This window comes from Anolis sagrei, chromosome 6 (assembly GCF_037176765.1).
Source record: "Anolis sagrei isolate rAnoSag1 chromosome 6, rAnoSag1.mat, whole genome shotgun sequence".
In the NCBI taxonomy this organism is placed as follows: domain Eukaryota; kingdom Metazoa; phylum Chordata; class Lepidosauria; order Squamata; family Dactyloidae; genus Anolis; species Anolis sagrei.
In genome coordinates, this window is record NC_090026.1 from 108,507,622 (window position 1) to 108,651,800 (window position 144,179).

The 144,179-nt window shown below is 42.1% G+C and overlaps 2 protein-coding genes across 2 annotated transcripts; one reads left to right on the top strand and one right to left on the bottom strand.

Moving 5' to 3' along the window:
* Positions 1-14,719: 14,719 nt before the first annotated feature.
* Positions 14,720-66,765, bottom strand: C6H10orf67 (chromosome 6 C10orf67 homolog). Its single transcript, XM_067469515.1, has 17 exons — positions 66,593-66,765; positions 62,500-62,620; positions 61,368-61,511; positions 57,903-57,977; positions 57,494-57,643; positions 45,432-45,570; positions 43,439-43,497; positions 41,118-41,189; positions 37,359-37,424; positions 31,039-31,244; positions 30,912-30,963; positions 30,320-30,420; positions 29,988-30,053; positions 28,028-28,112; positions 26,189-26,272; positions 23,742-23,846; positions 14,720-15,083 (listed from the first exon to the last, which is right to left on the bottom strand). Exons 1-17 carry the CDS (start codon positions 66,763-66,765, stop codon positions 15,018-15,020), a joined length of 1,764 nt encoding a protein of 587 aa, XP_067325616.1. The 3' UTR covers positions 14,720-15,017.
* An 18,558-nt stretch (positions 66,766-85,323) lies between these two features.
* OTUD1 (OTU deubiquitinase 1) lies at positions 85,324-89,353 on the top strand. The gene has a single exon (XM_060782390.2). It carries the CDS (start codon positions 85,641-85,643, stop codon positions 86,736-86,738), a length of 1,098 nt encoding a protein of 365 aa, XP_060638373.2. The 5' UTR covers positions 85,324-85,640; the 3' UTR covers positions 86,739-89,353.
* Positions 89,354-144,179: the final 54,826 nt, after the last annotated feature.

Here is a 144,179-nt window from a genome sequence, read left to right on the forward strand (position 1 = left end):
CTTCCTTATGCCTTGACCCCTTGATACAGTTCCTCATGTTGTGGTGACCCCCAACCATAAAATTATTTTCCTTGCTACTTCATAACTGTCATTTTGCTGCTGTTGTGTATCGTAATGTAAATATCTGATATGCAGGATGGATTTTCATTCGCTGGACCAAATTTGGCACAAATACATGATAAGCCAAAGTTTGAATACTGGTGGGGTTGGGGGGGATTGATTTTGTCCTTTGAGAGTTGTAGTTGCTGGGATTTACAGTTAACCTACAATCAAAAAGCATTCTGCACTTCACCAATGATGGAATTGAACCAAACCTGGCACACAGAACTCCCATGACCAATAGAAAATACTGGAAGGGTGTAATGGGCATTGACCTTGAGTTTTGGAGTTGTAGTTCACCTATATCCAGAGGACACTGTGGACTCAAGCAATGATGGATCTGGACCAAACTTGGCATGGATATACTCAGTATGCCCAAATATGAACACTGGTGGAGTTTGGGGTAAATATAACTTGATTTGGGAGTTGTAGTTGCTGGGAGTTGTTGGGAGTTGTAGTTGCTGGGATTTATAGTTCACCTACAATCAAAACGCATTCTGAACCTCACCACCGATAGAATTGGGCCAAATTTCCCACACAGAACCCCCATGACCAACAGAAAATACTGTGTTTCCTATGGTCTTTGGTGACCCCCCTGACAACCCCCTCTTGACCTCCCCAGGGGACCCAACCCCCAAGTTGAGAAGCACTGTTTTAAACAAAAGCTATATGGCCATCTGTCAAGGGTGCTTTGAATGTGATTTTCCTGCTTCCTGGCAGGGGGTTGGACTGCATGACCTACTAGGTCTTTTCCAACTCTATGATTCTATGAGTCTATGAGGAAGGGAGAACTAATTATGGATTTGGGGAGTTCGTGAATGCATTATTAAGGGGGCTATAATATTTCTATTGTGTTTAATGACGTTATTTTGCTGATTTAAATTTACACCTGGGTGTATCTGTCATGGTCTATCAAACACCTGTGAAGCCATGCATACTAAAAACCAACAAGTGCACCTTGGCCACCTTGAGATCAATAACACAATCCAGCAAGGGAATGCATGGGGAAACAGGGCAGGCTGAGTGACAGAATTCCTGATGGTGTGTGTGTGGGGGGGGGGGGGGAGGGGCAAGTTTGGTTAAAGCAGCATGTATCAAGCTGGGGGTTGGGACCCCTGGGGGGAGATCGTGAGGGGGTGTCAGAGGGGTCACCAAAGACCATTAGAAAGCACAATATTTCCTGTTAGTCATGGGGGTTCTGTGTGGGACGTTTGGCCCAATTCCATCGTTGGTGGGGTTCAGAATGCTCTTTGATTGTAGGTAAACTAGAAATCCCAGCAACTACATCTCCCAAATGTCAGGGTCTAATTTCCCCAAACTCCACCAGTGTTAACATTTGGGCATATTGAGTATTCATGCCAAGTCTGGTCTAGATCTATCATTGTTTGAGTCCACAGTGCTCTCTGGATGTAGGTGAACTACAACTCCTAAACCAAGGTCAATGCCTACCAAACCCTCCCAGTATTTTCTGTTGGTCATGGGAGTTCTGTGTGCCAAGTTTGGTTCAATTCCATCATTGGTGGAGTTCAGAATGCTCTTTGATTGTAGGTGAACTATAAATCCCAGCAACTACAACTCCCAAAGGCAAAATCAATACCCCCCCCCCCCACAACCCCACCAGTATTCAAATGTGGGCTTATTGGGTATTTGTGCCAAATTTGGTCCACTGAATGAAAATACATCTTGCATATCAGATATTTACATTACTATTCATAACAGCAGCAAAATGTCAGTTATGAAGTAGCAACAAAAATAATTTTAGGGTTGGGGGGTCACCACAACATGAGGAACTGTATTAAGGGGTCAAGGCATTAGGAAGGTTGAGAAGCACTGATATAGAAGCTCCCAATGGCAACTAATTGTATTTATCCACTGCCTTGCATCTTTTGGAAATACTTCTGTGACAAAATGAGAGAATATAGGAACTGAAAAAAATATCAGTCTAGTTCATTAGGAAGGTTGGGAACCACTAGGTTAAGGGATCTGCCCCATACCTTTTTCAGGAGATGGGCCATGAAAGCATTAATCTCCCCCCAGCCTCTCTGGGAAAACCCCCTCAATGCAGGGAGAAAGATATGGGAATCTCCAACAGGCAGGGAGGGCGCAGGGAGGCAGTGACTTGAGAACCTGTCCCTTTGGGATTCCCAGGCCTTCTAATCGGCCAATATTGGGATTAAATCCCCTATAATATATGGGGTGTGAAACCTCGTCCGGGCATGAACTCATCCCATTTTCATTAAGGTCTCTTTGGCAATGGCACCATGGACCAGCTGCCAGGGGGAAACAAACACCAGTTGAGTGTGTCCTCAAATCCCTTCCCTCCCACCCTCTCTCTCTCTCTCTCTCTCTAGTTTTGTTGTTGTCCTCTTTCCCCCTCTCTTCTCCTCCCCCCTCCCTTTGAAGCCTGTGGGAATGGGTCCGCGTTCATTCCACAACAAATCGCCTTTTCGAAGATCTGGAAGGATGGACAGGGAATGATTCCCACGATGGGATGTGAGGTCTGGCCAACAGGTGTTTGGATTTGGCTATAGGAGATAGAGAAAGGGGAAAAAGGGGGGGGGGGGGGAGAGAAAGAGCTTGACTGCCAGGAATGGAAATAAATAAAATACAACACACCACAACACAACACACATACACAAAGGCGAGCTGCCTGGGTCCCTCTTGGTGTTCCTGACATGGCGTGGAAGGCCCAGACAATCGAAATGATATCTTTATTGCTAGGTTCATGTCCTGGGCTATAACATATCAATCCCTGTCGGGTTTCTCTCGGATGCACCTGGTATTTCAAACTTGTTCTTTTTGTTGTTTTGGCCTGCAGCTGCCTAAAGCAAGCAAAGGGAGAGAGAAAGAGAGAGAGAGAGAGAGAGGCCCTTACAATGTCTCCAAGACGTGTTGGCATGGTTTGCTTGTCTTTAATGTACCATTAAGCATTGTCTTGACACAATATGGGAACTGTAAAGCATGGCATGTGTTATAATAAAACACATTTTCCAAAGGGGGAATACACTTTGCAGTGGGAGCCGGGCCATGCAAGCAAACAAGTAGGCCCAAGTCTTGGGGCTCTTGTTCTAATTCCATTTGATTATTGTCTCCCTTTCGCTCAGCTTTCAACCGGCAATTAAACTTAAGGCCACTGCTTGGCGCCCCCCCCCCTCCTCCTCCTCCCTGATCAGCCAATTAAATTTTATGTCTCCTAATTTTTCACACAGAGGGGGAAAAAACCCTCTCGTTGCTGGCCTCTAAAAGACATTGATTTTCCTGCTATCACCTGGCGTTCAGACCTTAGTTCCATTTATCAAGAAGGGGAACGTCAGGCGTTGCATAAAGTGACTCTCTTACCATAAGGCTCTCACCATCCTGGCCTATTGTTTTCCCTTGTTAATAACTCATTACCAGGATTTAACAAATCCACCATTACATATGTTTTGTGTCTCCATATTTTGATCCGTACGATTAAGCAGATGTTACGATTGAAAATTGAAAAGTCCAAGGCTCCTCTCGGCTGAAAGAAAGAGGGCAGCCCCAAACAACGAGCGAACAATGAGATTCAGAAGATCCTCAGAGAAACATTTACCGACCAATAAACAGGCCCCAACCTGCTCCATTTCAACCATTGTGCCGGCCTGGGCGGGGAATAATTAAGTTTAATAGGGAATAGCTCCGCGTGGTTTTCTCAATGCCAAGATCACAGGTGCGGGGTGGCACGCTGAATGATTCGCCTGATTTTTGCCAAGCTCAAGGGCCCTTCTCTGGGGGCTCGCGAGCCGGGGGGAAACGTGGCCCTGTCTCTTAATGCGGAGCATTACTCTTAAGGCGAACAAAAGGGGCGGAGGGAGGGGGACCGAGTGCCTGGCGCGGCCAAAGAGGCGCACGAAGCGGGCGAGGAAACACACAGGCGCTGCAGCCGAGCGCGCCGCCAGCTTGGTGCGCAGGGGCCTGACAGGGGCTCCTCTAAGCCTCGCCCTTCTTCTCCCAAGAAGCCCCCCCCGGGCCTGAGCCCCCCCTCAGAGCAAACTAGGAAGCCCCAGGAAGGCCTCGGACAGGCCCCAGAGCCCTTTGGCACCGCTGCCCCAGAGCTGGGCGCCTTTCTGGGCAGCTTGGCCAAACTCTTTTCCAACTTTCAGAGCGAGCGTTTGGGGAGGGTGCCTGTTTGGAGACGCGCGTGCGCCCTCCTCACGCCCCGCGTGTTCTAGGCCAGGGGGAACCGGCGAGGTACCGGATTTCGAGACCCAAGGGAAGGGGGAAGGCCCTGCCACCGCTCCATCCCCCTCATTGGTGCCCACGAGGGTCAGAAAGGCCAGAAAAGACCTCTCCAAGGAAGGGTGCCCGCCTGGCCATGGCTCCGTTGCGCATGGAGCTCTCCAAGAGGGGACCCAAAGAGGCGGGCTGGCCTGGGGCGGGGGCACACGGGGCAGGAGGGGCTCGGCCTTCATGGGCTTCCCTAAGGGTCTACGAAGGGGCCACTGCGGCCTCCGACCCAGGGCCCGCCCCCCAGGCGGCATAGAGGGGGAAAAGCACGGCTCCCCCCCGGGAGGAATTGTGCCCATGGCGCTTGCGCCCAGCTTGGTGTTTAGCCTTGTCCTTGGCTCGTGTAGCTCGCTGCCCAGAGGGGCCCCGGAGAAGGGAGGGCGACATGCCCCGGCCTCAGGCGAAACCTGGGAGTCCCAAGGAGCCTTGGAAGCCCTGGCCTCTCCCTTTTGCCCCCCAATCATTCCTCCATCCCGCTCTCCTTTCTGCGCACCTGCTCGGAGGCCACTTGTTGCGCAGCGCGCTCTCTCCAAGCGGCCACAGTGTTGCTCTCCAACCCGGGGGCTTTCCAAGGCAGGGCACCCTTTCCACCCCAGCCAAAGGCATCTTTCTGGCTTACTTGGTTGGAAAATGGCCCCGAGGGGCGAAGGGAGCATTTCCCTTTGGGCTCAAAGCAGGAGGGAGATTCTCGCCACGTTTGGCGCACTGACATCTCCAAAACGTGCCCAAAGCATAACTTGGCGATTGGGAAGAAAATAACAACAAGGGCCGGGTTTGTGAGGTCCAAGGGCGGAACCCGCCTCGGATGGAAAGGAACCCAAGTCATTTTCGATGACGATTTCCCGTTTTCTGAGGGGAAAAAGAAAGAAACCAGCCTGCTTTCTGCACAGTGGCGTTCAGTTTCTTGGCGACGTGCGCACAACACCGAGGACGACCTCGGCTGAGAAACAACAGTGTGGCCCATTTACATTCCTTCCCAATTAAACCGATCCTTTTTGGGTTGCTTGAGCAACTCTCGGCCTTGGCTTGAATCGCGTCTCTGGGAAACTGGAGAGCGTTTTCGGGGACAGAAACGAGGAAAGAGAAAGCAAGGCAGATGCCCTCCTCGCGCGCCTTTGGCGAAGTGGTGCCGAAAGGAAAGGAAAGCAGGGAAGAAGGATTTGGGAAGAGGCGAAAGCCAAGTTTGCCTGACCCAGCCCTTCGTGGCTTTCGGGTCGAGCTTTAAGCTCAAGACCCCTTTGCGTTAGCAACGGCCCGTTTCCACGTCGGTGCGAAATATTTGGGACTTTTTTGTGTTGTTTTGTGGAAGGCTGGAGGAGCTCAATGAGCACCCACCAGAAGCTCACCAAAGGCCCCCCTCTTCCTCCCCAGCGCTTTCAAGTGGTAGCAAAGTGAATGGTTGTTGTCAAAGTGGATGAGGCTGGAAAGAAAAAGAAAGGGATGGAAAAAAAGAAGGGGTGTCGTTCCAAAAACAAAACCAGACCAAACGACAAAACCCGAAGACTCTCTCTCACACAAAAAACTTTGGAAATGGGTAGATTTCGCAGGTGTAGGGAGCAGTTAACAAGCATGGCGGGCGCGGGCTCCCCCAGGGCGGCGAGTGTGACAGGGACAGCTGGCTCCGTTTTCCCTGTGAAAACCCCCCCTGGGCGGACCATACACAACGACAGTGACCTTTCTGCAGGGGGAACCAGAGCCGGCCCTTTGACTGAATTAGTCACAAAGGCGTCTTGCTATGACTTTTGTTCCGCCCAAAGCCAGGAAAGATGGCGTTTAATAGGAGAAGGGTTGTCCCCAGCTTTCTCGTGCTCCTCCAAGAAATATGACCGGTCTCATCCCAGGGAGCTCGTTTCTCTTCCTCACTCTTTCTCTCGCCCCCCTCCCCCCTTTTCTCTCTCTCTCTCTCTCCAAGGAGAACAGGAGCCCAAGAGGAGCACTTGCTGCTTCAGGCTGCGCGCCTCTTCTTTCTTCCCTCCCCCCAAAAAGGAGCGCTCTCTCTGTGTCTGGGCGCAGAAGGGGCGACTTTATCCATCTTTTCATGATCTGACAATACTTGGAAATGCATCATTGTCACTGGGGGTGGCTTGATAGATGAGCCCCAGGCGCGGGGCCTTTCTCCAAGGTCAAGTTGAAGATTCTGGTTTGGTGTTTAACTGAAGTTTGGTTAACAATGCCCGCCTGTTAAGTTGCCTCTTGTCCTTGGAGAGAAATCCTTCCTCAAACGCCTTTTCTTCTTGATGTCTCTCTTTTGGAGATTGGGGGGAGGGTGGGGTGTGGTGGGGGGGGGCAAAGGGGAGGGAGAGGTCTCTTTGCTTAAGCTCTCCAAGGAAAGTGGAGGACTCGGGCCCAGGGACGGAGGTGGAAAGGCGACTGCAGACTTGCCTTCTCAAGGAGACAAGAGTTCTTTCTCTCACCCTGGACATTTCACAGATATATAAACCCCACTTGCCTGGTTTCCAACAGACCTCACAACCACCGAGGATGCCTGCCATAGAAGTGGGCGAAACGTCAGGAGAGAATGCTTCTGGAACATGGCCATACAGCCTGGAAAACTCACAGCAACCCACTTGCCTTCTCAAGCAGACAAGAGTTCTTTCTCACACCCTGGACATTCCACAGATATATAAACCTCACTTACTTAGTTTCCAACAGACCCCTCCACTTTTGAGTATGCCTGCCGTAGATGTGGGCAAAACGTCAGGAGATAATGCTGCTGGAACATGACCATACAGCCCAGAAAATTCTCAGGCAACCCACTTGCCTTCTCCTTTGCCAAACTTTTCCATCATTCCTTTCTGGCTGAGCAATAGATGCCTTCTCTCCCACTTTCCTGGGGAACTGTTTTTTAGGAACCCAAAGCTGGGTTGCCCTTGGAAGGCAATGCTTCCTTTTTAAGATACTAGACTTGAACCTGTTGTCTTTTGTTGGGAATCAGAGCTGTTAGGCTCAAAAAATAACCCTCACTTGGGGTGATTCCTCTATAAATATAGCAGAGTGGTAGAAGCAAACTTCATAACCAGAGGAAACTTACATGTGGAGAGTCAGGATTAGCTTCCACTCAACAGGATGGAACAGGATTGCAGAGACAGAACTTTAGGTTCAAAATATATCATTGTAGATAGAAAAGGGTCTTAGAGCTAATTAGCTTGCTAAGATAATCTTCTAAGGAATGTGAAAGGATAAAATATCAAAAGTATCCATGCAGCTACATTTTGCCTGGAGAATGGCAAAATGTGTCCCAACTGGAAGAAAGACAAAGGCAGAAGAGAAAGGGCCAAAATGGAGAATAGCAACATGGCTACAAGCCAGGGCAATAAAAATACATTTCATAGAATCATAGAATCATAGAGTTGGAAGAGACCTCATGGGCCATCCAGACCAGCCCCCTGCCAAGAAGCAGGAATATTGCATTCAAAGCACCCCTGACAGATGGCCATCCAGCCTCTGTTTAAAAACCTCCAAAGAAGGAGCCCCCACCACACTCCGGGGCAGAGAGTTCCACTGCTGAACAGCTCTCACAGTCAGGAAGTTCTTCCTCATGTTCAGATGGAATCTCCTTTTAAAGAGGAAGTTACTTCATCCCTCACAGAGATCCCATTGCTACATCTTCAAAGGGGGAAGGAGATAGTGGCAAGGAAGAAGTGCAAGACAAAGCTCCTTCTGGGATAAGCATGCATAGGAATGTGGGGTTGGGAATCCCTCACTCTAATCCAATCTAGTCTAGCTACTCATTGAGGACTGGAGACTTGTGCAGTCAGGGGTGAAACCCACCTTCTCTTTGCATTTTCTTTCACCTCTTTTGGGCAACTTTCCTCTGGCCTCCACCGACTGTTTCCTCTCTCTCTCTCTCTCTGCCCCAGAGATGATTGATATTTGTTATTCAGCCCAACTTTTTTATTTACCTTGCACAATAAAAAAAATGTTGGGGGGGGGGGGGACCCAATGTGATAAATAGCCGGGATGCAAATCCCATTGAATGGCGGGGCAAGTGTGTCTCGCTGGGTCTGAATGCGGCCTTGCAGTCGGTCTGCGCGCCCTCAGGAGCCCAGGGAGCTGATCAAAGCACCCTTTCTCTTTCATCCCCAGTCTTCCCCTCCAAACGATTTCGATACAATATGTTTCCATGATGCCCTGAATGGGCTCGGGACACAGAACTCATTACAGCCCAGCTAGTTCTGCCGATCCCTTTGTTCGGAGGCAGAAAGTCAAAGAGAGCAAGAGGGAGTTTGGGGAGGGAGCGCCCGGCCCTGCCGCCTCTTGCCAGCTTCTCTCAAATGCAAAAGCCTGCGTCATTTTTCACAAGGTCTCGTCTTGATATCCTCAAAAGACAAGCTGTGCAACCGGCTTTGGCCTCCTCTGACATTCATTAAGCCCCTGTCCAGGAGATCTGTTTTTCCCTATTATATGCATTTCTCAGCAGGGCGTTTTTTGCGCATTTTTGGGGCCAGACCTTTATTTATTTATTTTGCAGCTGCCAGTTAAACTATGAATACATTTTGGGGTTTTTTTTAATGGGGAAAGGCGGAAAAAGGGGACGACGTTGCATACTCTCACTGTGCACTCTTCCATTTCAAGGTGGCTCCATGGGTATGAGAAAGAAGAGTTTGTGTTCCCATTTGCCAGGATAGACTTCATTGAGAAGAGTATCCTGCTTCATCTTGTGATAACTCATTCCTCATTTTCCCAGACTGAAATCTAATCCCTTTCTTGTGCAGGTTAGTCCTCACTTTGAGTTTTCTGGGCTGTATGGCTATGTTCCAGAAGCATTCTCTCCTGACATTTCGCCCACATCTATAGCAGGCATTCTCAGAGGTTGTGAGGTCTGTTGGAAACTAGAAAAGTGAGGTTTACATATCTGTGGAATAATGTCCAGGGTGGGAGAAAGAACTCTTGAACTCTTGTCTGCTTGAGGCAAGTATAAATGTTGCAATTAGCTGGCTTGATTAGCATTGAATGGCCTTGCAGCTTCAAAGTCTGGCTGCTTCCTGCCTGGGGAATCCTTGGTTGGGAGGCATTAGCTGGCCCTTATTGTTTCCTGTCTGGAATTCCCGGTTTTTTAGTGTTGCTCTGTATTTACTGTCCTGATTTTAAATTTACTTTATTTACTAAAGAGTGCTGCTCTTTAGTAAATAAAGAGCAACACTCAAAAATGGGAATTCCAGACAGGAAACAATCAGGGCCAGCTAACACCTCTGGTCTGTTGGAGGCAAGCGTGAATGTTGCAACTGATCATCTTGATTAGCATTGAATAGCCTTGCAGGTTCAAAGCTCGGATGCTCCCTGCCTGGGGGAATCCTTTGTTGGGATGTGATTAGCTGGCCTTTATTGTTTCTTGTCAGGAATTCCCCTGTTGTATGAGTGTTCCATTTTATTTACTGTCCCGATTTTAGAATTTTTGAATACTGGCAGCCAGAATATGTTAATTTTCATGGTTTCCTCCTTTCTGTTGAAATTGTCCAGATGCCTGTGGATTTAAATGGCTTCTCTTCATAGTCTGACATGATGGTTGTTAGGATGGTCCAGCATTTCAATGTTCTCAAATCATATGCTGTGTCCAGGTTGGTTCATCAGGTGCTCTGCTGTGGCTAACCTCTTTGGTTGAATTAGTCTGCAGTGCCTTTCATTTTCCTTTATTTGTTTGGGCAATTCTGCATTTGGTGGTCCCTATGTAGGCTTGTTGGGAATCAGAGCTGTTAGGCTCAAAAAATAACCCTCACTTGGGGTGATTCTACCATAAATATAGCAGAGTGCTAGAAGCAAATTCCATAACTAGCTGAAACTTATGTGTGGTGAGTCAGGATTAGCTTCCATTCAACAGGATGGCACAGAATTGCAGAGTCATAACTTTAAGTTCAAAACATTTATTGAAGTAAAAAAGAAATCCATTCTAGATAGAAAAGGGACTTGGCACTAACTAGCTTACTAAGTTCATCTTCTAAGGAAGGTAAAAAGGTAAAATATCAAAAGTATTCATGCAGCTACATTTTGCCTGGAGAAAGGCAAAATGCATCCTCACTGGAAGGGAGACAAAGGCAGAGAGAGAGAGAGCAATGGAGAATGACCACATGGCCAAAACCCAGGGCAATAAAAATACATTTCAAGAGGAAGTTACCTCATCCCTCTCAGAGATTCCATTGCTACATCTTCAAAGAGAGGGGAGATAGTGGCAAGCAAAAAGAGTAAGACAAAGCCCCTTCTGGGAAAAGCATGCACATGTGGGGAAGGAATCCCTCATTCTAATCCTATAGCTGAGTCTAGTTACTCACTGAGGACTGGAGACTTTTCCAGTCCAGGGATAAAACCAGATATTTCATCAAGTGCTCTGCTAAAACTGACTTCACAGGTTGAATTCATCTGCAGTGCCTTTCATGTTCCTTGATTCGTATTTGGGCAATGCTGCGTTTGGAGGTCCCTATGTAGATTTGTTCACAGCTGCATGGTATACGGTAGATTCCTGCAGAGGTGAGAGTGTCTCTCTTGTCCTTTGCTGAAGGGAGCATTTGTTGGAATAGTTTTCAGGTTGTGTTTCTTAATCAGCTTTCCTCTGCGGTCAGTGGTTCCCTCAATATTTTTATTTTTATTTCTTCTGTTGCTGGTGAGACCCAACATTATCTTTCCTAAGAGTAACAGCAAAGCCCCTCTCTCCACCTGTATCTAGAATCCCCCTTTTTTGGCCTCAGTTTTTAGCTTTCCAGTGGAAAATGAATGAAGTGCCCGGAACTTCACTGGAATTGCACATGTTAATTCCTCACTTCATAGAGCTACAGCAGTCATGGGCAAACTTCGGCCCTTTAGGGGTTTTGGACTTCAACTCCCACCATTTCAAAAAGCCTCAGGCCCTTTCCTATTCTCCCTCAGCCTCACCCCTAAGCTTAAGCAGCTGGGGAGGGGGGGGGGGGGAGGAAGGGGCCTGCAACTATTAGGAATGGTGGAAGTTGAAGTCCAAAACACATGGAGGGCCCAAATTTGACCATGCCTGAGCTACAGTATGCAATGACTTCTATGTGGGAAGCATCTGCCAAAACACTGCAGAGCTAGCATCACTCTTAAGTGTGACTTCAGATGTAAAGTTGTTCACTCAAACATCTATACTGGAGAAAAGGTATCTTGTGCCCAGATAAACTAAAGTTTGACATTTACACAGCCATTTCTCAGTCTGCAACCCATTTTTAGCCATTTCTCAGAGTGCAACCCATTTGACCTGGAAGAAAAACAGAGGAAATAGTGCAGATCATAATAATCCCCTCTAAAAATTCCATATCTGAATATTATCTTTGTCTTGCTAACCAGAATGGCACACTCATTTGTGTGTTCAGGAGGGTCTGGAGATCCATTGGTGACTGGTGAGATACTGGGGCAGTGAGTCCACTCTAGAGCCTAGCCTCAACTTTAGAGGAGCTATGCAAGGAGATCAACTCATCCGAGGTCAATATTTTGAGTTCCTATTTCATAGGAGCTATCCAAGGTTCATTAGCTTGAATAGCGACTTATAAAATCTGCACTAAAATATGGAACTGATTCATTAACTCACTGGGATGGAAACCACTGGAATGGGATTAACTCACTAGGCTGGGACCCCCTGGTGGTGCAGTGAGTTATACTGCTGAGCTGCTGAATGTGCTGATTGAAAGGTTGGCAGTTCGAATCTGGGGAGCAGGGTGAGCTCCCGTTGTTAGTCCCAAACTCTGCCAACCTAGCACTTTGAAAACATGCAAATGTGAGTAGATCAATAGGTACCACTCCAGTGGGAAGGTAATGGTGCTCCATACAGTCATGCTTGCCACATGACCTTGGAGGTGTCTTCCAACAATGACGGCTCTTCGGCTTAGAAATGGAGATGAGCACCACCCCCCAGAGTCGGACACGACTTAATGTCAGGGGAAACCCTTACCTTTACCTTTATCCAATGTTCATTACTTTGGATAGCTCCTTATAAAATCTGGACTAAAATATGGAACATATTCATTAACTCACTGGGATGGAAACTACTAACTGTTCTCTTAAGATCTCTTAATCTGGTGTATTGTTACAAAGTTGGAACATTTTGCCTGATGAAGGATTCTGGAGACCTCCAAAGATTGCATACATTCTTGCATTGTTTTGGCTGGCTTCAAAAAGGTCTTATCCTAATATGGCCCTTGGTGTGGGGCTGCCTCTCCCCCTAGCAGCTCCTTGGGTGAAGGCACAGTCCCAGTCTTGAATGGCTCTGTGCGCACAGCTCTGCTGCTGGTGTCTCTCAAAGAAAACCCATCAGCTCTATTTCTCTGGTGGGTGTTGCGAGTGAGGACATGTTTGTTTCTGGGGTTGATTGGTTGGTGGGAAAAAATGGCTAGCAGCCAGTTCTGGGAAAGACTCCAGCCCTGACTCCGATTAACCCTCTCTGGTGAAACTCTGCTGGAAACCAACTCACCAGCCATTGCCATTAATCTACTTACTAATTAACCCAATTCATTTCTAAAGGGGGGAAAGATCCTTTCTTTGGCCCAAGTGATGGGAGGAAATTTGAAAGAAGCGCCAAACTGTGTAACTGTAATTCAGCCAGGGGACTGCTAAAACAAGCTTGTTGATATATAGCAGGAGACTGCAACCAAGTTTCTAGGGCAACAGTCCTTTGGACGCGCCTGTGGCACACAGAACAGAAGGAACAGCGGAAGCCTGAATGTCAGGGTTGTGGTGGGCCATTGTGTGAATGGGTCTAAGGAAAGCATCTCTCCCACCCCACCCACAAGAGCGCAGCTTCAGATCATTCCTCCACTGATTCCAGGCTGGGAAGCAAGGTTGGGGTGGAAGGAACAGCAAATGTACAGTTGAGGGACATGTTTATTTGGACCAACCAAAGTGTTACAAAAATGTACAAACTTGGGATGTCTCCAGAACTTATTAGGGTAAGCAATTAAGAAAAGAAAAGAAGGTAAGTTTGCATGCTTCTGTGACTTGGTTGGTCCTAATAAAGAACTAAATATTTCCAAGGCACCAGATCCTGTCTGATCTTGGAAGTGAAGTAAGGTGAGCCCTGGTTAATAGCTGGATGGGAGATTGCCAACAAATGCCAGTTCTGTGGGCTATATTTCAGAGGAAGAAACTGGCAAAACCACCACTGAGTGGGACTTCCCTTCAAAAATGCTACGAAAATAAACGGGGTCACCATAAGCCAAAAAGCAACTTCAAGGTGCCCATAATAAATGTAGGCTTCAACTGCATATTTTGCTACTGCTGTTTTTTCATGAACTAGCTGTTTTTTAAAAATCACAGGGAAATCACGAAAAAACCAACAGTTTTACAAGGTGAATAGTTTTTAAAAGGTGCAACTGGACTGTTAGAAGAACAGCATACAAGGGATGAATGGTCTGGTCCCAGTTTCATATGGCAGCTGATAGCTCTATTCTGATTTAGGTTGGAAGGAGGGATAATTGCTTCTGAATAAAAGTGAAGGTTCAGGGGCAATCTTGTTATCATCACTATCTCACAAGATGAAGGATGGGCTGTGGTAACTTTTCACCTTGGAAGGAAGCTTTCATATGATGTCCTGGTGCAAACAAAGCCTTGGATGAGGATAAAAAGTTGCCTATTATTTAAACAATAAATCAAGATCTTTCTACCAACCACCTTGTCATTCTTTGCTATAGCGAGGGTAGAGAACCCGTGGTCCAACTCTGATCAGGCCTAGGCAACATGGTTAATGCTCAGGGATGGCAGAAGCTTGTGTCAAGCACCATATGGAAGCCCACCATTTTATGTCTCCATATAAAAGAAGAGGATGGCAATTCATGGGCAGAATTAATGTTTTATATTTGTAAAGTCTTGGATTCAGCTCCAGATAAGGGGTCTTGAGGAAGTGTTGGAGAAGACCTTTGTTGAAGTCTGTGGAAACTGTCTGTTAGTGTAGGTCACCCTTCTCTAATCTGTTGCTCCCAGATGGTGATTTATTATATATTTCACCATGTGAACATAGTCATTACTCATCAAATTTAAAAGGAGTCATAGTTTGACACATGTCTTACATTCCAGGAGAAAACTGGGTGGACAGTACTGAACTACAGAGACAAAGGGAGAGGAAACTGTGACCTAGGTGATGAAGGACTCCAGCTGCCATCATCCATCCATGGCTACAGGCCATGCAGATGAAGCTGATGGGAAGTGGAGTCTAGTACTTTACAGTGAGCAATGTACTATATGTTTCTTATCCCTGAATAGATAAGTGACCCAACTTTGAAGAAGACAGCTGTGAATCAGAAGAAATGGACTGATATCCACAAAAGCTCAGGCCAAAAGAAAAATTAGATAATGGCTAAGGTGCTGCTCAATTTTGCTCAATTTTATATTGCATTATATTTAATTGTACATTGTAACCACAGACAATTGTAGTGTAGTAACTCAAAGAGACGTGGCTGGAGTAACCACTTTACTGAAAGTCATTCATGACTTGATAATAACACCCAGTTTTCCAGTGTGGATGGACAAGAGAGTGTGTAGCGTAGAAAATGCTGATCTCCCAGGGTCCATAACTGAGAAGCATGACCAGGAAAGTGCAAGGAACAAGAGGGATGGCTTCCAGGGCATCCTCGGTGAAAGCATGCACCCCTTCCAGGTAGGAGAGCTGCCTAAGTAATGTTGCAATGGATTTCATCTTACTTTTTTTTTTCTTCCAGCAAGTTGCTCCAGCAACACTATCAACGTGCAGAGGAAAGGGGAGATGGTGCTGGTGCTGATGCCTCAACTTCCTCCTCATCTGCAGAGAAAAGGAAAAGAAAAGCTGTAGACAGACCAGACCTTCTTGCTGGGATATGGGGCAACCAAGTAGGGGCTCTCAGTAGGGATTCCAATCCTATATATACTTGGGAAGAAGATTCACTGAACTCATCAAACTTATTTTATAGGATTACACAGCATGAAAGGCAGAAGTGCTATATGTGCTGCCTTTTCCTGTCAATGCACCTTCACATTGTGTTACACTTGTTGAAGGTGTGTCAACCTTCAGTTCTGAATGGGGTCACACTCCCCCTTAAAGACTGTGTTTGCAGCTTGGGAGTGCTCCTAGATCTGTTTCTCCAAATGTCAGCCCAGGTAGACGCGACAATCAGGAGTGCTTCAGCTGATACACCAGCTGCACCCCTTCCTAGATTTGGAGGACCTTACTGATAGTAGCACATGCATTGCTAACCTCAAGGTTGGACTTCTGCAGTGCACTTTAGATTGGGCTACATTTGTACCAAGTTTGGAAACTCCAATTGGTTCAAATTATGGCAGCCAGACTGGTTACAGGAACATCTAAGAGTGAGGATATTACACCTATCCTAAATCATTCCACAGGCTGCCAATTAGTTCCCGGGCAAAATACAAGATGTTAGTTTTGACCTTGAATGTCCTATATGGTTTGGGTTACCTAAAATATTGCCTTCTTCCATATAATCTGCATAGAACACATAGGTCCTCTGCGGGGTGGTATCTCAAACCAGCTAGAACCCGACTGGTGACCATCACTCAGAGGACCTTTTCATCGGCCACCCCAAGGCTGTGGAATGACCTGCTGGAAGAGCTCTGACACCCAACTTCTTTATTGTTTATGCATGTGATGTTGCTATTGGTGTGCAAGATGGTGTCATGAGGCTAAGTAGTTAATTAGATGATGTCACAGACATAACGATTAGCGAAATATGGTTCTTCTGCTTTGAATCTTCTGTAGGTTGAGAAGCAGGTGTCCGCTATATCTCCTAGGGTATCTCCAATAAGCAATCCGCTTCAGTCTCCATTGGAGGTGGAACAGGCAAGGTCTGCTTATTCTTTAGAAGCTGGCTATCACCTGCTATTGAAAGTCCCATGCTAACCCATCTGGAGTGCGCTGTCTCCTGTGTATCTGTAATGCTAGCCATCCATCCTAGTTCAGCAAAACAATACTGATAATGTTATTATATATCAATATATTGATATTATGTGAAATTTTCATAAATACCGAACCATATATATGTGTCTGTGCATGTCTATGTAGTTTATAAGTGAGAAACAAAGTGGAGAACTAAGTTATGCTCTTGAGAGCCAGCGTGGTTTGAGTGTTAGACTACAGGTCTGGAGAACAAGGTTGAAATCCCCAGTTTGGTCCAGATTCATCATTGTTTGAGTCCATAGTGCTTTCTGGATGTAGGTAAACTACAACTCCAAAGCCCACCAGACCCTTCCAGTATTTTCTGTTGGTCATGTGAGTTCTGTATGCCAAGTTTGGTTCAATTCCATCATTGGTTGAGTTCAGAATGCTCTTTGATTGTAGGTGAACTATAAATCCTAGCAACCACAACTCCCAAAGGACAAAATCAATCCCCTTCCAACCCTACCAGTATCCAAATTTAGGCATCTTGGGTATTGGTACCAAATTTGGTCCAGTGAATGAAAATACATCCTGCCTACTGGATATTTACATTACGATTTATAACAGTAGCAAAATTACAGTTATGAAGTAGCAACAAAAATAATTTTATGGTTGGGGTTACCACAACATGAGGAACTGTATTAAGGGATTGCAGCATTAGGAAGGTTGTGAACCACTGATATAGAAGCTCCCAATGGCAACTAATTGTATTTATCCACTGCCTGCATCTTTTGGAAATATATCTGTGACAAAATGGGAAATATAGGAACTGAAAAAATTATCAACCTAGTTCATTTTTAAGAAATTAGAAGTTTTCAGAAATGTATGTGAACTCAAAGGGAAAGCGTTTAAAGATTGTTTTTCCCCCTAAACTATGAACAGGAGAATGTGATTATCATGCAGTTCTGGAGAAAATGCAATGGCATGCCATTATCATAAATAAAGCAGCTATAAAACAGGAATTTTGCAAAATAAGCATGAAACTTTGGTCTCCCAAGAGGTTTGGAGTCTGAAATTAAACAGAGAAACAATACGAAGGACTATGAACGATAACCCAGAGAACAAAGTCGGTTTCTTCGCTGCAAGCTTCTATTGCTCTCCATAGTAAAAACTGGACGAAACTATCTTAAAAAGACTAATGACATTTCACAGGTAATGCAATTTAGAAAGAAACACTTCCACGTTTTCTTTTCCAACAATGTGCATTTTTGTAAACTGCTATAAATTGCAATTCAAAAGCACTGATCTCACCATCCCCAATCATTTTTTATACGGATCAAATGAATGCAGATACTCCCCTTTGGGAGGGGCGACATGACATTTCACTTGGCAGTTCTAAACAGGTCACGGACCTTTCACAGACCCTAAGGCAGTGGGAGGGAGCGCTTTACGAAACCGTGTAACCAAATCAAACCAATGGTTACCCCCTTTCAATACCATTGGAACGGCCTGCACAATGCTTATTCACATAGCAGCAGAGGAACTGAAAGGATGGTCATCCAATGGAAATGTCTTTTCCTTTGTTTGAACTTAGCAGTGTTCCAAAAAGACACCCCCAAAAGACAAAATACTGGAAAACAATTGCATCTGTAACAGCAAAACTCCAAGAAAAATGTATACATATCACCTGCAGCATGGGTGCATTAGAGACTAAGGTGAGCTTAGAGGTTTTAAACTTGCTCTTCTGGCAATATGGAATTGTGTATGGACATTTATGTGAGATGTCGCTTTGTTTGAAGCCATAGGCACAAAGACACAACATGGCTGCCCTGGAGATGACCTATTGCTTTCAAGTTGCTTGAACACATCAGAATTTCCATTGTTAAGGTTGATTAATTGAAACTGATAAGTTACCATGAATAAAGATTGTTTTTCTGTTTAATGTGGTGGGCCTGATTTGGTAAATGCTTCATTCATGTCGCCTTGCAGCGCAGCATATGGGCAGAATTCAGTCAGCATCGCAAACATACACAATTTATTATGCTTGTATGGTCACAGCCAAAAGGCCTTTCTAGTTTAATGTCAATGTCTGAATGAAAAATTCCATTTAAAGTGTCACTAGTAATGTTACGTGTGAGTTTTGTCGTTCGGCTGGATTTTTAAGTTCCTCAAAGCATATTTAAACTACTGGAGAAACAGACACTTTAAAAGTTAAATTCCAAGAAAGAAGCAGGCAAGAGATGGCGAGGAAATGTAGGCTTTGGTATTAGAACAAGCAAACAATTTATCTATGATGTTTGTAGATGTCTGTGACAAAGGCACATGTTGTGTCCTGGTGTCACCTCTTGTCACACGCTGCTGATAAAGTTATCACTATAATGTTTCAATAAGATACTGTCACTGCGGCTCTGGAAGCAGACATTCCTGTGCCTTGTGCCGGAAGACAGATACAAAATAATAAATTTGCTCAGTTAAGAAGAAAAATCTGAAGCCCAAGGCTTATAAATCCTTCAGGTCTGATGTGACATGCCCCTTTGAAGTTTCACCAAGTTTTTACCATTAAATTATGTTTGATTTGAAAGCTACCTCCCCAAACAAACCAGCAAATACACATTTCAATGAAATACAGAAAAGGAAACCATATCTATTTGTAATTGCTTATCTTATACATTAAAAAAATGCATACATACGTGACATGCCAAAAAATGGTTGTCTTCTCATTTGTAGCTGAATTCATAACTAGATAGGTAAAGGTTTTCCCCTGACATTAAATCCAGTCGTGTCTGAATCTGAGGGTTGGTGCTCATCTTCATTTCTAAGTCGAAGAGCCAGCATTGTCCGTAGACACCTCCAAGGTCATGCAGCCGGTGTGACTGCATGGAGTGCCATTATCTTCTCACCAAAGTGGTACCTATTGATTTACTCACATTTGCATGTTTGCGAACTGCTAGGTTCGCAGAAGCAGGGTCTAACAGCAGGAGCTCATGCAGCTCCCTGGATGCGAACCTGTGACTTTTTGGTCTGCAAGTTCAGCAGCTCAGTGCTTTAACCCACTGTGCCACCAAGGGCTCCAATTCATAACTACAACAGCAATAGTAACTACTTATTTAAATATATTTAATTAAGCAACCAAGCCAGTATTGTGTGATAGTTTGAATGTCGGACTAGAAAACTGGCAAACCAGGGTTCAAATCCCTACTCAGGCTTTGGAAACTCACTGGGTGACCTTGAGCAAGTCAGATTCAGAGGAAGGCAAGATCAAGCTCATTCTAAAGAAGTGACGAGTGGAGTGCCAAAGGGTTCCATCCTGGGTCCGGTCCTGTTCAACATCTTTATTAATGACTTAGATGAAGGGTTAGAAGGCATGATCATCAAGTTTGCAGATAACACTAAACTGGGAGGGAAAGCAAATATCCCGGAAGACAGGAGCAGAATTCAAAACGTTCTGAACAGATTAGAGAGATGGGTCAAAACTAACAAAATGAAGTTCAACAGGGACAAATGCAAGATACTCCACTTGGGCAGAAAAACATGAAATGTAAAGATACAGAATGGGGGACACCCAGCTCGACAGCAGTACATGTGAAAAAGATCTTGGAGTCCCCTTGGACAACAAATTAAACATGAGCCAACAATGTTATGTGGTGGTGGCAAAAAAAGAAAAGAAGAAACAATGGGATTTTGGCCTGCATCAATAAAAGTCTAGTATCTAGAGCCAGGGAAGTCATGCTATCCCTCTATTCTGCCTTGGTCAGACCACACCTGGAATCACATTGTGTCCAATTCTAGGCATCACAATTGAAGGGAGATGTTGACAAGCTGGAATGTGTCCAGAGGAGGGCAACTAAAACAATCAAGGGTCTGGAGAACAAGCCCTATGAGGAGCTGGGCATGTTTAGCCTGCAGAAGAGAAGGCTGAGAGGAGACATGATGGCTATGTGTAAATATATGAGGGGAAGTCATAGGGAAAAGGGAGCAAGCTTGTTTTCTGCTGCCCTGGAGAGGAGGCTGCAGACCAGTGGCTTCAAACTACAGGAAAGGAGATTCCACCTGAACATTAGGAAGAACTTCCTAACTGTGAGAGCTGTTCAACAGTGGAACTATCCACCCCCTAGTGTGGTGGACACTCCTTCTTTGTAGGCTTTTAAACAGAGGCTGGAGGGCCATCTGTCGAGGGTACTTTGAATGCAAATTTCCTTCTTCTTTGCAGGGGGTTGGACTGGATGGCTCACAAGGTCTCTTCCAACTCAACGATTCTATGATTCTATAAGTTCTACAACGAAAAGCCTATGATAGTTTGCTTTAGGGACACAGTATGTCCAAAATGGCTTGAAGGCATACAATAACAGCAATGCAAAGTAAATTGTCCTGGCCTGACTCACCAAACCTGCCAAAAATGCCATTTGCCAGTGTTTCAATTGCTCCTCCTTTTCATGTAGCTGATGTCCATAAAAGTAGGCAGGAAGGTGGATGACAATAATGGCAGGAGTAACAGTTGTGTGCATCAGTTGCATGCAGAGAATGGGGTTTATTATGCAGGTGAAATATTCTTCCATCAGGTTTGGTGGGATCAGGCAAGGAGAAGTTACTCACCTCAGTATAACTAAATAGCTGACACAGAATACTGGCTATTATTTTTTTACAGAAGATGTTGAACATAGGGCATATCCAGTCTATGCAATCATTGCTCTTCAACAATCCCTGGCCTCCACTGGATGTAAATATTTAATATTTAATATTTTTATTAATATTTTCAAAAACCCGCGAAACAGCAAGTCCGCCAAAAGTGAACTGCAAAGTAGTGAGGGAACACTGTATAGAATAATTCACAAGAGTGTTCTAATGCAGATACCTAATATACAACGTTGAATTTCAGTTCTGCAGAAACCAACTAAAAATATTGTGCTGATAACAGAACATCAATTGGTAAATCATATGATGATACTTTAGGGCAGACATCCTCAAACTGCGACCCTCCAGCTGTTTGGGCCTCCAACTCTCAGAAGCCCTTGCTGGTTTGTTCAATGGGAATTCTGGGAGTTAGAGGCCCAAACAGCTGGAGGGCCACAGTTTGAGGATGCTGCTTTAGGGTATGATACTTCAAAAGGTTACAATAATGAGAGATGGATTTTACATTTATTATGAATCCTTTGTCATGCCCTTTACTGGAATGACCTGTCCGATGTGACCTTCCTCTTAACTCTTCCTCTTGGTTGACAAATGGATTTGAAACTGAAATAAACAGTGTAATCTGCCCGAACAACCAGAGTGGCTTCTGTGCACCAGATATTTCTGTTTGACCTTTCTCTTCTCAACAAATGGGCCAAAGAGCCTCTGTTCCTCCAGAGTTTTATCTTAGGGATTCATGCTTTTCTTGCTCATTAAGACTGTCCCTTGAGATTACAGAGTAAATAGTGCTTTGCTACCAGACTGTGAGAAAAATCTTCTTGAGTACATAAAAATAAACCCAAGGTTTATATATCACACACCAAGAGGCTTGGATATCTCTACTATCCTGTTTATCTCTGCTGCACAATAGATAATGAAGGTCCAAAGAAGGAAGAGGCAGAAAAAACAAACCAATGAACAGAACTGAACAAGTGCACTGAACACAATGGTTTGCTACTACTACTACTACAGGAAAAGGGTCATAGGTGTGTGGCATGCTGGTGCCTCACCAAACTATAGCTCCCAGGACCATATACCATTGAGCCATCAAAATTCAACTGCATAAACAGTCAAACTGCATTAATTCTATAGTATAGATCAGTGGTTCCCAACCTTTTTTTTGACCAGGGACCATTTGACTAGGAACCACTTTGACCAGTGACCATTTTGACCAAGGACCACTCTCCAACATTAATACCAAAAGGGTTACAATTCAGTTTTTGGTCAACTTAGATTCAGTTTGGTTATTTGGGGTGCGTATTCAGAGAATGGCATTGGATAAACCACGTCAGCTCTCATTCCCAGAACATATAGCATCCAGTAGTCATCATTTTCTCACCCACAGAAAACCATATTTAATAATCTAGAGCTGATATGGTCCATGTAATGCAATTTTCTGAATCAGCACCCCAAATAACTCCACGAACAGGCCTAAAAACAAAGACTCCAAGAAAAAAAATGATTCTTTGGTTGGGCTGTATTATTATCTATGGATTTTGTTAATGCTTGGCTCTATAAGAGGGTTTCGCGAGACCAGTCACTCTTGTTGCAATGGTGTAGTAACAGTAAGGCCATGGACCATATTTTAGTTCTTGCAGACCACTAATGGTCCATGGACCACAGGTTGGGAACTACTGATATAGATTCATCTCATTGAATATTGCGTCCAATTCTGGGCATCACAACTGAAGAGAGATATTGACAAGCTGGAATGTGTCCAGAGGAGGGTGACTAAAATGATCAAGATTCTGGAGAACAAGCCCTGTGAGAAGTGGCTTAAAGAGCTGGGCATGTTTAGCCTGAAGAAGAGAAGGCTGAGAGGAGACATGATAGCCATGTATAAATATGTGAGAGGAAGTCATGGGGAGGAGGGAGCAAGCTTGTTTTCTGCTGCCCTGGAGACTAGGACGCAGAGCAATGGCTTCAAACTACAAGAAAGAGGATTCCATCTGAACATTAGGAAGAACTTCCTGACTGTGAGAGCTGTTCAGCAGTGGAACCTTCTGCCCCAGAGTGTGGTTGAGGCTCCTTCTTTGGATACTTTTAAACAGAGGCTGGATGGCCATCTGTCGGGATGCTTTGAATGCAATTTTCCTGCTTCTTGGCATGGGGTTGGACTGGATGGCCTATGAGGTCTCTTCCAACTCTATGATCCTATGATCCTATGACTAATCTGACACTATGCCTTCTCATTCTTTTAAACTAATATCTCAATCAATTCTTATACTCTTTTACAGCCCAGTCTATTCAGAAGCACATCCAACAGATTCAGCACAGAACTACTGCCTCTAATGGAGCATACATACCAACTTAATTGTAGATAGGATTTCAGATGTGTTTTAATTATTTTATGCATTCTGGAATACTTATAATATCAGCTTTTTATCTACAGACATGTGTCCTATTTCCGAAACAGAAAGATGTGTATATTCCTTTAATTCCTGCTTCTATATTTGTTGGAAATAAGCAACATAATTTTTATATATTCTTCGCAGTAGAAATATCTATAGACGTTTTGTTACCATTTGAGAGAAGAGAGAAAGCTGCAATATTTAGGAAGAATAAGCAAGATAGGGAGCCCCCAGTGGTGCAACAGGTTAAACCGCTGAGATGCTAGACTTACTGACCGAAAGGTTGGCAGTTCAAATTACGGGAGCAGGGGGAGCTCCTGCTGTGAGCCCCAGATTCTGCCAACCTAGCAGTTCGAAAACATGCAAATGTGAGATCAATAGGTACAGCTCTGGCAGGAAGGTAACGGTGTTCCATGCAGTCATGCTGGCCACATGACCTTGGAGGTGTCTGTGGACAAAGCCAGGTCTTTGGCTTAGAAATGAAGATGTGCACCACCCCCAAAGTCGTACATGACTAGACTTAATGTCAGGGAAAACTTTCACCTTTACTAAGCAAGATAGAGAAAATTAAAGGGTTTACCTCCAAATGCAGTAGGAATTTCAATGGTAACCGGAATTTTATTGACATCATTGCTCTCTTCGTCAATTGTTTCTGTAACTGGTTGACGTGCTATGTCTGGCTGAACACCAAATATTAACATCACTCAAAAACTGCTGTACAAGCACCTTTCAGAAAACATCTACTAAACTGCATCTATGTAAAGTTATTGTTATAAGGTCAAGATGGTAAGAATACAAAATTCCAAACTATAAAACATGACAAGAGTAGTATCATCCTTCCCACAAAAGCTTTCCTTGGAATTTTTTAGTCCCATAACTTCTAGTTCAGGCAGGTCACAGGGAAGAAATCTTTCCAAAAGCAATTGATAACTTATAGATAAGTATTATAAACACAGTTGGAGTTGGGTAGCCTTTCCCAACCATGTATTCTGCAGATGTGTTGAACTTAGCAGATGCTGGTAACTGCAATGTTTTTGCGTCAATGATTCCACTCTAGGTTTTAATCCAAATTTTTAATGGCCTATCAGACTGGTTAATCCTATTTCCAATAAGGATAGTTCTTACCAAGTTCAGACTAAAACCCATAGAAAATTTACCATACAATTAACATTGGAACCACCATCCTTAATGATCTTAGCTTCTTAGTTACAACTATTAACTAGAATTCCTATCGCAACCCTAATTCATTGCCAACATGCTACCAAGTTCAAACCCCATCGACTCTGATAACAGAAATCATATATCAGATAAAGGAAAAGACCTTATTCCAGGCATGTGTAAACTTTGCCCCCCCCAGGAGTTTTGGATTTCCACAATTCCTAACTGCCTTAGGACTCTTCCTTTCCCCTCTTAGCCGCTTATTCTTGCTTGCCTGCTAGTAAAACCAGCATTGTGCAAATAAAATAGACACGGGAACTGGTTTCTGCTACCACGACCTTTCAGACACTACAATGGAATGTCCTTGATGTTGCTTCTATAAGGATTATAATGACAAGTGGCCATATATCAAAAGAGGGTACCCTTAAGTATGTGACAAACTGCCTGACTTGGTACAGAACAGCTTTCCTATGGCACCCCTGGTGACGCAATGGGTTAAACCCTTGTGCCGGCAGGACTGAAGACCGACAGGACATAGGTTCAAATCCAGGGAGAGCACAGATGAGCTCCCATGAGGGGACATGAGAGAAGCCTCCCACAAGGATGGTACAACACCAAAACATCCGGGTGTCCTCTGGGCAACGTCCTAGCAGACGGCCAATTCTCTCACTTTAGAAGAGACTTGCAGTTTCTCAAGTGGCTCCTGACACACACACACACACAAATATTTCCTATAGCATGATCTAGCTCATATCTCGATGGTAGAATACAGGCAGAAGAGGGTAAAATAGGTTGCCTCGCAATGAAACCCACAAGTCACCTTCATGCCCAATTATACACCTCCACCAGTAAAAAAAAAAATCTAAGGGTAAACTGGATTAAAAGTTGACATGAAAGGTAAAGGGAAGAGGGACCATCTGTGCTTCCATTTTAACTGTATCACCAAAATTTAGATACCACGGCTAGAAAAGACCTCTGGCATATTATCCAGCTAAGTACAGTAATGTCTCACTTATCCAATCTTCGCTTATCCGACATTATGTCTTATCCAACCCTCTTATCTGACACCCCCCTTTTCCTCAGGCATTTCCTCTTCAATTAAAGGAGTGCTCCCTAACTCTCTCTCTTCATTCCCAATAAGTGAAAAAGTCAAGGCAAGGCAAGGAGGAAGAGGAGGGAGGAAAGGGGGGAAAGAAGCAGGACCGGAAGTGGAAGCGCCCTCCCTCTTTCCCTCTGTGATTTTCGCACTCCTCTTCCACATCCGGGCACTTCCTGCTGGGTCTCTCTAGCCCAGAGATGTTGCCTTGCCTTAACCCTTGTGTCCCTGTTGTTAGTATTCTAGGTGTCTAGCGCTGCTTCAGATGGGTAACAGTAGGAGACTCTGTATTATCTGACATTTTCATTTAAATGATGTTCTGCTAGCCTGGTTATGTCAGATAAGCAAGACTCTACTGTAGTTGGATCAGTACTCTGGCTTAGCCATAATGGATAGGACCTAGGTAGGACCAAAGTTATACTTATATTAATCTATTTTCAATATTTGGAATTCAATTTGCTGTTTCCTATTCCCAAACCATTATGTGTGGCCAAGTACTAATATCTAACAGTGGTTATAATCACATGATAATTATCTTTCATGTCCAATCCTATTCGTTTTAAAATAAACTAAACCAAAAACATTTTAAAGACATATGTCGTATTTCATCAGTCCTTCTGGGGATCAAGAACTATACTAAACACTGTTATCTTTGAGAGGAGAAGGCACCTTTTTGGAATGCTTGAGGGTGCACGAAGACAGGACATAAAATGCATATATATCAGCCAAAGCAACATATACATATTACTCAAACTTTAAGCTACTTACCAGAGGTGAATATTGCATGTACAACCCAGATAAAAATGACTTTTTTTTAATCGAAGAAGTCTGAATATGTATGGGAGAAGGTGTCTGGAAAGAACAAGAATATTAGTTATTTTTCCTTTTAAGGACCCAGCAAGCACAGAAATCTCTCTTTCTTCCTGTCCTTTGGCATGATATTCGAGCCATGAGGGGAGGGAGTAAGAAATAATAATAATAATAATAATAATAATAATAATAATAATAATAATAATAGTCTAAGACTGTGATACTCAGACATCTGAAAACTGATAAGGCCCCTTTTGGGGTTATTTTGTTTTTTATGAAATGGCTCAATTAAATTTAGTTAAGACATTTCTCTAGCCTGCAACACCACCTTCAGTCACTAGGTGCCAGACCTTCCCTGACCAGAAAAGACAAATTTTATTTATTATTTATTTATTTGGAATATTTCTATCCCGTCCTTCTTAACCTCCGAAAAAGGACTCAGGACGGCTACCAACAGGCACTATTCAATGCCGATACAATTTAATAACATAGTATAAAATACAATCAGCATAAACTAAAACTGTTATAAATATACATACAAAAGTGGAAACGGGACTCAAAAATTCATTTCTTCATAGGGTACTAGATAGTTCTGAATAATGTTTTATTTGCAAGGTTACTTAAAACATTTCAGAGGAAAAATGAGGAATGATGGAAGTAGAATTTTACTGTGTGATAAGGAAGGTGGAAGACACTGAGCAAAGAAGAAATTAGCACTGCAATGCAGGTCAAGAAAGAGTAGGAGCAGTAAGAGAAGAAGAAGAGCTTAGAGGGAAAAAACTGGGATGTTTTCAAACTCAGTTTAAATGTTGACGATTCTATAGATAGCACTGTTTCTATTATTATAGGTCAGATTTGTCCATCCAGATATTTTGGCCTACAGTTTTCCCAATCCCTTAACATGGGCCATATTGGAGGGTCTGACTGAAGCTGAAAGCCAAAACACGTAAACAACCAAACCTTAATTCTGTTGTGGGAAATGACAGCAAGAGAAGGAAAGGAGAAATTCATTCAGGAGAAGGAAGGAGAAACTAGAATTCACATGCATTGACTCTCTCTTTAGAGAGAGTCAGGTCCCATCTACACTGCCATATAATCCAGTTTCTGAATACAGATTATCTGCTTTGAATTGTATTGTATGTCAGTGTAGGCTCATATAATCCAGTTCAAAGCAGATAATCTAGATTTAGAAACGAGATTATATGGCAGTGTAGATACAGCCTCAGTTCTATGTCTGCAATTACTTTAATGTAACTATGCAATATGGATAACGCAAAGAAGGCATGAAAGATAAAATGGAAACATTTGATCTTGGATCGCAACCACAATGTTGGGTTTGCACTACATTAAAGAGGTTTCAAGTCTATGCAGCAGGAATAAAATATTAAAGCCAGAATAAAAATTCTCAGAATTTAAATCCAATTACTAATCTCAAAAGACCCACTGAATCCATGGAATGTAAGTGCTGGCTTGTCACATTCCAATCTATTCATTGTACCTGCTTATTTATTTATCGTGTCTAATTGGGACTAACAACTGGATTCATGATCAGGAGCCTAAAATCGTGGTCTGATCACTTAGACTGGGTCTGAATAACACAGGGCTTTTGGATTACAGTTATTATAATCTTACTATTGCCACCAAGCTTTGCACCTGGACTGTTGCCACCAAGCTTTGCAGATGCTAGGGAGCAGAATTCTCTGGCTCTCAGAAAAACCTCAAGAGCCCTTAAAATTTAAAAACATTCCAGCGTCCTTGCTTAAAGCACCCAACAAATGCCTATTTATCAGTACATACCCTCTCAGTAAAAGATGTGCGTCTAAATTTGGCTGCCTGACGCAATGATTGCCTGAGGAACATCTCATCCTTAATTGCATGCAGGCTGGGGAATGAATAAAAATGGCTGAGTTCAATTCTCACCTCTACAGTATCATTTTAAAAATGTAATACAGGCAGTCCCCAAGTTACAAACAAAATAGATTCTGTAGGGTTGTTCTTAAGTTGAATTTGTATGTAAGTTGGAACAGGTAAACATTTACGTGCAACTTCAGACATTGGATTTTGAAAAATATGACTTGTTTTGGAAACAAGGATTGGTGATAAAGGTCCAGTGGAGACACCCTTTCCCCATGACACCCCTTCTTCCAGGAGTGAATTTTTCTTCCTAGGGGTAGATTTCCCTTACTTTCTGTTGTCTCACCCCTATTCTTGGAGTCCCCAGTGGTGCAATGGGTTAAACTCTTGTTTTGGCAGGACTGTTGACCAAAAGGTCGGTGGTTCGAATCCAGGGAGCGGCTTGAGCTCCTGTCTGTCAGTTCCAGCTCCTCATGTGGGGATATGAGAGAAGCCTCCTACAGGATGGTAAAACATCCAGGCGTCCCCTGGGCAATGTCCTTGCAGATGGCCAATTCTCTTACACCAGAAGTGACTTGCAGTTTCTCAAGTCGCTCCTGACATAAAAAAAATCATTCTTAAACTATGAGTCTGATGTTTACAACTCAGGCTCTGACATCTAAATAACTATTGAAAGGTATCTCTAAGAAGCCTCCATGTGTTCAATGGATGCTCCATTTTTTTAATATCTGAAGAACAGATTTAAAGCTATTGTCAAAAGTAGCTTTTGGAGATAAGCTTTTGGAGCCAGTGGCTCAGTTACTTTGGGATGATGACTTCATGTTTGCAAGAATTATCCAGGGTGTTGGAACTATTTTATGAATAAAGTCAGCACTTTGGACAGTTCCAGAAAAAGCAGGAATTAGCTTTTGCAGCTTCTTTAAGGGAATTGTTTTCAATAACCTATAGGGAGTGTGGAGGTATTTTCACCATGTTTAAGTACCCACAGACCATTTTGTGTCTCAGAGAGTCTTTTTTAAAATCAAAGTAGTGACCCTAGTTCTGCTTCTAATTTGAAGCCATTTTTTCAAATGTGTTTGTATGTATGTATGTATGTGTGTGTGTGTGTGTGTGTGTGTATATATATATATATATATATATATATATATATATATATATATATATCAACAGGAAAGAGTATTCTCTACACCAGTGGTTCTCAACCTGTGGGCCCCCAGATGTTTTGGCCTTCAACTCCCAGAAATCTTAACAGCTGGTAAACTGGCTGGAATTTCTGGGAGTTGAAGGCCAAAACACCTGGGGACCCACAGACTGAGAACCACTGCTCTATGCTGCCTAAAATAGCATCTTGGAGAGACTGTGTTTGCATGGAACCCAATGGACCAGTGCACAATATGCAAATCTCTTGAAAACCTATGACTGTTTCTGTCCTCTCTGTGTTTTTATGCCACTGTTCTGTCCACATGGAAAGTGATGTGATTCACCAGCTAAGGAAAAGGGAACATTGGATCACACACACATGGACCGAAGTTATGGTAAGAGGAGAGAAATCAGCTTAATTCCAGTGCTTGTGAATGGAGAAGCCCATAATTGTTTTCTTGCTTATTTGGTTTTGTTATTGTCTTGTCTTGGGTTTGTTTGCAGAGATGTATTTTGTTTATGTGCATGCAGACTGTTGCATTGACAGTCGTTCTATTTTCTAATCAGTAAGTGTATTACCTCCATTAATGATGCCATTAATGAAGTTTTCCCTACACACATAGAATACATATATTTGCCCACAGCCACAGGACTTACTTCTCACTAGGTACAGATAGGATTGCATTGTCTATCTCACTAAAATAAATTATTCTGGAAGCTTTGTTGTGAATTATGTTCATATGCACATCTAACATCAAAATACCTTTTCTTTAGAATTTCAAACTTCATTTTCCATGATCGACCAGACTGACTCATGTCTTGTTGGAGTCTAAAAGAAAAAAAAAAAAAACAACAACAAGGGGGCGGGGGGAGAGAAATGGATTAGTTTTTTTTAATGTGAAAAGATCACATCAAGACCTCACAATCTCTGAGGATGCCTGCCATTGATGCAGGCAAAATGTCAGGAGAGAATACTTCTGGAACATGGCCATACAGCATGGAAAACTCACAGCAACCCAGTGATTCCGGCCATGAAAGCCTTCAAGAATACATTACACATCATACATGTTTGCAAAAAAAATATTGTGCGTATACCTCTGTGCAATCTGTCTTGCCTCTTGTTCAGCTTTTCTCAGTCTCTTTATCTCAGCCTGAAGTTCTTTTCTCTCAGTTGCCCTGTCCATCTCTTGTGCAGCCTGCATGATAGAAAAGGGCCTGGGATTGATTATCAATATATTAAAATCAAACAAAACCATAACTATAATGGTGGGTGTGGCATAAATATTCATCCAGTCAGTGAGTTCATCTGAGTTTTCTGTACAAATGTATTTAAACTCAGACTGATTAAAATACTGAAAAATAACTGCAAACCAAAATCCATTTAAAAATACAACAAAAGGATGATATATCATGAAAGAAGCTCCATTGTTTGAGGTCTGAAACAAAATATTTTTACAGCTTGTCAGAGATGAGCAATGAATGGGTCAAATGTAATTTTCTTGGAATACTTTTGGGTGGCAATGGCCCCATTCCTTTTCTTTTTCATATTTCATAAGCTGGCACACCACAAAAGATACAGAAGGTATTATACAGGGTTAGTCAAAATGCATAGGCCAATAAGCCATTCAATTGAATGGCTTATTGGCCTATGCATTTTGACTAACCCTGTATTATAATAATAGTGTACCTTATCTGGCTCCAATAATAATTCTTTTGCTTCAGCTGCTTTGGCCATGGCTGCTTTGGCCATGGCTTCTTTGACCATAGCTTCTGTGGGCATAGCTTCTGTGGGCATAGCTTCCTTGGCCCTTGCTTCTTTGGCCATGGCTTCTTTGGCCTTGGCTTCTTTGGCCTTGGCTTCTTTGGCCTTGGCTTCTTTGGTCATGGCTTCTTTCATGGCGGCTTTTTTAGCAGCAGCTACTCTGGCGGCAGTGTCTTTGGCAGCCCCCTCTTTGATTGCCTTCCCTTTTGTTCCCCTTCTCTTCCTTGCTGGTTTTTCTTCTGGGACTTCACTTGGTACCTGGAGGGGAAAGGCAACAATAACAACCAGTGTGCTCTGGAGAGTGTTGTTAAAGATTTTCAATTCTATGCTTCTTGCCATACAGATATGTACTTAGGGGAGCATAGTTCTGCGATTGCCCCAGCAGAAATGATAACATCATGGATAAGTGCCTCCATATAATGTACAGACTCGTATTTTGGCAAGCAAATGGGATGATAATGAAGCTTTCAATTATAGATATTGTTTGTGACAGATTATTGTTTGTGACAGATCACCACAAGAGAGGCCCAAAGATGGGGCCAAGTACCTCTAGATCAGGCATGGGCAAACTTTGGCCCTCCAGATGTTTTGGACTTCAACTCCCACCATTCCTAACAGCCTCAGGTCCTTTTCTTTCCCCGCCTCAGTTGCTTAAAAGGAAAGGGCCCGAGGCTGTTAGGAATGGTGGGAGTTGAAGTCCAAAAGACCTGGAGGACCTAAGTTTGCCCATGCCTGAGCTAGATAAACTGGATGTCACATTCCTGCCTTTTGTGTACATATAGAGAAAATGGGTAACAAAATGAACAAGAGGGTGCTTCAACTCCACTTAGACGAAAGGTAAATAGTTGTCTATGAAAAAGGCAAGTGTTAATAAAACTCTCTATAGCATTAATTCCTGAACCCTAGTCCTCCAAGGACTTCAATTCCCAGAAGTCTCAGCTGCTTGGGAGCTGAAACCTAAAACACCTGGAAGACCAACCTTTGGGAACACACTGCTCTATGATGTGAAGAGAGTGGGTCAAAATATTCCTGAGTCAAAATATTACAATGTGTATTCCCTGAATGAACAACTCAGAACAGATAAAACACAGTGTTACTTTACAGAGCATGTAGCTAGCTAGACTGTGAAATTTGCTATTACAGGATGATCACCAAGTCAGACTGCTTACATACATTCATGGAAGAAGGGGCTGTCAATGGCTTCCAATCATGATAAATGTCATACCCATCAATATTTCACAGATGAAAACTAAGACATATGCAAACAGTGAAGGTGTGTGGGAAGAATAGCGAAGGTTAATAATGTGGAAGAACACATAAGCTAGGAAAAACATTCATAATAATAATAATAATAATAATAATAATAATAATAATAATAGGACTGCAAAGACTCTGGCACAAGCCAGTAAAGGTGCTCCCAGTGGTGATTGGCACACTGGGTGCAGTGCCTAAAGACCTTGGCCTGCAGTTAAACACAATTGGGAGTGACAAAATTACCATCTGTCAGCTGCAAAAGCCCACCCTACTTGGATCTGCACACATTATTCACCGATACATCACACAGTCCTAGACACTTGGGAAGTGTCTGATGTGTGATCATATACAAAAGCCAGCATAGTGATTTTGTTTGCTGTGTACTAATCTTGTTGTGTATCTAATAATAATAATAATAATAATAATAATAATAATAATAATTTATACACAACCTTATCTCCCCAAAGGGACTCAGGGGATTTCTACCTCTTGTCCTCTCCCTACTGCTGACTTAATTGACTGCAAACTATTTTTAAATCTCTGAACAACATTTTCAGTGGTTTGGACTACATGGCACAAGAGAGTGAAACCAGTTCCTATTGGCCCAGGGTGGTGAGGAGAGGTCTCATGAACCATATCTCAGATCTTGTCCTAGTCCGTCAGAGGAAAGGAGAGGGATCTACATCGGATGTCCTGCCTTAAGGGAGGGGCAACTGTCATTTGACAGCTATCAATCATTTTGACATGAGTTATACATCTCTACTACTTGGGTAAGTTATTTATTTATTACTTGTAATGTGTTTGTGGTCTGTAAGCATTATTTGAGGTTAAACAAAATGGTACAATCTATAGATATAAAAATACATTAAGCAACTGTCAGGCAAAACATTACCCACCAATTAATAACCCATAGTCTATTTCATTCCTTAAAAGATTAACTTTTTCATCAATATATCTTTAAATATATGTTAGGCAGATACCTATTTTAAACAACTCGTGCAAAATCAGAGCTGACTCAGCTTTCAGTGAAACTCAGGAATCCTATTGTGTTTTCATATCTTTTTGTATATAAAAAAGCAAATTTTATTGTGCAAATACAGCTCAGATGTATTCAAACACAAGGCTTAGGAAACCTTTTGAAATAGCTGCAGGTGCTACCACTCTATCTAGCCACAATTCAAGCTACTTCGCTAAATCGGTGTCAGAAGATAAATATTGAATAAGGGATGTATGTGTTTAGCAGTAATTGTATTCTATTTTCTCTTGTGCTGCTTTATGCACCTCATTGTACACCTTGCGGTACACCTCTGAACACTAGCAAAACAATCAGATAGTTCTGTTTACTGACTTATTCATATGAAGGGGGGGAAGCTTATTTTTTACATAATGGGCACTTTAGGGATGGATCTCTAAGTCTTTTTCATTTAGATATTGTTGAACCAGGCGTCTTTTGTATGACACAATAATGAGATGGCTGGTCCACACTATGACCTATTTCATATCATGTTCCTTTGTCTGAAATGTAGTTCCCTTTCAAAGACAGAGAAAGTACAACACACGCAGTTTTTCAAAATTCAGTACAGTTTGAGTATCACTTATCTGAAATGCTTAGAAGAAGACATGTTTTGGATTTCAGATATATTTGGGGGTGGGGGGTGGGAAGAGGTTGTAATACTAGTAGTTGCAGATACAAATATAGATACATAATGAGATATCTTGGAGACATCTTGGAGATATCTTGGAGACATTCCCTCGAAATGCAAAGATACAGAATGGGGGGTGCCTGGTTCAACAGCAGTATGTGTGAAAAAAATCTTGGAGTCCACGAGGACAAGTTAAACATGAGCCAATAATATCATGCGGCAGCAAAAAAAGCCAATGAGATTTTGGCCTGCATAAATAGGAGTCTAGTGTCTAGATCCAGGGAAGTCATGTTACCCCTCTATTCTGTCTTGGTCAGACCACATCTGGAATATGGTGTCCTATTCTGGGCACCACAGTTGAAGGGAGATGTTGACAAGTTCGAATGTGTCCAGAGGAGGGTGACCAAAATGATCAAGGATCTGGAGAAAAAGCCCTATGAGGAGTGGCTTAAAGAGCTGGACATTCTTAGCCTGAAGAAGAGAAGGCTGAGAGGAGACATGATGGCCATGTATAAATATGTGAAGGGAAGTCATAGGGAGGAGAGAGCAAGCTTGTTTTCTGCTGCCCTGGAGACGAGGATGCAGAAAAATGGCTTCAAACTACAGGAAAGGAGATTCCGCATAAACATTAGGAAGAACTTCTTAACTGTGAGAGCTGTTCAGCAGTGGAACTCTCTGCTCCGGAGTGTGGTGGAGACTCCTTCTTTGTAGGCTTTTAAGTTCAGGCTGGATGGCCATCTGTCGGGGGTGCTTTGATTTTCCTGTTTCTTCGCAAGGGGTTGGACTGGATGGCCCACAAGGTCTCTTCCAACTCTATGATTCTATGCTTCTAAGACCCAAGTCTAAACACAATTTGTTTGTTCTCATCTAGTCCATTACATATTCAGAACTAAAACATCTTCCTTGGAATCATATGGGAAGGAAAGGTAAGAGTTGGTAGTCATATGTATATTGGTGACAACAAACTCCAAATCCTCTTCCAATGGTCTAGTATGTTAAACAGCATGGGGGACTGAAGCAAGCTCTGGTAGATCTATAAGCCAACGACCAGCGTGTTGAACAGGAATCCCCCAGCACCACTTATTGAGTTTGCTCCCAGGAAGGATGGGAACCACTGAAAAACAACGATTCATGTCCCATTCTAGAGAGGCAACCAAGAAGAATACTACAGTTGATGGTATTGAAAGGCTGAGAGTTCCAGCAGAACCAAACAAGACACATTTCCCCTATCTAGCTCTCTGAAAATGTCATTCTCCATGGTGGCCAAAGCTGTCTGTCCCATAACTAGGTCTGAAGTCAGGGTGAAATGGATCTCAATCAGTGTTTCTCAGACTCTTTTCCTCCTGGTGTTTTGGACTTCAGCTCCCAGAAATCCCAACCAGCTTACCAGTTTTTAGAAATTGTGGGAGCTAAAGTCTAAAATATCTGGAGGAGAACAGTTTGAGAAGCTCTGATTTAGATAATGAATTTTTATCTAGAATCTCATTTGCTGGGAAGCCATATTATGCTGGTGGGGTGATTCCAGAAGTAACTTTTTTGAAGCTTTGGCAAACTGCCTTTTTACAATCTACCTTGAGTTCCGTGGCAGGAAAAAAAGACATAAACACAAGAAAAGTAATGTCTACGTGCTGCTGATAGTGTTAGTTCCAGCTCACCTAAAAATTATTGAATTTAATGGAAAATAAAACAATGAAACTTTCACAGGTTGGTGGCTGCAGCTGTTAGCTGTTCAGTTGATTCTGGGAGAAAATACATTAGGGAAATTTATTTAAGCAGACTAATGACATTGGTCACTGGAATCTCTTCGTAAGTTTAGCAAAAAAGAAATCTGGATAATAGTTTGCATTTTTAAATCTCATTAAACTACAGATATTTCAAAACTGTTTGTCTATTACAATTGACTAGCCACCTTTCTGTCCTTTCTCCTGGAACAGCTTTTAGGTTTGGCTAATCTCAGCATATGTGGCTTTCCCACTGAATGTCACACTTTTCTAAACATAAGCGTGATTAATAAAGGAAGTCAAACACCTCTTCCAGGCAATACAGCATCAAAGAGCCAGGAAAGTTATCCATGAATTTAGTCATTAACTTTGGAGTACCTGCATGCTGTGTGTCATTATTTGAATGTCTGAGGGAGGTGCGGGTTAAGAATAGCCTTTAGCCAAACAGTGTTTTATCAGCTCTAAATTTAGTTTATCATTGGGCAGGAAAATACAAGTAATCCTTTATTACTAAAAAGGCACCCAGTTCATCTGCATAATGATTAGGTTTAAGGAAGAGGGACTGCAATAGGTATTATGTGTACAGTAGTGTAAACTTCTGAAAATGTTTGTTTAATTGAATGGTTCTGGTCCAACTTACCTTTCCAAATGTATCTCCCTCTATGAACCATCTTGAAGGATAAGATCATCTGGGGAGGCCCTACTCTCAGTCCCACCCCCCTCGCGGATGCAACTGATGAGGATGAGAGAGAGGGCCTTCTCAGTGATGGTTCATCGACAATGAAACACCCTCCCCAGTGAAATTAGATCAGTGCCCTCGCTCCTGGCCTTCAGAAAAAAATACATACTTGGCTATGGGACCAAGCCTTTGGGCAGTAAGCAATACAAGGAACGATCAGGGATTATGTGCAATTGATATTTGATAATTGGAATGGCCTTGGACCATAATTTCTGGAGTATGTGATTTTAACATTTATATTAATATGTTTTTACTCCACATTTTAATATTTAAATGTTGTTGCGTTTTTATGATTTAATCGATAGTTATCTGTTATAGTTGTTTATGTTAGGTTTCATATGTATGTCAAACATTAAATTTTGCCATAAATATGTTGGAAACTGCTTTGAGTCCCCCCCCCCCCCGCCCTGGGGTGTGTGTGTGTGTGTGTGAGAGAGAGAAAAGTGGTATGCAAGTGAAGTAAATAAAATAAACAAACAAATTTAATTAGGCTGATTAAAAGTAATATGTGCAAGTTTTAAACTTTTTGGGAGTATTGCATACTGATTAAAAGAGTTGGGTGTGGTAAAGTTATTAATGAGGAAGAACACACAAATGAGGGGAGGCTGCAGTAGTTTTTATTTTGCCTGAGTCTACAGCAGTGGTTCTCAATCTGTGGATCCCCAGGTGTTTTGGCCTACAACTCCAGAAATCCTATTCAGTTTACCAGCTGTTAGGATTTCTGGGAGTTGAAGGCCAGAACATCTGGGGTACCCACAGGTTGAGAACCACTGGTCTACAGCTGAGGCTTTCTTTGCCAAAGAGTGCTGGCGAGACCAAATTACATGGCAGTTAAAATAATGTTAAAGTTCATTAATTCTATAGTGCAAAGCACTCTAATATCAGTGAAACTGGCATTCTGCTAATCGTTAAGATAAGATATAAGGTATGGATAGTGACTCTGTTAGCATTTGGGAATAAAACATCACACATAAAACAATACATGACATAAAATAAATAATGTAAACTACATCACCTCTGGCGAAACTTTCACTTGGGCTCCTGATAATCTTGCTAAGCTATCTTGTGCTTCCTTTACTTCCTTTAAAATCAAAACAAAAGTAAATTCACTTTCTTATGAGAAAAACAAAACCTGTAATGTATAAAAAGCTGAAACTGGAAAAATCCTGGCATTGGAAGACATTCATCCTTTTTGGGTGACAGAGTAAAGTTATGCATGTCTACTTGGGGGTAAGATGCAGTGACACAAGATCTTTGTGCTTCATATTAAAGCCCCAAACAGTTAATGCCAGGCCTATTTGTGAGCCAAACTCAGAACCACCTTTAGTATAAGCATTCAGTCTTGAAACATGGGAAATATAGTTACGATATAGTTCAAGAGTGGCTTTAAACAGTTTTTTCCTTCATGTATACCTTGGGCCAATTATCCAAAATTTTAAAGGTAGTCCTGTTTCTGATTCCTCTTTTATTAGATTTGATGTAGTGATTGATTTATATTATTTCCATCATTCCTTTTTTTTTGCAATTATCAAAGCACCCTGTAGAAAGACATGCATGCCAATAACGATCAATCCTCTGAAACATTTTACTCTTTACTTTAAAAGCCTTCTGTTTCTCATGAATCTGTGTTGTCACATTGAGTGTGTTTCTTGAGAGATATTTCAGATACATTGGTTGAAAGAATGCTAAAGATATTCTTTTATCAGATTGGAAGAAAGCTGGGAAGGGGCTTCAAAATGAAATATTGATTAAAAAATAAGTTGTCCAATTTGTCCAGTTTTGAATTCTGCATAAGGTAACAGGAAAATATTTGTGTAATAATGTATGATTGGGATAGTCTAACTATATTACTATAAATTGTTCCATGTTATGGCTGTTACTCATTAGATAGCCTTGAGCAAGCCACTTCTTACTTATTCCCCTGCTTGTACAGTGATAAGCTGTATACATAAGGAAGAGGGAGCAAGTTTGTTTTCTGTCACCCTGGAGACTAAGCCCTGGAGCAATGGGTTCACAGTACAGAGATACCACTTGAACATTAGGGAGAACATGGTAATAAGAGCTGTTCAACAATGCCTCAGAGCGTTTGGAGGCTTTGTCTTTGAAGGCATTTAAGCAGAGGCTTGGATGGTCATCTGTTGGGGGTGCTTTGATCGTGCTTTTTCTGCATGGCAGGGAGCTTGACTGAATGGTCCATATGGTGTCTTCCAATTCTAAGATTCTATGATTCTACACCACTGCAGCAGTGACTTCATTGCAGGCCTACACTTAGTGGCTTTTGGACGCAGGCAGATTTCCCAAAATGTTTCTTCTTCTCCTGGTTCTTTTCTCATCAGGAGAAACTGCTACAGTGGTGCTTATTAGCTAGTCTATGTGATTTTTTTTTCATGTCAGGAGCAACTAGAGAAACTGCAAGTCGCTTCTGGTGTGAGAGAATTGGCCGTTTGCAAGGACATTGCCCAGAGGACACCCGGATATTTTGATGTTTTGCCATCCTTGTGGGAGGCTTCTCTCATGTCCCTACATGGGGAGCTGGAGCTGACAGGGGGAGCTCACCCATGCTCTCCCCGGATTTGAACTTGTGACCTGTCTTCAGTCTTACTGACACAAGGCTTTAACCCATTGCGTTACCAGGGGCTCCTAGTCAAGGCCAGAAGCTGTGATAGCAGGAAAAAGGCTGTGGGTACAGTGGCTTTCAAGGAATGCTCTGAAGAAATAGACTGAGAAATTGGGAAGGGATAAGCTGGAAAGGAAGAGGCTAAAATATTGGTTGCTTGAAGATTTTGTTGCTCTTCTCTCAGTTATGTTGTGACATGTCTTTAAGTCGACTCTGACATACGGTGACCCTACTGTAGAGACTTCCTTGCAAGACTCATACATACAGAAGAAGAGGGCCATTGCCCAATAAAGTGTGACTTCCCCAATGTCACCCAGCAGGTTACTATGATGGAGTGGAATTTGGCATGGTGTGACAAGTGGGGAGGGTGCGAACCTTACCAGGTGATATCATCAGAAGAGATGACACTAAAATGACTGTCTATAAAGTTATAAAAATATGCCTGAAGTTAGTTACAACCACAAAAACATATCTACAAGCCACATATCTCTAAAACTAAATATATATCTAAAGCTAAAATTCTATGCGAATCTACTTTTTGAACCTTTGAATATGCATGTGCTCTAGACTAAGCTGTTATTATCACCACATTACAATGACATTTTGAACCCATATGGTTTTGTCTGTAAGTCTAATAAGTACTCTTGTTTTCACTCCTGGTTTTGTAGTGAAAAATATATTGATGGATTTTTCACTTTTCATGGTAGTAAAAAATGAATAAAAATTAATATATATATTTATCTAGGTATTTGTATTTCTTCCATTGCTACTCTGTAATCAACTTCCACTGGATGTTGACCAGAAAATCCCACCGGAAGACCTACAAATGCCTAGAGGAATCTTGTTTCTAGAAGTCTCTAGGACCTACAATCTGGCTCTATGGTTAATGTTCAATGGAAGTTGACCATAGGGTTGTGTTGGAGGACTTAGTGATTCCTATGGGGAACATATAAAATCCATAAATAATTGAATCCACAAAAGCCAACAGACAAATGTGACAGGTCAGCTGTACTTTCTGACTTTGTCATTACATTCACTGATATATAGGAATTAAATGAGTAAAAAAAACAATTCCAAAGATTCTGTATGATTTGCTATGGCAGGAGGTGCATAGAGGTGTTACTCTGAGTTATTGGAGTGGGTGAGATTAACTCTCTTGACTGGAGATTTGAATCCTGGTCTTCTCAAGTCACAATCCCTAAACCAAATGACTGAATGACACTGGTCTTCTCCTCTACCTTCTCTCATCACCTTGGAAAAAGTTGGTATCCTACAACAACTGGTGTTCAGGTTTACGACCAGGATTCCAGCCAGAGTTTACTACCAACCTGGCTGTGGAGTGTTTTTGGTCACATTCATCCATTCAGAACAATGTTTTGACTTCAAATTATGACAGTCTTCCATTAATAAAAAGGTTCTGAGTAAATTATTAGACAAGTAGGGAACTTTTCAATCAGTCCTCTTATTTCATGGAGGGGTTCTGAAGATCAGTTCTGCTTTATTATTTTCTTTCAAGCCAAAGACTGAAGACTCCCAGGATTATACCCTCCCTGTAAGATCTCACGTCATATGATACTAAGATAGACAAAAGAGAATAATCAGAGAAACTGTAACTTAGCAGAGTGTGTGACAAACTGCACACAAATTAATGAAGTGGTATTGATGTGCTATTCTCAACCTTTCTGAACAGAAGTCATTCTGTTTTGGCAGATGTTTTGGAAACAAGTCAAGATGGGATTTATTTCAATGTACGAATGTGAAATATTCTATTATAAAACAAAATAATTTGACAGTAAACATTAAGGAACCTAAGTTAGCCTCTCACTCCCTCCTTCAAAATGTAGGCTGAGAATTATATAATTAAGGATCAGCTGTTTGTAAACTTCTTGATTTCTTTTAAAAAGGGCTAAGATACCAGAAATCTCTTTGAAGTTATGGTGGACAGGGCCCATTATTATCACTACTGAGTACTACGTCGTTAAAATGAAATTTTGTATATTTGTTGTTGACATAATTCCCTGTTTCAGGTTGGAGGAGCCCTCTGAATGGATGGAACGAGAAGAAGATAAATGTATGATACATCATAACCCTGTACTTGAAGTGATGGTAATCAATCGGTGTGTTTAATCAGTGAAATATTTGTGATCAGGATCTTACCCGAGTTTTAGATAGCACTCGCTGCTTCTCCCTGTCAAGTTCCAACTTCAGCAGCTCTTGAGAGTTCACTAGCTACAATTTAAAAATGATAGTGAGGATTCAAAGTATAAGGTAGTAAAGTAGATTTTTTGAAATTGATTTTTTAAAAAAGAATTTGACTGGAAATACATCCTATGGATAACAAGAACTAGGACAAATGACATTTTTGGACTACAATTCCCAGGATGCCATGTTGACTGGTTCTCACAGTTGTAATCCCCCCCAAAAAGATTATTTCAAAGTTCCAGTAACTACCTACATTGCATTGCTGTTCTTATAGGGCATTTCCAGGCAGCAATTTATTGTGCGCAAAAATTGATTAAAATAACTTGTTTTTGCGTGTTGCTGTCCACATGGGCATCCAAAAGAAGCAGGTTTTCCTGTTACTTGTCCTATTGCTTGTCCCAACTACCATGCCAGAAAGGGGACAACCCAAATCACCCCTAAAACCTTTTTAAAAATTATTGGACCACCATTATGCCTCTCTGGAGGCGCCTGGCACATATCAAAGTTGTGCCAGAAAACAGGAAGGGGAGCAGGAGTGTTAGCCTCTTAGTACAACATTGGTACACACCAGGAGCCTCCAGAGTGGCATAATGGTGGCCTGATAAGTTTTTATTTTATTTTAAAGGTTTTAAAGGGGGATTTGGGGGGAGAGTAGGTTCCCTCTTAGTTTCTCCGGGCCCACGGAGCCTGAAGAATTAAATTGGGCTGCCAGGAAAGACTACTTTCAGAAAGGCCGAGTCCAATGGAATATCTAAATAATTCCTGACAAAGCAGGGTTTGCCATGAATTATTCCTCTTTTATCAGAGGTGTCGTTTGGATGCCTCCGGTAAAAGCACGAGAACTAGTGCATTTTGGGCCCTGTCTAGATGGGCCCTTAGACTTAATGGTCTATAGAATCACAAGGCTTCTTGTTCAGATTTTGGACATTTCCTTAAAAGAGCAGTAGCATCCTAAAAGTAACTTTCCCCAGTTTGGATCCCAGGTTACATTAGGACCCCTTCCACACAGCTGTATAAAGTCCACATTGAACTGGATTATATGGCAGTGTGGACTCAGATAACCCAGTTCAAAGCAGACACTGTGGATTATCTGCCTTGATATTCTGGATGTTATGGCTGTGTGGGAGGGCTCTAGAAGTTCTGCCTCCAAGTCATTGATGCCTCTGTTCCCTTCTTCACCTGTTCCAAGTAAGACCAAGGACGCATCCACACAGGGTGGAAAATGTACGCCCTACTGGATTTTTATGTGGGGCGTCCAAGCAACGCCTCATGTAATAATGCATTAATTTGCCACAAAGCAGAAAAACCCTGATTTGTGGTGAATTAATTTGGTACTGGATCAGTCTAATCAAGTATGGCCAGTGTCTGGACTGCCCCCTAAGAAGTCCTGGACTTCTTGGGGGGGGGCAGTTCAAACAGCCCTCTCAAGTTTTCTGGGCTAATTCAGCTATTCCCCCCCCCCCAAAAAAAAGACTTTAAAAATTAAAAAAAACTTACCTGGCTGGCATTTCCTTGTTTCTGGCCCTCTCCTGGCGCATAGGAGAAGGGGAGGGGGGAGGAGGAAAATCCCTCCCCCCCCTTCTGGTGTGTCATTTCTATGTGCCAGGAGTCGGCTGGCAGCAGAGAAATGCCAGAAAAGTAAGTAATTTTAATTTTTAAAACTTTTCTGAGGGGAACAGAATGTTCATGTCTGGGTGCCAGCAGGCCATTTGGACATTCCCTAGAAAATTAAAATTACTTACCTTACTGGCATTTCCCTACTGCCAGCGCTCTCCTAGCACATAGAAATGACGCACCAGAAGTAGGGGCCAGGAGCAATTTTCCTCCTCCCCCCATTTTCCTACAACCAATTAGGTGCAAATTAAAGTCCTGTCTGGAACCACCCTTAGTGTCAGGATCTTAGGCCCCTTCTAAACTGCCATATAAAATCCAGATTATCTGTTTTGAACTGGATTATATGGCAATGTAGGCTGATATAATCCAGTTCAAAGCAGATAATGTGGATTTTCTGATTTGGTAATCTGGATTATATGGCAGTGTAGAAGGGGCCTAAGTTTCCTAGCTCGAGCCCTGCAGCAACTATATCTTTTTAAGATTAAGAATATCAACTTGTCAGAACTATGGGGAGTGATGAGTTATGCAAAAATTAGCCCAAAGGTCTCTAGGCAGTTGGAAGGGCAGCTCTTTTCCATTATGTGTGTGAATAACTCCCTGGCTCCAGTGTCTTTGTACGAGGTAATCCATCACTGTCAATAAATAAATAAAGAATACAGTACCTTTTGAATTATCTTCATATCTTTTTCTTTTTTCTCTTGCACAGATTGCATTTCATTCTCTGAAGGAAGCAGAGGGTGGGGTTGGGGGATAAAGCAGAGAGACCATGAAATTACATGGCTATTTAAAGAGATTCATATTGCACGCTACAGGTCAGTCTGTAAGCCCACCGGAAGGCATGAGTGGATGGAGGCAATGGCAGACCCGGTGACCTTCTCAACTGGCCTTGGCCTTCACAGCGCCCTCCCTGCCGCTCAACTGGCTGGCCAGAGAGAGAGATTAAGAAATAAGTTCAAGAGCCAAGTGTGTCCAAGCACCCATCGCTTTTCATTCATGCAAGCTTTGCACATCTTCGCTTTTAGTCACAGTTCGCACAAAGTGCGGTAGCAGGTGGCTCTTTATTGCCCAGACATTATTTCTGAAGACGAGATATTGGGTTGAGCAAGAGGGAAGACCCCAACATGTGAGGTGATAAAATTGCCTTTATGTAAGACTGGCTTTACATTAAATTCATATTCTTGGCTTTGATATATTGATTAAATTACTTCACAAAACTTTTGTTATTGTTGTCTTAAGTCTTATTTTAGTGAGGCTTGTTGATTGCCTTGAGAGCACCTAGAGAATCAAAATGGAAACTCTTTTAAAATGTATATTCATTCATCCATCTTTTAGTCTATCTTTCTACATACCCAGATCCAGAGAGAGAGAGAGAGAGAGAGAGAGAGAGAGAGAAGTAGCAAAGGAAAGAGGAGCAGAAACTATATGTATCTACAATTCTAGCTGTCCATTCCTAACTATAACAATAAGAGGTATGTGCACAACAGTACCATAACAGCATTTGTGTAACCAGACATGCAGTGCCTCTCACAGCCAAGAACAATTTATTTAAGAAAAAACTGGCCAAATATTTCAATAATCAAGTTTTTGAAATATCTGACATGCAGTAGAGTCTCACTTATCCAACCTTCACTCACCCAATGTTCTGTATTATCCAACGCAGTTTGTTCCCACCCGGATCCACAGCTATTTCAATACATTGCGATGTTTTGTTGCTAAATTCGTAAATACAGTAATTACTACATAATGTTTTGGTGCTTAACTTGTAAAATCATAATGTAATTTACCATTTAATAGGCTTCCCCTTAATCCTTCCTTATTATCCAACATTTTTGCTTATCCAACGTTCTGCTGACCCATTTATGTTGGATAAGTGAGACTCTACTGTATATTTAGAATAAGCTAGAAAAAAGCATCCCTGACAAAAAGAGATATACCTTAATTCTGTTTCCTCATTGACACACATTTCTTTTTAAACACATTGAGCATCCTTTATCCAAAATGATTGGGAACAGAAGTGTTCCATGTTTTGGATTCTTTTTTGATATGTAATGAAAGATCTTGGAGATGTCTAAACACAAAATGTATTTGTGCTTCATTTACAGCTTAGCCTGAGAGTAATTTTATATACAATATTTTAAATAATTTTGTCCATGAAACGAAGGCACCACTATCAGAAAACAAAGGCACCATTATCTCAGCCACTCATGTAGACAAGTTTGAATTTTGGCTATTTTAGATTTGAGTTCTCCATATAAGGCATGCTCAGCCTGTGCTTCAGCATCATTTTAGTATTTACAAGGAGTGTGAATAAAACTTGTAATTATGCTTCAAAATATTAAAATATCAATTTTGTAAGAAAAGTTTCAAATACTATACAATATCTTGACTTCAAAGTGTAAATATCAACATGCTCTACATGTCAATAACAAACCTTCTTTTCACATTAGTATATACAACACAAATAAGCCTATGTTTTCAAAAATTACTTTCTGCAGAGAAATTTCAGAAACACCTCAAATAACAGAGGAAAACAGAAAAATTCAAAAAACAACTGTGCCATATTTTCCACCCCAATTTAGAGGATGAATGCCACTACCCCAAAATTTCTATATAGTTAAAATCCAACTGAGTTTCTTGGTCTGTGAGAAAGTTTACCTAACTCAACAAGTTCTTTCTCTCTGCGTCTCACAGTGTCTTGAAGGCGTGCGTTTCTTGCACTAACGATGGCCATTTGCTCTTTGAATTCCGCAATTTCTTGGCGAAGCAACTGTATTTCAATGTCTCTGTCTGAAAACTGAAAGATTAAGAAGCTGTCTATTTGTAAAAGCATGAGGCGTAAAAAGGGGAAGGGGGAAAAGAAATGGAAATATGCCACCGCTGGGGCCCACAACAATTATACAATACAGCTAACATTAAAAAAAATTCTGAATCCTGTCATATTCGTTATAATATGAATGGGAGGGAAATTCAGTAGGCTAAATAGAGCTCGCCGGAAGAAAGGGCTGCGGTACCCAGTGTACAAAAAGACCGTAACACATGGGGATGGGTTATTGACAGGGATAATGCATATCATACTGTTTGTTTGCCCTCATCATTCAGACCAGTTTATTGTGGCGTTTGTGTCAAGGGAGCCAGCTGGGGCGGCTCTATCCACCCACACTTCTCTCTGTGTTTATGAAGTGCTGTCCGTATCTAGGCAAGATGGGGAAACCATGGGCCGGCAACTCCAGGGGGTTGCAAAGTGCGTGGCGGCGAAGGGGAAGGGTGGGGGGCCTGTCCTTTCTGTGCCATTCCTCAATGACAGCACTGCCACGGCCATGAGGAGCCCATCACATGTCAAACGGGTGAAATTTCCAGGCTGGGAGCCACATGGAGTCCATCAGGCTGCCTGATACCAGCGCAGTTGGTTTTCTGCCACCCAGAGGCAATTCATATTCTGAACATTAAGGTAGCTTTGCATGCACATCACACTTGGTCCGTTCTGGTTTTTTCCCCCCCTCTTCTTCTTTAAATGCCATTGAAGACTCCAGTTTAAATCTCCATGCACACAGTGATAACCTTGTAGGAAAGTTCCAGGACAGCCCATAACAAAGGACGTTAAAGTTATACTTTTCGTAAAGCAAACTCATTTACATTTTTATTATGCATGGCCTTTGTTAAAATCTAGCCACGTTCATTATGGAAAAGACTTCGTATGCATCCAAGCTTATTGGGAGAGTCACTCTTTCTTCTTGTCTGCTTCAAAGCTATTTAACACATTTGCATATATTGTCAAATGGCTGTCGAGAATTTTACTGCTGCATATTTCTTTCAACAAGATAGAAAAGCTCTCAGAAGAAAGTGGAAACACAACCTTATAATGACACCAGGACATCATAATGAATTGTGAAAGAAAGAAAAAACCCTAATGATGTTGTGGCAAGTAATTCCCACAACTGTTTAAAGGAAATACATGCTATTGTAGGATTTCTTGGGTATTCAAAAGCAGGTCTTTCTTCCCTTCAGTACGTTTGAAGATAAAAGAAGACATAAAAACTGAAATAATCTTGACCTTGATGTTCTGGAGGTTTAGAAATACACTGAAACCAAATAGTGCATAGAATATATTGCTGTCTGGCTATCATTCTGAATGAGGACTGCTGCATTTTAATAGTTGTGTAGGAGACAGAACTTCAGCAAATAGTTTGCAAGATTAATCTGCTGAAACCTTCCATTCTAGACAATTGCAGCTATGTCCCATGTTATTGGGTCTCCTTTCACAAAGGTCCCTCCTATGAATACAATTATTGCACAGCAATGCAATACAACTTTCTATGATGGTAAATTAATTTACAATGTCATAACTCCCCAACAAGATTTTAAACTATTCCCTGGAATTTGTCTCTCTAGAGAATTATTAATTAATGGATGACCATATATTTTAAAGGGAAAGATGCCTAGTCATCCTGCCACAAATGCATAATAGTCACCTATTTCCTGTAGTAGTATTATACATAGATCATTAACCGAAATCCTTCATCTTCCTTCTATATTAAAAAGTTTCAACTCTTTGTTTCTTTTGTCCTCTTTTGCACTTGCAATTATAAACTTAGTGTAGTTAGCTTGACTGTGGATGCATCTGCCTTTCTCCTAAATTGCTGTTCTCACTTTGTTCCCTTTTAATATGATGGGCCAGATTTCTAGCAACTTGCTTGTATGAATTAACTTCTAGCAGTTGTGGTACAGGCTTTTATATCACTGAGATTAAGGTAGCATTGCGTCCAAAGCAGTGGAGCAAAACCACCCCAGTAGAAATCACAATATGACCCTGAGCACATCAAATTTAACCAGTGTTCAGTGGTACAAGGAGCTGTGCTGGTGCAATGGGTTAAACCCTTGCACCAGCTGAACTGCTGACCTGAAGATGTGAAGGTCAGACATTTGAATCCACAAGACAGGCTGAGCTCCCATCTGTCAGGCCCAGCTTCCCATGTGGGGGCACGAGAGAAGCCTCCCACAGGATGGTAACACATCCAGATGTCCCCTGGGCAACTTCCTTACAGATGGCAAATTCTTTCACACCAGAAGTGACTTGTAGTATATTCTCAATTTGCTTCTGACACAATTTTTAAAAGTGTTTGGAAGGTGAGAATGGCCAGTACTTGCTAGTACTTTGCTAGTGCTTCAGTGAAGAACCATCCGGGAATACAATGGATCTTCAAGTAGGGCTAGGAAAGACTCTTGACTCACTCCCAGGACAGCCACTGCCAGTTAGAGTTGACAATATTCAGCTAGATGGGTGGTTTCCAACCTTTGGTCCTCCAGGTGTTTTGGACTTTAGCTCCCACAATCCCTAACAGCTGGTAAACTGGTTGGGATTTCTGGGAGATGAAGACCAAAACAACTGGAGGGCCAAAGGTTGGGAATCACTGGGCCAGATGGACCAAAGTTCTGACTTAGTATAAAACAGATTTCTTTCTCAATAGCCTGTTTGCCTGTTGGGTGCCCACACATTGGATGTTGTGCAAGCAGATGGCAGATCTATCCCTATCATTAGGTAGAATGAAACAGGCATTTCAGGTGGCAGCAAGATCTTGGACAGAAGACAGTGCCTTTATATGTGTGATGTACTCCCTCTTGGATTTCCCAGGTCTGATTAAAGAACTTGGAAAAGGACAGGAAGCTAGTTGTGGGTGGCAGTGCCTCAATGTTTCCCTTCACCCCACAAAGATCTGAAGGACCTTAAAAGAACTGAGTGAACTTCTGCCCTTCCAATCCCAGAAATTGTTGGGACATGTAAGAAATCAGTTAGGTGTATGCGTGTGACAACTTAAAATAAGATGCTTGAAGCTAATTGTTTGGGCTACACCCAGGGAGCTAGTTGAGTCTGGGAGTTTTGGTTACTGTTACATTTTTCAGGCTTGAGCTGTGCAGGTGCTCAGAAGCAGAGAGACAGTTTGGAGTGTGTTCTTACTTCATGAGTTGCTGGAGGAAGATTTTCCACATGGACAAAGAAAGACCATTTTAAATCTCTCTAAAAGGACATTATGTGAGTCGATGCAACTGATCACATGATTGTATATATGTTGTTCTGTATTATGAAGAGTAAACTACTTATTTATTATTGATCATCTGCGTATATATTTTTTTCTCTGGCAAGACAGTGTGTGGACTGATCAAACATGAACTGTGCATGATTTTATATTACACCACAGAAATTTCATATGGACCTAAATCCACTCCTGGCAGCCCTGGTTGTAGTTTGAAAATAACATTTGCCATCTCTGATACTCATGTTCATGTAAGGGCTTCATATTCATTTTAAGTAGCTCCTACTCTGTGACATACAGGGTTTGAAACCAGTATGCATCGATGTACATTATATTTTTCTACAATCCAGAGCTTGAAAGGGTTAAACTTCAGAACTATAATTTCTAGCACCTTCCAGGTAGCACAAACATTGCTTGGAGTATACAAGTTGAAGTAATGAACTGAGTATGAAATATAAGAATATTGAAAGTATTGATGTATTGATGTATTTTAAGAAAACCAATAAAATATATATTACTAGAGAAGGTGATGATTTAAGCACATGATACCAACTCGTATCTGCGGGAAACAGTGGCTGACACGCAACCTGATGGTTTGAGATGTTAACTGGAAACATTCTGTCTTTAATAAATAATTGCACGTAGCAATGCATTAAACCCACTAGAGATTAAGGAAAAATCAGTGTGAGCTTCCCCCTCCCCTACACGGCTGCATTGCCTGTGTTTGTAACCCCCCTCCCCCAAAACTCATTTTATTGGACGTGATAGAAAATCCCTCTTTGTTTATGGAAATTATCAAAATCGGGGAAATCCTCTAGGATGTCTCCAAGAAAGTTCTGCTCGAGGGCGTTAATAAACATCAATCAGTACAAAGGAGTGATTAGTCAATATTCCCCTGTGATGCTATTACACCCCGTGTGGCTACAGAACAAATCTGCAGTTTCAAAGGATCTTGTAAAGAATCGCTTCAAGACTTAATAGGCTTAAATGTTAGCTCTTTAGCCATGACAGAATTTGAGCACCAACAGCTCACAACACCAGGAACCACCGTTATCATCCATTTAATCTTGTTTTATCTGTTTTCTTTTTAATCTGTTGTTCTCTGGGGTTTTTTTTGGGGGGGGGGGAACTCTCTCTGTTAAAAAGTAGTATGTGCATTATTTATTTATTTAGATTATTATTGACTCATTATGACTAATTATGAGTATTAAGAACAATTTCTACTACTAATAGGAAGGAGGTTGTGGTATGTTTGGGATGAAAAGGTTTACAAACTCTTCGCTTTGAATGTAACAATTTGTTAACATTATTCTTATAAATCTTATCTTATAAATTGGACTTTTGAATGGTTAACCTTTAGCTCTAGCACCACCATCTGCTATAAACAAGAACTGCAAATAAAATTGTTAACTATTCAATCTCTAGTGGTAATGAGAATATACACAAAGTCAAGGGTCCCCAAACTAAACCCTGTGGGCCGGATGTAGCTCTCCAAAGTCATTTATCTGACCACCATCCTAAACTTTAACTTAGGGTCATGCTAGGTCTGAAATGACTTGAAGGCACACAATCTTAATTAACTTGACTATGGGCCCTTCCACACAGCCCTATATCCCAGAAGATCAAGGCAGAAAATCCCACAATATCTGCTTTGAACTGGGTTATCTGAGTTCATACTCAGATAATGTGGGATTTCCTGCCTAGATATTCTGGGATAGAGCACTGTGTGGAAGAGCCCTAACTCATATGGGCCACACTTCCTATTAAAATACTGGTAAGATCATGTTGGTTAAAATGGGTCTTCATTTTAATACTGCATTGCTCTTTTATTTTATTTTATTTTATTTTGTGCACTACGAATCAGATATGTGCAATGTGCATAGGTTTCATTTTTCTCAAACTTTAGTCTGGCCCTCCAACAGTCTGAAGGACCATGAACTGGCCTTCTGCTTAAAGAGTTTGAGGACCTCTGCTCTAGATGATTATATATATATAGAATCTTAACCTAATGCTGTGTGTTTTCCCTGGTTCTAGTTATGTGTGTGTGTGTGTGTGTGTTTTTAAGAAGATGTTGGCTGATTTTTTTTTCCTGAGGCCAGGGCTCTTACCCACTACACAGCTATTGCATACTAAGCATACTTTCCTAGCAACTAAGGCAACACCCCATTACATTCTGGGACATGCAGTTTAGGGAAGGGTGTGGAAGGAATTCCAGAGAGCTCTACAGCATCAACATACACATACAACAAATCCCAGGACTCCATAGGATGCAGACATGACAGATAAAGTGGAATATAGCATTATAAATGCAGTGTGAAAAGGGCTCTCAGAAGATGGTGTTCCAGACATACACCATGAATGTAAGGACAACAGTAGGACTAAGGCCCCTTCCACAGAGCTGAATAAAATCCCAGATTATCTGCTTTGAACTGGGATATATGGCAGTGTGGACTCACACACTCCAGTTCAAAGCAGATATTGTGGTTTATCTGCCTTGATATTCTGGGTTATATGCCTGTGTGGAAGGGCCCTTTGGCAGTATAGACTCATATAATGCAGTTCAATGCAGTAAACTGCATTATGAAACTGCATTATGGCTTGATCTACACTGCCCTATATCCCAGGATCTAGTCCCAGATTATCTGTTTATCCCAAATTACCTGACAGTATAGAATAACAGAATCTAGTTCAAATCAGATCCTGGGATATAGGGCAGTGTAGATCCAGTCTAAATGGCAATATAGATGGGGCCTGAGTTTCCCCTGGGCTACTGTGATCACCAGCTGTTAAGAGGTTTGAAAACTCAACATCTGGAGATGTGAGGATAATTCCAGGAGACCTCAACAGCCTGGTGCTTAGCGGAGCTCATTCAAACATGCTCAAATTATACTAAACCATGGTTTAGTGTTTCATGCAAATTTATCTTTATTTATTTTGTGTAAAAAGCATTGCATAAATAAATAAGTATAAAATTGATAAAAGAAAGGAGCATTGGCAGCGAAATAATTTTTGACCAAAAAGGGGCAACAGCAACCGCATTGACTGTAGCTTTAAACAGTTCTTCCTCTGTGCGTGAGGCAGGGCATTGTGGGCAAGCATACAGATGCTGAGTTGTTTGTTCTGCTTCACAGTCACACAAGGCGGAGGGGTCTTCTAGGTAATAAAATTTTGCCAGGTTGTCTTTTGATTTCCCAACACCACTTCTGAGTCTGTTCAGGGATTTCCAAGAGCCCCTCCACATAGCCCTATATCCCAGAATATCAAGGCAGAAAATTCCACATTATCTGAGTATGGACTCCGATAATCCAGTTCAAAGCAGATATTGTGGGATTCTCTGCCTTGATATTCTGGGATATAGGGCTGTGTGGCAGGGCCTCAAAGTTGCCCATTCTTGGCTTGGGGGGGGGGGCATCCAGTTGGAATTGCCTGATTTTGTTGCCCACAGGGATATTCTTGTTGTTGCTGGAGGAATATTTTGAGGAGTAGTGGTTCTCATTAAACTTTCCTTTGATTTGAATCTACTGAGAGGAGGCTGATAGCTATACAGTGAGTGGCTTTCACAGTATTCTGCCTTTTTCTCTCTCGCAATTGGCAGCAACTTCCCATTGCACATTGGGGGGGGGGGGGGGGAGCAATGCCAGCTAGCTTATAATGTCTATCAACAGGTGTAGGTTTAAGACCTACTGTGATTGTTCTACAACTTTCATTTGGTGCTATATTCAACTGCTTCACATGGGCAGATTTAAATTAGGCGGGGCATAAATGATTGTGTGATTCATGCAAATGATTGCGTGAATTGATACTGCATGGATATAGCTAGCAGCAATTTATATAGTCAAAGGAATATTTTTTCTAGCTGGCACAATTGCAGGAATCGCTTCTATCTGCATGCATATTCTTCTACAAGTTTTTCTATGAAAGTGCACAATCTGAAGGTGGATGGGACTAATCACATATTGGAAAATAATATTTAGAAAGAAAATCAAACTTATTGTACAGCCTCCCATCCCTCAAACCCTAGCCATAGGTTCTGGGTTTTTAATTGGAATAATATATGCTGCAATTTGGAAAAAAAATCCATAGAGAAATATCTTTGGATCAGGCTACTCTAGAACTGAAAATTCAAGTGAACTTTACAGGAAGGATTTGTGGGCAGGATCAAACATCCCATGCAATGTTTAAATCACGGTGATCAGAATCCACAAGAGGGGGCAGTCGCATAAGCTGTGTTAGTCAAGCAGCAGCTAGATAGAAAACAATACTCATTTCACGAGATTTCACAGAATTAAAGCAACAACTTAGTTTTGTTGATTTTCTGTTCCTAAGGCACAATGAATGGGAGAAGGATAAGAAATATGACTATTAACTCACCAATAAAATGAGAAAGCTATGCATTTTTATTAGCTTTGGTTGAATGATATTAATACTTATTTCCTGAATGGAATAAGCATCTCTCTCTTATTTCGTTATGATCACTTTCTTAGCAACAATCAAAATCTTCCATTCTCTTTGTGCCTCCTACTCACTTCCCTAAAGCTAGGTTTGTTGCTTTCTTACCAGTACTGGGAAGTTTGTACTTACTACCGGAATAAAGAGAACTTGAAAATGTTACATTTTTGGGGTACTGTTCCATTTTTGGGTACTGCTCCATTATCCTGGTGGAAGCCACAAGGGGGCGCTAGAGAGAGGGGGCTTGTCCATTTTGCGGGAGTGGATGGTTGGTTGAAGAAGTAAAATCATTTCACCTGTTTTCCTGTTATTCCCCCCATCCGTGTCCCCATTGTGGAAACAACCCTCATGTATGAAATGAGAAGTGAGGAGGGAGAGTAACCAGTGAAAATGGTGGAAATGGTTTTCTTCCTTCAACCCCCCTCCAATAAAATGGACTATCCATTTCTCTCTAGCACCCCCTTGTGGCATCCACCCATATAACACAACAGTATCTTTTTTTTGGTAGTGTAACTCCCAGAATCCTGGAGTCAACATAGCCAATAGAATTGTTGGTTCAGAGAGACTAGAAGTTATGGTCCAAAAATGTGGTATTTCCACGCTGTGGTAATAAATATATACAGACTGATGGATACTGTGTGTCAGCTGTTAACATCTGCTTCTCTCTTGAATTAAAATAAAAGGAAGTGCATTAGAGAAAAGCCCTACAAGGTGCAGCCAACCTTAGGCATACATTATTAAATAGTCGTCTGCATCCCACACAGGCCAAATTAGAAATTATTTTTCACATTTTATGGGAACCAGAACCAAAACAATATCTGTATAAATGTATATATGTGGAGCAATGGCATGTCTTATACAGGCAGTCCCCAAGTTACAAACATCTGACTTAGAAATGACTCATAGTTAAGAACAGGAATGAGACAACAGGAAGTGGGAGAAATCTACCCCTCAGAAGGAAAATTCACTCCTGAATGAGATATCATGGGAAAAGGTATCTCAACTGAAGCTTTATCACCAATCCTTTTTCCCCCAGAAAAAGCCATTTTTTTTCAAAATCCAATTCTCACAGGGACAGAAAGTGAGGTGAAATCTTCTGAACAGCGGCACAGAGGTTAATGCCTCTGTTAATGCCACAGAGGCATTAACCTTTCCCTATGCTATCCAAAGCTCTATCTATATGGCTGGAGTTACACTTAAAAAATGTACCTGTTCTAATTTACATACAAATTCAACTTAAGATCAAACCTATAAAGCCTATCCTGTTTGTAACCATGGTGATCAGATCATGATATGAATAAACACAACAGTTTAAATAATAAATGTTATTTATTTGCTTTCATTAACAAAATGTTTAGAATACTTTTTGACCCTGATTGTCAACGTTTTGACCCTGTTTGTCAACTGTAAAGACTGGCTTTCTTTATGAATGTGTCAAGAATTGTGGGAAATGTGTCAGTGAAAAGTAAAAAAAAAAAAACTACAACAGGCAAACAAAGTCTTAGGCATACATTTTTAAATTATTATCTGTATCCCACCCAGGGCCAAATTAGAAAATAAATTATTCTTCACATTTTATGATATTCAGTACCAAAACAATACCTGTAGAAATGTTTGTATTTGGAGCAACCTCCCGTGTCAGCTATGTTTTACATAGGCTTTCTGTTATAGCATTTTGATCCTGGCCTGGGACTTGGACCCCTTCTACACTGTCATATAAAATCCAGATGATCTGCTTTGAACTGGATTATATGGCAGTTTAGACTCATATAATCCAGTTCAAAGCAGGTCATGTGGATTATCTGCTTTGATCATCTGGATTTCATGGCAGTGTAGAAGGGGCCTTGAAGCTTCAAGTCCTTGCAGGGCTATGAAACTGTTGTGTGATTTTGGATACATCACCCTTCCTTGGCTTTGGGATTTGCTGTGAGGATAAAGTGCAGAAAAGAAAAACCATAGTCATTCCTTCCTTCATGAAAAGAAAGAAATATAACTAATAAATACTAGTTGATAAATGTTGCTTCTGAAGAAGTTTACCTAGCACAGACAACAGGGATGGCTAGATGAAAAGGCAAGAGCACGAAGCTATTATTTCATCGGGTTTAAATTGTTGGACTGCAGGACCTAAACGATCCAGATACAAGTCCCTGCTGGCAGTCCCATAGCCAAGATTTTGATTCGGTGGGCAGGGGGCTGAGTCTGAGTGAGAGAGGATCTACCCTAGCAAACCTTTTGTATCGTTATCCCAATACCCCCATGCATATGGGATATATTGAACATGGTGATCAGATCATGATATGAATAAACATAACAGTTTAAATAATAAATGTTATTTATTTGCTTTCATTAACAAAATGTTTAGAATACTTTTTGACTTATTTTTTACTTTACAGCAACAGCCTTCTTTTCTTCTCCCCAGCCATTTTGCCAATTACTTTTTCTAGTTTGATAGTGATGTCCCGATGGATGGAAATCATTGCTAGTCCACTAAGTCTCTGGTCTGTCATTAAACTTTTAGATACACTTTTCACTCTCTTCATGGTTGAAAACGATTTTTCCACACTGCATGTCATTAATGCCGATTCAATTCCGAGCACAATTCAAAGTGCTGGTTTTGACCTACAAAACCCTATACGGTTCCGGCCCGGTGTATTTGTCCGAACGGATCTCCCTCTACATCCCACCTCGAAGCCTAAGATCTTCTGGGGAGGCCCTGCTCTCGACCCCGCCACTTTCACAAGTGAGGCTGGTGGGGACGAGGAGCAGGGCCTTCTCAGTGGTGTTAATCATAAATACATGGACCGTATTTTATTTATTTTATAGAATGTCTTTAGCAGTGTTTCTAAACCTTTTTAATGCCACAACCCCTTAATGCAGTTCCTTGTGTTGTGGTGACCCCCAACCATAATACTATTTTAGTTGCTACTTCATAACTGTAATTTTGCTACAGTTCTGAATGATTATGTAAATATCTGATATGCAAGATGTATTTATTTTGAAAGCCTTCGACAATACATTGTATTTCTGTTGTTATAAATTGAACATAATTAAAGCATACTGATTAATCACAAAATAATGAGTTTGGGAAGTATGGACAACGGATGATGGGATTTGGAGTACCTTCAACCTATTCAGCTCAGACTTCCACAGACCACTAAGACCCCCATGAATGACAGATCTGAACCAAACTTGGCACACAAAACCTTCATGACCAGCAGAAAATACTGGATGGGGTTTGGGAGGAATTCACAGTAATAGGATCCTAGAGTTGCAAGGGACCTCCAAGGGCCATCCAGTCCAACCTCCCTCTGCCATAAGGGAAAAACGCAATCCAAGCACTCCTAACAGTTGGCCATAGAGACTCTGTTTAATATTAATAATAATAATAATAATAATAATAGTAATAGTTCTAGAGTAGGGAGACCTCCAAGGGCCATCCAGTCCAACCTCTTTCTGGCATAAGGGAAAAGCACATCAAAACACTCCTGATAAATGGCCATTTAGACTCCTTAATAATAACAATAATAATAATAATAAGAAGAAGAATAATAATAAGAAGAAGAAGAAGAATGCCTTTCTTCCTCCCCTCCTCTCTCCTTCCCTTCCCTTCCTTCCTTTCCTCTCCCATCCCTGCCTCCTTTCATTCCCTTCCTCTTTCTTTCCTTCTACCTTTCCTTCCATTCATTCCATTCCATTCAACAATTGGTGCATCAGTCTTCTCGCGTGCTGGGGAGGGGGGCTTTTACTATGCTCTGTTAGGTATTTTTTTTGGGGGGAGGGGGGAATTTTAAAGTTATTTCCCCTTCATTTTTAAAGATTTTTTTGATTGAAAGACATAGATTAGATTAGTATATGTTTTGCTGCCAAATTTGGTGCCAATTCGCCCAGAGGTTTTTGAGTTCTGTTGATCCTACAAACGAACATTACATTTTTATTTATATAGATTGTTGTTGTATGCCTTCAAGTTATTTCTGACTTATGGAGACCCTAAGGCAACCCGATAATGGGGGTTTTCTTGCCCAGATTTGTTTGGAGGGGTTTGCCTTTGTATTCCTCTGTAGCTGAGAAAGTGTGGCTCACCCAAGAACATCCAATCAGTTTCCACGCCCACATGGAGGTTTTAATTCTGTTCTCCAGAGATAAAAATAGTCCAACACTTAAGGCACTACATCACACTGGCTCCCATAAACAAATACATACATACAACGTATATTTTCTAGACTCTGTAAAACAGCATACCTTTTCCCGGCGTTTATACTCCTGCAGCTCTTCTTCTAAGGTTAGGATTGTAATAGCTTGCTCATCGAGCTCATTCCTTAACCTCTCCATCTTTTTGCCTATTGAGTCCTCATCCGCTCCATATATTTCTTGCTCTATACGAAAATATTTCTGTTAAAGAAGGAAGAACACTGAGGAGATGCCCCAAGAGCTTCAAATCAGTCAAACCACAATACAACAATAACAGTTGATGTCCACAAGAGGTTTTATTTTGGAACCTTATGTCATGTCTGAATTTGAGTGTTGTATTTCAAGACAACCAATTTCTTGAAAATTTACTATGCCGTTGTATATAATGGGACTTGAGCATCCATGGATTTTGGTATCCATCAAAGGTTACAACACATTAGTATAAATTTTTTAAACTTACTGAATAGTGTGCTCTAAGAATTGCAAGTGCATCGCATAATTGCTGTTGGAAGCTATGCCTCATCTTGACTTCTTTCTGTAAGCAAGAGAAGGAAGGATTATGCATGTTATAATTTTAAATTACTACTAGCTGTCCCCTGCCACGCGTTGCTGTGGCCCAGTCTGGTGATCTGGAAAATAAAGTAATGAGAAAGTGTTGGTTTCTAATATATGTAATTCTTTTATGCTTGTGAGTAAACAGTATTTCTTGTTGTTTCTTTGTCAGTGTTGATGTGGAGAGTGTCTGGTTTGCATACTCTGGAATATGCAACATATCATAGTCCTTCTTTAAGGGTCTCTTTCAAATCTATGATACTCTATCTGTGTATGTGTGTGAGAATCATATCCATCTATCTATCTATATTTATGACTGGATGGCTCTTTGTCAGGAGGGCTCTGATTACATTTTCTTGCCCTGGTGAAGAGAGTTGGACTGGATGGCCTTAAGTATTTTCTGTTGGTCATGGGGGTTCTGTGTGGGAGGTTTGCCCCATTTCTCTCATTTGTGGGTTTCAGAATGCTCTTTAATTGTAGTGAACTATAAATCTCAGTAACTACAAATCCCAAATGTCAAGGTCTATTTCCTCCAAACTCCATCTGTGTTCATAATTAGTCATATGGAATTTTTGTGTCAAGTTTGGTCCAGATCCATCATTGTTTGAGTCCACAGTGCTCTCTGGATGTAGGTGAACTACAACTCCCAAACTCCAGGTCAATGCCCACCAAACCCTCCCAGTGTGTTCTGTTAGTTATGGAAGTCCTGTATGCCATGTTTGGTTCAATTCCATCATTAGTGGAGTTCAGAATGCTCTTTGATTGTAGGTGAACTATAAGTCCCAGTAACTACAAATCCCAAATGTCAAGGTCTATTTCCTCCAAACTCCATCTGTGTTCATATTTGGGCATATGGAATATTTGTGTCAAGTTTGGTCCAGATCCATCATTGTTTGAGTCCACAGTGCTCTCTGGATGTAGGTGAACTACAACTCCCAAACTCCAGGTCAATGCCCACCAAACCCTCCCAGTGTGTTCTGTTAGTTATGGAAGTCCTGTATGCCATGTTTGGTTCAATTCCATCATTAGTGGAGTTCAGAATGCTCTTTGATTGTAGGTGAACTATAAGTCCCAGTAACTACAAATCCCAAATGTCAAGGTCTATTTCCTCCAAACTCCATCTGTGTTCATATTTGGGCATATGGAATATTTGTGTCAAGTTTGGTCCAGATCCATCATTGTTTGAGTCCACAGTGCTCTCTGGATGTAGGTGAACTACAACTCCCAAACTCCAGGTCAATGCCCACCAAACCCTTCCAGTGTGTTCTGTTAGTCATGGAAGTCCTGTATGCCATGTTTGGTTCAATTCCATCATTAGTGGAGTTCAGAATGCTCTTTGACTGTAGGTAAACTATCAATCCCAGCAACAACAATTCCCAAATGACAAAATCAATTTTTTGGAGTGGAGGACATACACTGGGTTGTTAGGTGTCTTGTGTCCAAATTTGGTGTCAATTCCCCCAGTGGTTTTTGAGTTCTGATGGTGATACACAAACGAACATTACATTTTTATTTATATAGATTAAAATTATTAAAGTATTAAAGTAATGTAATAATGTAATAAAGTATTTAAAATTTAATAAACCATTTTAAAAATCCATCTAAGTGGCCTATCCTAAACAGAAATTTATTATTTACTAAAAGTAACATTTACTAAAAGTAACAATAAAATGGAAAAAAGTATTATTTCAACTATAACTATCAGAACTATACAAATGTCTTATAGATGCCAAGTTTAAAGTGTCTGGGTTTCATACTTATACAGCTTTGGCTCAGACATGTTGTTGTTTATTCTTTCAGTCGCTTCCGACTCTTCATGACCTCAGGGACCAGACCACATCAGAGCTTCCTATCGGCCGTGGCCACCCCCAGCTCCTTCAAAGTCAAGCCAGTCACTTTAAGGATACCATCCATCCATCTTGCCATTAGTCTGCCCCTCTTCCTTTTTACTTCCATTTTCCTCAGCATCATTCTCTTCTCCAAGCTTTCCTGTCTTCTCATTATGTGGCCAAAGTACTTCATCTTGTTTATAATATCCTTCCCTCCAGTGAGCAGTTGGGCTTTATTTCCTGGGGTATGGACTGGTTGGATCTTTTTTGCAGTCCAAGGCACTCTCAGATGTTTCTTCCAACACCTCAGTTCAAAAGCGTCTATCTTCTTTTGCTCAATCTTCCTTATGGTTCAGCTTTCACATCCATAGGTTACTACAGGGAATACCATGGCTTTAACTATGCAGATCTTCATTGCCAGTGTGATGTCTCTACTCTTGACTATTTTATCGAGATTGGTCATTGCTCTCCTTCCAAGAAATAAATGTCTTCTGATTTCCTTGCTGCTGTATTCATCTGCAGTAATCTTTGTGCCTAGAAATACAAAGTCTGTTGCTGCCTCCATGTTTCAGGCATATATTCTCTCTATTTTTATAGTACAAACTCACATCACACCAATGCACAGAAATGCAACAGCAATTTCTAGCTTTTGCAAAGTTCAACTAATGCAGCAGACTACACTTGGAATATAAGGCTGTTGTCCCATGTTTATTTTCCTGGGAGTGAGCCACACTGAATTCAGTGGCACTTACTTTCAAGTAGATATTTATATGCTCACACTGCAAGCGATCCTCAACTTCTGTTTATTCCCAAACAGTATAATATATTTCAGCAATGTAAATAAACAAAGAAACCCAGCAAGAAGGAAAGTTGTCAGTGAGCCAAAACTTGCCTGGTCTATTCATATACCTTATGTAATTTTAATAGCACTATCTTCTGTTCATGGAATGAACAGCATGTACCATTTTGAAAAAGCACTTCCCATCCAGATCTAATGTTTAAATACATTACCTGTCAAAGGTAGCTTTGAAGCCTATGATTGCAGAGCTTAGAAGTGTTACTTCTTTGTGCAACACCCAGAATCAGACAGTTGTAGTTCCCCAAAAGTTACTCTTCCAAACTATGAATAAGCTTACTAAATTGCTCCTCTGAACAAAGAGTTCCCAGCCAATGGCAGAATGCCTTTAGGACCCTACAGTGCATCTAGAAGGATATTTATCAACATGACAGAACATATCCAGAAAAAAGCAAGAAGATAATCAAAGGTCTGGAAACCAAGCACTATGAGGAATAATTGAGAGAACAGGGTATATTTAGTCTGGAGAACAGAAGATTCATAGGCAATGTGATAGCTGTTTTTAAACATCTGATGGGGAGAAGTTGCAGAAGCTGGAGCCAGCTTGTTTTCAGAGACTGGAACATGGACAAACAGATTAAGTAGCCTAAATGCCACATATTTATTGAGAACATATAGAAAACGTTTTGTGACAACAGAATAAAATTGAGGAACTCACACTAAATGACCAGGATATTTGAACCTGTACCTGCTTATAAATGTCCTCAATATATTTCAGTTTGTCATTAATTTCTAGCCAGAGATTGAATGCATGCTCCTTTATTTTTTCCTCATACTGTGCTTGGAGGACACTTTTATACCTTGCAAAGTCATCGGAGATTGAGTTTGCAAACTGAAAATACAAAGAAAGGGATGTTAACATGCATCCACAATAGTTTTTTTTAATAGAAGATTTGATGATACCCGATGACAGGTATCAAGCACAATTATAATTTAGCATCTTTCACATAGATAGACACCCAAATCTATACATTTCAGAGGGGAAAGGACATGCATCCCACCAAAAAGGACAGACAATTGAGTATAATAGGCAAATGCTAGCTTATACATCTACACTGTCAAATGTAAGAATAGCTATTGAAATCTAAAGTTTTATTGAATTTGAGAATATTTTTGGGGTTAAAAATTGCTTCTAGTTGCCCCACAATTCTTTTAGACTTGAGAGGCCTTGGAGGACATCATCAAGGAGCACAAAAACGAAAATTTGCAGTCTCTGGGATGCATATTCCCCACCTCTAATCTTCAAAGATAGGTCTGTCTGTACAGTACACTGTACTGTACTCCAAGAATGAATGCCGTTTGATCCCACTTTGCCATGGCTCAATATTCCAAAATATTGGGAGTTGTAGTGTGAGGCTCCAGCACCCTTTGGCAGAGAAAACAAAAGACCTTGTAAAGCTACAACACCCATGATTCTAGAGCATTGAACCCTAGCAATTAAAGTGGTGTCAAACTGCATTAATTCTGTAGTGTATATGCACCCTAATACAGTCCATCTTCAGGCCCTGGAAGCTGGGCTGAGGAAGGGCAAGCAAAGTCAAGTCTACAATTCAGCAGTCATCGTTGCATGTTCTTGTTCTATGGGTAACAAGGTCCCAACCTCTGTGATTTTGGTTTTTCCTTAGATATGCAATTCAGAGGTTGAAAAGAAAGAATCACCAATGGAAAGACAGATAATAAAAGCCAATGGAAACATGACCATGCTTTCAAAAGAAAACAGGTGTTTAATTCTTTCATGAGGACCATCTGACATCAATGATCACAATGTCTCATATGCACTTTAATGAACTCTGCCTAATTGAGGACAGAAAACAACTTACCTGTAACAAAGTTCTTGTTGTTACCATAAACTCTTTTAGATCTCCTATTTCACTTATATCAGTTTGAGTGGCATGATCTGAGATTGTAAAACCTATTTTGAGATTGTCAGATATTCTAGGCCTACAAATTGAAAACAAAACACATAGGGTAATGAGAATGGATATCACACTGGCATCCTAAGACAGGAATTGAAGGGTTGGGCTCAATTGGGTTGTCAAAAGAAAACATTCTACACAGCAGAACATTCTACTCGATATACAATAGAGAGATGATCAGCAAAGCTATCAACTTTCCTGTTATATGTATTTTAACTCTAAATACATTTATTTGGAAGCCCTATTAATTTAAAGGAAGCATATTTGCAAATAAATATTCCTATTGCCCATTTTTTTTATCAAGCCTGGATGTACCATTGTTGGCTGAATGGTGCTCTAAAGCAAATTATTAACAAATAATCCATATTTCTGGGTTGTTGCTGTATTACCTAAAGGAAAAAATAGGAATTTTGTTGTGTTTGGGAAGGAGTAGGACTAAGTTGACATATTCATTGCTTGGAGATGCTACCAGAATTTATCCTTGGCACCTCCAAGTCGAATCACTAGTTAGGATGTGATGGGAAAGACTTATTTTCCATTTTCATGAAACACCCATGGAGAACTGTTTGTAGTCAAAAGAAATGAAGCCCAGTTACATGGATAAAGAATAAACTGGTATAATTATATAATTTGTCATTTTCACTGAAGGTTATAATGTTATTAAAACATTCCTGAAAGTTAATGCTATTCTAACCAAGACTAGATTTGCAACCAGAGAAGAGGTGCTCATGGCAGGTGATTAATACGTTATCTGTGGGATAAGCCTGAGTCAACGCGTACGTCACCCGAGTTAAACTTAGCTCATTCACAGGGGGAACTCTTACTGCAAAACTATGGGAAGACAAGATCGGAACAAGTGCTAGTAGACTCTTTAAATAGCCCTCTGAGTTAACGTCTCCCATATTGCATTTCTACAACTCATGAGTGTTCTTGTAATGTTAAACACGTCACATCTGAACAATCTTCAAATAGCAACATGATCATTTCTATTTTAAGAACAAGAGATATGGAGCTGTTTCCTGCGTCTGAATATGGCTCAGAAATACCATTCAATCTTAACTCATGTCAGACTGGGCATAACACAACACACATTTCTCCTGCACAAGTCTGAAGTAAAATCATGAAGCACTAGAGAGAAAAGCCTCCAAGAGCCCAACTCTGATATGCCATCACACTGATTTTAAGAAATTGGAAAGTTTACTTTTTCAGTGGTTGGCACATTTTCAGCACCTTCTGAAAAAGCAAATACCATTAGAGATAAAACAAGCTAAAATAAAATAAAATAAGAAAATAAGAATCCAAGGAAGTATTCTTACTTCGAGGGAATGCAGAAAAACTTTATGAAACTGTATTTTGTGTATCATCATCACAGAGATGACTTGTGTAACCAATCACAGTAGGAGTTGCTATTTATATCTGAAATGTCCAAATATTTGTTTCATATGGTGTTACTGGTGACACATTATTGCTAGTTAATGATGAAATGAAAACGACTTGTCAGCAGAGTGATGTACATGTCTCTTTGAAAGTCATGACCTCGCAATGTGTTCTCCCTCACAGTGAACAACTTGAACACATAATACTAGTATGTTTCTCTGTGCAATTCCAAAATGTTGGATTCAAGTCATAAAATCCTAAAGAGGCATTACCAAAGACACTGACAAATTGCCTTTTCTCATGAATCATTTCTAAGCCTTTATTCTTTTATTTCAGTGGTTTATTTATTTATTTCGAGCATTTATATCCCATCCTTCTCACCCCCAAAGAGGGACTCAGGGCGGCTTACAACAGGCAATCATTAGATGCTAAACATAGTTCTAAGACTGAAACCTAAATATCTGAAACTGATCACGATCCATGAAAAGCATTGGTTCTCAATCTGTGGGTCCCCAGGTGTTTTGGCCTACAACTCAGTTTACCAGCTGTTAGGATTTCTGGGAGCTGAAGGCCAAAACATCTGTGGACTCACAGGTTGAGAACAAATGCTTTACATGAATGGTGATCATGCAAAGTTTCAGATAATTAGGTTTCAGGCTTGGAGCTATGGTGCACACTGAGAAATATGTCTAGTCCAGCTTTCTGTCCCATAATGAGGCTGTTGTCCTCTTAGGTGACTAATAATAATAATGAAAAAGGAACAGGGAGGCACTGAAACCAAACAATGCTATGTGAGAAACCCTAAGTAGCTATATTTAGACATGTCTGGTTTGTTATGCTTGAAAATTCTTCTCCAGCTGCATCTCAGAATGTAAAGGATAGTTACCAAATTGCCCTTGAAGGAGGAGCAAGGACTTTCCGAAACACACTGGGCAGGTCTAATAAACACAGGCTCTTTGGAAATGAATTGTACTCTTGGTGTTGTTTAAAAACACTGGTGATGTTAGATATCCCAATAAAAGGTGCACAGGACAAAGGGACTGTGTTCAGAAAACAGTCCTTTCATGGACAACATTCTCCTCAACTCTTGGTATTATCATATGATTGGATAGATTATGCTTCCATTCTTTATTCTGCTTTAGTCTTGCTATTTCACCTGTTGTTATGTACCTTTGTGTCATTTATAACTTACAGCAACCCTAAGATGATCCTATCAGGGGGTTTTCTTCACATAATGTGTTCAGAGAGGATTTGCCCTAGCCTTTCTCTGAGACTGAGAGAATATGGGCCTTCTACAATGACCCTAATAAGACCCTGATCCAGCATTCAAGATGATGGCTTGGGCCTGCATGACGGCTGGATAGGGACTCCTTGAACTGCCTCAAAGGTAGCAACTGTTGTGCCAAAGTTTGGTGCCACTGGGAAGTCACCTTACAGCCCTTCCCCCTGCTCTCCATGTCATGACAAACCTCAGGTATGACATCCCATCGACCTGGTCTTGGGCTCACAAAGGAAACTGGGAAGGGGGAAAGCCCCCATCTTTCCCTTCTCATTGCACTCAGCACATTGGAACTCTAACTGCAGCCAGAACACCGAAGGGTATGTTAACTGGGGTGTCAGCTGTGACACGGGTGATGGAGGACAGGACACCACCATCCCGTGTCCCCGAGTCACTTAACCTTGGGAAAAATAGGGATGGCAGTCAAAATAGCAGAGGCTGGTTTTGGTTAAGAACCAGCCCAACTGTCTTCACTCCCCCTAACTTGGGAGACAGCCTGAATCCTGTGTCAAAATTTGGGCTTTACCCTCAGTTAGCTTAACTTAAGGTAAGTGGTCAGTGTAGATGTGCTGGGTGTTGCTCAAGGTCACTTAATAGGTTCACCTGGCTAAGCTAGGATTTGAGTATCCTAGTCTAATACTCAAACTGTTATGCTATGCTGGCTCACTCTTCTGCTGTTACTGATTTATTGTGTTATATTTTTTCCAATGACCTAACATCTATTGATTGCAGGTTATAATTTATGTCCTGAATATTTTTAGTCTTACCAATGTGGCAGCAGCATAGACTCACTGTGTAGATATTTAGGAAATAAACAAAATGAAGGTGGTTCTCAACCTGTAGGTCACCATGTGTTTTGGCCTACAACTCCTAGAAATCCCAGCCGGTTTACCAACTGTTAGGATTTATGGGAGTTGAAGGCTAAAACATCTGGGGACCTACAGGTTGAGAACCACTGCTGTAGATAATCTTGATGGAGGAAGGCTGTAATTAAAATGTTATCTCGATCAGAGCTGAAGAATTTGTGTTCAGAGAAACCTCAACTTTCCCAGAAGACTTGGGAAAGTTACTTTTGGGCACTGCAACTCCCAGGATCTTATTGTCAGTGCAGCCAATGGCTGTGTAAACTGGGAGATGCAGGAAGTTTTAGTCCCAAAATTGTAACTTCCCCACACTCCAGTCCAGAGAAGCCAGACTTTTCCATATGCTCTCTCCATATGCTTGCCCTCTGCAAATTAGAATCACAGAATTGAAAGAGACAAAAGCTATCCAGTTCAACCCCATCATTTCTTGTTTTGTGAGTATATTCGGTCACTTCCTGAAGAAGAATTGACACCTTACCGGTAATCAGCTTCCAGTTCTTCTAAAAGAGGCATTGACAGGAGCTCCAGGATGTTTGGGGAGACACTCAGCCTCCGTGCGGACAGCAGGGTGCGAGCCAGTTCAGTCGCACCCATGCTATCCTGTTCTCGGGTAAGGACGACCGAGACAGGGCCTAATGCTGCTTTTGCCATCTTTTCTCACCTCTTCCAGCGGCCTAGGAAGAACATTAGGAAGGAACCAATGGCATGCTACCATGGCAACAAAGCAGAAGTTCTGTATTTATCAGTGGATAACTGTCCTCCAACTACACAGATGAAGAAGACGCAGTTGTATGGGCTGGGAAAGAGTCTCAAAATGTCCTGTACTAGACTAGATATTTAAACAATTCCAGGAGAAGAGAGGAACCAAGGACCAATGACTTGGGAAATTTGGGGAGGGACTTGGGGGGACATATTTCAGCAGTGAGTGCAACTACTGATTTATTACCAGTTTTTATTTTTTCAAAAAATCCCACACTTTTGAGATCTCAGGAGAGTAAACATATACAATTTCAGCAATTCCAGAACAAGATTGAACCTATGCTTATAGTTCTAGGAGACTGTAGGTCCCCTGGAGGAGTAGGTCATTGATATTACACACACCCAATGCTGATGCATATGCTTATCTTCTTACACACTGCCACCTGCACATGCACGGGTTCTTGTAGGATAGTCTTTCTCAACCTGGGGGTCAGGATCCCTGGGGGAGTCACCAGGGGGTTTCAGAGAGGTCTCCAAAGATCACCAGAAAACATCTATTTCTGGTGGTTTTAGGAGCCCCTTTGGCAGAAAAGGCTGAAGATCTCTCCGCCTGTCCTTCTCTTCCTTTTTGGAAACAGATGGCAAATCCCACCAAAGGCCCTCCTCCGCTGTGATTGGCCGGACTCTCAGCCAAGGGGAGGGCTGTTTCTTAGACTCCACGCGGGAAGGGGAGCGTGGTGTGCATGTTTAGGCGAGGGACAGCGTTTGAGACTGGAGGGAAGCCGGAGGGAGGCTCACGCCAGCAAGTCCTTTAAAGGCATGGGGACTCTGTGTGGGAAGTTTGGCCCAGTTCTATCATTGGTGGGGTTCAGAATGCTAACAGTAGCAATATTACAGTTAAGATGTAGCAATGAAAATAATTTTAAGGTTGGGGGTCACTACAACATGAGGAACTATATTAAGGGGTCACAGTGTAAGGAAAGTTAAGAACCACTGTTGTAGCACAATGGGGTTTTGGTACAATTAGTTGCTCATTTAAGTGCAAATGAAGAGGCAGTTACAGAATTCAAACAATTAAAGATTGTGCGGGATACCTTCATAGTCAGTAATGCATGAAACATGCTGGAATAGGACACCAGAGTGTAAGTAACTAACCTAATATGTATACTGTGCTATCAGTCGTGGTGATCAAGTCATAAGGAAATATTGAGCTAACTATTAATATTAATGATTGGAATGAAACCTAGGATGTGTATTTAATACCAGAAATGAACCACTATCTGAGAAGTATCAAGTTTCATTTATATTCTTGACTGAATGTGTGCCTACTTTTGCAAGTGCATGCTTGCTACATTAAAATGCTAGACAGCAGTCTAAGTATGTTTGTCTTGTTTATGATGTATATAATTGAACACTGCTAAATACATTAAAATACAAATAGCCCAACTGTTTGCTGACCAGGGGAAGGAGTGCCCTAGCATTCTTGTGTAGTGTAATCAAACCATTATTCACAATAAGGAGTTTGGAGTCCTTACAGAACATGTATGTGCTAGAGACTTTGTGCTGTTCCAACATGTATTTAAGGGATTAAGCAAACTGTGTATTATAATAGTACAGTAACTAAGATCAATTCATCAAACAATCATGCAAATATTTACTTGATTCTCCCACTATATTACAGGTAATTAGGTTACAGATTGCATTATAAAACTGGTAAGGCAAACCTGTATGCCTGTATCGCCAACCTTGCAAGTCAGACAAGCTGTAAGATATCCTTTAACTTTATCAGAGGTAAGCTGTCACCACTCATATATTTAAAATCTAACATCAATATAAGGGAAGTAAATTTTATTAAAAGATAACATTTGGCTTCACTTCCAGATATACCTTTAAATGTCTTAAAACTTACTTATATTCAGGCAATCCCTCGTTGTCTGAATATGATGGCCGTCCAAGTGCAGTGTCTTGGCGATGGATAGGTAGGTGACCTGCAGGTTCTTCCACAGTGAAGACATCAGTTTCCAGATGGAAGGCGGTCCCGGTCAGGGTTGGCTTGATAGGAATAAATCACAATATGAGTTTATGGGTTAAGGCCCTGGAGGCATCCAAGGCACATTTTAGACTGGTCTTCCTTCTCTGCAACCCATATGAAGGCAAAGAAAAATCTCAAAAGACCAAAAGCATTTACATATAGGTCAAGAAATGCCTTGCCTAGACTGTGTGTACAAACACAGATTCTGAAGTCCAGCATTAGAGAGATTATGGGAATTGCAATCCAAAAGCTATTTTTCCAGTGTTAAGTACAGCAGCGATGAATTCACCGACATCTCCTTTTTGGAAATGTTTCTGAATGACAAACAAGCCTGGATGTGCAAAATCTAGTAGCACCTTTGAGACTTATTAAGAGAAAGAAATTGGTAGTCTGGTATATGCTTTGGTAGATTTAAATCTAGCCTTAAATCTATGAAAGTTTATATTACCAGTATCTTCATCCCAAAGCTATTACAAAATTCCTTTGCCTTCTGATCCATACCACCATAGTTATGCCTTTGAATTCTACGCCCAGGTATGTTCAAACAGTTTGCACTAGTCAGATATATTCTAGATGAAATGTTTTTAAAAAGACAACATTAGGAATACAAGGAGTTGCACAGACAAAAATGTTATTTTCCCTAAAGTAACTTCCAAGCTGTAATGGTAATTTTAAACATACTTACTATGGAGTAAGCTCCACTGAATGCAATGGGATGAACTTTGTACACTATACATAATTTGTATGGTGTGTGTGTGTGAATAAATCACTGTATACTAGCAAGTCTGTAATTTATATTTGTGTTGAACATAAGTGACAGAATGGATTTGCTTGTATCTTTATGTTCAGAAGTAAAGTGTTGAAAGATGAGAGTGACCTTCTCTATCTGTCATCATTCATATGATCCATGCAGATTCCACTGGCATGTGAATTTTCTCTGTGATGACTAACTCAGACATGTAAACACAATTCATTTAAAATGTCATCTAGCAGGTGAAAGATAGTTATCAGGAAGGGTTTCTTTTAAATAATGATTTACAAGGAGAAGAGATGGGCAAATCAGCTCCTCTTACTTGAATTCCAAAAGCATGGTCATTTAAGGACCAAAATAGATATGAAGCAGAAGTTCTATAATCAGAGCTCTTCAACATTTTGCTTTAAGCTCAAAAGTATTGGGAATCCAGATCTGAAATGAAGTAGCTGCTAAGCTACACTATCTGCATTTCCTTCATCTACATAGTTATTAATGACGCAGGATCTCTGTCCACTTCTGCATTTGATCAATTTGCTACTCAGATCAGTGTGCTTATACACAGATCAGTGTGCTGTGTATCAGCGCATCAATTCACATCGGTGAAGGAGCACCGATGTAGGAGCACCGATGTAGGAGCACAGACTCACCAGCACTCCAAAAGCACAAGCTTAGGAGTCCCCTAAACAGCCCAATGTAGCTATGCAAGGATGAAGCCATAAGTTGGATTTCTTACTACAAAGATGTTTCCTCGCTACTTTGCAGTTCGCTTTTTGCAGACTTGCTGTTTCACGGGGAGCAGCGAGGGAACACTGTATAGCTGCTCCCCATTCCTTCCTTGCCAGGCTTAGGTGCCCAGCCTGGCAAGAAAGGGACCTCCGAGGCGGGGAGCAGCGGAGGTGGCAAGGAGGAGGCCACCGTGAAGTAGGGACACTCCGCCCACTCGAGTGGGCGGAGTGTTCCTATTTCATGGATTTTCACTTATTTATTTATTTATTTATTTATTTATTGCATTTGTTAGCCGCCGCTCTCAGCCCTAGGGCGACTCGCGGCGGCGTACAGTACAAAAAAGGACACTTTACAAAAGAATCAAACAACAATTAACATCACTAATACATACATCAACTTATACTAAAAATCCGCTCCGTCATATTTATGGAATCATAGTCAATCTCGTCGTCGTAGTTCAATCCGGTTGTCATTACCCGTAGCATAGCACTTAGTTGAAAGCCTGCTCGAAGAGCCAAGTCTTCAGGCCCTTACGAAAGGCCATGAGGGAGGGGGCCCGTCTGACATCAGCAGGGAGGGAGTTCCACAGCCGGGGGGCCACCACCGAGAAGGCCCTCTCTCTCGTCCCCGCCAGACGTGCCTGTGAGGCAGGCGGGATCGAGAGAAGGGCCTCCCCAGATGATCTCAAGGTCCTCGTGGGCTCATAGGCCGAGATGCGGTTCGCAAGGTATTTTGGGCCGGAACCGTTTAGGGCTTTGTAGGTTAACACCAGCACCTTAAATTGGGCCCGGTAGCAAATCGGCAGCCAGTGGAGCTGGAACAGCAAGGGCGTTGTATGCTCCCTGCGTCCTGCTCCTGTTAACAACATGGCTGCCGCGCGCTGGACTAGCTGCAGCTTCCGGGCCGTCTTTAAGGGCAGCCCCACGTAGAGAGCGTTGCAGTAGTCAAGACGGGATGTGACCAGAGCATGTACCACCCTGGCCAAGTCAGACTTCCCAAGGTACGGGCGCAGCTGGCGCACAAGCCGAAGCTGTGCAAATGCTCCCCTGGTCACCGCTGAAACCTGGGGGTCCAGGCTCAACGATGAGTCCAGGGTTACACCCAAGCTGCGAACCTGCGCCTTCAAGGGGAGTGCGACCCCATCCAGCACAGGCTGTAACCCTATACCCTGCTCAGCCTTGCGACTGACCAGGAGTACCTCTGTCTTGTCTGGATTTAATTTCAGTTTGTTCGCCCTCATCCAGACCATTACAGCGGCCAGGCACCGGTTCAGGACTTCGACAGCCTCCTTAGTAGCAGGTGGGAAGGAGTGACAGAGCTGGACATCATCTGCGTACAGATGACACCGCACCCCGAAACTCCGGATGATCTCACCCAGCGGCTTCATGTAGATATTAAACAGCATGGGGGACAGGATAGAACCCTGAGGAACCCCACAGGTCAACGGCTGTGGAGTTGAACAGGAGTCCCCCAATAACACCTTCTGGGTACGGCCTTCCAGAAATGACTGGAGCCACTGTAGAGCAGTGCCCCCAAGACCCACTTCCGCAAGGCGCCCCAGAAGGATACCGTGGTCGACGGTATCGAAGGCCGCTGAGAGGTCCAGGAGCACCAACAGGGACACACTCCCCCTGTCTAGCTCCCGGCGCAGATCATCCACTAAGGCGACCAAGACCGTCTCGGTACCATGTCCCGGTCTGAAACCAGACTGTGCCGGATCCAGATAATCCGTGTCTCTCAAGAGTACCTGGAGTTGTGAAGCCACCACGCTTTCCATGACTTTGCCCAAAAAGGGGAGATTGGAAACAGGCCGAAAGTTGTCGAATTTAGTGGGGTCCAGTGATGGTTTCTTCAACAGCGGCTTTATAATAGCCTGTTTTAGGCTCGCTGGAATCTTGCCTTCCCGAAGGGAGGCATTAACCACCACCGTTACCCACTCAGCCAATCCCCCTCTGGCCTCCCTCAGAAGCCAGGATGGGCAGGGGTCTAGGATGGACGTGGTGGGCCTCATTCCTCCAAGTATCTTGTCCACATCCTCGGGCTTCACAAACTGAAAAGAATCCAACAAAATAGGACAAGCAGGCGCTCGTGTCACATCCACAGAGACTGCATTTAATGTGGTGTCCAGCCCAGAGCGGATCAAAGCGACTTTGTCTGCAAAGAACCAAGCAAATGCTTCACAGCGCGTGGCCGAATTGTCAGGGCTCCCACCTGAGGTGGTGGGAGTCAAAAGACCTCTGACAATCCGAAACAACTCCGCCGGACGGTTTTTTGCAGACGCAATAGTAGCCGCAAAGAAAGTCTTCTTTGCGGCTTTTATTGCCACGGCGTATGCCCTCAAAAAGGACACAAACCGTGCTCGGTTTGGCTCGCTTGGGTCTGAGCGCCACACGCTCTCTAGTTCCCTCTTCCTTCGCTTCATCGCTGCCAACTCCTCAGTGAACCAAGGAGATGGTTTAGCTCGGTTACTTGAGAGGGGACGTTCCGGAGCGATCGTGTCAATTACCCTGGCCATCTCCCCATTCCAGAGAGCGACCAAGGCCTCGACACGATCACCTGCCGAGGTGGCGGGAAAATCCCCAAGAGCCGTCAGGAATCCATTCGGATCCATAAGCCTCCTGGGGCGGACCATCTTAATGGGTCCTCCACCTTTGCGGAGGTTGGGGGGCGCAGTGAGTCTAAATCTGATCAGGAAGTGGTCAGTCCACGGCAACGGAGAGATGGACAACTCCTCCACACCGCCACCCTGCTCCCATCCCTGACAGAAAACCAAGTCCAATGTGTGTCCAGCACAGTGGGTGGGGCCAGTTATTTGTTGGGACAGCCCCATGGTTGCCATGGCAGACATGAAGTCCTGAGCCGCTCCTGTGGGGGCCGCCTCGGCATGGATGTTGAAGTCCCCCAGCACAAGAAGCCGTTGGGACTCCAACGCCAGGCTCGAGACCACCCCCGCTAGCTCAGGCAGGGAGACTGTAGTGCAGCGAGGTGGACGGTACACTAACAGAATCCCTATTCTGTCCCGGTCACCCACCCTCAGGTGGACGCATTCAAAATTTGTGGTCTGCGGGATGGGGCTCCTGGTCAGATGGATGGAATCTCTATAGATCACTGCGACCCCGCCTCCCCGTCCTCCGGATCTAGGTTGGTGCTGTACGGAGAAGCCTGGAGGACAAAGCTGGGTCAGGTTTACCCCTCCAGCTTCATCCAACCAGGTCTCCGTAATGCACGCCAGATCTGCCCGCTCCTCCAGGATTAGGTCCTGGATCCAGGTCGTTTTTCCGTTGACAGATCTGGCGTTCAGCAGCACCACCTTCAATCCCGAGGGCCCGCTCACCTGGCTACACCATTTTACCTTAGGAGACCGGTTGGGAGTTATTAATTTAGATAGACGGTCCGAATTAGGCCGAATTCGAGGTCTCCTTCTTCCGCATCTCCTCCTTCCCACCACGACCTCTATGGGGGCCCCACGGCTAGTGGAACTCCTCCCCCCCTCCATGCCGCGATCTAATATCAAGGACCTGATTCCTACTTCATCAGCTGTATGCTTTGTTGGATCCTGCCAACATCCTTTCTCTCCTTCCTCCCTCCTCTCGGCCCCATTGGGCTCCAGCCCACTTAAAAAGAATACCCACAATAAGTGAGTGAACACTGTATTGACAAACATGCATACAGGAATGCAATCAAAGGGTTTGGCGCAACTCCCAATGGGGCTGCATACCTTTTTTCACTTTGGCAGTAATTTGAATACACATTTCCATTGGTGTTCAAAGATCAATCATTTCATTGGTCTAGGCTGGCTATGCAGGTGCTTATTGGTTCTTTATGATTTTGACAGGCATGAAAGCACACGTGGGACCTTAACAATGGTACAACTACAGTCTCTTGTTCTCTGACCATGACTGTTAATTTTTTTCATGTCAGGAGTGACAAGTTGCTTCTGTTGTGAGAAAATTGGCCGTCTGCAGGGATGTTGCCCAGGGGATGCCTGGATGTTTTGATATTTTGCTATCCTTGTGAGAAGCTTCTCTCATGTCCCGCATGGAAGCTGGAGCTGATAGAGCTCATCCGTGCTCTCCTCGGATTCGAACCTCTAACCTGTCCTCTTCAGTCCTGCTGGCACAAGGGTTTAACCCGCTATGCCACTGGGGGCTCCAACTGTCTTACTGAATTAGTCTTATCTGTTATTCTGTTGCAAACATAGCTCCAAGAGCACTGGAAACTTGGGGAGTTCTAACTAGCTACCAGCTAGTCAGTTTTGTCCAGATGTACTGTTATCCTTGAAAAGTAACTTTCTCTCCGCAGCAACGTTTTCTCAAACCATCAGCATTTTCTGTAAATAAAGGCCCTCTGTAGAAACAGGCCAATGTAGCAGTAAATCGGGACATTTGGGCATTGGGAACACCTCTGAAAACTCCCTTTTAAAACTACATGTCTCTCAGTGGAAGGTGATGGAACCAAGAAACAAAACTGGATGCCTGCATAGATACCTCCACACCTCAGAGGACCAGGGTCATCCTATTCCTAGACAGGTGAAAGGTTTAAATGCAAGAATGGGACAGTATATTTTGTTAAGTGGATGAAACCGCTTTATTAGATCACTGGTTGGCAACAACATCCAAATCTCTGGCAAGAAAGCTTTCCAAATCTGCTACCATGAATAGATCCTAGCGCCTTCAGTGTGGAAAGCATGTGCTTACCATTTATTGATAGTCATCTCAAAGACAACCTATACATGTCTATTCAGTTTAAAGTAATCCACTGTGAGTTAAACTGACTGCATCTATACATCACTGAATAGATCTGTATAAATACAATCCTGTAGTAGTCACTTATCTACCACTATGCTCCATTCAAATAGATATAGCTTATTTTTTAATCAAGTAGGTGTCTTAAAAATAGTAAGGACAGTCATGCTATAAGTGTATAAAATGATTAATAGCATGGAGACACACCGTACACAAGGAAGCTTTTCAACATAGCAGCCTAAACTCAATCAAATATCTTTCAAGCAGGGAATGTGTAATAAAATACAGGATATACAGGCAGTAAAAAGATGTTGTAAAGAGAGTGTGTTTGTAGGGTGATGTAATGATAGGTTATAATTGTTTTCCACCAATTATATAATTTACTTGTCACTAATTATGTCCTTGGTGTTTGTTGATTTCTTGTCTCTTCGAAACAGCAAAAACACTGCAATTGCCATTTACATATTTATTATAATATACACTAATAAGCTCAGTTCTTTTAAGTACAGCTTATTTTGTAGCCAAAGCCATACCACTCCTTCTCTAGTCACTCCAGACTGGAAGAAGTAGTCTTTAGAAGAAAAGAAAAACAATAAAGAGAGCACCACCCACTGAGAGGACACAGGATGATGATTGCTGATGGAAATCTGGGGGTAGGAGAATAGAATATCTGGAGAAAGCCTGTGGCTTTTTGGCCTGAATCCTGAATGACTTTGAAAAACCTCAGCACCCAGAACATTCCGGCCCAAGATACCTATCTGACCGCATCTCGGCCTATGAGCCCACGAGGACTTTGAGATCGTCTGGGGAGGCCCTGCTCTCGATCCCGCCTGCCTCACAGGCACGCCTGGCGGGGACGAGAGACAGGGCCTTCTCAGTGGTGGCTCCTCGGCTGTGGAACACCCTTCCCGTGGACATCAGACTGGCTCCTTCCCTGATGATATTCCGCAGGAAACTAAAGACTTGGCTGTTCAAGAAGGCGTTCGAACAAGAAGTGCAATAATTGGTAATGACGACAGGAATGGAACAACAGAAAATGATACTGGATTGTGGTTTAACGATGAGACGACGCGAATGACTTTTTGTATTTTTGTATTACTGATATTGTTGATGGTTTTGATGACGATGTTTTTGGTTATTGCTAGATTGATTTTAGATTGTGTCTTGTAATTTGTACCCTGTCCTTTCTATGTTGTACACCGCTGTGAGTCGCCCCCGGGCTGAGAACAGCGGTATAGAAGCACAGTAAATAAATAAATAAATAAATAAACATGCTGCGTTGCCTGGTTTTGGAAGCTTAAGACTGGTTAGTACTTGGAATCCAAGGAATACCAGGGATCCTAAGGAATGGTTAGCAAATAATTCTGGCTAAAATCTTGGGAGACCCACTGCCAATCAGCATATAATACTGGTCCAGATGGGCCACTGAAGCTACTTTGTATAAACAGTTTCCCATGTTTCTAACTCTACACCATGGATACACCATTGTAACAGGGTTGGGTGTTACTTATATACTTTGTACTCTGCCATAATTTATTATTATTATTATTATTTGAAACACAACAAGATGAGTCCACAGCAGACACTCTGCTGGCTGTTGTATTGGATCACACGTCGGACACTTCCCAAGTGTCTAGGACTGTGTGATATATCGGCAAATAATGCGTGCAGACCCCAGTAAGGTGGCCTTTAGCAGCTGGCAGATGGCAATTTTGTCAGCGCCTATTGTGTTTAAGTACAGGCCAAGGTCTTTAGGTACTGCACCCAGTGTGCCGATCACTGGGACCACCTTTACTGGCTTGTGAGAGTCTTTGCAGTTCGATCTTTAAATCCTTGTATCGTGTCAGCTTTTCCAGTTGTTTCTCTTCAATCCTGCGGTCGCCTGGGATTGCAACATTGACGATCCATACTTGGTTTTTTAACACTGATAGTGAGGTCAGGAATATTGTGCTCAAAAACTCTGTCAGTCTGAATTCGGAAGTCCCAGAGTAGTTTGAAGTGTTCTCTCTCTCTCTCTCTCTTATCATTATTAGGAAAACATCAGCTTTTATCTCTTTTATCCCCTTTTATCATTGAGTCACCTTTTATCATGAAGTCCACCTCCAGATTTAAAAACAGGTATTATTGATGAACAGCACTGGTGGAGTGTATACTATATAAAAAATGAACTGATTCTTATGTAAGTGTCCAAGAGAAGCAAGTCATGTTTTTCTTTGACAAAGGGCAGTCTGGAATGACTGAGGGGTGCAAAAGGAAAATTGGGACCATATATGGACTCAGGACCACTCTTTATGCATCAGTTGATGCTACATGGAAACTAAGTACTCTCCCTATGCAAGTAAAACTTTTCTATATAAGACTATATCCAGGAAAAGGAGAAATCAAAAGACATTGATTACTGGTGCTTTTGCCACTACAACTATTTTACTTTCACTTAATGTCAACATTGTCCCAGATATTTACAGAACACGAATATAATATCTGTGTACAGTATTTATTTGCAATACAAATTATACACTGTGGGGTAGGAACTGATAAAGGAGTTTGGAAAATGAGTATAAATCTGAAATGAGCAAAAGATTAGGCATAACAAAGTAAACAATTATTTCTCTAATTTTAAGTGTTCTAGTTGCAGCATGTGTCCATCTCAGTAAAGTAGCTGTTCAGGCAGCATGAAGACTGACGTCATTGGATACCAATGTTTTGCCAGCACTGTTTGTACAGTTGTGGTTTTCCTTCTGTGCAATCTGAATGCTCTCTGGAATGTGCCCAGTAATCAGTGCCATGCCGGAGGGGAGAAAACATTTAAGCATGGAGACACTTCCCCCGTTTATTAGCAGAACTATAGTTTGTGCCAAATTACAAATTTTGTTTCCTTTCTTTGCCAAAGAGATCTAAAGTTTTTTTTTGCAGATGTCTAATCAAGAGATGACAAAGGAATGGAGCACAGTGGCCAAATTTGTCTTCCTGGAAGGGGCACAGCCAGTGCATCAAGCAAAGAAGAGCCAAGGCACCCCTAGCCACAGGAGTCACATGGCCCCAACAGGATAACTCGTATTCATGGAATGAGAGAACACACTTTGTATGGACAAGAGAATGGACAAGTAGCAACAGTGATGAAAACAAGAGGTGGGTATATCCTGGGAAGAAAATCCATTTTGAGCATTTCTCAAAGATTTCCAAAACAATTCTGGTCCTGGCAGTTGAATTTTCCACTCTTCCAGTCTAAAAATTTCCATACATTGATAAAAGATTTTTTTAACAGTTAGAAGCGCATCACATGTGAGGAAACAAGATTAAAATGAAGAATTTCATCAATGCCCGTTTTTGAAGTAAGCAAAGCATAAGTACTCAGATAATACTTTGGCAGGAAATAAATATGCATAATTGTGACATGCTCATGTATTTCCTTGTTTGACCCAAGTACAATTCTGTTGGTCCCAGGATTTCTGCCTCTGTTGTTCCGACTTGAAGCTTTGTTGCGAGATTTAGAAGCCACCATCGGACTTCCGCCAGAAACTTCAGCATTTTTTTTTTTAAAAAAAACCTCAAGATGTGGATATGTGGGGAATCACTGCAGTGAATCACTACAAAAGTTCCATTCTTTGTCCTGGCCAGAGAAACAGTGTCCTCCAGATGTTTCATGAAGTATCTCCTACACAAACAAGTTTATGGGGTAGGACTACTTCTGCCTAAGTCAGCACTGCACAATCAAACAGGAAAACAGTTTCAAGCACAGAAACAGGACTTCGTCATTATTGACACTTTTTAAGAGCCCGGTTGCCTGACCATCTGTCCAGACAGATTTGGTTGTGTACTTGTGGCATCAAACAACAGGGTGCTGTTCCTGGGTTATACATGTCTGTTCCTGATTGCTCTTGTGAAAAGATGCACAATGTTGACTAGGGGGCTACAACTTTGTCCTGGCCAGAGAAAATGTGCCCTCCACACATTTCATGAAATTTCTGGCACACAAACAAAGTTTTTGGGTTCTACTCAAGTGTCACCTTCTTTTTGGGAACCGACCAATCAGGAATAAATATCTAAAACCTGGGAACAAATCCAGATAAAAAATCCCGTGATTTTCGATTGCAGGGACATACAGACATGCAAAGATCCACATATTTGGCTCAAAATAGTTATATTCCCATACCTGGAAATCTCACATTTTTTGCCTTTTGTAGCGATTGCTTCCGCATTTACAGGGAATGGCGTCTGGCCACCCTCCTGTTTGCTGCGGAAGCTCCTGGGATATAGTTACTGTCTGGACAGGCCCTTAGTCTCTCAGTCTGACTTACTTTGAAGGGTTGTAGGAACACTAATAGGGAGAAGGAGTGATGCGTGCACTGCCTTGAGCTCACTGAAAAAAAAGTGGGAGATAAATGTAACAAAATAAACTTTACCTTCACAAAAAAATATGATTATTCACATATTTAAAAACCTGAAATGCTAAACTGAAAAAATAATGGCTAAAGATGAGGCTGGAACACAGAGCTGCAGGCAACATTTTAGTTGCTGAACCACAAATAAAAAATTGCAATAAATCAGTTAGTATAGACAAATGTTAATTTCAGATAAGATCGTCTGAGCAACAACTAAGGATAGCAGAACATTTTTCTTTTAACCATACAGTCCTTATTTCGACTTTTCACTTTAGCAACAAAAAAGTCTTTTTCTGTCCCTGGACTGGATTTCAGTGGCTTCAATATTTCATTTGTTATAAAGGAAATATTAATCTTACTATTTAGCAAGTGAAGATGGGGAGAGCATTCTGGGACTTTTTGTATATACCACGAAGCCCTGAAATAGGGAAGGAGTCAGCTATATCTTCTGGAATATTCTAGAAATGTTCCTGTGAGGAGATTTGTTAATTTAATCTGACATTTCTATAATGCTTTTCACTTTAAAAATTCCAAAGCAGTTAGTAACACTGCATACTGCAATGAGACCAAGTCATAAAACAATAAACTGGTGCCAAAACTATAAAGAAATAAAGCAATTTAAATTATTAGGGGCAATTGCCTAGATTATTGATCACAATTCCTGGGGAAATAAAGTTTCCACTGACAGCACCCTGCCTTCAGAACCTCCTGATCTCAAAGACGAGATCGTTTTATATGGCAGGTTCCTCCACACTACAACCAAAGTAACTAGACCACAGCACAGTTGCAGGGGTTAGAACAGGTATGGGCAAACTTTGGCCCTCCAGGTGTTTTGGACTTCAACTCCCACAATTCCTAACAGCCTACTGGCTGTTAGGAATTGTGGGAGTTGAAGTCCAAAACACCTGGAGGGCCAAAGTTTGCCTATGCCTGGGTTAGAATCACATAGCTCCTCCAATGTTGTTATATTACAACTCCCAGCATGCCTTACCACTAGCTATACTGGCTGGGGCTGCTGACATTCAAAGCCCGACATTTAATGTAATGCACAATTTCCCATCCTGGAACGGAAAATGGAACACCATTCAGATGAAGGCAATCTATGTAGAAAATGTACAATTATTTCTAGCAAGGGATGTATAGATGATTTTTTTTTTCATGTCAGAAGCGTCTTGAGAAACCGCAAGTCGCTTCTGGTGTGAGAGAATCAGCTGTTTGAAGGATGTTGCCTAGAAGATGCCCAGATGTTGATGTTTTACCATCCTTGTGGGAGGCTTCTCTCATGTGCCCGCATGATGAGCTGGAGCTGATAAAGGGAGCTCACCTGCTCTCTCCCCGGATTTAAAACTCGGACCTGTCAGTCTTCAGTCCTGCCGGCACAAGGGTTTAACCCATTGTGCCATCAGGGGCTCCTAGATGATCATTTCTAGTGATATGAAGTCTTATGCCATACTAAAGACTGAATCACAAATCCAACTGTGCTTTACTTTCTTACACTTTAAAAGACAAACCCCTTCAAGTATAAGAAAGCAGAGTAACCCTGCGTCTTTAAGAGACGGGCAGCATGCCTTCCTAGTTTCCCTGATGGACTGTGATGTCATTGCCACTCATTTTGAAAGTATCCCTTTCCTAGAGATGCCAAACTTGTCAGGACAGTTGCCAGGAGACAGCAAATGTTGAGGATTACTTTAGCACTGAATCATTCACAAATATATCTGAAGGGGAATATAATGTCATGATGTGTTTTGAATGAAGTCACAACAAGTTTCAATTTTGATTCCTTAAAGATTATAACATGTGTAATACTTCCCAAGGTTAAAAAACATATACATCATCAGATAGATGTCTTTTTTCAAGATATAAAAACAATCTATTTTTAGAAGATTTCTAATTTCTTTGATTTAGCATCTACCTTTGTTCCAAATAACTTGGTAACCAAAAAACACCTAACTTCCAGTTTGTTTTCCTGCTGAAATTTCTCCCAATGTGTTAGAACTAATCTATGTGTCTAATGAAATGTATTCCACAATTTCAAAGGATGTGAGGAAAGGAAACAACATTTTTTAAAAAGAAACAATTCATAAGTTAGTTAAGATAATTCCTCTTAAACAATCTACTTGTGTGTGTGTCAGGAGCAACTTGAGAAAAACTGCAAGTCACTTCTCGTGTGAGAGAATTGGCCGTCTGCAAGGACCTTGCCCAGGGGACGCCCGGATGTTTGATGTTTTACCATCCTTGTGGGAGGCTTTGCTCATGTCCCCACATGGGGAGCAGGAGCTGACAGAGGGAGCTCATCCATGCTCTCCCCAGATTCGAACTTCCAACCAGTCGGTCTTCAGTCCTGCCAGCACAAGGGTTTAACCCATTGCATCACCAGGGGCTCCTAAACAATCTACTAATATTATGTAATAACGAAAACATATACGAAGGTTATCCTGAAAGTAAGGTTACAAGATTTTTTAAAAAATACAAAGAATGAATATATTTTAATAAAACTTGCATGGGTTGTAGCCAGGCCCGTAGCCAGGATTTCGTTTCGGGGGGGGGGGGGGGGGGGGGCTAAAGTTTTTTTCAGGAGGGGGTTGGGGGGGCTGAGTTTCGGGGGGGGGGCTGAGTCTCAGTTAAAGAGGGTCTAGCTTAGCAAACCTTTTGTATCATTACCCCAATACCCCCATGCATATGGGATAAAATGAGTATGGTGATCAGATCATGATATGAATAAACATAACAGTTTAAATAATGCACCAATAAGGCCTTTTTGCGAACCACCATGAAAATTTCGAGGGGGGGGGGGGCTGAAGCCCCCCGAGCCCCCCCCCCCCCCGGCTACATGCCTGGTTGTAGCATAGGTATTACATTATTTTTCCACATAATCACCATTTAGTTCAATACATTTTGTCATCCGTGGGACGAGTTTTTGATGCCTGTGTCATAGAAGTTTCCCTCTTCCTTTTTCAGTCAGTTTGTCACTTCGATTTTCACCTCATGAGAGAAGGAAAAATGTTTTTCACCAAGGCGTTCCTTCAATTTAGTGAACAGATGATAGACACTGGGTGCAAGATCAAGGACGTGGGAGGGGTGGTTTAAAACATCCCAACCAAATTAAGTCAACAACTCTTGTATTGCATGAGCTATGTGCGAATGCGCACTGTCATGAAAGAGACAAGACTCCCACTGTCAGCATCCCACGACCTTTGTTTTGGATGGCTCTGCAAAGTTTCATGGTCTCACAATATATTCAGTACCCATTTTGCCACATGCTGTCTTGACATTATGTCATCTCCATAAACTGAAACGGTTTTGTGATGAATCACAGCGGTGGTCATGCCCTTAGCATTTAGATAGCATATTACAGCACAAACTTTGCACTGGGAGGGAAACAGAATGAGGACGCTCATCTCTAACCTTCACAATGTCAGTCGATGAGCTACTAACGACTGGCACTGCTCATTCACTTCCACTGGCTTCCTGCTACACAGCAGTGATACCAACTTCCCCTGAAAAAATTCCCCGCGAGAGCTACATGCCTTGGAACCTTACTTTCTGATAACCCTCGTATTAAGAGGGAAAGTAGGAAGGAGGCTACTCCTTCTGGACAACTCCCATCAATAAAAAAAGATGTCCAGAACTACAACCATGTTAGTCTATTGAAGTAAAACCAAAATGTGCATACGTCTCAATGATTTGTGCTTACCCCAAAAGTATAGTTGAATCCTAACAAATTTATAGCGCAAAAACCTTCATTGGGAGCTTGGTTTACATCACAACAAAATTACACTGGAGAGAATATTCAACAGACACATGTCTATTAATACATTACTGATGTAAAATCTGTAACTTGATTCAGGAACAACACAGTAAATCCAACTAGGAATGATTAACATGTTAACTATGCCATTTTCATTCCTGTTATCACTGGAGAAGTAGCTTATAATCAAAGACAGATAGCAGTTAAAACTGGTTTTGTAGCCACAATTGGTAGCTACCAACTGTTGGTTTGACGGTGTTTCAAGTTTTATAATGTTAGATACCATATTTCAGGTTTTTTGGGCTCATTGGTTATTCTTTGTGTGTTTTTGTTAAGTATCTATGATGTAAATCCAAATGACTGGGCTACAGTAAACTGATTTAATCAATGCTTACTTGGAAACTCAACAGATGTGTAAATTCCAGTTATTCCATGAATGTACTGCAATTGAGACTACCAATTGCATCCAGATCAATATGCCTTTTTACATATTTTTTTTCATTAGCAGCATTGGGTGGGGAAAGTCAATATACATAGTGCTTGCCTCTTTTTTCACCTTGGATAGAAGGGTCCTCAGCTCAAAAAAAAAAGCTGGGTTGCAGTTAGACATAAAAAAATCCAATATTATGGCAACCAGACTGATCGATAACTGGCAAATAGGGGGAGAAAATGTGGAGGAAGTGACAGGCTTTGTATTTCAAGGTGCAAAGATTACTGCAGACACAGACTGCAGCCAAGAAATCAGAAAACGTTTACTTCTTGGGAGGAGAGCAATGACCAATCTCGATAAAATAGTGAAGAGTAGAGACATCACACTGGCAACGAAGATCCGCATAGTTAATGGTATTCCCCATAGTCACCTATGGACATGAGAGCTGGACCATAAGAAAGGCTGAGCGAAGGAAGATAGACACTTTTGAACTGTGGTGTTGGAGGAAAATTCTGAGAGTGCCTTGAACCGCGAGAAGATCCAACCAGTCCATACTTCAGGGAATGAAGCCCGACTGCTCATTGGAGGGAAGGATATTAGAGGCAAAGATGAAGGACTTTGGCCACATAATGAGGAGACAGGAAAGCTTGGAGAAGACAATGATGCTGGGGAAAAAGGAAGGAAAAAGGAAGAGGGTCTGACCAAGGGCAAGATGGATGGATGGCATCCTTGAAGTGACTGGATTGACCTTGAAGGAGCTGGGGGTGGTGACAGCCAACAGGGAGCTCTGGCGTGGGCTGGTCCATGAGGTCACAAAGAGTCAGAAACAACTGACCGAATGAACAACAACAACATTATTATTATTACTGTAAGAGAAAATCCACCTTTAATAATAATAATAATAAAATTATATCATAATAATTAATCAATATATAATACCAAAACAATAAACATGGCTCTATCGCCCGAAAAAACCCACAAGAACCTAGTAATACCAATAGGGTACACATATAATAATGCATATTATAATATATATATATATATATATATATATATATATATAAAACAATAAATAATCAAACAATAAATAAACAGGGTTACTGTGAGTTTTTGGGACTGTATGGCCATGTTCCATAAGCATTCTCTCCTGACATTTCTCCCACATCTATGGCAGGCATGCGCAGAGATTGTGAGGCCTGTTGGAAACTGGGCAAGTGAGGGTTATACATCTGTGGAATGTCCAGGGTGGGAGAAAGACCAAGGGCAAGATGGATGGATGGCATCCTTGAAGTGACTGGACTGACCTTGAAGGAGCTGGGGGTGGTGACGGCCGACAGGGAGCTCTGGCGTGGGCTGGTCCATGAGGTCACGAAGAGACGACTGAACGAATGAACAACAACAATCCTTGGTGGGGTTCAAGGCGATCTTTGATTGTAGGTGAACTATAAATCCCGGGGGGGGGGGGTGAACCTCTAACCATCCTCCTCTTCTTGCCTACAGCTGTGTTTGTATGGCCCTGAATTTTGGAGGCCCATGGCAATCTGTGAGCCTGTTCCTCCAGTCCTGGCGCCTCCAAGGAAGGAAGGAAGCGAACAGGAAGGAAGTAGGGAAGCGGGCAGGGCAGGCCTCCCCTTAGCTGACACGGGGGAGGAGAGGCCCCGCCCCTCCGCGCGCCAGGCCACGCCCCCTCCTCCTCCTCCTCCTTTCCAGCGTGGGGAAGTAAACAAGGCCCAGCCCTTCCACTTCCCAGGAGGGAGGGGGTGAGGAGGGAGGGAGGGAGGAGTTGTGGCGCAGCAGGAATTCCCGCTCGGGCGCGGCCTGAGGGAAGGCACGAAGGGGAGGAGGGAGGGCGGCGGTTGGCGGTCCGGAGGGTGATGCGCGCGGCTATTTCGGAGCGGAGGCCTGACCCTTGTCGGCGGGCGGCGAGGAGGGGCCGCGCTCTGGCCTTGGCCCGGCCTCCCCCCGCGGGCCGCCGGGGCCTATAAAGCAGCCGCAGCAGCAGCAAGGAGGATGCAGCTCTTCAGCACCGCCGTCGCGCACTACCCGCCGCCCGCCACCCCCAACGCAGCCTCAGCAGGAGGAGGAGGAGGAGGAGGAGGAGGAGGGAGCCCCAGCGCGGACAGCGGGCCCAGCGCCGCCTTCAAGGCCTCTGCGGAGGGCGCAGCGGAAGGGGAGAGCCACCCCTCGAGAGGAGACTCCTCCGCCATTATGCCCGCCTTCTCCTGCTTGGAGCTGCTCCCCGCGGCGCAGAGGAAGCCCAACATGGTGCGCCGCCGGCCTCTGGACCCCTCCTGGCTGCCCCTCGAGAGCGGAGGAGAGGGTGCCGTTCCCGCTCCAGCAGCAGCAGCAGCAGCGTCTGGAGGGCCTGCCTTCCCGCCCCAGCCGGAGCCTAGCAACCGCGGCCTGCGCTTCAGCGAGCACTGCCAGGCTTTGCAAGCGGCGGCCTCAGCGGAGGACCGGGCCGCGCACCCGGAGGCCGCCTCTCCGCCCTCGAAGCTGGCGCTGTACTTGGCCGAGGTGGAGAAGCAGGACAAGTACCTCCGTCAGCAGGGCCGCTTCCGCTTCCACATCATCCCGGACGGGAACTGCCTCTACCGCGCGGTGTGCCAGGCCGCCCACGGGGAGCAGCGCCGCCACGGGGAGCTCCGCGAGCAGACCGTGCACTACATCGCCGACCACCTGGAGCACTTCGGCGCCCTCATCGAAGGCGACGTGGGCGAGTTCCTGGTCAACGCGGCGCAGGACGGCGCCTGGGCCGGGTACCCGGAGCTGCTGGCCATGGGGCGCATGCTGGGCCTGGCCGTGCGCCTCACCACGGGCGGCCGGCCCGAGAGCCCCACCGTGGCCACCATGGAGCACGCCCTGCCCGGCTGCCTCGGCCACCAGCCCCGCCGCAGCGGCGGCACCATCTGGCTCAGCTGGCTCAGCAGCGGGCACTACGACGCCGTGCTCGACCGCCCCGCCCCCAACCCCGAGTACGAGGCCTGGTGCCGGCAAGCCCAAGCCCAGCGCCGCCGCGACGAGGAGCTCGCCAAGGCCATGGCGCTCTCGCTCTCCCGGATGTACCTCGAGCAGGGCCAGGGAAGGGGCGCCGCCGCCGGGTCCTGACTCCCAAGGCCAGGCCGGGAGGGAGGGAGAGAAGGGCTCGCCCTGGACGCCTTAAGACTTTCTGAGGGACCAGCCCAGGCTGACTGAACTCTGTGCAGGACTGGGCAAACTTGGGCCCTCCCTCTAGGTGGGCTGGACTCCAACGCCCACTATTCCCAACAGCCTCAGTCCCTTCCCTTTAATTTCCAAACATCTAAAGCAGACTTGGGCAAATTTGGGCCCTCCAGATGTTTTGGACTCCAAAGCCCACCAATCCCAACAGCCTCTGTCCCTTCCCTTTAATTTCCAAACACCTGGGCAAACTTGGGTCCTCCAGATATTTTGGATTCCAACCCACACAATTCCCAACAGCCTCAGGCCCTTCCCTTTAGTTTCCAAACTTCTAAAGCAGGCCTGGGCAAATTTGGACCCTCCCTCTAGGTGGTTTGGACTCCAACTCCCACCATACCTATCAGTCTCACCCCCCCCCCCCCCCCGTTAGATTCCAAACATCTAAAGCTGGCATGGGCAACCTTGGACTCTCAAGGTGTTTTGGACTCCAAATCCCACCAATCCCAACAGCCGCTGTCCCTTCCCTTTAATTTCCAAACACCTGGGCAAACTTGGGCCCTCAAGGTGTTTTAGACTCCAAATCCCACCAATCCCAACAGCCTCGGTCCCATCCCTTTAATTTCCAAACATCTAAAGCAGGCCTGGGCAAACTTGGCCCCTCGAGGTGTTTTGGACTCCCAAATCCCACCATTCCAAACAGCCCTTTAGTTTCCAATCATCTAAAGCAGGCCTGGGCAAACTTGGACCCTCGAAATGTTTTGGGCTCCAACTCCCACCATTCCCAACAGCCTCAGCCCCCTCCCTTTTGATTCCAAAAATCAAAAGCAGGCATGGACAAACTTAGGCCCTCCAGATATTTTGGACGTCAACTCCCACCATTCCTAACAGCTTCAGGCCTCTTCAGCGGCTGAGGGGGAAAAGGAAAGGGCCTGAGGCTGTTAGGAATGGTGGGAGTTGACGTCCAAAACACCTCGAGAGCCCAAGTTTGCCATGTCTGATCTAAAGCCTAAAAACTTTTTCTGGGGTTGGTATATCTTTGCCCTACAGAAGTTAAATGAATGGGAATACTTTTTCAATGCCATGGGTGTACATTTTCAATGCCATGGATGTAGACATCACGTCTTCCAAATCTGAAGAATGTGGGAAGAGCTTTTCTTCTCCCTGAAGCTCTGCACGTCCTCTAAAATCTGCTTAAGGCAGTGGTTCCCAACCAAGGCTTCAAGGTGTTTTGGACTACCAAACCCCAGAAATCCTAGCCTTTTTACCAGCAGTTAGGATTTCTGGGAGTTGAAGGCCAAAACATCTGGGGACCCAAAAGGTTGAGAACCACTGGCTTAAGGATTCCTCCCCAAGCATCAAGCAGACTTTGTTTTTTAAATGTGTTCCCTAATTAAAGCATTCAAATACAGGGCAGATTAAATTTTCATCAAGGTCTGAAACGTACACTTTCTGTGCAGGAAGGAGAACATCCCCACAAACAAATTGGCTTTTCCTATCCTAGAATTAAATTGATATATTTTCAAAGCCCCCAAAAAAGAGACCTGAGGCTGTTAGGAATGGTGGGAGCAAAACACCTAGAGGGAGGGCCCAGGTTCACCCCGGACTGGTTTATATCAACACATACAGCCCTTCTTTTGGCACAGTTGAAGGGGAAAAAACCCCAATCTGCAGCCTCTTAATGCCAAAAAATAAGTCAGTAAGAGATCTGCTTTTGTTTTGTTTCATTTTGGTTTTTGTTCCTACTCATGGCTTGTGGCCTAACAGTTATTTTATGCTGGTGTTCAAAACAGGCATATACTACTATCTTTCTGTTAAAAACTGCTATTTTTCTTCTCCCGATGAACTGAAAGGAAGACAGTGATTTTCCAGATCGTCTTTTTCAAATAAGATGCAATCAAGTTTAAATTGGTAACTTTTAAAGATGAATTTATTATTACTCTGCAGAGCGGGATTGTTTTTTTTTCTTCTTCTTCCTCCCAGACAGTTGAAACATGCTTTTCTCTCCTTTATCTCCAAGAATGGTACAAAGAAAGAGCAATTGTGACTTTTCTGGTGTTCAGTTGTTTTTTAAAGTAAACTGGCATTTTCAGTTTTATTGCCACCTTTTTTGGTTTGGATCTTCATCTACCAAAAAAAAATATTTACAAAGCTAGGCTTCAATTTGTGAAGGACCTGCTGAAATTGTTCTTTAAGAATGGCCTTGATTTGTGGTCTTGTTTTTTTTAATGGGTATACATGCTTCCTGCCTGCCTTCTGACAGCACACTAGCAGGTTCATTTTATCACATTTTATTCTTTAGATGTTTTCTAATGGCTAATAATGGGCTTGCTCTGGTATTATGTAAAAAATTTATACTAAGTTTATATGGTTTGCTGGGTCAAACATTCAAGGTTTTCAAGGTAAAAGCCACCTTCTTTAATTTCTAGTTAAATTGAAATGGCTAGATATATTTATTAAGTAATGGAGTTTGTACTTTTTTATTTTGTGACTTTTGAATTTATACTGTATTTGTATAATAGGAAAAATCTTAGCTATTCTGAAATAAATGTATAGTTTTGCTTGGATTTCCATTTGTGTTTCTTTCATGAAAAGATCACATTTCTTAATAGGAGAGTCCTTGTGAAACTGGAACTCTAGCTCTCTCTTAGGGTCTTTCCACACAGCCACAGAACCCAGATTAAGCCTTCTCTACCAAAGAGTGCAAGCCCCTTGGTGGCCCAGCAGGTATAACCGCTAAGCTGCTGAACTTGTTGACCAAAAGGTTGGTGGTTTGAATCCGGGGAGCGGGGTGAGCTCCTGCTGTTAGGCTCAGCTTTCACCAACCTAGCAGTTCGAAAACATGTAAATGTGAGTAGCTCAACAGGTACTGCTTCTGCAGTCGTGCTGGCCACGTGACCTTGGAGGTATTTACGGACAACACTGGCTCTTCAACTTACAAATGGAGATGAGCACTCCCCTCCCCCCCCCAAGAGTCAGACATGGCTAGACTTAATGTCAGGGCAAACCTTTATCGTTATCTAAGAGTGCTAGTGCCTCACCAAACTAATTCCCATTATCCCTTAGCATTGAGCCATGACAATTAAAGTGATGTCAAACTTCATTAATTCAGCAATGCAGATGCACCCTTAGTGAATCTTACTGCTATCGCTATGTTTGTTTCTTGAGAGTTTGGGGAGAAAGAACACGAGGTCATGGGGGTGTTATGGGAAATGTACAGACAATCAACAAGATGGGTTTCTCTTTATTGAGGAAACTGCATATTCCAGCTGTCTAGTTTGCTTGAGAGAAAGAGTGATGGGAGAGGAAATACTAGAACTAATTACTTGTTCGTAAGGTTGCTTTAATTATTTGCTTTCTAAATAATAGTTTGGAGTTGATGACTGGTTTTGATGCCCCTAACATAGCTCATTGAGAAACTGTCCTCTAAAGCGTCTGGGGCTAAGGATACCATATAGATCATGGATCATAGACACTTTGGCTTAATGTTAGTCCATTGCTGCAAGAGCAGCTACTCTGGTGGACTTGATAAGGTAGTGGGATAGGCCCTGAAGTTACTGTTGCCCACTGAAGTGTCCGATGTAATACAATTGGTTAGAACATACTACCAGTTAAGTCACCCAATATTTTGTTCACTTTTCTTAAAGTACAACCTCTGGTTAGAATTATGGCTTTTGGGTCCTCATTCCTTCTTACTTCTGGTGTACCTATATTTTTCTGTACATTTTAATACTTTAATGGTAAAATACTTGGGACTAGAAGTGTTTCTCATCTCTGATTTTGGAATACTTTCATATCTTGGAGATGGGGTCCCAATTTAAACATAAAATGTATGTTCCATATATACCTTATTCAAAATGCACGAAAGTAATTTTATACACAATATTTTAAATGATTTTATGCATGAAACTTTTTTTTGCACTGAACCACTGGAAAGAAAGCGTTTCCCTCTCTTAGCCACCAATCTGGAAAGTTTTAGATTTTGGAGGATTTTGGAATTCCAAATAAGGGATGTTCCAACTGTACAAAAGAAACAAATTGGGTCTCCTTTAAGAGTGTTAAGTTGTGGTAAAAGGTAAAGGTTGTCCCCTGACATTAAGTCCAGTCATGTCTGACTCTGGGGTGTGGTGCTCATCTCCATTTCTAAGCCGAAGAGCTGGCATTTTCCATAGACACCTCCACGGTCATGTGGACAGCATGACTGCATGGAGCCCCGTTAAGCTGTGGTAGTTTATGATTTATTTTTGATTGGTAGCGATTTGGGACTATATTAATGTTGGACAATTAAAACTGAGTTCCATATGATTCTGACATGCAAGAAATGATGTCTCCCAACCCCAGACAGAGGGCTATTTAGCCACTTTTCAAAACAGACACTGTATTTAAATTTCTATTTCAAAGAGTAGCAACACATAACTAACAACTAACTACACTTGTGGTAATTACTACACTGTGGTAATTCTTGAAATGAATTATGTAGGCTTAGTGGCCTGAACCTATTCATTTGAGATACTTGTCATAGTCCTCCCCTGTACCTTCATAAAATATACAGCTCCTCATGAAGAATTGCACATCTCTACGCAATAAGTTAAGGAGATTACTCTTCAGGGAAAATGAAAATATGACACAATAATACTATTTAGCATTCAATTTATTTCAAGTGGTTTAAACAGGTTTTCAGTGATTTTATGTGTGTATGTGTCTTAAAGTTACCTATCGACTTACTAATTTCATAGGATTTTCTTCAGCAACGAATACTCCGAGGAACTGTATGGTGTTGTCAGTTCCTGACTATGAAATACTTACTACAGCATCTAGTATTTGTTGCTGGTCTTCCATCAAAATACCAACTAGAATTGCTCTGCTTATCTTTCAAGATTAGCCAGGTTCTGGTGCATTTGGGATGTTTAGGCTGCCATATGTGCCTGAAAATGCAATTGATAGTCCCAACTAGGGCTGTATCCATATTGAAGAGTGCATGCAGTTTGACATCACTAACTGCTATGGAATCCTGGGAGTTACAGTTTGGTGATGCACCAGTGCTTTTTGGCAGAGAAGACCCATTCTCTTGTAAAACTACAACTCCCAGGATTCCATAGCACTGAGTCATAGCAGTTAAAGAAGTGTCAAACCATTCATTCTTCAATGTAGCTGCATCCTAGGGCAAATTTATTCAATCAGTTGTCAAATGGTGAATTAACACACACACACACACACACGAAGCAATGGTCCAGGATCTAATCTAGTTGAGACAATATATTTAGGCCTAAAATTTCAAATCTGGTGAGCAAAATGTGGCTGTTTACAGCTGTTTGGTAGTCAACCACCATATTTATATATAAAAAATAAAAACCTAAAACGGGTATCTTGACTTTCCTAGAATCTTCCTGGAGCAACAATCACATTTAAATAGGTCCCTTTCATGCCTTCCCATACCATTTAAGATCAGCTTCTATTCATCTTACAAAACAAAAAGTGGATTCTGGACACTAGAAGTTTGGAGTGGGAACCTATTTGTGGCCTCTAAAGGACACATGGGACATAAGATTGGCTCCTGAAACTGCACACTTCCTCTCTAAATTTTGGGAGCATAATACGTGGGGCTGCCCTTGAAGACGGCCCGGAAGCTTCAGCTAGTCCAACGCGCGGCAGCCATGTTGTTAACAGGAGCAGGGCGCAGAGAGCATACAACGCCCCTGCTGTCCCAGCTCCACTGGCTGCCGATTTGCTACCGGGCCCAATTTAAGGTGCTGGTGTTATCCTACAAAGCCCTAAACGGTTCCGGCCCAAAATACCTTGCAGACCGCATCTCGGCCTACGAGCCCACGAGGACCTTGAGATCATCCGGGGAAGCCCTTCTCTCGGTCCCGCCCGCCTCACAGGCACGTCTGGCGGGGACGAGAGAGCGGGCCTTCTCGGTGGTGGCCCCCCGGCTGTGGAACACCCTCCCTGTTGAAGTTAGACAGGCGCCCTCCTTGATGGCCTTTCGTAGGAGCCTGAAAACTTGGCTCTTCGAGCAGGCCTTCAACTGAGTGTTATCATTGGAACGATACTGGAATGGACTATGACTATGAAATTGACTATGACCCCAGGATTTGATGAAGCGGATTTTTAGCATAAGTATATGTTATGTAGTGGTAGTTTGTATGTATTGTCGTGATTTATTGTACACTGTCTTTTCTATGTTGTTGTTCACCGCCACGAGTCGCCCTAGGGCTGAGAGTGGCGGTCAATAAGTGCAAGTAATAAATAAATAAATAAAATAAATAATATTGAAAGAGGGGTGTTCCTCATATCTTTAATGCAGGAAGGAATGCCTCTTTTATGGGTGGATCTACACTGCCCTATATCTCATAATCTAATCCCAGATTATCTGCAATAATATAATAATAATAATAATAATTTTGTTTATAGACTGCCTTCTCTCCCTGAGAAGACTCAGAGTGGTTTACAACAGAAAAAGGCAAACGTTCAATGCCCAGATAAATGCCAAAAATTTACAATAATGCAATATAATAAACATAATAATGACAGTGAACTTATTGTATTAAAAGGCGTCAAAATGAAAAACAAGATACAAATAATCACATAGAAACAGGTTACACAATCACATACTCAACTTTAAAACATTTCAAATGATAAAAAATTAAAATAAATGGAAATTGGCTGATTATAGTTCTTCAAGCGTACCTAAGTGGCCACGAGGTACAGGTAGGTCAGCCAACATTCCACTTGATCTACAGCAGGGGTCCTCAAAGTAAGGCCCAGGGGCCGGAGGCGGCCCTCCAAGGTCATTTACTCGGCCCTCGCTCAGGGTCAACCTAAGTCCAACTACTCAAAAGCACACAACAACAACAACAACAATCTTATCAGCCAAAAGCAGGCCCACATTTCCCATTGAAATACTAATAAATTTATATTTGTTAAAATTGTTCTTCATTTTAATTATTATATTGTTTTAAAGTGTTTTTTGCAGTAGAAATAAGATATGTAGGAATTCATTCATGTTTTTTTCAAATTATAATCGGCCCTCCGACAGTTTGAGGGACTGTGACCTGGCCCTCCGTTTAAAAAGTTTGAGGACTCCTGATCTAGAGGGTCCGCCTCCTCCTCTCCATATGCCAAAGTACAAAGGTGCGTCTTTAAGAGTTTTTTTTAAAGGAGAGGAGGGTGGGGGCTGTTTTTATTTCTTTGGGGAGGGAGTGCCAGAGATGGGGGGCGATCACAGAGAAGGGCCCCCCTCTCGTTCCTACTAATTGAGCTTGTGATGGGGGTGAGACCAAGAGCAGAGCCTCCTCCGTTGATCGCAGTGCACAGGATGGTCTGTATAGGGTGATGCAATTGGAAAATGTACAGGGAGATGCTTTGAACTGGATTATGTGAGCCTACACTGACAGATAATCTGGGATAAACAGATAATCTGGGATCAGTTCCTGGGATATAGGAGCAGTGTGGAAGGCACCTGTAACGATGCTTGCTATTATGTGCATCAGCTAATAACAATTCATGTTCTTTTCTCACAAGTGTTTATGTAGGTGTGGCAGGTTTAATTAGTTCAAAATTACACAATATAGTATTTACTTGGCATGACAGTTTTCATTCATATCAATAAGTGTGCATGACCTTCGCTGGAGAATTTTTAAAAATGGCTGCACCACTTACAGAAAATCGTTTCCTTTTTAGTCTCAAATCCTGAAGACTAGAAATTGTTGTTTTCCAAATACAGAGTGTTGTTGTAAGCATTGCTAACTTTTGAAGAACATGCTGAAAAATGAGTCATAAATATTTGTGTGAAAGCTTGTAATATCTGAGAAGTCACATTAAAAAAGACAGTCCTTCCTCATGTAGTAACTTTCACATTTTCCACATGCTTCTTGCACAAACACCTGCTTAGAGTCAGCTATATCCATAAGCAGAGTTTGCCAACAGACCAGAAAACATCAAAAAGTGGAAAACCACCCTTTTTTTTTTTAAAGGAAGGCTGCTAATTCAGTTTATCACCCTGGGGTCAAAATACTTTGTGCCACCCTGCAGCTATTTCTCTATTGGTGAATTTGGAAGTACAGCCAGCTTTCTACATTCACCGGGATTCGTGGCGCAGAATCCCTGCAAATGTGAAGAAAATGCAAACAAAAGCTTTTTTTTCAAATCCTGAGAAAATCTCTAGGTATCTCCAGGTCCTCTGTGTGACATTGTGGTCAAAGTCAACTGCTGGGTATAGAGATTCCTTAGGAGGTGCTCTCTCTAGGTCCTCCAGCATGACTCTATGGACAACTTCCAGCTGAAATTGACAATAGAATTGTACTGGAGGATCTGGAGGTTCATAGAGAGAGCAATTTAATCAAATCCACAAATATTCAAATGTTCAAATCTGCAGACTTCAAACCTGCAAATGTAGAGGGCCAACTATAGTGCTGAAGCATGTAGCAGTAATAATCTTTCCTATGTATTTGGGTTCTAATTTCCCTCCTTCCCTCGTCTGAGGAATTGCGGACAAAAACATGCAGTAGTTTGTCAAATAGAGAAGACAAAACAGGTACTGGAGTGGGAGTACAGGGCACAGTTCCTTTAGATGCATTCCAGACATTAGGGTTAAAGTAGATAACATGATAAATATATAGTATTTCACTTGGTGCTGTGGTGCTGGAGGAAAATTTTGAGAGTGCCTTGGACCGCAAGAAGATCCAACCAGTCCATACTCCAGGAAATAAAGCCCATCGGCTCATTGGAGGGAAGGACATTAGAGGCAAAGATGAAGTATTTTGGCGTGGGCTGGTCCATGAGGTCACAAAGAGTGAGAAGCGACTGAACAAATAAACAACAACACTTGGAGAGTTTCTCTTTTACTCATATGTATATGAGATTAGGCTAACTGAAGAAAAGCCTGTAGATTCAACCCCATCACCAAAACTTAGGGGACTAAAAAAAGGAGGGGAAACTCTATTGGGTCTTATGGAAGCTTTCTCTCCCTAATTTTTGAGCTCTGGTAGGTGAACTAGCCAGGTGGCTTTACTTCCCCCATCTTTCTTCAATGGGACTGTTTCATATTCTCTTAGGAATGGAAATCTCTCCTAGATACTACACAGAGAGAAGATGGTTAACACAAATATGTAATTAGTTTTTAACACAGCGAGATTATTGCAAAGGTTTTCCATATAAATCGGTTAGTCTACTGACTCCATGAATGCACAAACATCACATTCTTGAGAATCCCACAAGTCCCAACTGTCAAGTTTGGTTAGGTTGGTATACCATATGCTAAAAGTAGGTCAAAGTAGTGACATTTTTGTAACAGCCACAGAGCCAATTTGCTGGTTCAATCAAAGAACCAAAAGAACAACCTTTTATTTCCTATTCCTCCCCATCAATGAGAAGTAAGGTTGGAAGTTGTTGTAACCTGCCCAGACTTGTTTTGGGAACCTGACCTCACCAACTGCAAGTTCCTTCAGGCTTTCACCAGATAATGACTCTAGAGTGCAAAATATCCACTTTGTTTACATTTATGTTTCATCATTCTTATGTTTATCCTTCAAGGCTGTGGTGGCTGGTGGCTTCTGTCAATGGGACAGTGAATTCGGGTTTTAGTGTAGACCTCAAGCTGCTCAACCCTTTCCTCTCAAAAAAAGTACAGCAGTATCTGTGGCTCTGGGGAGATGGAAGACTTGGTCTATTACAGGCAGTCCCTGAGTTACAAACATCTGACTTACAAATGACTCGTAAAGAAAAGGAATGAGACAACAGGAAGTGTGAGAACTCTACCCCTCAGAAGGGAAATTCACTCCTGAAAGAGTTATCATGGGAAAGGTGTCTCCACTGAAGCTTTATCACTAATCCTTATTTCCACAATGAGCCATTTTTTCCCCAAAATGCAATTATTACAGGGTCAGAAAGTGAGGTGAAATCTTCTGAACGGGCACAGACAGAAAAGGAAACTCCATAGGAGTGTTCACCTTTCCCTATGCTATGTAAAGCTAATACCATATATATTACACTGGAATTACACTTAAAAATGTACCCTTTCCAACTTACATATAAAGAACAAACCTATAGAACCCATCTTGTTTGTAACTTAGAGACAGCCCATCATATAGTGATTCCAGGAGGCATTTCTTGGGAGTTCTCTTGGGAGTGAGGACAGGTTGCTCGTTGCTTGTCATTATTTGTGATCTGTTGGTAAATCAGTCAAAATCCATCACACTCAAAGTTGCTATCTATTTTACAGTAGCAGCCCAAAAAATCACTGCAAATCCCTAAAGACAAAAACAAAAAGGATGGGTTGTTGTAGCTACGTTTATTTTTGGCGACCTGACATTTAATTCACAAACTTATTGTTTTGTTCTTATTTTTTCAATCCTTTATGTGATTCCCTCGATTAATGTAAGTTTGTTAGTTTCAGAATTTTTTTGTATTGGAAGTTGCACCAAGACAAATAACCTTGACTATTACTATGATAAAGCCAATAAACGACTGCATGGTATGGGATTTATGCTTATGTAAGTGTTTATAGTTAGTGACCGGAGTCCAAAATCCTATGCATTGTTGATTTGGAGTACTGGTAATTTCAGTGAGGCTTCAAGAAACATGGGCAAGTGCAGGTTTACTCAATAAGGATGGACAGGTATGTGTTTCTCAATAAGCATTGTCAGGTATGCATTTGTTCAATAAGCATGGACAGATGTGTATTTTATTCAATAAGCTTGGACTGTTGCATGTTTGGGATACTAAAAGCTCATGCTGTGAGCTTCACAGAATTCTAATTATAACCAATTATAGTTCATCTCACAGAAAGAACCAAGCTTTCCTTTATAGTTTTACACACAGTGTCATAGGTAACGGAATCAATCATGAGATCAGGCTGTTCTCCTGAATCAAGTACTCTTCTTCTTTTTAATGATGCCATCTTATATAATATGTAGCTGGAGTAGTTTGAGTTTTTATTACCATAACATTGAATGGACATGATGCTTCCACTAAAGTATTATGAAACCTGGTAGTATTTTTGTGAAGAAAAAGAGATATCGAAATATATTTTAGTTCAGATTGCCTTGGTTCAAGACACATGGTCATCATACCATGCACCATTGTACAGAAACAGCAAAGCAGACACTTGTAGAATTTTAGAATTCTGTGTATTCTCCAAGGCTTTCATGGTCAAAATCACTGGGTTGTTGTGAGTTTTCCGGGCTGTATGGCCATAGTCCAGAAGCATTCTCTCCTGACATTTAGCCTGCATCTATGGCAAGCATCCTCAGAGGTTGTGAGGTCTCAAGGTTCTGAGGATGCCTGCCATAGTTGCAGGTGAAACATCAGGAGAAAATGCTCCTGGAACATGGCCATAAAGTCCAGAAAACTCACAACAACCCAGTTTTAGAATTCTGTTTCTGTCTTTGACTGTTCCCACTTTATGAACATGATTTGTTCTGTTTGTCTCCAGGAGCTGAACGGCGAGCAGGAATTATGATTTGGGAAATAAAAGTGTCAGTTATTGTACTGATACATTTCTATTTCTTGGTACCAAAGAATGGGATGCTATAACTGTAGTGTGAGACATTTGCGTGGTCACTAGAACTGTACCAACCTTCTGCTTCACGTAGATCTCTTTTACACTTTCATCTACAACCATTTGTCATTGGCCACTGAATGTTTGAGGTGGCTTTTAAGAAGTAATGGAGGAGAGGCTGAAATTCTATCTATTCTACTCTATTTGTGCTGCTCAATTCCCACATGAAAGTCATGACTTTATGGTGTAGTGTTCAGCTGATCATATGTGGAACAGCCCACTGAAACACTAAACTACAAAGTAATATATAAATTAATAAAACATATTTAATGTAAGTTATTTTTCCATTTTAAAAGGAAGCTCTGTGGCTAGTCCTTGGGCAGATGTTAGCCTGATTGGCTTGTAAATAATTGGTTATTTTATTTGGCAGTAATGGCATTAATTGATTACTGTAGATTTAGGATTCTAGATGTAGGAGGAAGCTTCTCCTTCATCATGGAAACAAAGCCAAGCCTCTTTGAATCTGCACCCATCTCTTGCACTCTGCTTCTGCAAAACTTGGATAGTGCTTTTTCGAATACAAATCCTGGAACTGCTTGACTATCATGGCCACTCTTCCAGACATTGGTCAGGGTGACCGCTCGGCTGTTTTCTGGAAGTCTGGCCAGTGGAGGACCTTAGTCTAGAATGCCAAAGGACTCTTACTACAAGTGGAGTGGGAAGGTCACTGTGGTGAGGAAAAGACCAGAAGCTCAATAATGGAGCACAAGCCATTTTAAGTCTTTTTTATTTTAGCCTTGGATCCCATGCTGGAGAAAAAAGGATATGCAAATAATTAATGAGGAAGAAGGAAAATAATTTCTTGGGACATTTTTTCGATGGAGAAAGAGGTACGAAATACTTTGTTCTGAGGAAGAAAGTGCATTGCCAAAAAAATACCCCACTTGTGCCATTCAAAAGTCTAGTAACTTCAAAGTTGCATTGTATTTGCTAATATAAAAATGGACTGTTTATATGAATGCCACTCATCACTGTTCGTTGACTAGTTTCAGTGGTGTATTGCTGTGATGTGCTATATATGGGGGTGCTTTTGAAAAAAAGTTCAGAAAATTCAACTAGGCCAAAGAGCTACAGCTAGATTGTTAACTGAGGTTGGCTGTAGTGGGCACAGAATCCCTTGTTTCAACAGGTCACTGGCTGCTGGTCCATGTCCAAGCACAACTGAAAGTGCCGAGTTTGAACTATGAAGACCCTTCAGGCTGGATCTACACTACCATGTATCCCAGTTTCTGAATCCAGATTATCTGCTGAATCCAGAACTGGATTATATAAACTGCCATATAGTCCAGTTCAGAGCAGATAATCCGTTCAGAAACCGGATTATATACCAGTGTAGATGGGGCCTCAGATTCAGGTTATTTAAGAGGCATTCAAATGAAAGCATTCACAAAGAATGAACTAATAAACCAACATTTTGCTGCTCTAGATATAAAATCACACCATGCTTGTCTTGATAAAGGCAGACTTGTTCTTTTTTCCCTACTGATTTTTTTTCTCTTTGAAAAAGCAAGATTTTTTCTAAAAATAAATACATAGACTGGCTTAGATAAGCAGAAAGAATAACTGTTCTTTTCTTAGTCTGGATGATGAAAGGAGGACTACTGTTCAAAGAGACAATTGAATTTGCAGAGTAAGCATCCTTGAGGATCAAACTTGTTTTCCTGCTTGTTTAGTTCGATGCATGTCTCAAAATCAAACTGGGGTCATCGTAGAATAAATTCGTGTGCTTCAGGTGGCATTGTTTTTAAGTTTCATGCCAAGGCAGCAAGTTGTTGAGAATTTAATTGAAATACTACAGTATATTATTACTATATATGGCAGTTGAGCAGGGAGGAGTATTATTTATTTATTGTTTTACAGTATTTATATCCCACCATTCTCACCCCGAAGGGGACTCAGAGCAGCTTACAGTACACACATATGGCAAACATTCAATGCCGATTATACAATACAATTAACAAGGACAACACAAACAGAGGTAAAAGCAGATTTTCCCATCTTATTTCCTGCATATTAAAGGCTGTGCTCAACTCTGGCCATGGGGTAGGTGGGGGGGGGGGGGGAGGATGCTGTTGCTTCATCTTCCATACTGTGGAGCTTCTTCCAATCAATGTCCTTTTGAGGGCACCTCTCCCGTTTCATCAGTTTCTTTGGTTTCTTTGGTTCCTTTGGAGGCATGAAATGGGAAGGCCCTTCTCGGTATGAAAATAAACTTGACACGAAAGCAGGTAGGAGCGGATACTGGCACCACGCCTGTTTTGTGGCATCATAGTTATAGAGGAAAGGGATTGCTCTCGGGGAAACCTACCTTGTGCCACTGCTGAAGTGAGGTTTCTTTATCAGAGTTAAGGGCAGACCCATGGTGGGATCCTTGGCATGAGGCTGGGACATGCTGCATTTGCTGACAGCTTGCTGGGGCTTGCCCTCCATTGCGTTTGCCAGTGACCTTGCTCAGAAAAGCCCTGGCAGGAGGGCAAGCCCAAGCAGGCTGCCAGGGCTGCAGGCGAGTGCCGAGCAAGGAGCATTTCTTACTCGGTGCTCATCTGTAGGCCCTGGCAACCTGCCAGGACTTGCCCTCTTGCCAGGGTCTTTCTGAGGAAGGTGTGACATGTGTAGATTTTATTCCTTTGGTTATGTGTAGTTTGGACAGTGGTTTAGGGATGGTAAGTATGGGAGATTATGTTTTGTTGGAGAGGGTGGCTTGGCGTTAGCTGAGTTGCCATAGCAACAGGAGCGGAGCCAACTGCCTCTTCAGGGGCAGCTGTTTTGAAAAAGAGTCAGTCAGTACGCCAGCGAGCTACTGAGTGGACTGAATCTTTTGGTGGAGATTCAGGGAATGTGTCTGTAGCCAGTGTGCTATAGGGAAAGACTGAATCTCTTGGTGGAGATTCAGGGAATCAATTGGTGACCAAGTGGTTGCAGAGAAGGACCCGGTACAGGGGGTTGTTGATTCTGAATTAAGAATCAAGGTTTGGCTGGGTTTAAGCCTGTTGTGCCAGCTGTGAAACCTTATGAAGTGTTTGCCTGAGTTTACTCATGAAACCTTTCCAATGTATCCATCAAGATTTGTGCCTCTTTTGAAGAACAGTTATACATTGTTATACTCCTGTTAAAATAAACTTGTTACTGTTTTCCTCAAGCCTTGCCTGATACAGTTTCTCCTAAGTTGAACAGCCTGCAATGGTAAAGTCAAGCCAAGAAAGTAAACGCTACGCTATCAAGTGAATAAAGCCTTCTGTAATTAACAGTCCCTTTATAAAATAGCTCCTAGGTTGATATTGATCGTTGCCCGGCTTCCCTCATAGATTAGGTGGCAGTGGGTGCTTTACCACGCGCACCTTCACAATTGGTGGCATTCGGTGGCATTAAAACGGTCATCGTTACATTTGGTGGCAGCAGTTTAACAACTCCTTCACAAAGGCCGCTGGCAAATGCGATAGAGGGCAAGCCTCGGCAAGCTGCGAACAAGTGTGGCATGTTCCAGTCCCACGCAAGGATCCCACCATGCATCTGTCTCTAGCTCCGATGCAGCAATGGTGCAAAGCAGGTTTCCCAATTGAAGGGGGAAACAGTGAGAAATGGCAGCGGTGCTGACCTCTAGCCCTAAAACTGAGGGGAAGGGGAGCGTGGGAAGCTCACCCATTGCTGCCAGTGGGACGAAAATATTTGTTTTTCCAGATGCAGGACAAAAAAAGGTCATTCGAAAAGACATCAGTTTTGTGAAGCAGCCCTCAAAAATGCAAATGGGGCCATATGAATGAAACAAACAGAAATGGATAGCGATCCTATACAAATGCACAAGACTATTTGCTACTCGAATGTTGAAATGTCCGTGTTGTTTTTAAAAAGAAATGAATTACAGTTGCAATCCCAAAGTCCCAAAATATTGTTGTTAAAATTTCTGTACCTGTCATTGATTGAGACCACAATCATATAATGATAAAAGGAATTGGGGTGTGGGGTGGGGAATACTATTTGAATGAAGTTATTCTTTGTTAAGTTGTAATAATAATGTATTGTTATACCTGTCTGTTGGGGAAAGAAGTGTATTACAAGTGTTTATTTGTAACTAGTTGCTTTCAAGTTCTGAATGACGTAATGGGTTGATGGAAATACTTTTACTTTAAGAGAGCTCCTACTCCTTTAGTGTTTCTCAAAAGTTAATTCTCCAACATTTTGGATTTTATTTCCCAGAGTCGCTGACCACTGACTGTGCTGAGAATGGAAGCTCAAAACAACTAGGAAACTAAATAATCTGTGCTCTAAGCAGCAATATTAGAAAAGTGACAACTATAGGAGCACAATTTTCATCAATTTATAACAGCTTGCAAATTCAGGCCTTGTGTAATGTGCTATGAGCTCTTTTCAAAGCGTCTCCGAAAAGGTTACCTAACTCATTATCATCACATTGAGGAATGCCAGCAATAAAACATGCAATTGCTTTTTTTAAAAAAAATGATGTTGAGACCATTGCCCTCTTTCAATGGATGGAGAAATGAAATTATTTTGCGTGTTTTAAGAATTGAGGTTGCATATTCAAATAAACAAAATGATTGGCCTTAAATGTCACTGTTAACCTTTCATTTGATGATCTGCAAGCTGACTCAATGGGAAAATCAAAGCAGATTCGAGGACTGAATACCAATGCTTCATACACACCATTACAGTAGAGACTTGGTTATCCAACATATATGGGCCAGCAGAACGTTGGACAATCAAAAATGTTGGATATTAAGGAGGAATTAAGGAAAAGCCTATTAAACATCAAAGTACGTTATGATTTTACAAATTAAGCAACAAAACATCATGTTTAACAACAAATCGACAGAAAAAGCAGTTCAATACACGGTAACATTATGTAGTAATTCATGTATTTATGAATTTAGCTCTTCTCTGAAAGTCATGCTTTTCTAAAAAGTTATGATCTCCCAAAGGTGTTTTCCAAAAGGTTATAAATGCCGTTTTCAAAAAGAAGGACATTAATGAGAGAGACATTAATGAGAGAGACATTAATGAGAGAGACATTAATGAGAGAGACATTAATGAGAGAGACATTATTGTTTTAAAAGTTGCCACTCCTGCTAATTCCTCTTAAGACAAATACTGACACACATGTAAAGGTTCATGTTTAGGCAAAAATACCTAATGATTTTTTTAATGAAAATTGAAAAGAACTTGAAAAAAAAGACTAACAGGGTTACTCAGAGGTATGCACACCCCTCACAGTACATATTTGAGAACAATTTGTTCCATCTCAAGCAAAATATTCAAGGAATTCCAAGGGCAGCAAAGAGTCTGAAGGGCATAGATAATTTTAAAGTGGGTTTGTGTTTCCTGCACATCTCAGCTTTTATCCTCTTATAGCAATTTTACTCAGCTTTTCATTTTATTTCCATAGAATATGTGGGGCATAACATAATAACATACAATGTATAGGTGTTTGTTATTATGTGAATTTTCCACTAGGTTTTTCTTTTATCAGAGGAAATATCTGGAAGTTGTGAAAAGTTTGGACATCTATCCCTCTAATTTATTAGCTGGCAAATACCATAAAACATCATTGAATCATTGATATATTGCCCTTGTAATAATATTGAACTATTTCCAAGTACTCCTTCACTGCTCTAGGATCTAGGGAAAACCTAATATACCAGTTTAAATACCGCCCCCCCCCCATACGCACACATTTTCTTTCTTAGTCACTCAGGAAGTGCCGTTTTTAACGATATTATCACTGTGTAACAATAGGCCCTACCTACCTCCATGATTGCATCTCCCCTATGAAGCAGCATGGGCTCTGTGATTGGCCAGGGAGGCCCTCCTCTCACTTCCACCACTGTCACAAGCACAGTTGGTGGGGACAAGGGAGAGGCCTTCTCAGTGGTGGCCCCCAGCTTTGGAACTCCCTCCCCAGGGAGATTAGGCAAGCCCCCACACTGTCTTCCTTTCATAAGGACCTGAAAACCTTGATGTTCCATCAGGTTTTTGAGAATGATTAGTCCCTACTAGGCCCTTTCCCTAGGCCGTTAGATAGTACTCTGTTCAGCAATTTATCCACTTCCCTGGTCCTGTGATAAACTGTTGCACTATTCCTTGCCTAGCCCTTTTATAGTTGGTTGGGTCCACTTTGTAATTCTGGCCATTGGTATCTCGAACCTGTCTGATGGAGCTATAATGGAATCAGTTTTTAAATTTTCAAGTATGTTTTAGTCGGATTTTATGTTTTTTTAATGTTTAGTTTTATTTTATTTGTCTGTATAGTTTTTCTTTTTGGCAATTGAATGTTGTGCCTTACATGTTGGAAATCACTCTGAGTCCCCTTGGGGAGATAGGACAATATATAAAGTATTATTATTATTATTATTATTATTATTATTATTATTATTATTAATATACTAAGTGCACCTCAGAAAGCTTCCTTGTCAATACATTATTTCATTTATTGTTTTGTTTTTTTCTATTAAACTTGAACATTTTAATTGTCTATCTAACTCAGAATTGATTGTATTTAAAATTTATATTTTTTCTTTTGCTAATTCAAGGTATACAAATGAATTTTAAACCAATTCTTTAGAGTCAGCTGAGTTCAGACAGGACCATGCTTTATGTGAGATGTTCTATTGCAGCCTTCTTAGACCTACTGCCAGTTTAAGTCTTGGTGCACCCAAGGCCAGCACTTATTATAATGCCGCCTTTGCACTCTTCTGATAATTGTAGGTTCTGTCAGTGCAACAAGAACATGTATTAACATGCATGACCTCCCCCTTTTGCTCTACAAGTTCAGGCTGTTTTACAGAGCCAGCTCAGAGCATGTTGTAGCCTGAATTAAATGATAAGATGGTCTTCCATGTATAGAAGCTAACCGATGTCATTTTCCTCCTAATCACCTACCCCTGACTAGGGGCTGGGGATGGACTGGTTGTGTGGCACCACATACATCTCTCTTCCATCCTGTTACTACTACTCCCCAAACCTAGCAATCTGGTGTTAGGGATGGACATGATGTTTCATACAGGTTCAATATCCTTAACTGAAATCCTTGGGACCAGAAGTATTTGAGGTTTTTTGTTTACTATATGTATTTGAACATATGTACATAATGGGATCTTAGAGATGGGGTCTCAAATCTAAATACGAAATTCATGAATGTTTCATATACACCTTATATACATTTATCCTCAAGGTCAGGCCCATAGCCAGGATTTAGATTGGGGGGGGGGGGGCTGAGTGAGAGAGGATCTACCATAGCAAACCTTTCGTATAATTGTCCCAATACCCCCATGCATATGGGATATATTGAGCATGGTGATCAGATCATGATATGAATAAACATAACAGTTTAAATAATATACCAGTAAGGCCTTCTCATGGACCACCCTGAGAATTTGGGGGGGGGGGGGGCTGAAGCCCCTCAACCCCCCCCCCCCCGGCTACGGGCCTGCTCAAGGTAAATGCACACCATATTTTTAATAATTTTGTGCACACAACCACGTTTGTGTGCATTGAATCAACAATATCACTCTTTCAGAAACCTATGTGGACAGTTTTAGGGTATTCCAGATTTGGAATTTCAGATAAGGGATTCTTTACCTGGACCTCCTTTTCTCCATTATATCAGCTTCTACTCTAACTTTACAGGCTAGAATTCTCTTTTTCAGTCTCCTGTTCCATATGAAACACACCATTAAATGCTTTTGCAGGACTGATGTAGAACCTGAATGGAATTAAATAAGAGAAAACCATGTTCGAGTGTCTCAGGAACAGTGATTGGCCGTTCTTGTCTATTTTGGGGGTGATTTCACACACACACACACACACACACACACACACATTTCGAAGAAGGGAAGGTAGGGAACTTGCAGATTAAGAGGCTGGAACTGCACTTTCCTCACTCTGGTTGTAGAACTTCACCAAGAATAATGCAATATAACATTGTGCTCACATCCCTGAAACTACTACTGTTCATTCTAGCCTTTCCTCATCTGAGACTTTGACACACACATCTTATTTACAGATCTCTCCAGGCTTCCCTTCATCAAAATTCTTCACATTCCTTTCTGGGGTGAGTAATATTTCTTACGTAAGAACTGGTTCTGACACTTCGGCAGGAAGTCTGAGTTTCTATTTAATCTTCTGTGTCTGTGCATCAATGGCAAATGTCTTCTCAACAAGTGAGCTGGCAAAAATTACACATTGTTTGCCCATTACTTTTAAAAAACAGAGCAATTGCATCATCCACACTTTTGTTTAATGAGGTAAAAGTACAATATGTAACCATTTATCTTGATTTAACCTATCTGTTATTTTCCTTTAACCTTGCTCTGTTTGTTTAGGAGCAGACCTCATCACACAAAAATGCAGAGATCTCCTGCACTGTCCTTACCCTTTATTATAGCTGCTTGTTACTAATTCTTTTTCTAAAGGTTTGGCAGGTTTTGTAAAGGTTTAATTTTAGAACAGTCCTCATTATTATGTCTATGGATGCTTTCTAAAAGCTTGGAAAGATTACATTTTGAGTTCCCCATGTTCCCCAAACAAGCACTGCCAGAATGTTGGCTGGCATATGTGGGAGTAGTGGCCCAAAAAGTAACTTTTCCAGGCTCCATAATAGATGGCAGCAATCCCACTGCACCTGCAAAAAAACCGATGTTATTTGTGTTAGGGAAAACAACACTAAAATATAGCAGAGCATCCAAAGACAAACAGGATACAAAAGTTGAACATCAGCTCATTAGCGAGCAGAGCATGAAGTGCCGTGTGATGTGGCTGCAAAGAATTAAGAGCTTAGGCAGGCAAAGATGCAGAGTTCAATCTTAAAAATCACATAAGGTTTTGTGCTGTCGCACGCTGGGCCTATGACAATGTCTGTTTATAGGACGTGCTTTCTGTATGCCCAACGGGACACCAGGGTGCCTCAGCTAAAGGGTCCCATAAGTTTCCCAAAACAAAGTTCTGTAGAGGCTCAAAATAAGTTCAACAAAGTTCTTTACTAAGGCTTAAATCTTCGAACAAATGAATAAAATGCTATATAATTTTGAAAAACTGGTAGCTTTCTCGATCTGTTGACAAGGGACAGGCAACTGCTTGATAAACTGTTCCTATCTTCTTTAGGGAAACCTTCCGACCCTTCCTGGGGCAATCTTTCTTAACCCTACTGGCGTGAAGCCCCAACTCCCGGCTCCAAGCTGCATTATGGATAGCCCGAGCAGTCCCTTACCAGGCAATGGTTGCTGCAGATCTGCCAAGCTGGTGTCCTTTTAGTTTCTCCACGAAGGCTGTGGAACTGTAACTTTACTCTCCAGCAAAGCTGTAGAGGTTTTCCTTTTTCCCCAGCAAAAGCTGGCTGTAGATCTATTTCTTTTACCTCAGCAGAGCTGTAAGAAGTGAAGCTTTTTACAGTTTGGATAGAAAAAAGCACACACGTCCTACTGTAGGGCTCCAAACTATGAGACTGAACTAAAAGTCCCCCTTTCCCTCCAAACCTGGGGAAAGGGACGGGTGTAAAGGCTCAAACGATGATTGATAGGTTGTTGGCCCTATGAACCTGAGGAAAGTTATCCAATTGCAAAATGCATGGCCCAGATGAATTCAAACAAATTAGCAGTGCAAGAAAAAAGAATAAAATCTCCTGGCACAGCCGTGCTACCACAGTTTATTTACAATAATAAGAAATAACTGCATTTCTTAATTTCTTATTGTAAATAAACCTTTTGTAATTTTTAGGTTTTTAGCTTCCCACAAAATGAATATTCATTTAGAACACTATCTGACTATTCCACTTCCATTACCCATAAGAAGAATATATACTAGGGCTAGGTTTGAACAACTCGATATTATGATGCAAACTAGGCATTACTGTAACACCCCAAGAAGTGAGAGATTCTGTGTATGGGGAGAACAAACTGTGGAAGATATCGAACATTTCTTGATTGACCGTCCAGCATATACTGAACTGCGATACAGATATTTACATCCAATATTATCCAACAGAAATGATCTTCTGACATTCCTCTTGCAAGGGCAGGAAAGATCCACCATAATCAGAGTAAGCCTTTTTATTCTGAAAGCTGTCAAGAAAAGAGCAGATTTCCTGAAAGAAGAACCAGGAAAATAAGCTTCTGACTGTAAATAGAAGGTCAGCTGCTGTCCTCTCCTTCTTGCCTTGTCTTTTACTCATGTTGTATTTTGAAATGGTCATATGACTGGTCAAATAAATAAATAAATATTATTATTATTGCATTTCTTAATAATCAAGAACTTGGTCTGAGCTACTCTAACAGCCATCTTTTCTAGTTTCAAAGAGAGGGGAAAAACACCAATCACTGCATCTCTCTGATACACATGCAGAGAGAGATCTCAAAGCACACAGCACATAGAAAGATGTCAGGAAAAGAAGTCAGATTGAAAAAGGAGAGAAACAGGGAGGAGAGAAGAAACAGATATATTCCCAACTGTCATACAGGAGACAAGGGGGAAGGGAAACCCTTAGTCTATACTAAACTAACTAAGTGCTCCTCGTTGAGGACTTGAGTCTTGGACAGTGTGGGGTTGAATTCCAACAATTTGCCCATGGATTTACCCTCACACCCTTAAAAGGAAATGGGGCATGCATTTGAGGGCCCTTAGAGAGCATTTTGAGGCTGAACATTTTTGAAAAAAACTTGGTTGCCTTTGGGAAATCCAGGTGGGTTAAAACATGGCAGAAATGTCCACATCACACCCTAGAGATCATTTGGGCCTTTCTATAACACCCCCCCCCCTCTTTTTAAACTCTATACTATGAAACATTTTTTCCCCCAGAAAGATGAATTTTTTAAGAAGTGGAAATATTTTTTGTAATATTTTATTTTGAGTCCAGGGTTTGATTCTCTCTTCAGCCATAGAAAGCCAATGACCAGCCTTAGTCAAGTCACTCACTCTTAGCCTCACAGAGAGGCAAAGGCAAAATCTACCCAAAGAAATCTTGCAATGAAAGCCCTGTGATAGATTCACCTTACTGTTAATATAAGTCACAAATGACTCAAAGGCACATAACCACAAATATTTTATTTTAAAGTGTTGAATAAAATGTTTAAGACAAGGTATTCCTATATTTACTCCTCACAAATTATTTATAACGCCTATATAGCAAGGAAGGCTTTTATGTAAGGCTATTTACAGCTTCCGATCAATGACTGGTTTTGGTGTATTTTTTCAGTTCTTTTAATGGACATAAATGTTTTATATTGTCTCATGCTATGTTATATTAGAGGAAATAATTTTTTTCTTGTTTGATTGAACTGTATCATTAATATACCAAAATTGTGTTTATGCCAATACATTTTCTTTATGCCAAGCTAAAGTGTATTGTTGTGTCATATTATACACACACACACACATACATATATAACATGCCTTCTATGCCTAAAGTAAAATTTCCAGAAATGTTCAGGGTTCTCCCCCGCCCGCCCTCCTAGAAAAAGGCAGGGGGACTCCCCCACTCTGGTTTCAACATTTCTGGATACATGTTTGTATCTCTAAAAAGAAATGGTTGAATAAGTGGCTTTCAAATGAAAATTGTGTCATGTGAGAGAAACCCCAACCACTTTGTAAAGAATTACATTCCAGTGGATTGGGATTGCAACACTTACTTTTATTGACATTGAATTTTAAGTCCTTATTAGGGAAGTTTGAAAATGAATGTAGCAGACGTAGCTCAGTAGGCCAGAAAAAAACTGAAGGTGGCACTAGAGGAATACATATATTGAAGATCTCTTAAGCAAATACTTGCTGTCTTGGAATTACTATATAAGTGTACTGCCAAAAGGAAAGTGTTAAATCAAATTTTACCATTTTTCATTTTGTCTTTTCCTTATACTCTCTGATTTCTCTCTCTCTCTCTCTTATGCTGGATAAACTTTTTTATGTATTGATACCATAAGCAGGCTGTAGGTTTCCATCCTCCACTTCAGTACAGGCTGAATATCCTTTATTTACAATTCACAAATCCAAAATATTGCAAAGTCCAAAACTGTCTACCTGGGTGGCTGTAATAAAGAGACCTTTGCTGTCTGATGGATGGCTCATTGTATACAAACTTTGTTTCATGTGCTCATTAAAAATGTGTATGAAATTACCTCCAGGCTATTTGATTACAGTGTTAATGAAATACTAATTAAATTCATGTCTAGACTTGGGTTCCATCTCCAAGATATCTGATTGTGTTTGTATATTCGAGTCCAGGCATTCCAAAATCAAAAACACTTCAGGTCTAAGCATTTTCCATAAAGGATACTCAACTTGTACTTTGGTAGTTAGGTCACAATGCAGCATAAATAGCACAACTAGAATTTACAAATAACCTGCTTTTGCCTATAGGAAAGAAATATACTGGTAATTATTGACATTCAACGAATAGAATTTAGGGTTTTTTAAACCAGAACAGACCACTCAGTAGTGTTATATTTCACTTTGCTTTAACAATTCATTTTTCGTGGTACGTTCCATTTTCCCCCTGTAGCTACTAACTTTATTTATGACTTTTGGGAATTCATTGCTTCAAGTTTAGCACACTTTCATCCTTACCTGAATATTAGATTATTGACTGTTTCCATTCCTTCATGGATGCTGCCAGTCAATCACAGCATCTGACCCCAAACCTTTTCCTGTTTGTAGATGACATCAAATGGATCCTGTGCAGATTTTCTTATTTATAAACAGGTCACCATATCCCACTATTCATCTTTCTACAAAAAGCTCCAAGTCTAACCCAAGATGTTTTTCTGCCCTAGGCAACAGAGAAGATACATTCTGCATACAAAGGCAAACTGTATTGGCAACTGTGTTTCACTTCAACAATAGTGTGGTGGACAATTTTGGCATAGCTGGAGGTCAGATTTTACCCCCACACTTGTCATTGGCTATACCAACTCTGGACAGGGTAAAGTAGAAAATAACAAAATGGAGAGTGACAAAATGTCTACCTCTAGATTTGATGTTTAATTAGTTTCAGAAAGGGTTGGATAGGGAGCACTCAGCTGTTTATGCCAAAATGTCATGTCTTGCTTTAAGGAGACAAACTGGGGAGAAATAGAGGCAGGAGTTTGGTTAGCATTTCTTCCCTGGAGCCATTAGAGACAGAACTTGCACCATCCAATATAGGCCATGATGCTCCTTTTGATGCACTGCTCGGGTCCTAACAACAAACTAAAACACAAGTTGAATCTATACCAGCACAATTCAGGTCCAGTGGGCAGTATTCTGCTTCAGTTTGAAATCAGATGATGCCATACTAGCCCCTTATAATCCAAATTCAGTTTGTATTGACAGCCACTCTTTTTTCTTGCCCAAAGTCAATTTGGTACAAAAGACAATTTCTTCCCATGTCTGCAATGGAACATTTGAGGTCACACAATGCCTTCATCATTTGTTTCCTTCCAAGCATACATATCCATTTATGAACCATCAGGTTTTCTCGTTTTCAGTCATTATTAGCCAGCCTGCAGTCTCTTTGGTTACCTTCCTCGTTGGATTCCCTCACATAAAAAAAGGAAATGCCCACAACAATTACCTCTAATACTAAAAGGATAAAATGCCCACAGAATGGAATAGCTAGTTTGTAAACCTATCACTCCCATCCCCAATCCAGCAAAAGTCACAGCCCAGTTGTCCCTATGTTTTCTCAACCCTTCTGAAGTTCTGAGATTTTCCAGTTACTTTTTATGGACAAACTGGAAAGCTCAGAGATTTCCTTGTTGCTTTTGATGGCATCCCTTTTTGTGGAAGCAAGGAGGATCAGCAGGCAGTAGCCAATCAGGCTCAGATGCATTTGTGTAGAATGGACTTTCTAGACAGATTAAAATGTGGCTTGGATTAAGCATCAAAACTTTCCTGGATGACCCTGGTGGGTGATTTGCATCAGGGGAGAGAGTAGCTTCAAATCTATCAGTTTTGGTGTACATGAAGAAAATTCAGAGAAAACTAGAAACAAAGACAACTTCTTTTGGAGATGGTCTGACAATTATTTGCTTTTCAGATAGGAAATTATGAAAAAGTAGGTAGAAAAGGTCAATGGGAATGAAGCTACCCGCAGTTTCTAATTGATTCATTTGGCAATCTGGCTTTTTTTTTTTTTGCAACCACTGCATTGAAACTTAGTGAAAAACAAAATACAACGAAATGATTTACATTTCCCATTTCAAAGAATTCTAAAATTAGTTGCAATATATTTCCTTTATTGAATGTGTCTTGTAGGTCACTGAATGTAAGATCTGCAATTTTCTGTTTATTTTTGAGTTTAAGAGTGATTGAGTATTACTTTGCCACAAGAAAGAAGACAATTCCATCATTGCTGTACAATGCAGTCCTTACACAACTTGGCTTCAAGAAGTCATAGTTGTTGGGAATTCATAATAGGTTAGAAGTATTACTTATTTATTTATCTATTTAGTGTCCCACCATTTTCCCAGTGTGAAACACATGGCAGTTAGCAGCACAAGTTACAGCAAAGTACAGATAAAAACAATGAAGGATTGGATTAAACATTATGGGAAGTAGAACCTATGGGCACACCACATCAGTACTGTTGTTATTGTTATTATTGTGCCTTCAGGTCATTTCCCATGATACATCGCAATTTTTTTTATCAAGTCAGGAGTGACTTGAGAAACTGTAAGTCAGTTCTGTCTATTAGAGAATTGGCTGTCTGCAGGGTTATTGCCCAGGAAATGCTTGGATGTTTTACCATCCTTGTGGGAAGCTTTTCTCATGTCCCCACATGGGAAGCTGGGGCTGACAGACAGGAGCTCGCACCATCTCACAAATTTGAACCACTGTCCTTCAGGTCAGCAGTTCAGCTGGCACAAGCATTTAACCCATTGTGCCATCTTGTCTCCTACAGTGAGAGCATCATGAGATGTTCTTGGCCTGATATGTTCAGAGGGAGGCTTCATTAAATTCTTCTAAGTCTGAGAGTGTGTGACTTGCTCAAGGTTTCCATGGATTCTAGTCTCCAGTTGTTCTCATTCAAAGTTTAAACCACTTTGTTGTTGTTGTTCATTCGTTCAGTCGTCTCCGACTCTTTGTGACCTCATGGACCAGCCCACGCCAGAGCTCCCTGTCGGCCGTTACCACCCCCAGCTCCCTCAAGGTCAGTCCAGTCACTTCAAGGATGCCATCCATCCATCTTGCCCTTGGTCGGCCCCTCTTCCTTTTGCCTTCCACTTTCCCCAGCATAATTGTCTTCTCTAGGCTTTGCTGTCTCCTCATGATGTGGCCAAAGTACTTCAACTTTGTCTCTAGTATTTTTCCCTCCAGTGAGCAGTCGGGCTTTATTTCCTGGAGGATGGACTGGTTGGATCTTCTCGCAGTCCAAGGCACTCTCAGAACTTTCCTCCAACACCACAGCTCAAAAGCATCGATCTTCCTTCGCTCAGCCTTCCCTAAGGTCCAGCTCTCACATCCGTAGGTTACTACAGGGAAGACCATGGCTTTGACTAGGCGGATCTTTGTTGCCAGTCTGATGTCTCTACTCTTTACTATTTTATCGAGATTGGACATTGCTCTCCTCCCAAGAAGTAAGCGTCTTCTGATTTCCTGGCCACAGTCTGCATCTGCAGTAATCTTTGCACCTAGAAATACAAAGTCTGTCATGGCCTCCACGGTTTCTCCCTCTATTTTCCAGTTGTCAATCATTCTTGTTGCCATAATCTTGGTTTTTTTGACGTTTAGCTGCAACCCGGCTTTTGCGCTTTCTTCTTTCACCTTGATTAAAAGGCTCCTCAGCTCCTCCTCGCTTTCGGCCATCAGAGTGGTGTCATCTGCATATCTGAGGTTGTTAATGTTTCTTCCAGCAATTTTCACCCCAGCTTTGCATTCATCCAGCCCCGCACATCGCATGATGTGTTCTGCATACAAGTTAAAAAGGTTGGGTGAGAGGATGCAGCCTTGCCGTACGCCTTTCCCAATCTTGAACCAGTCTGTTGTTCCGTGGTCAGTTCTGACTGTTGCTACTTGGTCCTTGTACAGATTCCTCAGGAGAGAGACAGGGTGGCTTGGGATGCCCATCCCACCAAGAACTTGCCACAATTTATTATGATCCACACAGTCAAAGGCTTTAGAATAGTCAATGAAGCAGAAGTAGATGTTTTTCTGAAACTCTCTGCCTTTCTCCATTATCCAGCGGATATTGGCAATCTGGTCTCTCGTTCCTCTACCTTTTCTAAACCCAGCTTGAACATCTGGCAACTCTCGCTCCATGTATTGCTGGAGTCTTCCTTGCAGGATCTTGAGCATTACCTTACTGGCATGAGAAATAAGGGCCACTGTACGGAAGTTGGAGCAGTCTTTCGCATTTCCCTTTTTTGGTATGGGGATATAAGTTGATTTTTTCCAGTCTGATGGTCATTCTTGTGTTTTCCATATTTGCTGGCAAATGGCATGCATCACCTTGACAGCATCATCTTTTAAGATTTTAAACAGTTCAGCTGGGATCCCGTCGTCTCCTGCTGCCTTGTTGTTAGCAATGCTTCTTAAGGCCCATTCAACCTCACTCCTCAGGATGTCTGGTTCTAATTCATTCACCACACCGTCAAAACTATCCTCAATATTATTATCCTTCCTATACAGATCTTCTGTATAGTCTCGCCACCTTCTCTTGATCTCTTCAGCTTCTGTTAGGTCCCTGCCATCTTTGTTTCTTATCATACCAATTTTTGCCTGAAATTTACCTCCAATGTTTCTAATTTTCTGGAAGAGGTCTCTTGTCCTTCCTATTCTGTTGTCTTCTTCCACTTTCATGCATTGCTTATTTAAAAATAGTTCCTTATCTCTTCTGGCTAACCTCTGGAATTGCGCATTTAACTGGACATATCTCCCCTTATCCCTGTTTCCTTTTGCTTTCCTCCTTTCTTGGGCTACTTCCAGTGTCTCAGCAGACAACCATTTTGCCTTCTTGGTTTTCTTTTTCTTTGGGACGTATTTTGTTGCCGCCTCCTGAACAATGTCTCGGACTTCTGTCCATAGTTCTTCTGGGACTCTGTTTACTAAATCTAGTCCTTCAAATCTGTTCTTCACTTCCACTGTATATTCGCTAGGAATGTTAATAAGATCATATCTAACTGGTCTGTGTATTTTCCCTGATCTCTTTAGTTTTATTCTAAATTGGGCAATAAGAAGTTCGTGATCTGAGCTACAGTCAGCCCCAGGTCTTGTTTTCACTGACTGGATGGATGTCCGCCACCTTTGGCTGCAAAGGATGTAGTCAATCTGATTTCGGTGTTGACCGTCTGGTGAGGTCCATGTATAAAGCCGTCTTTTAGGTTGTTGGAAGAGAGTATTCGTTATACACAGCGAGTTTTCCTGGCAGAATTCTATCAGCCTGCGTCCCGCTTCATTTTGTTCTCCCAGACCATGCTTGCCTGTGATCCCTGTTGTCATTTGACTTCCCACCTTGCCATTCCAGTCTCCTGTAATGAAAATAATGTCTCTTTTTGGTGTATTATCCAGTAGTTCCTGCAGATCCTCATAGAACTGATCTACTTCTGCTTCTTCAGCAGCTGTGGTTGGGGCGTATATTTGGATCACTGTAATGTTGAAAGGCTTTCCTTGCACTCGAATTGAGATCATTCTGTCATTTTTTGGGTTGTATCCAAGCACTGCTTTAGCGAATTTCTTATTAATTATGAAGGCTACTCCATTTCTTCGATGTTCCTCTTGCCCGCAGTAGTAGATCTGGTGGTCATCTGAAGTGGCCCATTCCAGTCCATTTCAGTTCGCTGACCCCCAGAATGTCTATCTTTAGTCTTGACATCTCACCAATAACAACATCCAATTTGCCCTGGCTCATAGATCTTACATTCCAGGTTCCTATGGTGTGTTGATCTTTAAAGCATCGGATTCGTCGTTCGCCTCCAGTACCGTCGGCCGCTAGCCTTCCTTTCGGCTTTGAGCTAGCTGCGTCATCACATCTGGGGCTAGTTGAACTTATCCTCTGCTCCTCCCCAGTAGCATTTTGGCCATCTTCTGACCTGGGAGTCCCATCTTCCAATGGCATACCGACATATCTCTGGTTGTACTGGTCCATTTAGTTTTCTTGGCAAGGATACTGGAGTGGTTTGCCATTGCCTTCCCCAGGGATCACGCTTGGTCTGACCTCTCTGCCACATCCGTCCCGTCTTGGGTGTCCCTTCATGGTTTCGCTCATGACATCATTGAGGTGTTCAAGCTCCAGCGCCCCGACAAGGCGGTGATCCTTTGCTGGAGGTTTAAACCACTACACACCAATATTATAATGTTGATCACACTCTGACATCATATGGCTAGAAAGTTTTAGTCTCTGAAATGTTGGAAGGTACATTGTAGCATTCAGATATAACATCCATTTTACTTAGTTTTAAGAGACAAGAAAGGATCACTTTTGCACCTATAACAACCTAAAAAGCTTTGGAATGTAGTTGTTAACATGCTTTTTGAAAAGATAACTTTATATTTTGATCTGTACTGAATATTTGTAAGATTTATTATAGACATATATTAAGCCACTGCTCTGCATTTGGCTCAAAGGGATTGGCATTGTTCAGGCCTGTTCCAAAGCTTTTTGAAACACCCCATCAAGGGTACACACACTTTTTAAAGCAGGATTTATACGTTCTGCCTTTACTCTCAAAGTGGCCATGCTGCAGTCATCTGACTTCATTATCTCTCTAACCATGATGCCCAAATCCTGGCCAGGAGTCACCCTTATCTGCTTCTTGGCTTGGCAGGATGCCATATTTTCGTCTTAATCACTGCTTGACTGGGTTACTGCAATTATCTTTTATGGTCCTCCTTAACCTTCGCTGTCTAATCATTAGGCTGCAGTTTGGCTGCTGGTGTGCTGCATCACCTCCAAATCTCTCTGCAGCTTTCGATGGAACAGAGAAATCACCATTCTAAAAAAGGCTTCATTCTATTTAGCAAAGTCACCCATTGTTCTCGGCTGGGGGTTCTTCTTGTGCAAAATAGTTTGTCCATATTATGATAACTTATCCCATTAACTTGCAAGGTGACTTCTGCCACCATATACCTTGACTCACATTATTGTTTCACTCACTCACTTTGAAACTTTTGATTAATAAATCATAGGAATGGAAAATTCCTTGAAGGCCATGTAGAACAGCCCCCAATGCAATGTGCAACTGGAAAGCATTTCTGATAGATGACCATACAACCTTTGATTAAATATTTTCAACGAAGAAGGGCTTATTCCTTGTCTTGCAAAATGTTATTTGTTAAAATCAATGTTTGCATTTTTATATTGAATTGTTGACACCAAGTATGGATACTGATAGGTGTAGAATGTATAAGGATGGGATGTATTTTACATAGTGATGTTTGGTTATTAGAGTGAGACTGAGAGTACATTGATGTGGGATAAATAAGGAGGAGAGGGTTACAGAGAATAAGGCTTTAGATGAGGACAAAGGGTGTGAGTTATGTGAGGAAGAATTGTGGGTTTTTTATTACTGGTTTGTTCATGATTCACTGTAAGACCCCATGTAACCACAGAATTCATATTGATGATTTCACTTACCCTCATCTCAGGGGAAAAATAGTTTCTCTAGGCATTTTATAGGTCCTCCAGATATGCTTGCCCAGAAATATTTTTGAGGTATCTTCTCTAGGAATTTGCTAGATCCTCCAGTCCAACCCTATGGTAAGCTGAGACCAGAAATGACTAATTTAATGGTGTTTGGCCATATCCATGGTTTCAGCTGGGAACATATCCCCCGCGATACAAGGGGCCTTCCTGCAAATGAATAAAAGAAAACGTCAGCAATGCATGCTCATGTGCTGGACAGCAAAGTGTGAAATAACACCTACAAAATAGCTCAAGTTCTTAACCTTGGGCTGGAAGTACTGGTCAACAGACAGTTTGGCGGTTCAAATGCGGGGAGGAGGGTAAGCTCCCATCTACCAAGCTCTAGTTTCTCATGTGGGGACATGAGAGAAGCCTCCCACAGAATGGTAAAACATAAATCATCTGGGCATCTCCTGGGCAACGTCCTTGCAGATGGCGAATTCTCTCACACCAGAGGCGACTTGCAGTTTTGCAAGTCACTTCTAAAATGAAAAAAAGAAGTTAAATTATATTTATTTATCATAACTATGGCCATTATATCTAGTGTAACTGAGAAGTAGATCTCAAGAGCCTAAATAAAACATACAGAAACTCTGGGGAACTTGAACTTGTGGCTATGAATGTAGATGCTAAGATTCAAGGTCATATCCAAAGCTGACAGAATTAGCAGCTCATCCAGTTACCAGCTGGAAAGGGGAAACAGTGGCCATGACTGTATAATAGCTGGGTAAAGTCAGGTCAGGAAAAGACTTTGGTGAGATGAGGTCTGACAGGAATGGATGACAACCACCCATGTAATGACTATGTGCATTACATGCAATACAGTTGGAGCCTGAATATTAAATGCTATGCTTTTGCTGTGCAATTCCATTTCAAGTGAGGTTGTATGCTTCCTCACTATCTGTTGTTCTCTCACCAGCAGATGAAGACTTTTTATTCAGGTAGAACTTGGGTAATTGCCATTTTGAGGACCTTTAATGGCTTGGAATCTGTACCTAAAATCATGCAGTAGAATCATAGAAACGTAAGAATTGGAAGAGACCACAAGGGCTATCCAGTGCAGCCTTCTGCCATGTAGGAATACATAATCAAAACATCCTTGACAGATGACCATCTAGCCTGTCTTTAAAAACCTCCAAAATGGGGACTCCACCACACTCAGAGGCAGCAGTATATTCCAGTGTCAAACAGCTTTTACCATAAGGAAATATTTTCTAATATTTAGGTGGAATCTCTTTTTCTGCAGTTTGAATCCGTTGCTAGTCGGCTTCTGGCAGGACAAAGATAGCCTGAATCTCAATGGAAGTTAGGCCTCTTCCACACAGCTGAATAAAATCCCACAGTATCTGCTTTGAACTAGAATATATGGCAGTGTGGACTCAGATAATCCAGTTCAAAACAGATATGGTGGGATTTTTTTTGCCTGGATATTTTAGGATATAGGGCTGTGTGGAAGGACTCTTAGTTTGCTGCCTCTAACAATTGATAGTTTTCTTCTTCTATATGATGTTAAGTAGGGCTGGGCAACCACGGAAAAATTTGTTTCTAAACACGATTTGTTTTTAGGGGGTTTTTGCGTTTCGTTTTTTAAAAGAATTCCGAAATTTTTCTTTAAAAAAGTTCGAAATATACGAAATTTCGGAAATTACGAAACAATTACGAATCGATTCGTTAATGGCGGACGCGATTGCGCAATACGCTAAAAAACCCTCCAAATGGCACAGGGGGAACTTCTGAAGCTTCCCTCTCCCTCTGTTGTTGACTGTTGGTGGGATAATTTATTTTTTATCACTGAGAAAACAAACAACAACTATAAAACTTGCACCAGACATACGGAAATAATAACGAAACAATTTCAAAACGATTTCGAACCAATTACGAAACAATTACGAAATGAATTGAAACATTCGTTTCGATTTTTAGTTGCTCCTGAATGGTTCAATATCGGATCGTAAGCTAATTTAAATACGAATCAATAACAAATTACGAAATTAACGAACGAAACCGCCCAGCCCTAATGTTAAGATCTTTACCTGAGAAAGAAGCCAGTGAAGCTTCAAAAGCTTATGATATTTTTGTTTGCCCAATACAGAAATCACTGTTATGTGCATTTTGGATTAAACTCAACACAGGTTTGCTTCAAAACAGACAGCTTTAGATGGGTTTGCACAGTTTGTTTACTTTTATAATCACAATCACCCATCACTTTCTCTTCCCTGAAATATTTATTAGTAGCTTTATTATGGCTATGCATATTTGGGTGGGGAGGAAGGATTCTTAAACATTAGGAAATCTTCTGGGATCGATTTTTATTTTATTTCGTTGCATCGTGGAGGGTTACCATGGGAGAGAAGAGAAAATGCACCATGAAAGCTAATGAACCAACAACTGCATGCAAAAATCTTAAATCAGCTGACATTTTGTGTAAACATGAGGCTGAGGTTTTAAAGAGTTCATAAATAGGAAAAGTTTGTAAGTGTTTAGCATAAAATGCCTCTTTAATTTCCAAGTAAGTTTTTCTAGCATATGGTGTTCATTAAAATGAATATAAAACTTGTGTCAATAGAAGCCTACTGTGCTTTACAAAACAGAAATTGAATTGCTTATAATTGCTGCGGCAGCAGAGCTTTACCTCAAAACCAGAGTAAATCTAATTTTTAGTGCTTCTTTCAGTACAATATTTTCTGAAATGCAATACTTAACCTGACATGGGCAGTGATCATGATAGTGTGTATATTTCTATAATATATATTAAGGATAGATAGGGAAGGGGAGAAGGAGAAAAAAGGTTGGGGAATTTGTAGTGACTTATTTTAATGTACAGGACCAGTATGATGTAATAGTTTGAACACTGGATTATAATTCTGGAGACCAAAGTTCAAATCCTGGTTTGGTCATCAAACTCTTTTTTGGTGAGCAATACACAGTCTCTCAGCTTTAGGCATTGCATTTTTATACAGGCATCGAATGTTTGCCTTTATTATGCTGGAAGCCGCCCACAGTCCCTTCGGGGAGATAGGGCGGACAACAAATAAAGTTGTTGTGTTGTTGCTGTTATTATTATTATTATACACAACAAGATGAGTACACAGCAAACAAGATCACTAAGCTGGCTTTTCTATTGGATCACATGTCAGACACTTTCCAAATGTCTAGGACTATATGATGTATTGGCGAATAATGCATGCGGATCCAAGTAGAGTGACCATTTGTAGCTGACAGATGGTAATTCTGTCAGCGCCGATTGTTTTCAAGTGCTGGCCAAGGCCTTTAGGCGCTGCACCCAGTGTGCCAATCACTACTGGGACCACCTTTACTGGCTTGTGCCAGAGTCTTTGCAGTTCAATCTTTAAATCCTTGTATCGTGTAAGCTTTTCCAGTTGCTTCTCATCAATTCTGCTGTCATCTGGGATTGCAACATCGACAATTCATACTTTATTTTTTCCAACATCGACAATTCATACTGTATTATAATTATTTTACTGAACAAAAAACACAGTATGACACAGCAAATGAGATATATATGTTGGATTTCGTATCACAAAATCACAAGTTGAACACTTCTCAAGCATTTAGGACTGTGTGATGTATTTTCAAATGATGCGCATAGATCCAAGTGTTGTTATTGTTGCTGTTATTCAAATAAAGGCAATAGCAGATCTCTTCTGAACAAATCTTGCCAGGAAAACCCTTGTTTGCCTGAGGGTTCAATAAGTCAGAAACAACTTGAAGGTACACAACAACATTTGAAGGTGTAGGGAAACTATAAGTAGAAAAAACACAGTAAAACAGGGGTTCTCAAAGGAAGGCCCGGGGGCCGGATAAGGCCCTCCAAGGTCATTTTCCCGGCCCTCACTCAGTGTCAACCTAAGTCTAAAATGACTTGAAAGCACACAACAACAACAATCTTATCTCATCAGCCAAAAGCAGGTCCACACTTCCCATTGAAATACTAGTAAGTTTATATTTGTTAAAACTGTTCTTCATTTTAATTGTATTGGTTTTAAGTGTTTTTTGCATTACAAAATAAGATATGTGCAGTGTGCATAGGAATTCATTCATATTTTTTTCAAATTATAATCCGGCCCTCCAACAGTTTGAGGGACTGTGACCTGGCCGTCTGTTGAAAAGGTTTGAGGATCCCTGCAGTAAAAGAAGTCAAAGGACTCAAATATATCAATCTGAGTGATCAGAAACTAAATATTTTTATTATGATTTATATCTTCCTTTCTCCCAGCATGGGATGCAATGTAGTTTACAAAGAAATAATAGAAAGTACATTTAAATATTATTAGAAAGATAAAAGTGTGTTAGCGTTTTGTGTTGTTATGAAGACGAGAACAAAATTTGAAGGCAAGAAACATCTTGGCAAGGAAGACAATGCAGTTGGATCTAATAACTAGATCAAAGTGCATTATCAGACCTTGAAAAGTTGCTTTTTTCTTCTTCTAGTAGTTTCCTAGCTGGAGAATTCTTAGAGTTGTAGTTCCACAAAAATATGCTTGTGAACTCTGTATTGCATTCTGATCTATCGTGATCAACAGAGTTGTTTGCCACTCAACAGTGCCACCAACCCTGAAGGCCAGTGATGGTATTACATCTATTAATTCAATAAGGAACTTGCAATAATTGGGTCCATGGGATTTCATGTAATTGTACATAATTTTGCTTACATAATCAGTTGTCCAGAGCAAGAAAGGGGAATCAAAAGAGAGAGAGAGATCTTCAGAGAGTAGTCAGAAACACATTTGTCAATTTCCAATTTTGTAAATGCTCATTGCTAACATTCTGCAATTCCCACAGTAACACAGTATAAACAAAGTATAACAGCAAATATTTAACCACCAATGGGTTATTAAATGTGCAGACCATCAGTGGAAGCTTTCCAATGTATATATTCAGCAAAATAGACAGTTTCCTGATATAGCTCGTTTGCAATGCTTATTAGTTTGGTAATAACATAGCATTCCCCTACTTACCTATTCAAAGCCAATTTGCTGGGAGATAAAAGAACATGATTTCCTTTGAAGCAAATGGTAATTGAATGTCTGTAAAGTGGCCACCTGTAATTTTTACAATTACCTTTCATAACCAGCATTTTCTTAGTATTTGAAGTACTACTTTTGCATTTCTTGTGCTAAATAAAAGAGAGCAACCAAGCATCCTCCCCCCCACCCCCAATTCATTCAAGCAACTGCTGTCTTTTAGGTGTAAATGAATTCATTTTCTGAAATAATCCATTTTAGAATCCCATACAGATATATCCTTGTGAATAGTGCTGGATATTACTTCTGTGATCTTAAAGAAAATGGACACAACACTCAATTTATTATTACTAAATGAATATCCATTCATTTTCTCTTTCATGCATAGCTATGCCACATCAAAATGCATAAAATAGCATGTATTTTAATATCAATCTCAATATTCTGAGTACAGTGCGAGGCAAATAGCGCCATCCACAGAAGAAGAAATGCATTGGCAGAAATGTATAATGAGAAAGTCCTAAGATTGAGAAGTTCAAAAGACGTCAAGAAACAAAGCTTGGGATAGGGAATCAGGGTAATAAATACTCAATGAACAGGCTTGGTGGAGTGTTGTGGGGAAGCGAAGTGGAGAACAGGGGAAAAATCTGAAACTGGAAAACGGGGAAAAAATCTGAAATCCTAAGCAGCAACATCCCATACTGTAGCACTCCACAATGCAACACTTATTGGTTTGTATTACGATTTTGGACTTTATTGCACGAAGCAGGTATTGCAACTGGACCATGACCAGTGGCAGTCCCTATTGCACAAAATGATACATATTTCATTGCTGATATGTCTTCTCCCCATTGTCATTTTCTCTCTCACTGTTGATGGCTAAAACCTGTCAGTAGCTCACAATCTTACACCATTCCTATAATCTACCTTGATAGAATGGATCTGCTGCTGTGCCAGTGTGACGGCAATAAAATGACATCAGGGGGCAGGATTCTCCCATCCCACTATTTCCAAGCTGTCCATTTCTGTTTATTTTATATTTTATTGTTATATTTAGTGGAAGGCAGGGTTACAGAGGTATGAAGTATGTTTGCATGACCACGAATTATCAAATCTGAACAACTGAATAATTGAAGAAAAATATCAAGGTGTTATCAATCATAGTGCAATGAAGTAGTGGATTCATGCGATAAAGTCCTAAGAGTACACATTAATACTGTTATGGAGAAAGGACATGCAATTAAGGCAGATTCGCTTTCCCCATAGAATTTCAGATAAGGCACAAAGAAGCAGGTGCATGAGACATGAAGTCATGAGAGGTCTTTGGGCTGTTTAAAGTGATTCTTGTTACAATATCTGTGAGAGCAACGCTGCATTCAGAGGAGGAACTCTTAGATTTATGGGCCTGGAATTCATGTATTCAAGTTTCCAAGCTGTTTGTGTGTCCTGGTGTTGTGAGGCATTGTTTGCCTGTCCTTGGATTCATGTTACCTTGTCTTTGGATATCTTGGTGGAATTACTTTGGAGACTTTCTTTGTATGGATTTTTGGGACTCTTGGTTTTTATGGAAATAACCTTTTGAACTTTTGTTCCTTTTTTCTATTTGCTTGCTTTTCATATATTCAACTTATATTCTACTCTGCTTTTAATAAACTCTTACTTATTGGATCACCTGGACACTGTGTGGTTTGTGGTGGAAAGAAACTTCAGGGCCACAGTGCAACACTGGGGATAACAGCAAACCCTATTATTTTCAATAGGATGAACTACGGAGGCAATGAGGAGAGAGTGTCGCTTGTGCAGAAGATTTAACAGGATAACTGAAACCGAGTATAATGGGTTCCAGAGATACAGAGGTCACACTGTAGGAAGGCATCTAAAAGATGAACACATGGCTTATGTATCTTGGTATTACTGCATGTCCCAACTATATTTAATCTCAGTGGCTTGTTAGCAAAATGTGCTAATCATGTTGATTAGCAAATAACTTTATGTGCAACTATTGCAGCTATGCAGTATTAACTGCAGATTAACTGTTGTTCTTAAATTGGCTATTTTAATGGAAACAGACCTTGCATAATGTGCTGGAGTTTTTACCTGTTGCAAATTTCTGTTTTTAACTGATTTGAATTTTATGATGTTTTAATTGCTTTTAAACTTTTGTGCTCTGTGAATTTTAACTATGTTTGTTATAACTGTTTTATGCTAACATGATTCCCAAATTGGAAAAAGGGAGGGAGGGAGGGAGGGAGCGAGGGAGAGAAGGAAGGAAGGAAGGAAGGAAGGAAGGAAGGAAGGAAGGAAGGAAGGAAGGGTATGCCAATGTGCCGATGCCTTAACATGATTCCTCCTCTGAGTTCCTTCTTTACAGATAGCATTATATATGCACCACACTTTGGAAAAATGGCTTTTTGGACTACAGGCCCCATTCTTTGCAACAGCCTTCACCTAAAAAGGTCAGTGGGCCTTCTACATACACTAGGCTTAGGGATACAGGAAACTCCCAGAAGTGGAAGAACCTCAATCTTTTGGACCTGAGATAACACCTCTAAATCCTCCAGTAGAAATTGATTATAGAATCATTTTGGAGGACCTATAAATATCTAGAGAAATATTCTTTCTGGGAGTCTCTAGATCAGGCATGGGCAAATTTTTTGCCTTCGGGCCACATTGTAGGCCCCTCCAGCAGGCGGGGGGGGGGGCTTTAGTGATGCTGGGCATGTGAGTGGTAGGGCCTGCGAGAGGGCAGGGCCAGGAGAGGGGCAGGGCAAGGTATGGGTCATCCTCAGGTTGTCCTTCCTGCATTAGGAAGGGGCTGCTTGCCCCATCCTTATGCCAGGAGGAAGGTGGACAATGCGGCGACTGCCCTGATCCTCTTCCCCCGATCCTTGGGCTGTCCTCTTGGCATTATGCCAGGAGGAAGGCAAGGCAGGCAACACCTGAGAGTATTCTGAGGGGCTTTCAGCTCCTATGTGCGTTCCTTCAGCTGTCCTCCTGACATAAGGATGGAGCCACTCCCACCGTCCTTATTCTGAGAGGAAGGTGAGACATGCAGTGGTTGAAGGGCTCTCAGCTGCTGTGTGCCTTCCTCCTCTGTCTTTTTGGCATAAGGACATGGTGAGCAACTGTATCCTTGTGCCAAGAGGACACGGAAGATGAGGGGGTGCTGAGTTAAGTGCCTGGGGCCTCAGTTTGTCCATGCCTGCTCTAGGTGCTACAGCACAATTCAATGGTCAGCTTTGTACTGGGGGACCTAGAGATTCCTTAAGAGAATTCAAATCTGAAAAAGTCAAACTTGCAAATGTGGAGGACTGACTGCACGCTTATAATAATATTATAATAATAATCTTTATTTTTACCCTGCCACCATCTCCCCAAAGGGAGCCTGAGGTGGCTAACAAGAGGCCAAGCCCAAGAATTACAACCAAGCAAAATAAAATACAAACAAGCAAAAAATAACATTAAAATAAAATGCAAAACAATAACAAAATATACAATAAAATGATGCAATTTAAAATGGTAGAGAAATTAGACCTGGTATTGGAATTTGTGGGTATTTATAAAAACAACTAACATTTTTGAAATAGCAATGTTCCTTCTACTGGTTCCAATGATTTAAGATATAACCCCCGTCTCCCACCTACTTCTTGTTTACCTTCATGGTTATTGATTTTTTCCCCCCATTAGATTATATTGGTGTGATTAATTTAATTTTTGTACATATCTTGGAATCCATCCAAATGAAAGACAAGTCAGGTAACTAAATAGAAAGTGAAAACCAAATCACTAAAATCAACAGGGTGTTTCTTCATTAACCCTGATTCTACCTTTGCTCTAGGGACGGGGAAATGTCAGAATGGGTTCCATGCTTCTTTCTCTTATTCATTGTCTTTTTCTTGCTTTTCCATTTGTTTTAGGATTGTCTGCAGGTTTGTATTATTCTGTGACCACTTTAGGGGGATGTTTTGTTCAATCAATCAAACAAATAAATGATACATTCTGAGTAAGTGGATTTAGGAGAAGAATGTAAATGTCTATTTGAATTTAATTATGAACCCAGTCTGCCTGTAAAATTAGTTGCCATGATGTACCTAATTTACCCTTAAAATCTTACACATTTGTCTCATGAATAGCGAAATATTTGTTCTTGAGCAGCACAGAATACTGATGATTCACATTATTTATATCAACCTAATTTGCTTTAGCTCTCTGATTACCATAATGTTGGTCTACAATGGAGGACGGCCTGAGGCTTAAATACATAGCTATGCATAATAATGAAAGACAAAATCGGTATGTTCTACATAGCATAGATAAATAGATTAAAAGTTTCAACATTACTTAATCAGCCACCTGCCATTTTTTAAATGTAGGTTACTCTATGCAAGCAAAGCCCCTAATCAAAATCATGCACATATTGCTGATCGTAGCTACAATGGAACCAATGCACAGATGGAGATTAGCAGACTGGAATCATCTTTCACCTTTTTTGAGCCCCAATCACACACAGCCATTTGTAAATCTTTGATATCAGATGAAGAAACCTTTTCAGAGATAAGGCTGACAGTGGGTGCATCTACACCATAGAATTAATGCAGATTGACACCAGTTTAACTGCCATGGTTCAGTGCTCTAGAATCACAGGAGTTGTAGTTTTACAAGGTATTTAGCTTTTTCTGCCAAAGAGTGCTGGTGCCTCACCAAATGACAGTTCCCAGGATTCTACAGCATTGGGCCATGTCAGTTAAACTGGTGCCAAACTCCACTAATTCTACAATATAGATCAGCCATGGGCAAACTTGGGCCCTCCAGATGTTTTGGACTTCAACTCCCATCATTCCTAACAGCCTCCGGCCCCTTCCTTTCCCCCCCTAGCCGCTTAAGCTATACCAAATTTGCCCATCTATACCAAGTTTGCATCTATACCTGGTATAGATGCACCCAGTATTACCTACCAATGGAGATACAGAGCTCTGAAAGTACAAGGAATATGTTACTGTCTACATAGCCAAAATGAAGTGGGCTCACCACTCAGCTGTTGCAGAGTTTACATAAAGCACAGCTGCAAGCACAACATCTGCCCTTTGATAAGGATCAATGGAACACTGATTGACTCCTTAGTTTCCTAGAAGCTCCAGAACAATCCAAGAGTTTTGGAGTTGTCGACAGAAGGACCAATCCACTGTTTACACCTCAAACTTAATCACTGTTGTGTTGCCTCCAGCAAGCAGATTTTGGGAGAGGAGTGATGTCACACTTCTGGTGATACCATATCATGTTACCCAGAGATGTGATGCTACCAGCAAGCTTCTGCCAGAGCACTGCTTCCTGGTAGTGATATACCATTTTGAAAGTGCAGTTGACATAGTCCATGTTTTCATAGCAAAAATTAATGGCCCCATTTCACCTTTGGCGAGATGGCGATCTTCATGACCAAAGGGCTCTGGGAACACTCTCAGGCTGCTTTGGAGCAGCAGACTGGCTTTTTGGAAAAGTGCTGGTTTGGTTCCAAAATGTAACTATTTCAAATATGGCCACACTCAGGGTCCAACCAAACTGCAGAATTATAGCAATTTGATACCACTACATAGCTTCCTTCAATGGAATCCTGGGGCTTCTCGTTTGTTGAGCTCTCTGATAGAGAAGGGTTAATATCGCACAGGAAGCTCAAATACCAGAATTCCATAGCATTGAGCTATAATTCTGCAGTGTGGACACAGCCTTGAGTTTTGGTTTTATTCATCAACGCCATCATGAGTATTGTGTGGTATATTTCCAAACCTCAGACCTAGTCAAAAGCTTGTTTATGCTGAACATGGTCCTTGACAGTTTAATTAGCCATAACCTGCTCCCAGTGTTTGCTTAATTAAGGTTTGATATATAAGGAATGTCTGATTTTGCCAAAAGACATGGCTCATTCCCCTTAGAATCTCTTTTTCCTGTTAATGTACCTGTTAAATGAATACTAAGCTTATGCTACTTCTACGTGATATGTAATGCTACTGTTGATATCTATTCACTTCACTCTTTTGCCAATTTGAAAAAAATCCCGGACAAAGTACTAATTGCACAGATATTTTTTTCTCAGAGCAGTGGTTTTCAGCATAACTTGGAGTTACTATTGGGACTACAATTCACAGAACTGTCTAGTGAGCATGGCTTGTTTTGAATTAGTAAAGGTAAAGGTTTCTCCTTGACATTAAATCTAGTTGTGTCCGACTCTGAGGAGTGGTGCTCATCTCAATTTCTAAGCCTAAGAGCCGGCATTGGCCGTAGACACCATCAAGGTCATGTGGCCAGCATGACTGCATGGAGCATCATTATCTTCCCACCAAGGTGGTACCTATTGATCTACTCACATTTGCATGTTAGGTTGGCAGAAGCTGGGGCTAACAGCAAAAGTTCATCCTGCTCCCCGGATTCAAACCTCTGACTTTCCAGTCAGCAAGTTCTGCACCTCAGCAGTTTTTCCCACTACTCCTTCTTAAAATATTGTTATTAAAAGAATACCTAGTTATCTGTAGGGAGGGGTGCATGGAACACCAGGTGTAACTGATTGCACCTGAATGGAAAGGTGTGAGGGAGAAGGGAGAAGGAGTCACTTTTCCTGGGCACCAGCTATTGCTATCAAAAGAAAAAAGACTGTACAACTGCTATCAACATCTGTTATGCATCCCTCGTTTATGTTGTTTTTTTATTACCTTATGGTAACCTTATGGATTTCATGGACTATAGTCTACTTGCATTGTATTACCTCTAAATTAGTGCTTCTCAACCTGTGGTCCATGAGCCACCAGTGGTCCGCAAGAACTAAAATATGGTCTGCAGCCTCACCATTACTACACTGTTGAAATGAGAGTGAATGGTCTCACAAAACCCTCTTATACTGCTGAGGCTTATTAAATATAGTTTTCTGTGGGTGAGCAGATGGAGACTACTGAATGGCATATGTTTTGTATCAGAAACTAAAGCTGATGTGGTCTATCCAATGCAATTTTCTGAATCAGCACCCCAAATAACTACACCGAATCTAAAGTTGACCAAAAATTGATTTGTAACCTTTTTGGTATTAATGTTAGAGAATGGTCCCTGGTAAAAAAAAAAAAAGGGAGGGGGGAACCACTGATCTAAATACTCTCTCTTAAAAAGTAATTTGGGACTTTGAATCCAGTCTGGGAGAAAGCTGAGTATAAATCCAATAAATAATTTATAAATTCTGTTTTTCCCCCACTTAAAGGGTTTTCTTTTTTTTAAATTTCTTTAGGCAATAATAGACCATCACATCTATCTTTTTGACTATTTCTGGAAGGATATACATGTGGCATATTGGTCCCTAATAGGTGAATATGCCTTGAATAAAATGTTAATGACAAGGCAGAATAATTCAAGTTCTAATCTGCTTTTTTTAAAAAAAATAATAGGGGTAATGCTACATAGCTTCATGATCAGGAAAATCATAAGAAAGCACGTGGCATTAACGTATTTATGAAACACAGCGGATATTGTTATATGAGCAGAACTAGATTGGAACCTGACCATCTTAAAAAACAGGAAGATATCCAACTATAAAGGCTCAGAGCGTAACAGCTATAAACAAACATCACATAACAGGAAAGGTTGTTTGCTCTTTAGATTAAAGTGACCTTCCATTAATCTTCTTCATGTGTCTGTAGAGCTAGAAATGAATATACAGAAAATCAAAGCCTTTTAATTTCCCCTTCCTTACTCACTAGGTTAAGAATTAAAGAAGGTTTGTCCCTTGGTTTTCAAGCCAGCTATCCTTGTATGTTCTTCATTCTCCAAGAACAGCCTAGGTCTTCCTTGGAAAATCCAGGTACAATTCTGGGTCATTAATCAGCCTTTGACAGCAGTTCATTTTCTGATTAGTATTTTTTTGCCTTTTTTTATCAAATGTCTGCTCTCATCCATCAGTTTTCCTGTCTTTTTCCTCTAGCAAATGCTAAATGTAGGTTGCAATCCTGTGCCCACTTATGAAGTAAATCCCACTGAACTCAGTGAGATTTACTTCTCAGCACACTTCAATATGATTACAGGCAGTCCCTGTGTTACAAACACTTGACTTACAAATGACTCATAGTTAAGAACTGGTGTGAGACAGCAGGAAGTGAGAGACATCTACCCCTCAGAAGGGAAATTTACTCCTGGAAGAGTTATCATGGGGAAAAGGTGTCTCCACTCAAGCTTTCTCGCCAATTCTTGTTTCCACAGCAAGCCAAAATTTTTCAAAATCCAATTATCACAGGGACAGAAAATAAGGTGATATCTTCTGAACATGGGCAAAGACAGCTAAAACAAACACCACAGAGGTGTTAACAATTCTCTATGATATCCAAAGCTAAACAATATATATTTTTGGCTGGAGTTACACTAAAAAGTACCTGTTCTGGCTTACATACAAATTCAGCTTAAGAACAAACCTACAGAACCTATCTTGTTCATAACTTGGGGGCTGCCTGTATACTGCTAAGTTATTTTAAGTTTTCTAGACAAATATGTTGAGTAAAGCAGACTAACGAGGAAACTGCACTAATTTTGCCATTGGATTTTAGTCCAACATCAGTTCAAAGCACTCTGAGATCGAGGCAGTTCCTTTATTGCTGAAACTTCTGCAACAAAAAGGGGGCTATCCAGACAACGTTCTGGCCAAACTGGAATTAATCCACCACAAACCAGTTGAACACTAGTTTGTGGCGAATTAATTTGATAATGGGTTTATTCCATGCCTTCTCAAAAGTCACGGGTTGAGCCCACTACTTCTGGTGTCTGGACTGCAGAATACTGCAGTCCAAACAATATTTCCACAGTTTTCCAGGCTAAATTAGCCCAAAAAACTGTGGGAATACCAATGCCCTCCCAAAAGACCCCTAAAGTGAGTTTAAAAAGAAAAAAACTCACCTGGTCTCCATGGGACGGCTGCTGGAGCTCTCCTGGCGCGTACAAATGATGCGCCAGGAGAAGTGGGGGGAAGAGGAGGAAAATCGTAACATCGCTCCCCCCTTCTCCTGGCTCGTCATTTGTACGCGCCAGGAGAACTCCAGCAGCCGTCCCGTGGAGGCTGGGTGAGTCCTTTTCCTTTTTAGCTGTTTAGGGGGCTTTTTGGGAGGGGGTTACATTGTCCCAGAACAACATCTGGACACCCACCACAGAAAGCACACACTTTTTTTAAAACGCAAATGCTCCTGGGATAAAGCCCTGACTGGAAAGGCCCTGAGTCTCTTTAGAACACCAGAGATTTTTCAATGTAGACAAAAGTCCCTTATAGCTAGTGCTCTGCACTGATATCATGCTGCAGTGCATAAACAAAGGAATAAGTTGAGTGTGTTTTTGTTTGCACAGGACTGGGAAATGTTAATTTGGCTGCCAGATTGAAAACTGGAGAAAGATCCTGTATGCTTAATGGTTGTGTTGACCACTGATGGAAATTAGATACTGATGGCTGTATTTCAGATGAAGGAACTGGCTAAACCTTCCCTGAATATACTTTGCCTAAGACAATCCTATGAAATTCATGGAGTTATCATAAATTGGCACATGCACACATAGAAGAGGGAATTTCAGAAGATGTCTGGTCATGGAACCAGGTAATTAATGACGCCCATTGAAAGTCTCATTTCTATGCATACACAGAAGTCATGCCCAGTTTTCACTAAGGCAGACAAGTTGTGTTATATTTGCAGTGCTATTGTGTGTCTTCAAGTCGTTTCTGACTAATGGTGACCTTAAGGCAGTGGTTCTCAATCTGTGGGTCCCCAGATGTTTTGACCTTCAACTCCTAGAAATCCCAATAGCTGGTAAACTGGCTGGGATTTCTGGGAGTTGGTTCTCAGCCTGTGAAGACCCACAGGCTGAGATTTATTTATTTATTTATTTATTTATTTATTTATTTATTTATTTATTATAGGGTTTTCTGGAGCTTAGAAGGCCGGTGTAGTGTAATGGTTTGAATGTTGAACTATGACTCTGGAGACCAGTATTTAATGCTTGGCCATGGAAACCCACTAGGTGACTTTGGCTGGATCTCACACTTTCATTCCTAAACAAACCCCATGATCAATTTACTTAGGGTAATCATATGCCAGAAATGACTTGAAGCCACACAAGAACAAAATATATAGCAGAATCTTCTGTAGGGATCATGGATTTTGCCTCAGGGATTATCATCTCATTGCATAGAACCAGGCATGCGTTTTGGCTGCCATGCCAGTGGGATGGGGAATCTATTCCAGATTTCAGTTTTGAATAGTGAATATCTAAGGGGCTGAACTTAGTCCAAATAAATTCAGTGCTTTAGATAACTCCTGTGCAGTTCCTACTGGGGCCCAGCTGAGGTTCGCCAGATTACTGATAATGGAAGCCACACCTGGGCAGAGGGAAGCAATTGTTTTGGGAGTTCCCCTTGGGTAAAACCTATATGTTAGAGAAGAAATGAGCATATATTACCTGAACTATTCTGGGCTCTCTGAGGGCCCTTCCACACAGCACTATATCTCAGAATATCAAGGCAGAAATCCCCACAATATGTGCTTGGAACTGGTTATGAGTCCACACTGAGATAATGTGGGATTTTCTGCCTTGATATTCTGGGATACAGGGCTGTGTGGAAGGGCCCTAAGGACCCTTCCACACAGCTATATAACCCAGAATATCAAGGTAGAACATCCCACAATATCTGCTTTGAACGGAGTTATTAGAGTCCACACGGCCATATATTCCAGTTCAAAGCAGATAATGTGGGATTTTATTCAGCTGTGTGGAAGAGGGCCCAATTAGCTTATTTGAGTGTTAGCAATTTTGGCAGCTGGGTGTTGTGATTCAGCCACCTTTGAAAATTGGTTTGCCTACTTTTCCTGGAATACAATCATGTCTAGCTTTCTTTGTGGTCCGTATTATAACTATATTCAGGTAGTAAAACTAAGATAAATCCTAGCTCTATAGTTTGGCACAAGAAATAGGAAGCCATGCTTGCCTCCTGCCCTTGAAACATATTCAGGATGTCTTCTTCTTTTTAGAGTGCATCTACACTATAGAATTAATGCAGTTTGACACGACTTTAACTTAAATTTCTACGTCAGCAGTAATTTAAGACTTCAGCTATGTAGTTAGAAATGCAGTTTAGGCATCCAAAAAAAGGACAAAGGGTGAATCTACACCAGTGGTTCTCAACCTGTGGGTCTCCAGATGTTTTGGCCTTCAACTCCCAGAAATCCTTATAGCTGGTAAACTGGCTGGGATTTCTGGGAATTGTAGGCCAAAACACCTGGGGACCCACAGGTTGAGAACCACTGATCTACACTATGGAATTAATGTAGTTTGATGCCACTTTATCTGCCATGGCTCAGTGGTGTAAAATCCTGGGGACTGTGTTTTGGTAAGGAATTGTGAATATGCAACTTCCATGATTCATAGCATTGAACCATGGCAGTTAGCGTGGTGTCAGACTGCATTAATTCTGCACTGTGGATGCACCCTTTGACAAGAGACCATTATATGGTACCCAAGAACAAGACCAGAAAATGAATAGATTTTAAAAAGAGGCAGAAGACACACAGCAAGAACATGTTCCAAGTTCCTTAAAGAAATCTTTCATTCTCTTTTAGCTTCAGATTTAGCCCAGAGAACATTAGAGGTCAACCTAGTTCCATAGCACGCATACAAGGGCTCCATGGCATATACACTGATGCACAATATCATTTTAAAGCAGCTATTTTTAAAAAACGAGTATGTGTCAAGGTGAGGAAGTGCCTTATATTTCTTTGTCTTATGCTACTATATGAATTAATAACTTAGCCTTTTGTCACTTATGACACAAATTCAACTGCTATTAAAATATCCTGCCAGGGAGATTCCCTCTTTCCTTTTCGTCTTTGAAGCGATCGAAACTATTACTGTGGCCATTTTTTAATGAGGCGAATACAGCTCTCCTACGTGTGTGCCTGTTTCAAACGGTGGGGCTTTAGGAGAGGTCATTCCTCTGATTGACTTCCTCCTAGAGAAACAGAAATGTCAGAATTGTAAAAATGTCTTGAGCTCAATCAAATGGTCATTAGCATGCCAAATGATGTCTTTAATTAAACAAAACTCCTATTTTGACTGTCTCAGAGGTGGCATGAATGTGGGAATCGGAATATAAATGTGACCTTATATGAAACTTTTATGTGACAATTTTTTCGACGAGCGAACGGCCCACTACAGGTCACTGCGCTGATTCTCAAAATGTGCCTTCAGTCATTTGCAAACTGTTTCCATTTGCTTGGTAGCATTTTATGCATCCCCTAGCAGCAAAACTAGATGCATTTTTAAAAAATATATGAAGCCATGTTTTGATTGATAAATCATGGATTTTAAAATATGTGCTGTGGCTGTGCATTCAGAACATGTGCCAATTAACCTTCTTTTGCAAAATGGAGAATGTAGTCAAAAACTCAGGGTGCATCTACCCTGTAGAATTAATGCAGCTTGTCATCACTTTAACTGGAGCCCCCGGTGGCGCAGTGGGTTAAACCCCTGTGTCGGCAGGACTGAAGACAGGTCTCAGGTTCAAATCCGGGAAGAGGCAGATGAGCTCCCTCTGTCAGCACCAGCTCCCCAAGAGGGGACATGAGAAAAGCCTCCCACAAGGATGATAAAAACATCAAATCATCCGGGCGTCCCCTGGGCAGCGTCCTTGCAGACGGCCAATTCTCTCACACCAGAAGCAACTTGCAGTTTCTCAAGTCGCTCCTGACATGACAAAAAAAAACAAAAACAAAAACAAACACTTTAACTGCCATGACTTAATGCTATGGAATCGTGCAAGCTGTAGCTTTACGAGATTTGTAGCCTTCTCTGGCCAAAAAGTGATGATGCTTCACCAAACTAGAAATTCCAGGAATTTAGAGCAGCTGTAGCATCAAGCTACATTAATTCTACAATGGAGCCCCCAGTGGCACAATGGGTTAAAGCCTTGTGCTGGCAGGACTGCTGACCGAAAGGTTGGCAGTTCAAATTCAGGGACCAGGATGAGCTCCCACCTGTCAGCTCCAGCTTCTCATGCAGAGACACGTGAGAAGCCTCCCACGGTATGGTAAAATACCCAGGCATGCCCTGGGCAACATCCTTGTAGTCAGTCAATTCTATCACACCAGAAGTGACTTGCAGTTTCTCAAGTCACTCCTGACACACACAAACACACAAAATCAACAATGCAGATGTACCGAAGCTTCCCTTCTCATTCCTGGTCTATTTGAAAAAAATATTTAAGGACACATTGGTTTTACCTTTTTCATTTTTTTAAAAAAAATAACAAAGATCCTTTTGGTATCTCAAAGACCAACAACTTTTCTTTGGTCTATTATTAAGTTTAAGGGTATAGAATGAGGTAGGGGTTACAATACTGGGGGCCCTTCCACACAGGCCTATATCCCAGTATTTCAAGGCAGAAAATCCCACATTATCTGAGTGTGGACTCAGATAACCCAGTTCAAAGCAGATATTGTGGGATTTTCTGCCTTGATATTCTGGGATATAGGGCTGTGTGGAAGGGCCCTGGGTTGTGGCTTGGATTCAAATGCCCATGAGTCATGAAACATTTTTGGCCAGTAACTCTCTTAAAATGACTGTTAAGTCTCACCTTAACAGTCGTTTTAACAGGTGTCCCTTATTATATGAGTGCTAGAAAGCTTCCCCCTTATAGGGCTCGCAGGTGTCCCTTATTATTTGGTTATTATTATTATTATTATTATTATTATTATTAACTTTATTTGTACCCCGCTAGCATCTCCCGAAGGACTCGATGCGGCTTACACAGGCCGAAGCCTCAAAACAACAATACAATAGAGAGCATAACATCACAATAGCAAGCAAATCAGCAATAAACAAAATAGCATAACACCACAATAACAAAGCAAATCAAACAATAAGCAAAATAACAACAATAGCAGTACATCAAGACATTAAAACTGGTTCGGCCGGCGCACTGGGGTACAAGGGTTAAAAGTGCTGAAATGGCAGGAGGCACGTGGGATTAAAAGTGCAGTGTGCAGCGACAATTAGTTATGCTAAGGTGCTACTAGGACTTGGGGTGGGGATTCCTAGTCTGAGAAGGCACAACGGAACAGCCAAGTTTTTAAATTCCTTCTGAAAACGGCTAGAGTAGGGGCCTGTCTGAGATCTTTTGGGAGGGCGTTCCAAAGTCGGGGGGCCGCCACAGAAAAGGCCCTGTCCCGTGTCCCCACCAAGCGCGCTTGCGACGTGGGTGGGATCACGAGCAGGGCCTCTCCAGATGACCGAAGCGAGCGTGTGGGTTCGTAGATGGTGATGCGGTCACGCAGGTAGGGTGGTCCCAAACCGTTTAGGGCTTTGTAGGTAAGCACCTGCACCTTGAATTGGGCTCGGAAAATAAATGGCAGCCAGTGGAGCTCCTTGAACAGAGGGGTAGACCTCTCTTGATAATGAGCCCCGGTTAGCATCCTGGCTGCTGCCCGCTGGACCAATTGAAGTTTCCGAGCCGTCTTCAAGGGCAGCCCCACGTAGAGCGCATTGCAGTAATCCATTCTAGAGGTGACCAAGGCGTGGACCACCCTGGCCAGATAAGCCTTCACGAGGTATGGTCGCAGTTGGCGCGCAAGTCTCAGTTGCGCAAAGGCCCTCCCGGATACCGCCGACACCTGAGCCTCAAGTGTAAGCGAAGAATCCAAGAGGACGCCCAAACTGCGGACCTGTGGCTTTAGGGGGAGTGTAACCCCGTCCAACACAGGTGACCACCCTATACCCCGATCCGGTTTACGATCGACCAGGAGGACCTCTGTCTTGTCGGGATTGATCTTCAGCTTGTTCTTCCTCATCCAGATCGACACAGCGGCCAGGCACTCGTCTAGCACCTGAGAAGCCTCCTTGGAATTAGGTGGAAAAGAGTAGTAGAGTTGTGTGTCATCCGCGTAGAGATGGCACCCAACTCCAAAACTCCGGATGACCTCTCCCAGCGGTTTCATGTAGATGTTAAAAAGCATGGGAGACAGAATAGAGCATTGCGGGACCCCACAAGTCAAAGGCCAGGGGTCCGAGCAGGCGTCTCCCAGCTTCACCATCTGAGTTCGTCCCTCCAGGAAGGACTGGAGCCACGACAAAACCGTGCCCCCAAGGCCCATCCCGGAGAGACGACCCAGAAGGATACCATGATCGATGGTATCGAAAGCCGCTGAGATGTCCAAGAGAACCAGCAGGGTCACACTCCCCCTGTCCAACTCTCTGCGGAGGTCATCCACCAAGGCGACCAAGGCTGTCTCGGTGCCATGACCAGGCCTGAAACCAGACTGTGACTGATCTAGGTAGTTGGTATCGTCTAGGAAACCCTGGAGCTGAGAGGCGACCACCCTCTCCAGCACCTTACCCAAAAAGGGGAGGTTGGAGATCGGCCTGTAATTATTCAGCACCGTGGAGTCAAGGGAAGCTTTTTTGATAAGTGGGCGAACCACGGCCTGCTTCAAATTAGATGGAAAAATTCCTTGCTCCAACGATGCATTGATAATCGGTACAAACCAGTCAAGCAACCCCCCTCTGGCTGATTTAATGAGCCAAGATGGGCATGGGTCCAGAGATGAGGTGGTCGCTCTCACAGCCCCAATAATCTCCTCCACGGTTTCAGGAAGAACAAGCCTAAAAGAATCCCACAAAATTGGACAAGCAGGTGCCTCCGTCACCTCTCCTGGCACTGCGATGGAATTGGAGTCGAGCTCGAGACGTATCTGGGCGACTTTATCTGCAAAATGGTGTGCGAAATCGCGACACCGAGCTGCGGGGTCGTCAGGGACCTCCTCCACCGCAGGTGGGTGGAGGAGTTCTCCCACGACCCGAAACAGCTCCGATGATCTATTTGCTGCAGATGCTATACGAGCGGTCGTGAATGACTTCCTGGCCGCCCGTATGGCCACGGAGTATGCCTTAAGAGAGGCTCTAGCCCGTGTTCGATCAGACACATCTCGAGATTTCCTCCATTTGCGCTCTAGCCCCCTTCTCGTATGCTTCATCACAGCCAGCTCCTCGGTGAACCAAGGGGATGGCCTGTCACGACGCAACGAGATGGGGCGTTCGGGTGCGATCATATCTAACGCCCTGGCCATCTCCCCGTTATAGAGAGTTACCAAGGCGTCGATAGAATCGCCAGGCTCCAAGGCAGGAAGAACCCTAAGATTCCTCAGGAATCCATCCGGATCCATCAGTCTCCTAGGGCGGACCATCTTAATTTGTCCTCCACCCCTGCGGAGGTTTAGGGTCGCAGTAAGTCTAAATGTGATCAGATGATGGTCAGACCATGACACTGGAAGGATGTTTTGATCTTCCACTCTGATCAATTCGTCGTCCGCCACAAAGACAAGGTCGAGAGTGTGCCCAGCTTGATGCGTGGGGCCGGATATTATCTGTGACAGTCCTATGGCCGTCATGGTGGCCATAAAGTCCTGAGCTGCGCCAGATAAGGTGGTCTCGGCATGAATGTTAAAGTCTCCCAGCACCACCAGGCGCTGGGAGACCAAGGCCGAATTAGAGACCACCTCCGCTAACTCAGACAGGGAAGCTGCTGGATCTCGGGGTGGACGATACACCAGCAGGAACCCCACACTGTCACGGCTCCCCACCTTCAAGTGGACGCACTCAAACCCAGAAGCTTGCGGGACAACGCATCTGGTCACGGCGATGGATTGCCGGAAGACCACTGCGACCCCTCCTCCCCGCCCCCCTTGTCTGGCCTGTTGATGCACTCCAAAACCTGGAGGGCACAGCTGGGAAAGGTTTACACCCCCCACCTCGTCCAACCAGGTCTCGGTAATGCATGCCAGATCCGCCCTCTCATCCAGGATCAAGTCCTGGATGGCCGCGGTCTTACCATTAACGGATCTGGCATTAATCAACAGGACCTTGAGACCAAGGGGGCTGCCAAGGAGCCTACCACTACCCACCTTTTCCAGGGTCGCAAAGACTCGGTTGCGCTTCTCCCTGGGATGTTTGTGATCTGCAAATCTCCTTCCCCACACAACTCGGATAGCACCCCCTTTCTCTGGAACCTTCCCCCCCCCCCCCCGCCCGACCAGAATCTAGTCAGCTCTCAGGGGAGGAAGTTGGGCTGGGGAATAATCTCCCTTGGGCATTTGGTAGGGATGACTCTGATGTTGAGGTGGATAGAGAGGTATCAAGGGAGCTAAGTGGGCTGAATAAAGGGAGCGTTCTCGAGCGGAGAAGTGTGACTGGCTGAGTGGAGGCGACCGGGGCAGATGGGGTCTCAAAATTATACGAACCAGGAGGGGGGGCCGTAACTGGTGAGCTAGTTGTGGAGTTCGCCTGGGGGCCAGGTGGAGTGTGGTGGAACAAAGCCCCAGGATCAAACAAGGGGCGAATGTGAGGGTCCACAACTACCCTCCTAATAGTGATGCCCCATTTCTTTAGGCCAGGTTGTTTAGCCATTAGCTCACCAACCCAAGTGCTGTCTTCAGGTGAAATTTGAAGACGGGTGGAGCGGTCAGAAGATTGGTAATCCCTCCACAACCACACTATGGCTTTTAGTCTTATATCCTGTGATCTTTTACCTAGGATTTGGGCCAAGGAATTACAGACTGCCCTCTTGGAGGTCCATCTGCCTCTGTTTATCATTAGATCGGCAATATCCACTGCAAAACTGTCCGTGGGGAGATGTTGATTCCGATCATAAAGTGCAGTGGGCTGATCCATGAGGCCGGATGTTGTGTTATTGGCCGTTCTCTGAGTAGCCAGCACAGTCCGCTGCCACTCCCAGATATTTCCATTCCTATGTGTGCCCAGAGATTCTCCTTTTCCCTCAGATGTCTCATCATTAATCCCTCCCTCCCTCCTTCCACCCTATGTTCCGAATGCTCTAAAGTGCTTTCCTCCCCATTCCGGCACAAGTCCTTAGCTAAGTCTGCACAGAGAGAGTTTTCAGTCTTTGGAGGGTTAGATTGCACAGTAATTCCTGAGAAAGAGGCAAAGCCTCTAAGGAGATGGTCCATTTTCTCGTTCAAAAACCTGAGCTGAAACAACACATGGTTGAACGAGTCCCTCAGGAGGTCGTAAAAGTGCAAAATATCATTTTTCGCATAAGGGTCCGCTGTAGCCATTCCTATGTCAATAATTCACTCTCTCACCACTAGCACCAGCCACTCTTATCAGTACTCACTCACCTCCAACTTACAGCACAATCAGTCAGTCCTCCAGGCATTCCACAACTCCCACACTGTTCACATCCTCCCACATTTCTCTCAGCCCACTGAAACCAAACTTATACACTCTCTCACACACAACTCAACCGCACCTTCCTATGAATTCGCTACTATCACGGACAACTCATGCGCTCTCCTGGGCTTCTTAACTCACACCATCTCAGGCAATCCTGTTCTCTCCTATCAATACTCCTGTTGCTCCTCGCACCTCCTAATATAATCAGCAATTAAAAACATATAACATATAGCTAACTATGATTATACTAATGAAATAAAAATAAAAATACAACTAGCCAAAGGAAAAAGTAGGAAAAGAAAATAAAAATAGTGAGAAAAAGAGTCAGATGGCGGCTGCAAATTCCTGCTGCAGGCAAAGCCTGATGAGTTCGTCGGCTCCTTCCAATGCTGGTGGCTGGATGGGGCGGCAGCAGCTGGCTCCCTCTTCTTCACCCCTCCCGATGGCGTGGGGGCAGAGATGACACGGCCTGGAGCTCAGCCGGCCCTTCCCCGGTGCGGCGAAAGGGCCGGTGGCTGGATGGGGCAGCAACAGCTGGCTCCCTCTTCTTCACCCCTCCCGATGGCGTGGGGGCAGAGATGGCACAGCCTGGAGCTCAGCCGGCCCTTCCCCGGTGCGGCGAAAGGGCCGGTGGCTGGATGGGGCAGCAACAGCTGGCTCCCTCTTCTTCACCCCTCCCGATGGCGTGGGGGCAGAGATGGCACGGCCTGGAGCTCAGCCGGCCCTTCCCCGGTGCGGCGAAAGGGCCGGTGGCTGGATGGGGCAGCAACAGCTGGCTCCCTCTTCTTCACCCCTCCCGATGGCGTGGGGGCAGAGATGGCACAGCCTGGAGCTCAGCCGGCCCTTCCCCGGTGCGGCGAAAGGGCCGGTGGCTGGATGGGGCAGCAACAGCTGGCTCCCTCTTCTTCACCCCTCCCGATGGCGTGGGGGCAGAGATGGCACAGCCTGGAGCTCAGCCGGCCCTTCCCCGGTGCGGCGAAAGGGCCGGTGGCTGGATGGGGCAACAACAGCTGGCTCCCTCTTCTTCACCCCTCCCGATGGCTTGGGGGGGGGGGGCTGAGCAGACGGCTGAACGGGCTTTCACTCACCTCCTCCGGAAACAGCTGGGAAGGGGAGGCCGTGAGGGGAAAAAATCGGGGGCAATTGGATCTCACCCCAGGAGCTGGCAGTGCTGTGTGTGTTCACAGCGCCATCTTGGAAAAAAAAAGAAAAGAAAAAAAAAAAGAAGAGCATTTGGTTGAAGAGCATTTCCTTTTATTTTTATAAATAGAATGAAATGCACAAAATGTAGCTTTATTTTGGCGTGTGGGCAGAAATGCCCAGAAAGACAAAAATCATGTGCATCATGTCATTTTGACAGGATAAAGGCAGAAATGCATGTATTGTGTAATTTATAAATGTGGACAATTTATACAGAAATGCATGATTGGGTTAACCAAAATCAATACTTTCATATGGTTTTGAGGTAGATCTTAAGCTTGTTGTTAGCTCCCTCTGGATTGTCAACTCTGCTTGTCATGGATTTCAACTGTACCTTACTGTTATTCTGAAAATCTGGCATCAATAGTTGACAGTTGTGTTAAGATAAAATAGAGAAGTGAGGACAGCCATGTATTTGTTGGAGAGCACTGAGCTCATGGAGGGAATCCTGCAAAATTATAAAATGAGATTAAACTGTCCTCTTCAGAAACCTGCAGAGGACTGCCAAGAATCTGAAGAATGTGTAGGATCCTTCACAGCATCACTGTCCCTGTAATGTAACCTTTGGAAGCCTGGGCAAATAAAGGTTAGTTTACATGGGCTCCATAACATGTTAAGAAAAAAACCTTGTACAGTTATCTGACATATGAAGAAAGGTAAGATATTGTTGATAAATGAATAAATAAAGAGCACTTATAATTGAGAAGCAGTGCCTTAGCTGACAACCCTCTGAGCCAGGAGGAAGTGGCCTACAGAAAAGATGTGTCAAAGCCATGGGACATAGGTACACTTGGAGTTTTAGCTGGTGTTATTTTGCCCCAGATCTCATACCATTGTTCAAATAGCTGGGGAGCACATCTTCCCTGATCCATATTGCTATCACTCCTACTCCTAGCTGACCATGGTGCTCCATGCAAGCTCCTGGCCACTGTGCATGCCTCTGCTGACATCAGAATGGGATGTTCACACAACCAACATAAAGGAGATATCAATGTCTTCTTAGTCATTTGGGTGTTCCATTTTGGGTGTCCACAATGGTCAAGTGCTTGCATAGAGCTCCATGGCCATTTGGGAGCAGCAGTGGTGGTGCCAAATTTAGTTGTCCAGACTTCCCAAAAGATACAGGATACTCCAGAGTTTCCAGCAAACTCCAAACTATTTTCTGACTGCCAAAATTGGGTCACAAAAAAATCAAAACAGGATTATCTTCATGTTATGGAGACAGCCAGCCTTCCATCTGAAGTGAGTCTGGGGTTTGTTTGGTTTTGGGGTTTTTTTGCCAGTGCAGATAAACCCATGGTTGCCTGTCTGCTACCGAGCACAATTCAAAGTGCTGGCTATAGCCTATAAAGCCCTAAATGGTTCTGGCCCAGCTTACCTGTCCAAATGCATCTCCCCCTACGAACCATTTCAGAGATTAAAATATTCTGGGGAGGCCGTGCTCTGCTTCAGAGCCACAACAGGTGGGGACAAGAGACAGGACCTTCTCAGTGGTGGCCCCTAGGCTATGGAACTCCCTCCCCAGTGAAATCAGATCAGAAAAACCTTCAGAAAACCATAAAAACATGGCTATGGGACCAAGCCTTCAGGCAATAAAGGGATACAGTACAAAAAATGAATAGGACATAAGTGCAGTTGAGAATAGGAATGGCTTCAGATTACAATCCTGGATTTTGTGATTTTAATGCTATATTAAGATGTTTTTAATTCTATATATTAATTTTAAATGTCTATGTATTGTCGAAGGCTTTCATGGCCAGAATCACTGGGTTGTTGTAGGTTTTTTCGGACTATATGGCCATGGTCTAGAG

Coding starts and splice junctions, on each gene's coding strand:
- C6H10orf67 (XM_067469515.1), bottom strand. CDS start 66,765: ATGGCAAAAGCAGCATTAGGCCCTGTCTCGGTCGTCCTTACCCGAGAA. Junction 45,571..57,493: donor AGTATAAACGCCGGGAAAAG/GTATGCTGTTTT, acceptor TTAATCTTTCAG/TTTTCAGACAGAGACATTGA. Junction 28,113..29,987: donor TTTGAAATTCTAAAGAAAAG/GTATTTTGATGT, acceptor TTCATTCCCCAG/CCTGCATGCAATTAAGGATG.
- OTUD1 (XM_060782390.2), top strand. CDS start 85,641: ATGCAGCTCTTCAGCACCGCCGTCGCGCACTACCCGCCGCCCGCCACC.